This window comes from Suncus etruscus, chromosome 3 (genome assembly GCF_024139225.1).
Source record: "Suncus etruscus isolate mSunEtr1 chromosome 3, mSunEtr1.pri.cur, whole genome shotgun sequence".
Classification (NCBI taxonomy): Eukaryota; Metazoa; Chordata; class Mammalia; order Eulipotyphla; family Soricidae; genus Suncus; species Suncus etruscus.
The window spans coordinates 76,150,382-76,285,381 of record NC_064850.1 but is presented as its reverse complement, the minus strand read 5'-3'; the positions used below and the strand labels follow the sequence as shown (position 1 = coordinate 76,285,381).

The 135,000-nt window shown below is 39.3% G+C and overlaps 1 protein-coding gene and 2 non-coding genes across 3 annotated transcripts; 2 read left to right on the top strand and 1 right to left on the bottom strand.

Moving 5' to 3' along the window:
- Window positions 1–62,966: 62,966 nt before the first annotated feature.
- LOC126005675 (U1 spliceosomal RNA) lies at window positions 62,967–63,130 on the bottom strand. The gene has a single exon (XR_007494716.1). It is a non-coding gene; the product is annotated as a U1 spliceosomal RNA (small nuclear RNA).
- Window positions 63,131–69,249: 6,119 nt separating this feature from the next.
- LOC126005032 (small nucleolar RNA SNORA22) lies at window positions 69,250–69,379 on the top strand. Its single transcript, XR_007494217.1, has one exon. It is a non-coding gene; the product is annotated as a small nucleolar RNA SNORA22 (small nucleolar RNA).
- A 22,622-nt stretch (window positions 69,380–92,001) lies between these two features.
- On the top strand, window positions 92,002–124,419 carry CEP78 (centrosomal protein 78). The gene is made up of 15 exons (XM_049769768.1): window positions 92,002–92,320; window positions 94,829–95,001; window positions 95,097–95,169; window positions 97,015–97,118; window positions 99,591–99,765; window positions 100,508–100,621; window positions 103,436–103,500; window positions 104,123–104,234; window positions 109,128–109,257; window positions 112,253–112,298; window positions 114,920–115,048; window positions 118,020–118,097; window positions 119,496–119,662; window positions 122,603–122,771; window positions 123,798–124,419. The coding sequence occupies exons 1-15, from the start codon at window positions 92,068–92,070 to the stop codon at window positions 124,284–124,286; spliced, it is 2,277 nt and encodes a 758-aa protein (XP_049625725.1). The 5' UTR covers window positions 92,002–92,067; the 3' UTR covers window positions 124,287–124,419.
- Window positions 124,420–135,000: the final 10,581 nt, after the last annotated feature.

The following is a 135,000-nucleotide window of genomic DNA, read 5'->3' as shown; positions in this document are numbered from 1 at the left end:
ATCAAGAAAATCAAGTAAGAACTTAGTTTTATGCTAATTTTCTCCCCACATGGTGGGTTCATTCTCCTTTTCCTCTACATTCCAATAAGCTTTTTTACCTTTAAAAAAATCAAATAATATCATTTTCCTATTCTCTGATTAAACAAAACCCAGGATATGGTACAGACTCAGGGATACAAATCTTGCATGCAGGGGGACCAGAATTCAATCCTGGCACTGCTTGCTTCTACTGAGCACCATCAGGAGTATCCTTTATTTGCTTCTACACTGCTTGGCCAAAGCTTGGGCATCACTGGCTTGGCCAATGCTTGGGCCATCTGGCTCAGTTGGCCAATTGCTAGCAGAAGTGACAGGTCTCTCTGAGCACTTCTTGAAGGGTCAAAATATATTTAGAAATAAATCTCAAGATATGTTATCTTATAATGTTCAAGGGAAACCAGGACTCAAGAATCTTATTGTTAATTGTTAAGTAGCAGAAACCATGAACTGGGAAGAAATCCATAAGCACAGTGTAAACATTTGATTCCATAGTGATCTATAGTGCCATATTTAGAGCTGCATAGAGAGTACAGCAGGATAAAGCTCTTTGCCTTGCATGTGATTATGCTGAGGCTGATCCTAGGTATCAATTAGGGGCTCCAAAGCACACCAGGACTAACTCCTGAGCACAGAGATAGGAGTAAGTTCTGAGCATCGCCCAATTTAATTATACCTGTCTTAAAAAAAAAGAGTGCTATATTCTCAAGCATGTTGTTTCAGAGGTTTACTTGAGCTTGCTTTTATCGCCAGTGACATTTCTTTTATGAAAGTGTGGTCTTTAAACCAGAGAAAAGGAGAGAGCATACATTACATGAAGTGAAAAACACTAAAAGGAAAAGGAAGGAAAAAAACTTGCCTACAGTATAAACTGAAACAGTATAGGGAAAGTTGAAAAGGTCAAGGAATGCAAAATGTAACTTGCATCTATATTTTTAAGAAGGCAAATGACAGGCAATACTGAGAAGAGTTCATAAAGGCCATTGAATCTGATGCATTGCTTCATTCCATGATCCCCTAACCCAAGACTTATGGATTTACATGTACCAGACAGAGTTACAAAGAGTTCCTGAACCTTAGCAAACTTCTTCAAGTTTTGTACTTTGATATTTTATTTTTTTTTATTTTTTTTTTATTTTTGGGCCACACCCGGTAATGCTCAGGGGTTACTCCTGGCTATGTGCTCAGAAGTTGCTCCTGGCTTGGGGGACCATATGGGACACCGGGGGATCGAACCGCGGTCCGTCCAAGGCTAGCGCAGGCAAGGCAGGCACCTTACCTTTAGCGCCACCGCCCGGTCCCTGTATTTGATATTTTCAAAGAGAAAGTTACTACAGGACTGGAGATCAAAGTGTGAAGACTGGAATTCAAGAGAAGCTGTAGACCAGGGGTCTCAAACTCGAGTCTGGGGCTGTTTATGGCCCTCTGTACATTTTGTGGCCTGTGGCCGGCCTTCAAATATCACAGTATTCGCGATTATTTGCTTACTGAATAATCACATTAAAATTCGCATTAGTAAGAAAAAATCATATTAAACATTCGCATACCCCAAGCAGTTCCATTCGGGGTATGCAAATGTTTAATGCGATTTTTTGCAATTTTTTTCTTACTAATGCGATTTTTTATTGCAAATATTCAATAAGCGAATAATCGTGAATACTTTGCGCCTGGCGCAGACGTCATTTCCGTTTCTTCTGCCCGCTGTCCCTTGCATTATCAGAGGCCTAAGGGAGAGAAGGGAAAAAAGTTTATTACAGGGCCCGGAGAGATAGCACAGCGGCGTTTGCCTTGCAAGCAGCCGATCCAGGACCAAAGGTGGTTGGTTTGAATCCCGGTGTCCCATATGGTCCCCCGTGCCTGCCAGGAGCTATTTCTGAGCAGACAGCCAGGAGTAACCCCTGAGCATCGCCGGGTGTGGCCCAAAAACCAAAAAAAAAAAAAAAAAAAAAAAAAAAAAAGTTTATTACAGAATTAGATTTTTTTTTTTTTTTGGTTTGTCGGGCCACACCCATTTGATGCTCAGGGGTTATTTTGGCTATGCACTCAGAAATTGCCCCTGGCTTGGGGGACCATATGGGACGCCGGGGGATCGAACCGTGGTCCTTTCCTTGGCTAGCGCTTGCAAGGCAGACACCTTGACTCTAGCGCCACCTCGCCGGCCCCACAGAATTAGATTTTGTCATACCTTCATCATGACTTCATCAAAACCTGCAGTGAAGAGAAAGATTGATGATGAGCACAGACAATTTCAGGAGAAGTGGGAGATGCAGTATTTCTTTGTTGAGCACAGGGGCATCCCCACATGTCTTATTTGTTCAGAGAAAGTTGCAGTGCATAAGGAATACAATTTGAAATGCCATTCTTCAACTAAACATGCTGAGGAATGTGCAAAATATCAAGAAATGAGAGAGCCAAGCGGGTTGCCAGTCTTTTTTTTTTTCTTTTAACATTCATCTTTTTTTTTATTTTAAACTTTTTTTTCTTAATTTTTTATTTTTTATTTTTTATATTTTTTTATTTTTCATTATGAGAACAAAGATGCAAAGAAAGAGGACAAGGTAAAGTTACAGTGGAAGGACAATCACCCATAACATAATTCTCAGAAGTCCCCTTGCTGATATCTTTGAAATTTCAGCCAAAGGACATTAAGATAAATAAGACAGAATCCATGTACAATTACTTTGTCCCTCAAGTCCCCAGATTGTAACACATTATAATATTTCTTAACAGCACACAAGGCAATCTAAAGCCATAAAATTTACATAACTCCTTAAACATTACAGGCATAGTATTTTTCTATATTTCCATGTACATGCATATTAGCTTCAGTTAACCTCAAATTTTAAGTGGGTTCTTTTTAAGGATTAGAGTCAAAGGAGCACAGTAAAAATGGTGTTAGAGTGGCAATTGTTGTTTGCATAGGCCCACCAAAATATGAGGGACATGGAAAGGAATAACCTTGGCCTAAATACAAAGAGACCTTACCCCTGAAGTTTCCTGGCACACGACCAACTCTAGGTTCCAGGCAAGCTAGATTGTCCAATCCAAGACATTGCCAGTAGTCCCAACACACTTTTATTTTTCACACAGTATCTGTTGTTGGTATCATGTTTCTGTATTAAAGATCCTGGAGTCTGCATATCCTACATTGAAGTCAGGATGTGGATTGTCCTCTCCTTTCACCTCACAATCAAAGGAAAATGCAGGGAGCCCTGTCCTGCAAGCAGGTCGTTGTTGTTGTTAAGTCTTCTCAGCGTTAAGGGAAGTCTCTTTTGAGCAGGTCGATGTCTGAGCAGTGTAGGGTCTTCCGTGGTAGAGGATTACTTCCAGGTGATGTTATAGACAAGCCTGGATGTTTCGTGGATGGCTTCCCTGGTTCAGGGGTGAATGGAAAATGCCCTTTCTTCTGAGGTCTGTGCCAGGTCGTTATGTCAATGTTCAGGGTGTAAGGTCCCTTTGCACTACAAGATTTGTGTGTTCCAATCTCTATTAGATAGGATCTTATTTATATGTATAGTATTTTCCCATTTTAATGTGCCTATGCAAAAAAGGAGCAATGCCACTTGGTGTTATTGGTGCATATGGGGGCCATAAGAACAAGTCCAACTGATTCCCATGATATGGTTCAATCATAAGCATTAAACTGGGGGACTCTTTCACCAAAATTCCTTGTTAAACAGTTCATAAAGAGAAGATAAAAAGTGGTTAGAATCGTCACTGTATAAGACAACATTTAGTAAGAATTATAGCTGTCAGAGAAAAATCATACATGTCCATTTTATGTATCTTGAAACAGTTTGGGGTTGTTGCACACAATGCATGGCTTTGGTCTGTGATTAGGATTGTACAGTACTGAAGTTAAAAAGAGTAATGTAGGTTAGTGACAATTGGGGGAGTTTGAGAGTTAAGGAGTAAAAAAGAGCTTTGTAGGGTTGTGGGATAGGGCAGAATAAAAAATAAACATTCTGTATACGCAAAACATAACATAAAGATAAGAAATACTCTTAATGCTTAAAGTGCGCGGGGGCACGAGCCCCCACACGATCTGTAGTTTTTGGATGCATAGGGAGGAATTTCTCACTCCCCTCCCCCCAGGGCCCAATTAACCAGGCGTGGCCCTGAAGACCCGCCTGGTGTGGGGGGATCTCAGTCCCCTGGACTAAGTGGTCAGCCCAGGGGGCCTGTGGCTAGCTGTCCTGCCCAGAGCCCCCAACATACCAGTCAAACACACCCAGAAATCCTGGCATGCAAAGTGTTCTGAGCCCAGCCCTGCCTCTGTAGTTTTTGGATGCATAGGGAGGAATTTCTCACCCCCCTCCCCCCAGGGGGTTGCCAGTCTTAAAGCATGTCTAATGAGGCAACAAGATTTCTTCAAGAAAGCAACCAAAGAGAATGTTGTATGAATCGCAGCTAGTTACATGGTTAGTGATATGATTGCTAAGGCAGAAAAACCATTCACAGAAGGAGAGTTTGTTAAAAAATGCATGTTACAGGCTGCAAGTATTATCTGTCTGGAAAAGAAAGGTCAGTTTAGTAAAATCATCCTTTCTGCCAACACTGTGGCAGTGCGCATTTCTGACATGTCAAGTGACATTTATCATCAACTGTGTGAGAAAGCCAAATGTTTTGATGCATACTCAGTTGCTCTTGACAAGGGCAGAGATATAACAGACACTGCGTAGCTCACAATTTATGTCCATGGTGTTGATTGCAATTTTGAATCGACAGAGGAGCTGCTCACAATAATTCCAATGCATGGCCAGACCACCACTAATGAGATATTTCGGCATCTGTGTGATGCCATTGAGAATGCAGGTTTGCCATGGAAGAGGTTTGTTGGTATAATAACTGATGGAGTGCCATCGATGACAGGGAGGAAAAATGGACTGGTGGCACTTGTTCAAAAAAAACTTGAAGAGGAGGGTGTAGAGAAGGCCATTGCTCTTCACTGCATTATCCATCAGCAGGCCCTTTGCAGTAAATGCCTGCCGTGTGACAATGTGATGTCTGTTGTTGTGAAATGCATCAATTAAATCAGATCCAGGGGCTTAAAGCACAGGAGGTTCCATGCTTTTTTAGAGGAAATGGAGTAAAATATGGAGATGTGCTCTATTTCACCGAGGTACATTGGCTCAGCAGAGGAAATATCCTGAAAAGATTTTTTTGTGTTGAGAGAAGTGAAAGCTTTTATGGAGAAGAATGGGAGTGCTCTTTCTGAGTTGAGTGATCACAAATGGCTCATGGACTTAGCTTTTCTTGTTGACATCACACATAAGCTGAATATACTAAACAAGATGTTATAAGGCCCGGGGCAGCTTATCAGTGCTGCCTATGACAAAGTGAGAGCATTCTCCACAAATCTTGTATTATGGAAATCCCAGCTCTCTCAGACAAACCTTTACTATTTCCCAGCATGCAAGGAACTTATGGATGCAGGAATACCATTCAGTGGTGATAAATATGTTGATGCTATTTTTAAGCTAGAGAAGAAATTTGATCACAGATTTGCAGACTTCAAAAAGCACAGAGCCACTTTCCAAATTTTTGTGGACCCCTTTTCCTTTGATGTGCAAGATGCCCCTCCTGTGCTTCAAATAGAGCTCATTGACCTGCAATGCAACTCTGATCTCAAAGCCAAGTTCAGGGAGATTAGTGGAAAAGCAGATATGCATGGGCAATTTTTGAGAGAATTGCCCCCCAGCTTCCCTGAGCTTTCCCGAATGTTCAAGTGCACCATGTACCTTTTTGGGAGCACATATTTGTGTGAAAAGTTATTGTCCACATTGAACTTCAATAAGTCAAATTACAGATCTAGACTTAATGATGATCATCTTCAAGCTATACTGAGGGTCTCAACTGCTTCCTCTCTAAAGCCAAATGTGGTTCAGATTTGTGAGAAGAAGTGCTGTCAAGTCTCTGGCAGCAAGGAATAGGCAACAGATGCCATGTTCAGAAGAATTGTTCTATTCATGTTCAAAAGAAATAATTCAAACTGTTAATAATGACGATTGAAGACTTTTTTTTTGGTGAAATCTCTTAAGTGACCCTGCCTCACCTTGACTTTGCCTCCTGCAGCCCCCAGGTAAATTGAGTTTGAGACCCCTGCTATAGACGAAGAGTGATTGAAGAACCATGGGGATATCCTTTCATTTTATTGTATGATATATGACAGTATTTGTCTGTATTGACCCTGAAAAAACTTCAAAAATCATCATTAAAAAATAATCTCTTCTGGGGCCGGAGAGATAGTATGGAGGTAAGGCATTTGCCTTTCATGCAGGAGGTCATCAGTTCGAATCCCGGCATCCCATATGGTCCCCGTGCCTGCCAGGAGCAATTTCTGAGCATGGAGCCAGGAATAACCCCTGAGCACTGCCGGTGTGACCCAAAAACCACACACACACACACACACACACACACACACACACACACACACACACACACACACACAAATCTCTTCTTAGAGTTGAGTCTCTTCTACAGGTCGTGACCTCTAGTACTTCAATTAGGCAGGGAGAAAGAAATATCTCCCAGGATTTACCAAACTGCAAACATCTAAATGTTGTCTGCTTGTGTTTTGGCCTATCAATACATTTCTAGGTATATTTCTTTTTCTTGATTAATTTTTTCCATCTGGAATACTTTTTTTTTTTTTTTTTTTTTTGCATAATTTTTTTTTTTATTTAAACACCTTGATTACATACATGATTGTGTTTGGGTTTCAGTCATAAAAGGAACACCACCCATCACCAGTGCAACATTCCCATCACCCAAGTCCCAAATCTCCCTCCTCCCCACCCAACCCCCGCCTACAGGCTCTACATTTCCCTCATACATTCTCAATATTAGGACAGTTCAAAATGTAGTTATTTCTCTAACTAAACTCATCACTCTTTGTGGTGAGCTTCCTGAGGTGAGCTGGAACTTCCAGCTCTTTTCTCTTTTGTGTCTGAAAATTATTATTACCAGGGTGTCTTTCATTTTTCTTAAAACCCATAGATGAGTGAGACCATTCTGCGTTTTTCTCTCTCTCTCTGACTTATTTCACTCAGCATAATAGATTCCATGTACATCCATGTATAGGAAAATTTCATGACTTCATCTCTCCTGACAGCTGCATAATATTCCATTGTGTATATGTACCACAGTTTCTTTAGCCATTCGTCTGTTGAAGGGCATCTTGGTTGTTTCCAGAGTCTTGCTATGGTAAATAGAGCTGCAATGAATATAGGTGTAAGGAAGGGGTTTTTGTATTGCATTTTTGTGTTCCTAGGGTATATTCCTAGGAGTGGTATAGCTGGATCGTATGGGAGCTCGATTTCCAGTTTTTGGAGGAATCTCCATATCGCTTTCCATAAAGGTTGAACTAGACAGCATTCCCACCAGCAGTGGATAAGAGTTCCTTTCTCTCCACATCCCCGCCAACACTGTTTATTCTCATTCTTTGTGATGTGTGCCATTCTCTGGGGTGTGAGGTGGTATCTCATCGTTGTTTTGATTTGCATCTCCCTGATGATTAGTGATGTGGAACATTTTTTCATGTGTCTTTTGGCCATGCGTATTTCTTCTTTGTCAAAGTGTCTGTTCATTTCTTCTCCCCATTTTTTGATGGGGTTAGATGTTTTTTTCTTGTAAAGTTCTGTCAGTGCCTTGTATATTTTGGAGATTAGCCCCTTATCTGATGGGTATTGGGTGAATAGTTTCTCCCACTCAGTGGGTGGCTCTTGTATCCTGGGCACTATTTCCTTTGAGGTGCAGAAGCTTCTCAGCTTAATATATTCCCATCTGTTAATCTCTGCTTTCACTTGCTTGGAGAGTGCAGTTTCCTCCTTGAAGATGCCTGTAATGTCCTGTAGTGTTTTGCCTATGTGCTGTTCTATATATCTTATGGTTTTGGGGCTGATATCGAGGTCTTTAATCCATTTGGATTTTACCTTTGTACATGATGTTAGCTGGGGGTCTAAGTTTAATTTTTTGCAAGTGGCTATCCAATTGTGCCAACACCACTTGTTGAAGAGGCTTTCCCTGCTCCATTTAGGATTTCCTGCTCCTTTATCAAAAATTAGATGGTTGTATCTCTGGGGAACATTTTCTGAGTATTCAAGCCTATTCCACTGATCTGAGGACCTATCTTTATTCCAATACCATGCTGTTTTGATAACTGTTGCTTTGTAGTACAGTTTAAAGTTGGGAAAAGTAATTCCTCCCATATTCTTTTTCCCAATGATTGCTTTAGCTATTCGAGGGTGTTTATTGTTCCAAATGAATTTCAAAAGTGTCTGATCCACTTCTTTGAAGAATGTCATGGGTATCTTTAGAGGGATGGCATTAAATCTGTATAATGCCTTGGGGAGTATTGACATTTTGATGATGTTAATCCTGCCAATCCATGAGCAGGGTATGTGTTTCCATTTCCGTGTGTCCTCTCTTATTTCTTGGAGCAGAGTTTTATAGTTTTCTTTGTATAGGTCCTTCACATATTTAGTCAAGTTGATTCCAAGATATTTGAGTTTGTGTGGTACTATTGTGAATGGGGTTGTTTTCTTAATGTCCATTTCATCCTTATTACTATTGGTATATAGAAAGGCCATTGATTTTTGTGTGTTAATTTTGTAGCCTGCCACCTTGCTATATGATTCTATTGTTTCTAGAAGCTTTTTGATAGAGTCTTTAGGGTTTTCTAAGTAGAGTATCATGTCATCTGCAAACAGTGAGAGCTTGACTTCTTCCTTTCCTATCTGGATTCCCTTGATATCCTTTTCTTGCCTAATCGCTATAGCAAGTACTTCCAGTGCTATGTTGAATAGGAGTGGTGAGAGAGGACAGCCTTGTCTTGTGCCAGAATTTAGAGGGAAGGCTTTCAGTTTTTCTCCATTGAGGATAATATTTGCCACTGGCTTGTGGTAGATGGCCTTCACTATATTGAGAAAGGTTCCCTCCATTCCCATCTTGCTGAGAGTTTTGATCAAGAATGGGTGTTGGACCTTATCAAATGCTTTCTCTGCATCTATTGATATGATCATGTGGTTTTTATTTTTCTTGTTATTGATGTTGTGTATTATGTTGATAGATTTACGGATGTTAAACCAGCCTTGCATTCCTGGGATGAAACCTACTTGATCGTAGTGGATGATCTTCTTAACGAGGCATTGAATCCTATTTGCCAGGATTTTGTTGAGGATCTTTGCATCTGCATTCATCAGTGATATTGGTCTGTAATTTTCTTTTTTGGTAGCGTCTCTGTCTGGTTTAGGTATCAAGGTGATGTTGGCTTCATAAAAGCTATTTGGAAGTGTTTCTGTTTGTTCAATTTCATGAAAGAGTCTTGCCAAGATTGGCAGTAGTTCCTCTTGGAAAGTTTGATAGAATTCATTAGTGAATCCATCTGGACCTGGGCTTTTGTTTTTCGGCAGACATTTGATTACTGTTTTAATTTCATCAATGGTGATGGGGGTGTTTAGATATGCTACATCCTCTTCCTTCAACCGTGGAAGATTATAAGAGTCCAAGAATTTATCCATTTCTTCCAGGTTCTCATTTTTAGTGGCGTAGAGTTTTTCAAAGTAGTTTCTGATTACCCTTTGAATCTCTGTCATATCAGTAGTGATCTCTCCTTTTTCATTCCTGATACGAGTTATCAAGTTTCTCTCTCTCTCTTTCTTTGTTAGGTTTGCCAGTGGTCTATCAATCTTGTTTATTTTTTCAAAGAACCAACTTCTGCTTTCGTTGATCTTTCGAATTGTTTTTTGAGTTTCCACTTCGTTGATTTCTGCTCTCAACTTTGTTATTTCCTTCTGTCTTCCTATTCTTGGGTCCTTTTGTTGAGCATTTTCTAGTTCTATTAGCTGTGTCATTAAGCTACTCAGGTAAGCTCCTTCTTCCTTCCTGATGTGTGCTTGCAAAGCTATAAATTTTCCTCTCAGTACTGCTTTTGCTGTGTCCCATAAGTTCTGAGAGTTTGTGTCTTTATTGTCATTTGTTTCCAGGAACCTTTTTATTTCCTCCTTGATTTCATCTCGGACCCACTGGTTATTGAGCATGAGGCTGTTTAACTTCCAGGTGTTAAAGTGTTTCTTCTGAGTCCCTTTGGAGTTCACAAATAATTTCAGAGCCTTGTGGTCAGCGAAGGTAGTCTGCAAAATTTCTATCCTCTTGATCTTATGGAGGTATGTTTTATGTGCCAGCATGTAGTCTATCCTGGAGAATGTCCCATGTACATTGGAGAAGAATGTGTATCCAGGTTTCTGGGGATGGAGTGTCCTATATATATCCACTAGGCCTCTTTCTTCCATTTCTCTCCTCAGGTCTAGTATATTCTTGTTGGGTTTCAGTCTGGTTGACCTGTCCAGTGTTGACAAAGCCGTGTTAAGGTCCCCCACAATTATTGTGTTGTTGTTGATATTATTTTTCAGATTTGTCAACAGTTGTATTAAATATTTTGCTGGCCCCTCATTCGGTGCATATATGTTTAGGAGAGTGAATTCTTCCTGCTCTACGTACCCCTTGATTAATATAAAATGTCCGTCTTTGTCCCTTACAACCTTCCTGAGTATAAAGTTTGCATTATCTGATATTAGTATGGCCACTCCAGCTTTTTTATGGGTGTTGTTTGCTTGGATAACTTTTCTCCAGCCTTTTATTTTGAGTCTATGTTTGTTCTGACTATTCAGGTGCGTTTCTTGTAGGCAGCAGAAGGTTGGATTGAGTTTTTTGATCCATTTAGCCACTCTGTGTCTCTTAACTGGTGCATTTAGTCCATTGACGTTGAGAGAAAGAATTGTCCTGGGATTTAACGCCATCTTTATTTCAAAATTTGGTGTGTCTTTTGGGTAGTCTTGTCTTAGATTAGGTCTTTCAGTTTTTCTCTTAAGACTGGTTTTGTGTCTGTGAAGTTTCTGAGCTGTTTTTTGTCTGTGAAACCATGTATTCTTCCATCAAACCGGAAAGTGAGTTTTGCTGGGTATAGTATTCTGGGTGAAGCATTCATTTCATTCAGTCTTGTCACAATATCCCACCATTGCTTTCTGGCATTGAGCGTTTCTGGTGACAGGTCTGCTGTAAATCTCAGGGAAGCTTGCTTGAACATGATTTCCCCCCTTGATCTTGCTGTTTTCAGAATTCTGTCTCTATCTGTGGGATTTGTCATTGTGACTAGGATGTGTCTTGGGGTGGTTTTTCTGGGGTCTCTTTTGGTTGGTACTCTTCGGGCATGCAGGATTTGATCACATATATTCTTTAGCTCTGGAAGTTTCTCTTTAATGATGTTCTTGACCATTGATTCTTCCTGGAAATTTTCTTCCTGGGTCTCTGGGACTCCAATGATTCTTAAGTTGTTTCTGTTGATCTTATCATAGACTTCTATTTTCGTCTGTTCCCATTCTTTGACTAATTTTTCCATTGTCTGCTCATTTGCTTTAAGTTTTTTGTCCAATCTCTCCTGCTGTATGGAATTGTTATGTATCTCATCTTCCACAGCACCAAGTCTATTCTCAGCTTCTGATACCCTGTCCCAGAGCTTATCCATTTTGTCATTCACTTCGTTTACTGACTTTTTCAGTCCTGTTAGTTGACATGTTATTTCAGTTTGGAGTTTTGTCATTTCTGCCTTCATATTTTCTTGGTTCTTATTAGTGTTCTGTTCAACTCGATCCATGGTTTCTTGGAGTCTGTTGAGCACCTTCCATATTGCTAGTCTAAAGTCCTTATCGGAGAGGTTGATTAGTTGTTCAGTCATTATCTGGTCCTCAGAATTGTCATCTTCATTCTCTATGTCTGATGCTGGCCTGCGTTGTTTCCCCATTGTCACACTTGTATTGTGGGTTTTTCTACGTGTTGTGGTGGTATTCATTGTCTATATGATGTAGGCAGCACACTCCTCTGGCTCCTCCCTTTCTGGATGGGCTGACTTGCCTCTAAGGGAGGGGAGTCCTCCGTGGATGAAGCCTCACACTGGGTCAAATCTTAGGCCCGAGCATGCAGCAGAGAAGACAGTCCAGAGAGAAATGTTTGCTTCTGTGATATAGCGCCGTTCTTAGTGTGATTTTTCCTTCTTGTTGCAATGGAGTTCTTTCCTTAGAAAGAGTGCACGGCCGCGTAGCGAAGCGGAGCGGCCGTGCTCCTCTGGAGCCTCTTTTTGCCCCACTCGCAAGAGTTTCACGCAAGAGGACAGTAGACAGACATAGACAGGTCACACTCACAGTCTTTCACAGCTGAGCCCCACTGGGCCGGTGTACTTTCGCGGATTTTCCCCGCCTGGTGTCACACACAGGGAGCCCTGGAATACTTTTGTTTCTTTTTTTATTGTGCATCTGGAATACTTTTTATTAAAAGTGGAAAAGCATACAACTGACAAAAATAAAAATGAAAAAAAATTGCTTTAAAAGTAAGGCAGTTAATTCTGGGAGATAGCTCAGAGGGTTGAGGTGTCTGCTTTGCAGAGGCAGAGAAGGCAAGACTAGGTTCAGTGCTCTGCCTCATGAGGGCCCCCAAACAGTGTGTGAACAAGTCCTGAGCATTATGACAAGAGTTACTCCAAGCACCAATGGATGTGATTGTGCAAAACAAACAAAAAGCGAAGGGAATCATAGGGTCAAGACCCAGAGATTCAAAGGGCCAGAGCTCATGCCCTGTATGCCTATAGTCCAGAGATCCATTCTCAGCACCATCTCTCACACTGGAGCTGATTATTATCAAGTGTAACCTCCAGACTCCCTAAATTACTACTTAGGAGGGCCTATATCCACCAAGGCAATCATATAAATATTAAAAAATGTTTAATATAAATACAAATATTTTTTAGTCCTTGGTTAAGTGTTATAAGTTATTAAAGATTCTGGGTAGGGCTGGGCGGTGGCGCTGAAGGTAAGGTGCCTGCCTTGCCTGCGCTAGCCTTGGACGGACCGCGGTTCGATCCCCCGGTGTCCCATATGGTCCCCCAAGCCAGGAGCAACTTCTGAACACATGGCCAGGAGTAACCCCTGAGCATTACTGGGTGTGGCCCAAAACCCCCCCCCCCCAAAAAAAAAAGATTCTGGGTAGGAGTTGATGATGTAAAACCATAAGACTAGACCTTCAGATTTTCCTTTAAAAATAAGTTGAAAGGGATTATAAAGGACTAGGCTTATAAATCAGTGGTAACAAATCAGCACCACATGTTGTAAGCATATAAATTTTCTTTTTATGCTTTGAACAGGTTCTCTTTAATATTTTCCTTTGGCTTTGAGTCCTCACTTAGCTGTGTTCAGAACTTACTTGTGGCTCTCTGCTCAAGGATCACTCCTGGTGGGGCATGAGGAATAATATGGGTACCAAGGGTTCAAAGGACATGCAAAGTCAAGTATGTTCAGCCTTACTTCTTGGATCTCCTTCAAGAATTTTTAAAATTCTTTATGAATTATTTTATTTTTATTCAGTTAAACATATTTACCCTTTACTTTTGAGTGGAAAGTCAAGTAGAACTCATAAATTGTGGTTTCAAAAATTTTTTTAAATTAAAAAAATTAAATTAAAAAAATCTCTGACTGTACTTAGGGATCACTCATGGCAGTGTTCAGGGACCCTATGTAGTGCCAGGGATTAAAATTACAAGACAAGTATCATACTTTATCTCTGGCTGGTAATAAAAAGATTATTTCTCACAATAATTCATTTATATATAAATATTTAGTACATATAAATTGTTTATCTTTGATAAAAGAGCAAAAAAATAAAGTAGATGAAGAAAAACTGAGATTGAACCAGGGTCCATCACAGGTAGGCTATATGCAAGACAAACATTCTATCGCTATGCTATCCTCAGCATTCCATATGATTCCTGAGCCTTCCAGGAGCGATTTCTGAGTGCAGAGCCAAGAATAACCCCTGAGTGGCCCAAAAGCCAAAGAGGAAGAAGGAAGAGGGGAGGAGAAAGAAGAAGAAGAAGAGGAGGAGGAAACAAAGGAGGAGGAAGAGAAGAAAGAAGAAAGAAGAGGAGGAAGAAGAAAAGAAGAGAAGAAGAAGAAGAAGAAGGAAGAAGAAGAAGAAGAAGAAGGAAGAAGAAGAAGAAGAAGAAGGAAGAAGAAGAAGAAGAAGAAGAAGAAGAAGAAGAAGAAGAAGAAGAAGAAGAAAGAAGAAGAAGGAGGAGGAAGAAGAAAAGAAGGAGAAAGAAGAAGAAGAAGAAGAAGAAGAAGAAGAAGAAGAAGAAGAAGAAGAAGAAGAAGAAGAAGAAGAAGAAGAAGAAGAAGAAGAAGAAGAAGAAATGTCTCATCCAGAGGTAGGCAGGCAGATGCGTGAGAGAGAAACTTGAGACATTGGTGGTGGGAAATGTACAATGATGAAAGGTGGACATGCACTCATAAAGGTTGGAAATTGACTTAAACTCAATCATGAACAACTTTGCAATTGAGAAAATAATTCTATTATGAACACCCTAGTAACTATAGTGTTTAAATAAATTAACTAATTAAAATTAATAAAATGATGGGGCAGGAGAGATAGCCTGGAAGTAAGGCGTTTGCCTTGAATGCAGAAGGATGGGGTTCGAATCCCGGCATCCCATATGGTCCCCTGAGCCTTCCAGGAGCGATTTCTTTTTTGTTGTTGTTGTTCTTTTTTTTTTTGGGGGGGGCACACCCAATGACGCTCAGGGGTACTCCTGGCTATGCGTTCAGAAATCGCTCCTGGCTTGGGGGACCATATGGGACACTGTGGGGGAGGGGTCCATCCTAGGCTAGCATGGGCAAGGCAGATGTCTTACCCCTTGCGCTACCACATCAGCCCCAACCAGGAGCGATTTCTGAGCGTCGAGCCAGGAGTAACCCCTGAGCACTGCCAGGTGTGATCCAAAAACCAAAAAGTAATAAATAAATAAAATTATGCAAATAACAAAAAGACACGTGAAAAATGCTTAACATCATTAAACATCAGGTGGATGTAAATCAAAATGACAATGAAATATCACCTTACACCACAGAGATTGACACTCATCAAAAAATGAAAAAGTAAATCCAGTGCTGGTGTCGATGTGGGGAAAGGGAATTTTCATTCACTGCAGGTGGAATTTCAGCTTCTTTCAAAAACAATATGGAAAATTTTCAAAAAACTAGAAATTGAATTTGTATTCGACCCAGCAACACTACTCTTAGGACTATACACTTGGTGCTCAAAAATCCTATGCAGAAAAGGCATCTGCACTTAGTTCATTGCAGTACTATTTCACAATAGTCAGAATCTGAAAATAACTCAAGTGTCTGAGAACAAGTGAGTGAATAAAGAAACTGTAGTACCGTATTTTCCGACATATAAGACGACTTTTGAAACAAAAAAAGTCAACCGAAAATTGGGGGTCATCTTATATGCCGAGTATATCCTGAAAAATGTTTCAATATGCCGCTAAAGGAAAATTGTCTGAATATTGCCACAAAATGTATTTTCCAACTCGAACCTGCACCAATCACTGCAAGGCTGCTCTGACTGTCTCTCTATCTCAGCCAATCCAAGCAGGCTTTTTATGCATGCAAATTAGACAATGTTCTGGACCTGAATCTACACTTTAAAAAGCCTGCTCAGATTGGTCAGAGTCAGAGAGGAAGTCTATGACAGTATAACCTTTGAACCTTTGCTTGTTGTGATTGGCTCACTATGGTACATACAGTTGCAGCACAGGAACGTTCTGTCTGCTATAGTGAATATATAGGCCTAAACCTATGTTTTAACTGCAAAATTAGGGGTTCTTCTTATACACCCAGTCGTCTTATATGCTGGAAAATATGGTATATCTACACAACATAATACTACATAGTCATTAATAAAATCAAAGCCATGAAATTTGCTTATACATGAGAGTATGTTTCTAAGTAAAATGAGTCTGAGAAGGACAGACTTTGAATGATTGGACTCATCTGCAGGATATGAAAAAAAAAAGCATAGAATGAAAATAATATTAAGGACAATAGAAATGGGGGCTAGGAGGACAGGTCCATAGTAGGGAACTTGCCATAAATGACAAAGAAGAAACCATTATAGCAATGTTAGTTGGAAAGGATCATTCTGGACAAGAATTGGATGCTTAAAAGGGGTAAAGTGATATACAAGATACCCTTCCAATAATAGTATTACAAATCACAGTGCCTGAAAAGAGGGTGGGTATGGAGAGAGAGAAGAAAAGTGCAGGAATGTTGTACTAGTGAAGAGGGGGTTCTGTTTATGACAGAAACCCAATTACAATCATGCTTGTAATCATGGTGCTTAAATAAAGATTTTATAAAAATAAAAATAAAATAAAAAATAAACTGAAAGAAAAGAGTGCATAGGTGCAGGCTGGGGTTAGGGTGAGTCAGAAGACAACTGAGGCTATTAGTAGTGAGCAGTGTACACTGGTGAAGGGATGGGTGTTGGAACATTGTATGACTAAAATTTAACTATCAACAACTTTGTAACTGTGTATCTCACAGAAACTTCATGTTTTAGGGCCAGCAAGGTGGCACTTTGCCTTGCAAGCTCTAGCCAAGGAAGGACCGCAGTTTGATCCCCCGGCGTCCCATATGGTCCCCCAAGCCAGGGGCAATTTCTGAGCGTTTAGCCAAGAGTAACCACTGAGCATCAAACGGGTGTGGCCCGAAAAAACAAACAAACAAAAAAAGAAACTCATCTTTTAAAAAAGTTTAAAAGCAAAACTAACAACAACAAAAGACTAACCCGAGGAATACGGTAAGGGACAGAACAGGAAGGGGGACACTGAAAACTGAGAAAAGAAGTCTTGGAAGAAATCAAAACTCCCACCTCCTTGATATTAGACTTCTCTGGAACTATGAGAAAATGAATTTCTGTTGTTCAACCTGCCCAGTTTGGGTTGCTTTATTATGGAAACACAAATGTAGGAAGTACCTTTTCCCCTTACTCACACCAAATTCTGTCAATTTACTGAGTGAATCTTCAAAATTCTTGATTTTTTTTCTTCAGTTCCTGGGTATCTTAGTGTTGTCTGTGGCCCCAATCTCCACTTCCCAAAGAGATACCACAGAAGGAGCCCCTTTATTGGCCTGGTTTGAGCTTCATTAACTCTTTAAAGCTCCTACTTCCAGGCACCTTCTGAAGTTACAATACTTCAATACATCAGGTGGGAAAAAGACACAACTCAATCACATCAGCTGTCCACCCAACGAATCACCTCAGAACTTAGCAATGAAAACCAAAATGTTTTTACTAAGCTATTAGATTCTATAATGAGAAATTTTGCAGGAGTCCTCTCTTTTGCTCTGTGAACTTGGCTTTCTCATCTCGGTGATTTAAGTAATTAGGGGATGATTCAAGCGGCTGGGCATGAAGAGACAGATGAACTAGAGACAAACTCTGAAGTGGCAAATTTTGTGTTTGGGTTGAGATGATGAAAATATGTATTTCAATGGAATAGTCAGCATTATTACTGAACATTTCTTATCTTATCTTATCTTTGTTTGTTTGTTTGTTTTGTTTTTGGGTCATACCTGGCAGTGCTCAGGGGTTACTCCTGGCTCCATACTCAGAAATTGCTCCTGGCAGGCCCAGGGGGACCATATGGGATGACAGGATTTGAACCAATGACCTTCTGTATGAAAGGCAAATGCCTTACCTCCATGCTATCTCTGCCTCGATTACTGAACATTTCACTTGGACCTCCTACCAGCATGACAGCCTCAAGAATATGCAAACCAAATGGCTATTTAGGATTCCAAGTGCAAGCGTTCCAGAGATCAAAGAACATGGTGTCATCTTTTTTAGATCAATGATTTTTCTTGTAGACTACTTGATTAAGCAAGTGATCCTCAAAGAATTTGAGGGCAAGTTATTAAACTACACACTGCCATGTCTAATATATGGAACCAGAGTGACAGTTCAGTAGGCAGGACACTTGCCTTGCATGTGGCTCACTCACATTGACCTGATTTGATCCATGGAATCCTATATGATCCCCCAAGTCCACCAGGAATAATTCCTGAGCACAGAGCCAAGAGCAACTCTTGAGCACAACCAGGTGTGCCCCAAAAGCAAAATAAATAAATAAATAAATAAATAAATAAATAAATAAATAAATATAAAATTAAAATAGAATGTATAGTACATGACTGTCATGGGCCATTTGTAATTTTTCTTTGAAAAGTTTCTGTTCATCTCTTCTTCCATTTTTAGATGGAATTGAATCTTTTTGTTTTCCTTGTTACGTTCTGCCAGTGCCTTGTATATCTTGGATAGTAAGGTCTTGACAGATGGGATTTGGATAAATAATATCTCCCATTTTTGGGCAGTCTTTGTATCTTGGTAATTATTTCCTTGGAAGTGTACAAACTTCTATTTTAATGTAGTTCCATTTATTTACTTTTCTGCCACTTGCTTGCTCAGTGGTGTTTCATCCTTGAAGATGCCTTGGTTTCAATGTGTTGGAGAGCTCTGGAAATGTAAGCCTTCTTATCCTGGAGGAGGGATTAATAACTCCCCTTACAAACAAAGAGCTACTTTTATATTATTTAATCATCATATAGGAAGCATAACTGAAGATGCTTTTTAACAATATGAAAGTGTGACAAGGGGAGAAAAATTATAGACTAATTCTATGCCATGTGGAAGTGATTTAAATAGTCATTTCTCTCCTTGAAGGAAAGTTTTTGTTTTTGTTTTTGTTTTTTGTTTTTTGTTTTTTTTTGTTTTTGGGTCACACCCGGCAGCGCTCAGGGTTTACTCCTGACTCTACTCTCAGAAATCGCTCCTGGCAGGCTTGGGGGACCACGTGGGATTCTGAGATTCGAACCACCATCCTTCTGCATGCAAGGCAAACACCCTACCTCCATGCTATCTCTCTCGCGACTCTGTATTTTTCCCAACACTCTTTTTGTTATAAATCGCCTTCTCCCTTCTTGCTATTGTTATAGTAAACTGGTATTGCATACTCTCAGTTGTGGTGCTTGACAGGGTTTGCACTTTAATTGTGGAGTCTACATCTATGGTTGTGGTGTGCTGGTGACCATATAAAGAAGTTTCCAAAGAGCAAAGCTTGAAACCCATGAGAATGTCTCTGAGGATCAAACTCATAGTCTTAGGCTTGACAAGCCAGGTATTTTTGGTTATTGAGCCATCCAGGTGGACCCATAAGGAAGGTACTTTTCTATGGATTTTTCTATAGATAAGGAAACAAATACCTAAAAGAGCCAGACATTTTTGCCACTTTTACCACCAGAACCTTTAAATTTCAAACAACAATACACTTTATACCCAGAAAACTTTTTGTTTATTTGTTTAGCAGTAGGGAGAGGTACACCTAAGGAGTCCAAACCACTTCCAGTAATAACCGCTCAGATTTGAGCATTTATGGTTCAGGTATGCAGTTCCATGAAACCTAGCAGTGCTGAGGACCAAAGGCCCCACCCAGTGATGTTTAGATTCCTCCATGGTCACTTTCAGCAGTGCTCAGAGTGCCAGACTGTGCCCAGTATTTTACCAAGACTTCACACTGGGTAAAGCAAAAACAAGGTTGATTGCAAGAATAAGAGTGCTTGGAAGAAGAAACGAGATCAAGAGAACCTGGTTTGGGACAAATGGATTTTAGCCACTTGGCCCTAATTAAATTTAGCTGCTTCCCCCATCATCACAAGTGGTTGTTGTTTCAAGTTATATCCTGTTCATTAATATTTTAAATTTCTTTTCATTACAATTTGTTTCTAAACATAGCAGATGGTTTCTGTGTCAGTTGGTGATGGTGTAAGCAGAAAGCAGAGGAGAGATATAAGGTGAAATTTAAGGTGGATGCATTTGCCTTGAATGAGATTAACCCGGGTTTAATCCTTGCGTGGCATTTCATTTAGTCCCCAGAGCATCATCATGAGTAATTCCTGAGTCTAGAAACAGGAGTAACTTCTGAGCATCGCTAGGTGTGTCCCCAAAACATACACACACACTCTCTCTTTTCTCAACCTCTATAACCATGAAATATAAATTTTTGTTTTTGAAGTCATCTATCTGTATATGTCATCATAAAGTTTTGAGAATTGCTTGGGATTAGGAAATAGTATTGTAGGAAGGTTTTTAAATGTTTTTTACTTCAAACCCAATATTGCATAGATGCTAGTACAGAAAACAGGCCAGGAGATGGCTCAATGGCTAAATCACTTACCATGCAAATGTGAGGCCATGAGTTGATGGTCCAGTATAAGAGTACACTTAAATCTCCAATCACAGCAGAGCTGGGTCTGCACAAGCATCGCAATCAAAGGCCTTCAACTAAATAGACGTGTGCAAGAACTGTGAACTGGAATTCAGTTTCCAGAGAAAATGTGAGAGAGTGGCACAGACTCCACTTCCTGTTAAGAACTACATACAAAACACACTTGATCTATGTAACTAAAGGAATTGCAACAACTGAAAAGCAACACAACCAAATGTACATGCATTACTAGTGAGCTTGTAAGGAAATAGTCACTGCAAAAACATCAAGGGAAAGGGAGAGAAGAGTCAGGGGAAAGGAAAAGGAAGGGAAAGAAAGAGGGAAGGAGAAGAAAAAGGGGAAGGAAAAGGGAAGAGGGAATGGAAAGCGGAAGGGGGAAAGGTGAGGGTAGAGGGAAGGTGAAGGAAAAGGGAAGGGGAAAGAAGAGAAGGGAAGAGGATGGAAGGGAAGGGGAAATGGATGAAAGAAGGGGAAGGGGAAAAGAAGAGGAAGGGAAAAGGGAAGGGGAGAAAAGAGTCAAAACAATAGTACAACAGGTAAGGTGCTTGCCTTATAGGTGAACTGAACATGGCTGACATTAGTTTGATCCCTAGCCCTGTCAGGAGTGATCCCAGAGTGCAGAGATAGTAGTAAACCCAAGCACCACCAGATGTGACTTTAAAACTAAAAATAAAGAAAAATAATTAAATAGTAGAAGGAATGGAAGAGTGCAGGATGTAACAGAGAAAACCTTATGGCAGTCTAAGCTAGAATAGAGTGCTATCTTTTCTAGCCTTGGTGGGTCCCTTGCATAGCTTCTTAAAACTCAGAACTGGAAAAACACTGGCTGAAAATGCAATCTAAGCTAAGTCCCTCATTCTTGGCTGGAAGCATAGCCCATAGAGTTGTACAACTGGGAATGCAGTATAGGCCTCCAACCTGATTAAGCAGAACCTTTTTCTAATGCATTATGCAGCCTTGTCTTTACCTCTATCACTTGGAAATCTCCTTGTAATTACTCTGTTTCTCTGTCGATTCCTGATATCACAGCATCAGTGAACATAATGAACTCTGTTCTTCTTAAGAATCTCCCTGGGAATAGGCATTACATGAGAGTCATTTAGCCCATTACCAGCGTGTTAAATAATAGTGTCCTAATGGCATGAATCAGTTAATGCTTCTATCCAAGTGTCAAACTATAAAAAGTGACTTGGCCACATGCTAGATTTTGTCCCAAAAATTAGCAGCCAGTCTTTTTCTTTCCTTTTTTTTTAAATCAACTACTGAACAATTTTTTTCTTCCATTTCAGAAAAATATAAAAATGATTATAATTACAAAATTCTCACTATATACATCATTTGAAGATCTGGATATATATGAGTTTGAAAGAATTTAGAAATAGTTATATAGCAATTGAAGAAGCATGGACAATCATTCATGGAGGTATAACCTACTTATCAATGTATCCTTGGAGAATAGGATTACTACAAAGGCCAAAACTTTAATATTAGATTTTATAAATAATGAAGAGCAAGTAGATGGGACAATAGTGCCAATAACAGAAAGTGCATTGCTTGCAACCTCCCAAGAGCTCTAATGTTCTAATACAGGTAATACTTTAATAAATGGGCCCACTTACTATCAACTCTTCTCTTTTTCATACATTCATCAGGGATAACTTGCAAAAAAAACAAAAGATATTTTTGGCTTTTACAAAAATTAGATCACTTTTTTGCTTATTCTGAAACAGGACTTTTGTCATTTAGAGTATTAAAGACATTTACAATTATACTAGAGACTACCTCATTTAAAAAAAATGACTGTATATTTTAGGGCCAGAGAGACAGCACAGTGGTAGGGAGTTTGCCTTGCATGTAGCTGACCTCAGTTTGACAGTGGTTCAAATCCCGGCATTCCATATGGACCCCCGTGCCTGCCAGGGGCAATTGCTGAGCGCAGAGCCAGGAGTAACTCCTGAGCGCTGCTTGGTGTGACCCCCAAAACAATAAATAAATAAATAATATAATATAAAATAACTATATTTTAGAACAAAAATCTACCCCAAAATATTCAATCATTTTCTTTTGCCACAGTCTTCACATTCCATAAGAATACCAGATATTTCAGCATTTACAATGTTTGTTATTATGAGGCTAAATGCCTTGCTCTAATTTTTTTTTTTTTTTTTGGTTTTTGGGCCACACCCGTTTGATGCTCAGGGGTTACTCCTGGCTATGTGCTCAGAAGTCGCTCCTGGCTTGGGGGGACCATATGGGACACGGGGGGATCGAACCGCGGTCCATCCTACGCTAGCGCTTGCAAGGCAGACACCTTACCTGTAGCGCCACCTTCCCGGCCCGCTCTAATTTTTTTGATCAAGTAAGTTCCTTGCTTATAATACTTTGCTCCATCCCGACACTTTCTTTTTTTTATCTATATAGAAAAAATTGAGAATAAAAAATTGGAAAAGAATCTTTGAAAAAAAGAGAAATATAAGACAGGAGATAATCTGTGTCTTTGTATGAGGCTGTTACGTCACTTTGGTCTGGAAGCAACTGTTAGCTACAGCCATTAGGAGTGCCAGTCTAGGGCTTCCTGCTCCATTTCTTCTTAGGTGTTTTCTGCCTGTATGGGCAGAGGCGCATAGGCCTCACAGATTTGTTCTTTTTTACATCCAGAGGCAGGATGATTTGAATTACCAACAGATTCCAAAAACAGACAATCCAGTAAGAATGGGAGGGGACAGCTCAAAATGGAGTGTAAACTTCTAGGAAGAGGCCTGTGTTCAGTTCACAACACCTTAACTACTGATCCTAAAATTCAGTTATTTGCCAACAAAGGCAAGAAATGTAGATCAGTTTTGGAACTCTCGTTTGTTTTTTTTTTTAATTTTTTAATTAAATAATTTTTATTTTGACCAAAGTGGATTACAAATCTTTCACAGTTATATTTTAGGTACATAGTGACATTGAATCAGGGGCATTCCCACCACTCGTGTTGTCTACCCTTCATCCCTGTTCCCAGCCTGCATCCCATATTCCCTCCTTTAACCTCCAGGCTGCTAGTATAAATGATGCCTTCTGTGTCTAGCTTGCTGTAGATTGAGTTTTGATTCTGTTGTCTTTGGCCTTGGATTTGGTGTTTAAGTCTGATCATTTTTTTTTATCTCTACTCAATGCTCATACAACTGTTTGGTCCTAGTACCCTCCATTATTTCCCCTTCAATTTGTGAGGCAGAACAAGATGGTTCAAGTTATATGGTTCTGTTTGGAGAAAAGAAAGAGAAAAAAAAGGGGGGGACAAAAATTAAACAAGCAAAAAAATGGGAGGAATCCTTCTATGAGCTATAAATATCAATTTAATAGAAGAAAGGGAAAAAAGAAGAAAAACATAAAAACAGTAAAAAAAAAAATCAAACAAAAGAACTTGAAAAGCACCACAGCAATAAAGACAACAACCAAACAATAACCACAGTCCTGCAATAAAAACAAAACAAAGCACCAAAAAAAAGGGGGGGGAAAAGCAAGCAACAACAATAACAAAGAATAATTAATTTGTGCTTTTTTAAACATTGGTACAGTAAATATTGGGAAGATTAGAAAGGGAATTCCTTTGGCCTAAGAGATACAGGGTTTCTCAGCCTTGAAGCATACTATCATGGGAATAACTATAGGCTCCGCACATGCTCTTTTAGTCTCCCCTAGGTCTTTTTGTGATGTCTGGAAACTGTCCGCTCAGTCGTGGATGATAAAATCAGGCCTCTGTAACTAGAGATCTTGGTATTTGCACAGGTCATAGGATGGGAAAATCATGTTTTATATGCAAAAATCCCTGGCATCAGTCCCCAAAATTATACGTACACAAATAAATATTTTTCTGAAGATACCAGAAAGAGTTAGCAAGGAACTAAGATTTAAGATTTAATTGGTCTGATTCCATAATCTGTGCCTATTTGTCCAAACACTAATTTAAAAAGTCCAGAGAAATAGAAAGTAATATGTTTGAATAATGACCAATAACTAAAACCAAAAATCTACACTGATTTTTACACACTTTAACTGTTGCCCACATCACAGCCCACCATATATATCTTCTCTCTATCTTTCTTACATTTTTCTAAAAATTAATTCAAATATTTTGGTTGGAAAAAAATATCTGGACTTTTATAACCAGGTTATTAACATAGATTGTCATAGGGAAGCCAGGAGGACAGAGACAAATAACTCTGTTTACTACTTTGCTTTCTAGATTTTGGAGAGTATACATTTATTAATTACATTTCTTCGTTTGATTTTGTTTTGGGGCCACACCAGGAGGTGCTCGGTGGTCACTTCTGGCTCTACACTCAGAAATCACTTCTGGCAGACTTAGGGACCATATAGGATGTTGGACACTGAACCTGGGTGAGCCACATACAAGGCAAAAGCTTGCATATGCTATCACTCCCACTGTGCTATCACTTCAGGCCCTTAGTTACATTTCTTAAAAAATGCAATTAATAAAAAAAATTGACTTTGCACCCACAATATATTTTAGTATTTTCTCATTCATACAAAGAACAATTACTTAATATTTGCTAAAGCACTAAATTAGGAATCAAATACAGATAATATTGATTAATAGTAGCTAAAGAAACTTTACCTAAGTACAGAAGATAAGACCACCAGGAGACAGGTCAGTAATGCAAATGCAAAGTAATTTATTCAGATACTAGCATGCTGGGGCTGCACCTATAGCAGGTGACAACATCAATGGGAGTTAACAAGCCATTTTTATATGGTTGCTGGGGCTTCAAGCTAAGGATAAAACATGAAGAACCCTCAGATTTTTATCTACACCTGCATTTGGACTATCAGACCTCTAACTAAATTTATTTCTTGATTGTCTTCATATCCGACAGCCAGGGATGAAACCAAGATCAGCCACATGCAAAACAAACACATTAACCATTAAATATCTCTCTAATCCTGCCTTCTTTTCCTTTTCTTTATATTTTATTCACTTAAATTTTGGTTTAGTTTCTAAATTAGAGAAGCAACAGTTAGATTAAAGAGTCAGGGTTCTGGAACCTGCCAGGGGCAGGTTTGAAGTCCTAGTTCATAATGTTAGTTGTTAGTTGTTACCCTTAGGCAAATAAATCTGTCTGTCTATCTATCTATCTAATCTATCTAATCTATCTATCTATCTATCTATCTATCTATCTATCTATCTATCTATCTATCTATCATCTATCACCTATCTAAACCTATTAGTTTGGTTTCTCTGGAGAACCCTCATATACAGGGATAAAGCATTTTATTACAGGAATACAGCAATAAACCCTCGTATATCGGAACTCAACTCAAAAGCTACAGCAAATCAATGAAAATTGATCACTTTTTCAGAGTCAAAAAATCTTAAGTTTCTCAGGCTTGGAGGTGTTTCCTAATGTTAATAATGACATCACCTTTTCTTAGCACCCTTCTGCAATCTGTATTGTTTAGTTTTTGTCTCTAAGAGTCTCCAACATGATATTAGAAATCTAGGTATCTATATCTATATCTATATCTACATCTATATCTATGTCTATATCTATATCTATATATCATCAACAGAGTAGAGTGATCCCTGAGCACCAGAAGTAGACCCTAAACATTGTAATGGGTGTTCCCAAACAACAACAACAAAAAAACAAACACACAAGATAAATCAAGATAAACACCAGCACCCTGTTAGCATAAAGACTACTGGTGACTAAAGTCAAGATATTCATCTCCCTACTTTTTTTTCTATATATACAGTCATGATCCTGAGACTGGCTTAACAAAGTGAATAATCTAAGTAAAGCAATAAAGAATAGATTTATAGAATAGATTAATCTATAAAATAGATTAATTTTCTCCAATTTAATTCACTAGAGAGAAATAGAAGTCCTGAAACAAAGTTGCCCTTTGTATTGAAAAGAAAAAATGTGTGGCCTATATTCATTGCAGTGTTATTTACAATAGCCAGACTCTGGAAACAACCAAGATGCCCTTCAACAGATGAATGGCTAAAGAAACTGTGGTACATATACACAATGGAATATTATGCAGTAGTCAGGAGAGATGAAGTCATGAAAATTTTCTATACATGGATGTGCATGTAATCTATTATGCTGAATGAAATAAGTCAGAGGGAGAGAGATAGATGCAGAATAGTCTCATTCATCTATGGGTTTTTAAGAAAAGTAAAAGACATTCTTGCAATAATTTTCAGAGACAAAAGAGTGGAGTTCTAGAAGTTCCAGCCCACTACATGAAGCTCACTACAAAGAGTGGTGAGTGCAGTTAGAGAAATATCTACATTGAGAACTTATATTAACAATGTGAATGAATGAGGGAAGTAGAAAGCCTGCCTCAAGCCCAGGTGGGGGTGGGGTGGGGAGGAGGGAGATTTGGGACATTGGTGATGGGAATGTTGCACTGGTGAAGGGGGATGTTCTTTACCTGACTGAAACCCAATCACAATCATGTTTGTAATCAAGGTGTTTAAATAAATATATTTAAAAAAAGAAAATATGTGTGGGGGAAACCCCATAGTTCATCATTGGCACCACTGTCATTTCTCTTTTTGTTCACTTTTTTGGTTTTGCCTTATTCCACAGGGTTTTAGTTATAATCCCAAGACCTGCTGAGTTTGTTTTCAAGCCACTATTTCAGTAGGTTCCTGCATAAAGTATAATCCAAAACTAAAAAACTGTTGGCGTTGAAAGAAAATAAGAGACACAATCTTTTCTAGGGAAAATTAATAGAAGGAAAATGGATGATGTGTTTCAGATGCTTCCTGTTTTAATTCAATGCTTGTTTTACAATAATCATATTTATTTTGAGTTTTGAAGACAACCTAAGTTCTAGAGGTACAGTTCTGGGGCACATTTTCTTTTCAAAGTTATATTTTCAAAGTTTCAAATTTTCAAAGTTTCAATTTTTGTCAATTTTATTGGATGCTTTTTTCACTCTACCAACATGAATCAAGGGATCTACATTTCTCTTTAGATATGAGTTTTAAAAATTATCCTCTGTCTTAACCCACAGTGCCACAGAAAGATTCAAAACCTTGCATCACATCTGTGATTTGATTATATGAAATAAACAATCAGAACCAACGTAAACCACATATGCTTTTACAGAGCATGATGAGGAGAGGACAGGGTAATGAATTTCCAAGAGCTGAGGACCAGCCTCATAACCCTGAAGCTGAACTCATGATGATTTTTCTTTTTCTTGTTTCCTCTTCACGATAACAGAAAGGATCCAAGGAGATGCTTCAATAGCAGAAATCATTCCTTTGCAAGCACATAGTCTTAACTTCATAGCCCAATGCCACTACATGCAATTTTATGGCTTTGTCTTTCAAGACACCAGGAAGTATATGATTTCTGGGACATAGTCATATATGAGTATCACTACCAAAATATACAACCCTTAGTGAATAATGGGACTTAACAATGTTGTGAACACTACTGCCAAGAGTATGATACCCCCAGTGAAATGAATTTGCCCCCCAGCAAGCACATTTGCATGCACCACAACTTAAGCATACAGCACTCAGAAAGAACCATGACCAACTAAGCAAGGCAACTCTCAATCTTCACAACAAAACAACAAATGGGAGGTAATGGTGGGGAACAAAAAAGGTGACCTCATAACAAAACAGGGTATAAGAGAGCTTAATGTGATGAATGTAACCTTGCAGACAGAGGTTTGAGTTTGAATCCTGACACTTCAGGGTCCCCTCACCATCACCAGGAAACAATGCTGAGCACAGAGCAGAAGTCCCTGAGCACTCACCAGATGTGGCCAAAACAAATGAATTAACTAACATAAGAACTGGATTTGGAAATAGAATTCTAATCCCAAGTGATACAATTTTAAGTTCTAAACTGTGCACATATTAATATTCTCTAGTCCAGGAAACAAGTGGCTTTTACAGTTTAAAATAAGCTCAATGGGGCTGGAAAAATAATTCAGCAGGTAAGGGACTTGTTGTGCATTCAACCAACGTGAGTTTAATCCCCAGCATCTGACATGATACTTCCTGAGAAATGCCAGGAGAGATCTTGGGCATAGAGCCAGGAGTAACCCTTGAGGTTGGTCGGGTGTGAGCCCCCTCTGACCCCCAAGTAAACTTCACTGTGGCTAAGCAATTCAGTCAAAGGGAAAATAAGCTCTAGTGGCACAAATCCATCACCTAAAACCTTTATTTGTATTTGTATTTGAAACTCTGGCTGTCTTGAGATAAGTATTTTCTCACTCCAAAAATACCTCTTCTCCACCCCCCGGAACCCTAATACAATGTCACAGACACACCAAAATCTCAATTTCCCTCCATGCTATGTTAGACTAAACATCAGTTTTTATGTATATATTAATCTGAGCCCAACATATTTTATAATAGGGTCAGCCCAGAAGCATCACAGGAAATCTGATGGGAAAGTTACATAGGATTTTATCAAGTTCAGTGAACTTAAACAGCAATATGGAAGGCTGAACTAGCACCAACCATAACCCAGTAAATGTTTAGACACTAACTTTAGTAACACCATAGAGATATATTAAAATTATTTCAAATTGACCTTTGTCAATTTGATAAATCCATTTGCCTTTGTGTTTTAACAATATAAAGTTGTTTGTGCTTGCATAGAGGCAGACTATGGTGGTGGGTGTGAAATTGGGTACACTGGTGAAGGACAGGTTACATGTTATACTGGTGTTGAAATTGGTTTTAAATGTTTGAACATTTAATGCATGAACCAACTATATTGTGAACAATTTGGTAAATCACATTGTTATAATAAAAATTATAAACAAAATAATTAGGGATCTGAAATATTAGCCTCTTAATTCTTGCAGAACATACAAGAAAAAAATAAGACATTAGGTAAGAAATAAGAGACTCAGAATAAATTACTATGATGTTAACATATCAGCGTAAGATGGGGAAAGCCAGTAAGAATGGGTGGTCCTCAGGTTTCCCCCTCCCTCCGTACTCCAGGGGGAGGTGCATGGGGAGGAGGGCGGGCAGACATCTGGCTTCCGGTTTCCTCTTTGATTCTGGAAACCAGCTCTTGCCAGGTATGGGGTTTGGGGAGGCCCCATACCAGAGCCTTTCTCCCCAGCCTGAGGAGTGCTGGGAGGCTTGGCAGGCCCCCGCCGTCCTTGTCTTTTTTCCCTGACTCCAGGCCTTCCCTGGGTGCCAGCTCAGATGGCCAGAAGTGGGTTCAGGTGGACTCTTAGTGGTCCTCAGGTTCCCCTCTCCCTCCGTACTCCAGGGGGGAGGTACATGGGGAGGAGGGCGGGCAGACATCTGGCTTCTGATTTCGTCCTTGATTCTGGAGACCAGCTCTTGCCAGGTATAGGGTTTTTCTCCCCTGGACTTCAGTCTTTCCCTGGGCACCAGTCTAGGTGAACTCTATAGGGGTCAACAGGCTTTCCCTCTATCTCTCCCTACACTAATGGGAATGCACTCTGGGAGGAGGGCAGGCTGTTCTAGCACTGGTTTATATTGGGACAGTCAGTGGAAATTTTTTCTCTTTTTTTTTCATATTGATATTATTGTGCGCATATATTCTATATATCCATAATATCCATCTTGTATTGGGACCTTGATACTGCCCTACAAAGCTCATTTCTAATATTTTACTGCCTCAGTCCCAACCTTTATTTCCCCCAATCCTCCCATGTAGGTGCAGCTAATGACATGAAGCTCACCACATAGAATGATAAGTGCAGTTAGAGAAATAACTACACTGAAAACTATCATAACAATGTGAATGAATGAGGGAAAAAGAAAGCCTGTCTCGAGTACAGGTGTGGGTGGGGTGGGGAGTAGGTAGATCTGGGAAATTGGTGATGGGAATTCTGCACTGGTGAAGGGGGGTGTTCTTTACATGACTGTAATCATACAAGTACAATTATATTTGTAATCACGGTGTTTAAATAAAGATAATTAAAAAAAAAGAATGGGTGTTTTAACTTGCTCTGGGAAAAACTCTACCAAATGGTAAACAAGAAATATATATTTTTTTAACCTAAAAGAAAACTAATAAAACTTTAAGTAAAAAAAAAATGCCCAAAAAATCCAGAGGGAACTTAAAAGAAAAACAGAAAAAAATCAGATTTACTTAAAGGTAGCATTTACAATACAAGACACAAAATGGTAAAGAAATATTGCAAGTCAGCCCCTGAAGAGGTTGACTGATTGAGGGATGGAGGATGAGGTCTTTCCCCTCCAGCTCAGAGCACGAGTCTGCCACCCTGTCCAGCTGACAGTTCTGAGGTGAAACGGTGGGTAAACAACTTGCAGACAGTCAGGCTTGTGGAAATATTAGCTTTATTCTGTGAACAAGACTGAAGTCCAAAGATTCAGCCTCAGTTCCAGTCCAAAAGCCCCTCGTCTTCTACAGACCCTTGTTTTTATCCCCAGAATCAGGTACCACCCAATGGTGGAAGCAGAATCAGGTACCACCCTAGGGTGGGGGCAGAATGCCAGGTCAAACCCTAGGGTAGGGCACAATCACGATCAGGGTAGGGTCAGTAACATAATAATCCCATAAAATGTTTACATACACAACAATTCCCCCATTTGTTTTTAGTAAACAAATAATATTGTCTACAATTATTAAAGGAAAAACTAGTCAATAATAAAAGAGCGGGGCCGGAGAGATAGCATGGAGGTAAGGCGTTTGCCTCTCATGCAAAAGGTCATCGGTTCGAATCCCGGCGTCCCATATGGTCCCCCGTGCTTGCCAGGAGTGACTTCTGAGCATGGAGCCAGGAGTAACTCCTGAGCACTGCCGGGTGAGACCCAAAAAAAAAAAAAAAAAAACCAAAAAAAAAATAATAATAATAATAAAAGAGCAGCTGTTTGAATAAGCGCATCACAGGAAAATGTAAAGAAAAACTTCTAACAAACCCAGGGTGTCTAAAACCAGAAACATGTATCAAGGAATCAACTACAAGCTCCTGAGAAGATAAATCTAAGACGTACATAGATCCTTCGAAGAGACGCCAGAAAGGTTGTGTAGCAGGTGAGAAGAAGCACCTTTTCTTTATTTGTTGTTGTTGTTGGTGGTGGTGGTTTTTGGGTCACACCTGGCAGTGCTCAGGAGTTACTCCTGGCTCCACGCTCAGAAATAGCTCCTGGCAGATACTGGGATTTGAACCAATGACCTTCTGCATGTGAGGCAAATGCCTTATCTTCATGCTATCACTCCGAACCCATTTTCATTCAAGTCCAGGTAGACAAGAGAGCCCATCTTTGAGGGCATTGAATTAGGTCCTTATTTTGGAGGAAGAAGCATATACCCCCTGCATAGTGGGGGGCCACTGCAATGATGATCAATAGGCTTTTGAACTTAATCCAAGTTCTTTTTTTTTTGTTTTTTGTTTTTGTTTTTTTTTGGGGGTCACACCCAGCGGTGCTCAGGGGTCACTCCTGGCTGTCTGCTCAGAAATAGCTCCTGGCAGGCACGGAGGACCATATGGGACACCGGGATTCGAACCAACCACCTTTGGTCCTGGATCGGCTGCTTGCAAGGCAAACGCCGCTGTGCTATCTCTCTGGGCCCTAATCCAAGTTCTTAATCCAGGCTGAAGTCCATATGATGTCCGAAATTGATGTACCAATAAGGTCGATTATTTATAGATGGGAGCTTAAGTCACAAACCAAAACAAAATGTTTAAGGCAGAGACCCTTTCTGTGTAAATAAACAACTTGAGGGCCCATTCAAAATGGATGGAACCTCCTATAAACCTAGTATTTTGCCTATGATGTGCCCACGCAAAAAGCCCTGAGACCAGACAAAAATATCATTTAGGAAATTATAGACAACAATATCTAACCCACTAACCTAAAGTCAAGAAAGCAAAACCCTAATGTAATACAACATCAATTCCTAAGATTAAAAACTAAAATAGAAAACCATTAATTACAATAGTCAAAAGAAGTGGAGATCTGGGAAATTGGTGGTGGGAATGTTGCACTGGTGAAGGGGGGTGTTCTTTACATGACTGTAATCATACAACTATAATCATATTTGTAATCACGGTGTTTAAATAAAGATAATTATAAAAAAAGAAGTGTAGTACCAAATATAAATTTAAAGGATTACAATTATAAGAAAAATACAAAGGGTGAAATTTCTACAGAGTCCAATACCAATCTGTAAAGATGAGGGGTCTGGAACTCCGAGAAGACCGGCAAAAGACACTTGATGGGTCTGATAAAACGGGTTGAAGCCATCATGAGTTGGTTGGGCTTCTGCATTTTCTTTGGGATCGGTGCAATCTTGGGGTAGCCATTGTAGAAATGGTCAACGATAGCACTGTGTATGTGGATGGAAAACCAGAAATTTAGATAGCACAGTTTAACTGGGATCCAGAGATTGTGGGTCTTATCCATGCATCTTTTCTCTGGGGTTATATTGTGACACAAATTCCAGGTGGCTTCATTTCCAACAAGTTTGCAGCAAACATGGTACAAAACTCCAACAGTCATGGATTTCTTCCTCAGGCTGAGATCAGGAGGCTTGTAGTTGTGGGTGAAGGAGATAAGTTGCACATGTGAAGGGAATCCTGAGAATTAAATGTTGAGGACTAGGAAGAAAGGATAAGGAAGACTAAATTGGGGAAGATAAAGTTAGGAAAAAGGGAACTATATACAAAATATGCAAAACTGACAGACACTAAACAAGACATACACATACAGACTTCACAAAAAATATGGCCATAACACTCACTCATACCAAAAAATATTTGTTGGAAAGGATCCAAAATAGGGCAAAAGAAAAAAGAATTCAGCTGAATCAACTAAAAGCGTCTTAAAATGTAATAGCCGGCAACTATCAGTGGTCCTCAAACTATGGCCCGCGGGCCACATATTGCATTTGTATTTGTTTTGTTTCTTCATTGCAAAATAAGATATATGCAGTGTGCATAAGAATTCGTTCATAAGTTTTGTTTTTACTATAGTCAGACCCTCCAATGGTCTGAGGGACAGTGAACTGGCCCCCTGTTTAAAAAGTTTGAGGACCCCTGGTAGATAAATCATTTCAAATTCAAAAAATTTTTTCTAAGGGCAGAGCAGAGCATATCTGAAAGAGAATTTTATGCATAATACAAACATGGAAAACTCTACTATAAGTGTATAACAGTATATATACAAAGTTATTGTATAACAGTAACTCTATGATAATCAATCATAGGCAAGAAGCACTGTGAAGAAAGTCCACCTAAAAGTTATCATTATGTCAGCATCTTAAAACCTAAATTGAGGGAAATAAAGCAATGATGTTAAAATAAAAAAAAGTGAAAGTCGTTAAATGAGTATACCTAGAAAGAAAAACAACATTAATATGATGAGAAATTTTTCTTTCAGGTGAACCTTGACTAAATTAAATTGTAAGATTTCATGATTAACTGAGACCTAGCGCAATAATGAAATTAAGACATAAATCCATCATACAAGGAAACACATTGGGGGTCCATGATTTTCAATCCATATTCATTGATCATGCCTGTGGAAAGAATCCTAGAGCATTAACAGCAACCTATAAGGAAGTGAAATGATTATCTGGTGTTCTTTGTAGATCTTTTTTTTTTTTTTTTTTTTTTTTTTTTGGGTCACACCCGGCAGTGCTCAGGGGTTACTCCTGGCTTCATGCTCAGAAATTGCTCCTGGCAGGCACGGGAGACCATATGGGACGCCGGGATTCGAACCTATGACCTTCTGCATGAAAGGCAAACGCCTTACCTCCATGCTATCTCTCCGGCCCCGTGATCTTTAAAGAGTATAAAACAGGATGTATGCTGCTGTGGATTTCACCAATGTATTAAGGACTTTTTTGATCTTCTTGTCATCAAAATTGATCCAGTGTTGTTTTGCAGCAATTTTACAGTATGAAGTATAGTGTCCATAGTGAACTTTACCATAATGGTTTGACACTGATGGTAAGTTGTATATCTTAATCTTGCTTTTATTCTTTGAAGTGAATTCTACTAAATTGAGGTCTTCTAAAGGAAAATCTACATAAGTGTGCAATTTTTTTATTTGTTTGCCATCAAAAGCAAAACGTTTCAAGTGTATTATAAGTACTGGTGGCAGTTCCATTAGTACGTTTTCTTTGAAAAATCCCTTCTAGTTTTGCAGCTGTTGCACAGAACTTTGTTGTCATCCCTTAACTCTTCTTCTTTAAAAAATTCAGAGAGGCATTCCTGTAATGTACATTTAACTGTAGATGTAACAGCCAGAGACAAATGAACAAATGTCTCATAAACCTCAGACTTTGGTGGCATGTGAGACACTGTAGTATAGATTTGAATTGTCCTTGAAAGAGATCATAAATAATAGATTTGTGAGCCTGTTGGTGTTCTGGACTAAATTGTTCATAATTTTCATTTTCCATAAGATGTGTAGTTTTGTCTGTCATTAGATTTACAGTAAGCAAGTCCTGATGTAGTCCCTCTATTAGAAACATCAGTAGTTCGTGTGGATCCTGCTGATTGTATCCAGCAAACTGGTCATTAAGTAAACCAATTGTTACTTTAAAGCTTTCAGGATTAATATATCTATGAAATCCATTTCCTATGGTTTTGATGAGCTGACCAAATTCTTCGGCTAATTTACCTTCATGCCCCATTGGATTTTTCTTCTTAATATCCTTTTTATAATGATCTTGATGAAAAACTGAGTCAAGTCTGAAATATTATAAAGCATTGCAATATTGAGTTCATGTAGCAAGAGTTTCCTATATATATATTGGAGCCCAGTTAAGACAGGTTCCTGTCTTTCCTTTTGCATCTCAGAATGTAAGGATTTATCACTACCATTATTCTTTTTTTTTTTTTTTTGGTTTTTGGGCCACACCCGGCAGTGCTTAGGGGTTACTCCTGGCTGTCTGCTCAGAAATAGCTCCTGGCAGGCACAGGGGACCATATGGGACACCGGAATTCGAACCAACCACCTTTGGTCCTGGATCGGCTGCTTGCAAGGCAAACGCTGCTGTGCTATCTCTCCGGGCCCACTACCATCATTCTTACTCAATGTATGGTGTGTGACAGCTAAATCCTTGTTCTCTGCCCCAGAGAACTCAGCAATATTACTGCTGTTAGTGTCTGGAGTATTCTGTTTTTGCTCTGAAGGGGAGTTTATAGTCTGAACCTGATCATTTGTGTTAGCCTGATTTCTAACAAGGCATAATGGAACCCAAAATTTCTTGGGAGGGTTGTCATTTGTAGAAATATAGGCATAACCCCTTTCTCTTAGGAGAAGATATCCAGCTATCCATTTTTCATTCTCCTTGATCCAAATAGGTTTATGGGTTGTTTCTTGTCTCTGAATATCTTCTTTAAAATGTCTTTCTGCTGCAGTGTAACTTTCCCTTTGGGGTAAGTTTAAGTTATTTACTGTGATAAGATTCAAAGGTAGCAAATCCGTTGGTGGTAAACCTCTTTTTCTATTTTTTTTTGTAATTGAGTTTTTAAGGTTCTGTGAGTCCTTTCTACAATGGCCTGTCCCCTACAATTTTAAGGAATTCCTTTCAGATGTCTTATCTGCCATTTTTTACAAAAAAAAATTCAAAAGTTTTGCTAACATAGGCTGGCCCATTATCAGTTTTTATAGAATATGGAATACCCAACACAGAAAAACATTGTAAAAGAAAACTACAAACAACCTTAGATTTTTGAGAAGACATAGGAATTGCCCACATAAAATGGGAATAAGTGTCCACCACAACATGAAGATAAGGTATTCTTAGAAGTAAATCTGTTTGAGTTATATCCATTTGCCAAAGTTTGTTAGACTGTAAGCCTCTTGGGTTTGCTCCTGCTATGTGAGTCTTTTTTGTTAACTGTGCACATATGTTGCAGTTTTCTACAATTTCTCCAGCTTGCCTCCATGGAATTAGGTAATTCACATGTAAACAGCGAGCATTTGTTTGTAGGGCTGAATGTTCCTTTACAGGTGATTTAAATATAGGCAGTGCTAGCAAGTCAGCAGTTTTATTTCCTTGAGCCATCAGTCCTGGAAGACCTGAGTGGACTCTAATATGCATGATGAAGATGGGCTCAGTTCGTTTTTAAAGAAGCTGCTGTAATCGTTTAAGTAAGTTCTGTATGATCAGTTTATTAGCATTAAGGGATGCAGTGGTTATCACATGACATAAATTTACCACATACAAAGAATCAGAAACTATATTCATGGCTTCAGATAAATTTTCTAATAGGTAAATTAACGTTGTTAATTCAACTTTCTGTGCAGATTTATATTTGGTATCTATGGTCATATTAATGTTGTCTCCGGTTATTCCTTCTTTTTCATTTTAGGATCCATCAATGTAAAAAACCTTGGCATTGGGAATAGGGGAATCCTGAACAATTGAAGAAATAACAAACTGAGTTTTCTTTAAAAAGTCCCAAGTTTTACCTGCTGGATAATGGGAGGATATTTCTCCTGTGAAATCTGAAAGGGCCCTTTGTAGAGACTCATTAAGAGGCAATATTGACTCAATTTCCTTTTTTGGTATTGGCAAAACTATTATATCTGGGTCAAAACCTAGTAAAGATATAGATCTGAGTCTTGCCTTGATAATAATCTCTGAAATAAGTTGCAAGTAGGGGACAACTGAGCGAGTCTGTTTGTTATGTAAATACGCCCATTCCAAAGGTTCTGACTGTTGCATCAAGGCCCCTGTGGGGGTTTCTATAGTAGGGAAGATGAACAGAAATACCTTTGCTCCTGAAATGAATCTTAAGAGAAACGATTTTTGTAATCTGCTCAAGAAGATGTCCAATTCATTTGTCAGCTGTTGTTAAGTTTCTCGGGCTATCTAAAGTAGGGTCACTCTCCAACATTTTAAACAGATTAGATAACTCTGCATTTGGGATTCCTAGTGGGGGCGGATCCAATTTACGTCACCTAAAAGTCTCTGAAAATCATTAAACATTCTGAGGCTTTCTTTTTTGATAGAAAATTTTTTATGGACATATTAACGTCTGGTCCAAAATAAAACCCAAATATTGATACAGTGGCATTATCTGTATCTTTTCTAAAGCTATTTTCAGTCCTAATGTTTGTAAACAGTCAATAACATAAGAGTATAAGTCCTGTAAATCTGTTTCATTGTTCATTGTGATCAAGATATCATCTGTAGGGCCTGGAGAGATAGCACAGCAGCGTTTGCCTTGCAAGCAGCCAATCCAGGACCAAAGGTGGTTGGTTCGAATCCTGGTGTCCCATATGGTCCCCTGTGCCTGCCAGGAGCTATTTCTGAGCAGACAGCCAGGAGTAACCCCTGAGCAACGCTGGGTGTGGCCCAAAAACAAAAACAAAAACAAAAAAAATATTATCTGTATAATGAAATATCAAGGCTTGAGGAAATTTTTCACGAGCAGGGCTCAAAACCTTATCTACAAAAAACTGACACATTGGTGGGGAATTCAGCATGCCTTGGGGAAGAACAGTCCATTGGAAACATCTGCAGGGATGGGTATTATTGAGAGAAGGAACTGAGAATGCAAAACGTTTTTATCATCTGGGTGGATAGGAATATGGTAGAAGCAGTCTTTCAGATCAATTATAATTAGTGGCCATTCCTTTGAAATAACTATAGGTGATGGTAAGCCAGTCTGCAATTTGCCCCCAGGTGTCATGGATAAATTTACAGCTCTAAGATCCATCAAAAGTCTCCATTTACCAGATTTCTTTTGTATAGTGAATATAGGTGAATTCCATTGAGAAAAAGATGGTTCAATATGTCCTAAACTTAGCTGTTCCTCCACTAATTCTGTCAGCACCTTTAATTTATCAATTTTAAGGGGCCACTGACCTGTCCAAATTGGTTCATCAGATTTCCATTTTATTTTTATTGGTGCTGGTGTTTTTATGGTAGTGGCCCCAACTGAAAATTTTGGGTTTTTAAATCAAAAGAAGGTTCTGGCTCTTCTGGAGCTAATGGGATGTGGAATTCTGCTTTCCACTGTTTGTGTAGGTCATGGCCCCACAGGGATGGTGAAAATCGGCCCACGTGAGGTCTGATTATTGCTTTTTGATTTTCTGGGCTGTAAAATATCATAGTCCTTGTACTCAATAGACAGGAGCTCAGGCCTCCTACTCCTTCTAGCGAATACCGGATTTCCTGAAGAGGCCAATTTTCTGGCCATTCTTTATCAGAAAATATGGTGACCTGAGCACCCGTATCTATCATTATGTCAAAGGGTTGCCCTTCCAAGTGAAGCTTGATCATTGGGTGTTCATCTTTAAATTTAGTAACCAGAGCCATGATTGGGTTTTGAGCAGCACCCGGATCTGTGCTTCCAAAACCTCCAATTCTAGTCTTATCTGAAGTCCCAAATTTGACATAAGGCACTATTACTATCTGGGCAATCACTTCTCCTTTTTTAAAGGTCCATGTAACTGGTACAGTAATAACTACAATGATTTCTCCCATAGAATCTGACTCAACGACACCAGTGATTACTGATATACCCTTTATGTTGAGGGAACTTCTGCCAAGAATCAAACTCATAGTATCTGGGGGTGCCAGTTTCTAACATGTAAGGGCATGGTCCTCGGTAAATTGTAATGTCCTCTGGGCATAATATGTCTAATCCGGCACTCCCTGATGTGGAGTGAATTAATTCCCTTATCGTGATAAATTTTCTTGGGCTGGGCTTGGAAGGATTATTGTCTGTGAACTTTGCCCCTGATTTGGAAGGGCCTGGGGGGAGGCCCTGTGGGCGTTTCCCTGTATCTTGTATGTGTGTCCTTGAGGAGCTAAATTTATAAGGAAACGGCAATTTCTTTTGCTATGACGCTGTTTTCCACAATGGTAGCAGGCGATTTGCCTCCTGGGGATTGTGTTGAAACCTCTACTTAGGTTATTATCAATGAAGTTTCTGGATCTGCAATCTTTCACCCAGTGGCGACCCCTTTTGCATTTTGGGCAAAGACCTGGTTTACAGAAAGTGTCCTGTCCCCGAGGGGAGAAAGGCATCATTCCCTTGGTAACTGGGAAGGTTTGTACTGAGTCTAAGTGGGGTGGGGTTGGGGTTCCCCATAGACATTCCAACAGACATAAAGGAAATCATTCACATCTGCCTTTTCATTTAATGTATTCAATACTAATCTACAGGCCAAATTTGCATTATGATAAGCCAAAGATTTTACTTGGAAGTTTCTCATCTCCTCATCTTCGACTTATAACTTCAGAGCATCTTTAATCTTACCTACAAACTCTGCATATGACTCATAAGGGCCTTGGGTAATTTTTAAAAAGTTTCCTCTACCAATGCTGTTAGAATCAATTTTTTCCCATGATGACAATGCAATATCCCTAATTAAATTTAAGATTTCTTTAGGTAAAGCCGCTTGTGTCTGAATATTTGCAAATTGATTTTCTGCCATCAATAATTCATACGATAGAGTAACACCTGCCACTTGCTTTTTCGTACCATCCAGGCTATAAAATTTGGCTTTTACGCCTTCTGAATAGTACATTTCCCATTTAGTTTGCTGTTTAGACAACAGGCATATTTCTTTTTTTTTTCAGGTTAACAGTTTATTCTTTGAAAGAAATGGATTATTCTAAAATAAAAAGCACATATTTATATTTTAAAATACACATCTTCCATCATATCTCATTACATCATTACATCAAAAAGTGTAGATCAAAGTTTTTTTCACTCATTTAAAATGCAGTAAAATATCTCCATACAGATTCATCACAATTGTTCATGTATCTATACATTTTTGTCAATACATTTAGTATAGTTCAAATTATACTTATAATCTTATATAACACATATTACATATATTTTATACAATACCATAACAGGCAAAACAAATAAAAGCTAGGATAGAATCATTAGAATAATTAATAGATGTGATTTTTTCAAACACTATTTACTTTTTATTTTATTATTCCTATAAAATAATTTTTTATGATTATCTTTATTTAAACACTGTGATTACAAACATGATTATAGTTGTATGATTACAGTCATGTAAAGAACACCCCCCTTCACCAGTGCAACATTCCCACCACCAATTTCCCAGATCTCTCTCCTCCCCACCCCCCCACACCTGTACTTGAGACAGGCTTTCTACTTCCCTCATTCATTCACATTGTTATGATAGTTTTTACTGTAGTCATCTCTCCAACTGCACTCATCACTCTATGTGATGAGCTTCATGTCATGAGCTGCCCCTACCAGCCCTCATCTCTCTTGTCTCTGAGATACTGTTAAAAATGTCTTTCATTTTTCTTAAAGCCTATAGATGAGTGAAACCATTCTGCGTCTTTCTCTCTCCCTCTGACTTACTTCACTCAGCATAATAGATTCCATGTACATCCATGTATAGGAAAATTTCATGACTTCATCTCTCCTGATGGCTGCATAGTATTCCATTGTGTATATGTACCACAGTTTCTTTAGCCATTCATCTGTTGAAGGGCATCTTGTTTGTTTCCAGAGTCTGGCTATTGTAAATAGTGCTGCAATGTATATAGGAGTAAGGAAGGGATTTTTGTATTGTATTTTTGTGTTCCTCAGGTATATTTCTAGGAGTGGTATAGCTGGATCGTATGGTAGCTCAATTTCCAGTTTGTGAAGGAATCTCCATATCGCTTTCCATAAAGGTTGTACTAGATGGCATTCCCACCAGCAGTGAAAAAGAGTTCCTTTCTCTCCACATCCCCGCCAGCACTGCTTGTTTTCCTTTTTTGTGATGTGTGCCAATCTCAGTGGCGTGAGGTGGTATCTCATAGTAGTTTTGATTTGCATCTCCCTGACGATTAGTGATGTTGAGCATCTTTTCATGTGCCTTTTGGCCATTTGCCTTTCTTCTTTTTCAAAGTGTCTGTTCATTTCTTCTCCCCATTTTTTGATGGGGTTAGTTGTTTTTTTCTTGTATAGTACTGTCAGTACCTTGTAAAATTTGGATATTAGACTTTTATCTGATGAGTATTGGGTGAATAATTTCTCCCACTCAGTGGGTAGCCTTTGTATTCTGGGCACTATTTTTTTTTTTTTGAGATGCAGAAGCTTCTCAGCTTAATATAGTCCCATCTGTTTATCTCTGCTTCCACTTGTTTGGAAAGTGCTGTCTCCTCCTTAAAGATGGACAGGCATATTTTAGCGATTCTTTTAAAATCATACAAAGTCCAAGATGAGTTATGACTCCAAAGTCTTAGTAACTACACACTGTATGGCAATTTTGGGCCATATTCTTTACATGCTTTTTTAAACCGATCTAATTCTTCCATCTGATAGGGTACATAGTTAGAAACATTTACCCCGTGTAAAGAGGATGAGGCCAGATTAGCAAAATTACTCTGAATTGAGCTCTGAGGCCATGTGTGTGGTTCATCATCTGAATCTTCACTGTTGTGCAATTAAATTTTGTGACTAGAACGAGGCCTCATTTCTGGAGTTAGCACTGGAGGTTGATTATTGTCTGAGTCACTACTGTCATGCGATTCACTAGAATCAGGCTTAACTTTCTGAGTTGTTTTTCTTCCAGCAAAAATTTCTATATTGTTGATGGTGGGGCTGGATTCTTCAGCCTGCACCTTGGACTGAATTTTCGTTGGAAAGATTTCCTTATTATCCATACTAGTTTTAGCCTCACCATTTCTACACTTTCTATTTCCTAAATACCAGCCAATAACTATGCTTACAGTAACAACGTGAGCCAACACAGAAATTCCACATACTATTACGGCTGGTGACAATGCAATTTTCATTTGAAATATAGACCACAACCATCCAACTGCAGTGATTGTCCTTAGATCAAAACCAATTAGTTTTAAACAAAATGGAATAATCCACTTGTATACTAGAGCACCAATGTGTAAGCAAAAAGGTGGCAGAATCCACATGACTAACCACAGGAACCATTTAATGGTCAGCAGAGAAAATTTCCAATAAAGTATTTCACTTACAGTTATCTGAGGGTCCAGGGTTCAGATCCCTGTTCGGGCGCCATTATGTTGCAAGTCAGCCCCTGAAGAGGTTGACTGATTGAGGGATGGAGGATGAGGTCTTTCCCCTCCAGCTCGGAGCACGAGTCTGCCACCCTGTCCAGCTGACAGTTCTGAGGTGAAACAGCGGGTAAACAGCTCACAGATAGTCAGGCTATTATTAGCTTTATTCTGTGAACAAGACTGAAGTCCAAAAACTCAGCCTCAGTTCCAGTCCAAAAGCCCCTCACCTTCCACAGAACCCTTGTTTTTATCCCCCAGAATCAGGTACCACCCAATGGTGAGATCAGATACCACCCAATGGTGGAAGCAGAATCAGGTACCACCCTAGGGTGGGGGCAGAATGCCAGGTCACACCCTAGGGTAGGGCACAATCACGATCAGGGTAGGGTCAGTAACATAATAATCCCATAAAATGTTTACATACACAACGAAGAAATACTGTCTTTAAGCTTCTAAAAAATTTTATAGAAGTTCTTCATACTCTAAACCATATTTAAGGATGAAAGCAGGAGAGTAATTTTGATACCGATAATTCATAAAGTCATCTAAAAAGAATGAAGCAATGCAATGTTTCTAACTCCAGTAGAAAAAATCTGTGGCATAAATAAAAAAACAAAAATAAGTATAACATTCCATTTTCAAATTTATCAATACTGGGATTAATAGGTATAACCCAGATATGTTTAATGTCAATAAAATCGAAAATCTAATATAAATAACTATTTTATTAGGCAAGCCCAAAATTACAAATTCTTTTTTTTTTTTTTTGGTTTTTGGTTTTTGGGCCACACCCAGTGACCCTCAGGGGTTACTCCTGGCTAGGAGCTCAGAAATCGCGCCTGGCTTGGGGGGATCATATGGGACGTGGGGGGATCGAACCTAGGTCCGTCTTAGGCTAGCACAGACAAGGTAGGCACCTTACCTCTAGCGCCACCATACCAGCCCCACAAATTCTTTTTAATTTAAATTTTTTTGTTATAATTTTAGTTAACAGGGTTACAGTAGTGTTAACTGTTTATGGTTTTCTTGTAGATGTTACTGCATCTCTGCTAACACAGATTCCCCAGGTATTTCATCACTGTTCTGATATCACTTTTAGTTTGTTTTTTCCCCATATATCTCTTCTCTTAACCACTTGGTAATCTCAATTTTGCAATTCAAGAGCATAATTTTTGTTCATTCAATTCTGTCTATTCCTTAATTTTGTTCCTCTGCAAAGCATAGGTGAGTATTTTTTCTACTCCCTCTGATATTTTATATAACATCAGACCCTGCAGTTCCACCCATGTTTCAGTAAACCTCAAGATTGTATCAATTCTTACAGCTGAGTACTATTCCACTGTATTTATATACTATTATGTACTATTCCACTATTCCACCAACTTATTTATCTATTCAATTGTTTTCATATTTGGCTATTTTGCTTTGCAGTACAATGATAAAAGACTGAATATATCTCTTCAATTTAATGTCTCTCTCTTTGAGGAGTACATGAAAAGTAGTGAAATTGCTGGGTCATATGAAAGTTGTAGTTTTGTTGTGCTATTTATTTTTATTTAATTTGTTTTGCTTTTATTTTATTTTATTTTATTTGTTTTTTGGGCCACACCCGGTGATACTCAGGGGTTACTCCTGGCTATGTGCTCAGAAATCGCTCCTGGATTGGGGGACCATATGGGATGCTGGGGGATCAAACCACAGTCTGTTCTTGGCTAGCGTGGGCAAGGCAGACGCCATATCCCTTGCACCACCACTCCGGCCCCTTGTTTTGTTTTTAACTTTTGTTGAGACCCCCTGATTTAGTATTACTATTAATGACAGGGTTTCATGAATACAATGTTTCACACACTACGTTCCATGAGAACATGCATACTTGTTTGGTTCATTGGTCTTTGATTTGGGGGCAGGGCTTACTTCAGGTTATTGCTAGGTGTGACCATATGCAGTGCCACTGTTTGACTGGGATCAGCCATGCGTAAGGCAAGGATTTTCAGTGTTGTGCCCTCTCTCTAGCTCAATTCTTAAATAATTTTTAGAAGTCTTCATAAGTTTTTTTTTAGAGGCTAAATCAGACAACAGTCCCACCTCCAATAGTGAATGAGGTTCCTTTTTTTTTTTTTTTTTTTTTTTAACCACCTCTCTATCAGCATTGGTTGTTAATCCGTCTTTTTGTTTTGTGGAATTTTCATGGATATGTGATATTTTGTTTTAATTTTGATTTTTCATTTCCCTGAAGACAAGTGACAACAAATACTTTCTCATGTCCTCTTCAGGGAAGTGTCTTTTAATCTCCTCTCCCATCCCATTCCCTTATTTTTTGGGTAAAATTACTAGTTTGTTATTGAGCTTTGGAGAAGCCTCATCAGTTTTGGATAGTAGTCTTTTATCGGAGTCATCGTGTTCAAAGATATTCAATTGCATTTGCCAGTACCAGTTTGGGGAGGGAGGAAATAGGGTGGAGCTGCTACATGGCGCTCTCCTTCAGGATATCTGCTAGTTGTGCCGGTGTGATAGCAGCTCTAAGTTGCTTTATTAGAAATGGTCACTCTCATATGTGCCCTCTGAACAAGTTCACCTGCTTATGCTGGATATTGCTAGTTCTCTATCTCTGACACAAAGGATGCAGGCACAAAGCTGAGCATTTGTGGAGACTTTGCATTTGTGTCCTTCATTTTTGGTAAGAGGGTGAGCTGCTATTACTACATGACTGTCACATTGTAGAGTTATACCTTTGAAGTACCAATGTTCTTGGCAGAAGTCTCTCTCATCTATTTACTTCACCATGCTTTGTGCAGTTTATATACATATCTCCTTCATAAGACCCAAAGGTCTCTAAGGTCACAGAGTTCCTTGAGATCCTTTTAGCACATAGAATACTGTCTATCACAGAAATAAGCAATGTATGTTTATGTTTTACAACATTATTACTCGTTAAAGTGCAAGAGGAGTTGATTTACCTAATGAGAAGCCTGTATAGGTAGTTATTTTAATAAAATGTTTGATCATGAACACTTTAGTTTCTTAAAAATAAAAGAAAAATGTTTATAATATACTCTCATGGCATATTCTTTTTGCACTAAAATTGGAGTTTAAAAAATTTAAACATGTAAATAAATATAATGTGCAATTAAAATAAATAACATATAGAGGGAGCAGGGTACAAATAAATACAAAAGACTCATGAGGGAATAAGGATGAGAAAAAAGAAGAAAGAAGACGAGAAAAGGAGGACTGAAGAATTTTCTACAAGAAATCTAATCCCCATGCCACATTATTATCTGCAATTTGCTTCTCACCATTAATGTCAACAGCAGGCCTGTATGCCTCTGTGACTTTGTTTCAGGCCCCAGAGCCAAGTAAAGATTAAGGAAACGGAAGTAAAGAATAACCTAGCAGGTGGGGAAGATAGCTCAGAGGCTGGAATGCAGGCTTTGTATTCAGGAGCCCCTGGTTCTTCTCTTGGAACCCTATGGTTCCCTTAATAACACTCAGAGAGCCACAAATATCATTCCCCTATTGAGATGGAGGAGTCCCGGGCAATGCTGGGAATGGCTCTAAAATAAGTCAAAAAGGTGAACAGCATTACTTAAGTCAAAAAGGTGACAGGTACACAGCGTTCCTTGCTCATCTTTCTCTGTACCCTTTCTTTGTCTCAAAGTACTGAATGTAAAATGAGCTAACCTCCTGTTGTGCCCAGACCAAAGAGAGGAAATTACATAACACACACAAATGTATATGATGAGAACATATGTTCTTGACTATGTACGGAAATGACAAAAATGCAGTTAAGCAAATACAGTTCACTATTTGTTTTGAACATTAACTTTTCCTAGTATTTATGTAAGATTTCTCTATACTTTATGTCTGGTAATCCAGGGTTCCTAAATGTCACTGCATGTGTCCTTCTGAGGAAAAGTTCAGGAGCACTTTCACCAGTAAAAATAGCTCTGAGGGGGCTAGAGAGATAGCACAACAACGTTTGCCTTGCAAGCAGCTGACCCAGGACCTAAGGTGGTTGGTTTGAATTCCAAATCCCGGCTTCCCATATGGTCCCCCGTGCCTGCCAGGGGCTATATCTGAGCAGATAGCCAGGAGTAACCCCTGAGCACCACTGGATATGTCAAAAAGAAAAAAAAGAAAAAAAAAAAAAGAAAAAGAAAAGGAAAGAAAAGAAAAAAAAAGAAAAATAGCCCTGAGAATGTTTATGTACTCCTGGAATAAATAATTTCCATTTTTATAACTTGACATTTGTTCTGAAGCTATACTGAGGACTTGTATTCACAAATTCTCTTGATTACTCCTGACATAGATTTTGGAGCTTTAAGATATAATATCTTTAACACATCTCTATCTGTGATGGGAAGACAGAAAATATGCATAGTACCTAAATTACAATTCCCTATGCTGTGAAACAGAGAGTAGAGCACAGAAAGGAAACCATGCTCATGGGAGCCATTGTAAGACTCAGTAATGTACCATCTCATTGATTCCACAGAAGAACCAGCAGGAGTTATTCTCACCTCCCATTGGGAAGCAAGTAATTATTCACTGGGAAATGTAATTCAAATGTGGTTCTTGTACAAAGCAAATTAGCATTTGTAAGTCATACTAAAAGGAAAAAAAATACCCTGCAAACAAAGGAGATATAGAATGTAAGAATGTCAGCTTTAACAGTATAAAATATTCCTATTTCTTCCTATCAATTTTCTCCTTACCTCTGATTACTTATAAACTAAAATGGAAATGAAAGTCCAGTTTAGGTTTGTAGATAAATACAATATATTAAAGATATATAGGATTACAAAAGATACTACTAACATTGAAATATAGTTATCAAATTTCAAAATAGTACATTTAAGGCAGCATGTGCTGCTTTATTAATACATAATCTTACCAATTAGCTGATCTACCTACTGAATTTTATTTTATATTTCTTTCTTGTTTTTATTGAATCACTGTGTGATACCCAGTTACAAATTTGTTCGAGATTTTTAGTCATACAACATTCGAGGACCCATTTTTTAACTAGTATGTACTTTCCACTGAGAATATCATTAGTTTTCCTTGTGCCCCCTCCACCCCCAGCCTGCCTTTAAGGCACTTTTTTTTTCCTTTAGGCACTGTAGTTTTCAATACTGTTACTGCATAATACTTTAATTTTTTGCAGAATGATTATTCCCACTACCACTATCATAGTTGTCACTTCTTTGTCCTAACTACACTTCCCACCCTCCATATGGCAAGCTTCTTATTGTGGAGCAGTCCTCCTGGCACTCTTTTTTTGCTTTGTTTGTTTCTTTTTGCTTTTGTTTTTGGGCCATACCCGGTGATGCTCAGGGGTTACTCCTGGCTATGAGCTCAGAAATTGCTCCTGGCTTGGGAGACCATATGGGACGCCAGGATCGAATCTAGGTTCATCCTGAGTCAGCAGCACTCAAGGCAAACTCCCTACTGCTGCTCTATCGCTCTGGCACCTCATTTTTTTCTTTTCGTATCATTTTTATACTATGTTTTTTATATCCTGCAAAAAAGTATGATCGTTATACGTTATTCTTCTGAATCATTTCACTCAGCATGATACTCTCCATGTACATCCATGTAGCAGAATTTCATGACTTCTTTTTTTGTTTTTTGTTTTTTTTGAATTGGCTCAATAGTATTCCATTGTAAAAATACACCGTAGTTTATCATCTTATCTGTTCTCAGGTTCTTGCGTTATTTCCAAATGCTGACTATTATGAATAGTGCTGCATTGAATATAGGGGTGCAGGTGCCTAGTCTGCATTATCTTTTTGAGCTCCTAGGGTATATTTCCAGGAATATATATTGCTGGCTTTATGGAAGCTCAATTTCTTGCTTTTTGAAGACTGCATATACTGTTTTCCAAAAAGCCTAGACAAATAGACATTTTACTATCTTGTTCTTTGTAATGAATGCCAGTCTCTTTTGGTATAAGGTGGTATCTTATAGTTACTTTGATTTGAATTTCCCTATGGTTTATCATAATTAGTGACATAGAATACCTTTTCATATGTCTTTTGATCATTCAGGTTTTGTTTTTGTTTTTTTGATAGGGTTGGATTTTTTTTATAAAGTTCTATCTATGCTTTTTATATTTTAAGCATTAATCTTTTTATTTGATGAGTGATAGGCAAATAATTTCTCCCAGACAGCAGGCTGTCTTTGTATTCTATTTTATGTTTCTTTTGAGGTACAGAACCTTCTTAACATTATGTTATACTTGCTTCCACTAGCTTGGTCAGTGGCATTTCATCTTTAAACATGATTCTAGTTTCAATGTTGTTTACCTTTATGTACCTTATAGTCTGACTCCAAAGACTTTAATCCATTTTAATTTGACTTTTGTGCATGACATTAGGAAGATATCTAAATTCATTTTTTCTGCATATAGTTTAACAATTTTTCTAACACCACTTGTTGAAGACTTTTCTAGTCCCATTTTATATTTTTCTCCTTTATTGAAGATTAATTAATCATACATATTAGGGTTTATGTCTGGGTTTTCAATTGTATTCCATTGATCAGAAAATCTATCTTTATTCAGTACCATTCTATTTTAATTGTTATCACTTTACCTCCCATAATTTTATAGCAAATTATTATTTTGGTTTTTGGCTCATACCTAGCAGCACTCAAGGATTACTTCTGTCTCTTTTCTCAGAAATTACACCTGCCAGACTTGGGGGACCATATGGGATGCCGAGGATTGAACCTAGGTCAGAATCATGCAAGGCAAGCATCCTACCACTGTGCTATCTTGTAAAATGACCCCATATTTCCAACCCAGGTGAATGAGTCTGAATCAGGATCCCACAAGAAGTAGTCTAAAACAGGCTGAAAGTGAAACATATAGGTTGGCAGTCTTCTACTTAATGGAAAGCAAACTGCCTGCCAGAACTACCTTTTTTTTGTTTGTTTTTGTTTGTTTTTGTTTTTGTTTTTGGGTCACACCTAGCAGCGCTTAGGGGTTACTCAGAAATAGCTCCTGGCAGGCTCGGAAACCATATGGATTGCCGGGATTTGAACCACCGTCCTTCTTCATGCAAGGCAAATGCCCTATCTCCATGCTATCTCTCCAGCCCCCAGAACTACCATTTTCATTAAGTACAGAAACTACTCCTGAGTGGAGCAATAAGGCGAAAGAGTTCAAGCTATCCTGAGTGAGTCCCATCCAGTTTTACAAGTAAGACAATCTCTGTTTTGGGGTAAATCCAAGTTGTAAAACAAACATACAAAGGAACCAGGGATGATCTTTGTTTTAGGTAAAATAAGGTGTAACCTAACAACTGTCCCTTTTTTGTTCAAAAATTTGAGAGGGGTACATGTCTCTTGTCGATTGTTCTCTGCAAGAGGAGGGAACCCCAGATCATAACTAGCAAAAGTGGTTGTTATTTTGCATTATAAAAGTTGGCTTTAATAGTATCAAAATTTAAACTATATACATAATTCTCAAAACAATCAGCTTTTTCCCATATCATTGTCTTATACATATCTTAACATTTTTTTCATAGACTTCTCTGAACATAAACATTAGAACCTTTATGCAGATACATTAATTAGAAAATTCTTAAACATTCTTACACCGAGCACTATAATACAAATCTAGAACCTCCGAGTTCTTTTTCATAAATTTGGTTAAACAAAATCACAAGAACATTTATGCAGATATTCATCCAGTTTAAAAATAGGATTACTAAAACATTCTTATAAAGAGTACTATAATAAGATCCTATAATATCTAATTTCCTTTTCCATCTATTTTTGTGGACAAAGACATTAGAATATTTTTGCAGACATAATTTTGAGAATAAGTTGCTAAATAATATATACATCAAATATCAGAAATTGGAAACATTCACTAGTATAACTGAGAACCATTAAAAATCTAACAGTATGATTTCCTTGGAACTATGCAAAATAATATTAAAACACTAAAGTGGAATACAAAATTATATTTGTAGTGTAGCATAGAACAAAACAGAAGTTATTAAGATTCATACAGATAAAACACACTTTAATCAGCAATATAGTGACCGATGCAAATATGAGCAAGAGATTAACCTAGAGAAAAAGTTTATTTTTTGAAGGTAACTCAGGTGCAGGAATTATTGAAAGAAGCTTCTCCTCAGCTGGTCTTCAGCTGGGCTTGGATCCTCCACCTTCTCCTTCTGTGTTAGGCTGCTGGGGTCTCCTCAAGAAGCTGCTGCAGGATGGAGGTCCGAGGACCTTGCAAAAGGCGACTCTGGTAGAGGAAAGATGGTAGATGTCGTTGTCTGAGACGCTTCCCAGAGTCTTTAGCTCTCTCCCCTTCACTGCCTGCTTCTGTCCTGACTGAAAAGGCCTCAGCCACCATAGGTGGTGGAGCAGCTGAGTGAAGCTGGGGATGAATCAACAGAATTTATGTCAATTGCAAGCATATTGACTACCTTTCATTTACATTCCATCAGGTCCAGATACATGATCGGCTTTTGGTCCCCTGTCTCCTTTCACTACATCAAACTCCACAGTCTTCACATCTCCAATGCTACACAAAAACTTCCTGGAATTGTTTCTCTTAACAGCTGTACGATGAAAAAAGACATCTTCTTTGGTGTCATTTCTGTTGATAAATCCATGTCTATTATGGACATTGAACCATTTGACAGTGCCTAGGACTTTGATTGTCAGCACTGACTTGTCTACCTGACTCAGTGCTTGGGCCATGGGTATCTCTGGTTGAGCAGTTTTCAGACTCTGAGTCTGCAGAGACGGTGGCTGGTTTATTACTCTTGGGAGATGGGGGTCTCTTTGGCTTAGTGCCAGTAGTCAACGATAAATTATCAGCCCTGAGAAGGCCTTTAGATAGAGAACTTGTCACTACTGGGAAAGCACTCATCCCCTCTTGTGGCATGTGTGCAGAAGAATCTTTAGGGAGCCTGGCATGCTCAATCCAGAGTGAGAAATGCAGGTAGATGGACCAAAGTAACATGAAGCCGTTTGAAACAGTGGCCATGTCAACAGATGTTCCAGTGAAAGGCTCTGTACATTCAGTCCAGTTTGAGGGGGCCATTATGGTGATTATCCATCAGAGGGTCAAGTTATTCACCATCGTTGGGCTCTTCTTGGGTTCTTGGGTCCCTGTTCAAGCTCCAGTTGTAAAATTCCCCCATCCTCCATGCACCATATCTCCAATCCCAGATGAATGAGTCTGAATCAGGATCCCACAAGAAATAACCCAAACCAGGGTGAAGGTGAAACAAGTATAGTCTGGCAGTCGTCTGGCTGGTATCTCTACCCAGCTGCCTGCCAGAACTGCCATTTTTATTAAGTACAGAGACCACTCCTGGGTGGGGCAGTAAGGAGAGATAGCTCAAGCTATACTTAGCCAGTCCCACTCAGGGTTATAAATAAGACAATATCTGTTTTAAGGTAAATCCAAGTTTTAAACAAACGTATAAAGGAACCAGGGATGACCTTTGTTTTAGGTAAAATAAGATGCAAGCTAACAACTATCCCTTTTTTGTTCAAAAATTGTTCAAAAAGGGTACATTTCCCTTGTTTTATTGTTCTCTGTAAGAGGCAGAACCCCAGATCAGAACTCACAAAAGTGATTGTTATTTTGCATAGGCACAGTAAAAGTTGGCTGTAATAGCATCAAAGTTTAAACTGTATACCTCATTCTCAAAACAATCAGACTTTTCCATATCATTGTCTTATACATATCAAAACAAATTATTATTATTGTTATTTTACTTACTCCAGGCAATGGGCTTAGGGATTACTCTTGAAAATATTCAGTGTGCTTCATGGACCAAACTTAATTCAGGAGGATTGAACTGGGGTCAGTTATATGCAAGGGGATGTGTTGCATGTAAGTGCCTTAACCCCTGTGCTATCTCTGCAGACCTTTATATTATATTGTAATGGGACTCTCCACCTGAGTTCCTCACCTATATTTCATTCACTTTCAGTACAAGGGCTGTTTCTGAAAAAAAGACTCTGGTGAATTTAGCTTTACCTTCTAGGACTTCTGATACTAAGAATGGAAGCAAGTGGCAATTTACCAAAAGTCAAATCAAAATGGATTAAAGACCTTGATATCAAACCCAAAACTATAAGTCATAGAAGAAAACATAGGCAAAATACTCTATAACTTTGAAACTAAAGGCATCTTCATGGAGGAAACACCACTGTCCAAACATGTGGAAGCAGAGATAGCAAATGGGATTACACTAAACTGAGAAGCTTCTGCATTTCAAAGGAAACAGTGACTAAAGTAAAAGGTTAATGGGAGAAACTATTCACACAACACCCATCAGATAAGAGGCTAATATCTAAGGTATACAAGGTACTGACAGAATTTAACAAGAAAAATTATCTAACCCCATCAAAAATTGGGGAGAAAAAAATGAAGACATTTCCCCAAAGAAAAAATACAGATGGCCAAAAGGCACAAGATAAAATGCTCCACATCATTAATCATCAGGGAGATGCAAATCAAAACACATGCCACAGAGACAGGCACACATCACAAAGAACAAGAACAGTCACTGCTGGAGTGGATGTGGGGAGAAAGGAACCCTCATTCGCTGCTGATGGGGATGCCATCTTGTTCAGCCTTTTTGGAAACAATATGGGTATTCCTTAAAAAACTGGACATTGGGGCTGGAGCATTGATGCAAGTGGTAAGGCATCTGCCTTGTGTGTGCTAGCCTAGGATGGACCTCTGTTCGATCCCCCAACATCCCATATGGTCCCCCAAGCCAGGAGCAATTTCTTAGTGCATAGCCAGGCATAACTCCAGGAAAACAAAACCAAAAACCAAAAACAAACCTGGACATTGAGCTCCCATATGATCTAGCAATACCACTCCTAGGGATATACTCTAGGACCACAAAAACACAATACAAAAATGCCCTCCTCTGTTCATATAATAATGGTCTATGTTATGACAATGTTCATATAATAATGCACTCCTAAGTTCACAGCAGCACTATTTACAATAGCCAGAATCTGTAAACAATTCAGATGCCCAACAACATATGAATGGCTAAAAAAAACTGTGGTACATCTATAAAATGGAATACTATGCAGCTGTTATAAGAAAAGAAGTCACACTGAGGGAACAGAACTTCTAGAACCACAAAGAAAGACTTCATCATAAGTTCCACTCCTGGACCTGTGCAGATACTGAGATCTCTAGATACAGAGATCTGATTTTATCACCCAGGACAAAGCAGAATTCTTACAAACACCACAAAAGCTCCAAAGGGAGAGTAAATGAACCTGAAAGGAGTCTATAGTTAATCCCATGACAATATACTCTTAAGGATGGAGAAACCCCGTATCTCTTAGTCCAAGAGAATTCCTTTTCGAATGACCCCATTATTTATTGTGCCTGTATAGGAGGGGGAAAAAAGGCAAAAAGCACAAAACATTTTTTATTTTTATTTATTTATATTTTTTTATTTACCTATCTACTTTTTGTCAATTTTTTTTTTTTAGTTTTTCAGGCCACAGCCGTTTGATGCTCAGGGGTTACTCCTGCCTAAGCGCTCAGAAATCGCCCCTGGCTTGGGGGGACCATATGGGACACCAGGGGATCGAACCGCGGTCCTTCCTTAGCTAGCGCTTGCAAGGCTCAGACACCTTACCTCTAGCGCCACCTCACCGGCCCCAATTTTTTTGTTTTGGAGTGGTTATTGAAGTTGTTGACTCCATTTATATTTATTTTTTTCTTCTTTTCTTTTCTTTCTTTATGTGCTCTGCCATGTTTTTTTTTTATCTCAAGACCATGGCTTTTTTGTGGTGCTTATCTCTATTGTTGGAGTACTCACTGGATATTTTATTTGACACTTCTTTTGTACTGTTGGGGTGTCTCACCTTTTTCCCCTTTGTCTCTAAAACTGATGATGAGAGCCTCTAGAAGGATTCCACCCATTTTCGGTGTATTTGATTTTTACCCCAGTTTATTACTTTTCTCTTCTTCAAACAAAACCACATAACTTGAACTATTTAGTCCTGCCCCCCCCCAGTTAGAGGGGGAAATAAAGGAGGTACCAAGACCAAACAGGTGTAAGACTACTAAGTAGTAAGCTAGGTACAGAGGGGACCACATATTCTAGCAGCCCTGGGGGTGAGGGAGGAGGATATGGGAGGTAGGACGGGAATGGAGGTGTAAGGAGGACAAATGGGAGATGGGAATCCCCATCTATGTAATTATGTACCTAAAATATTATTGTCAACAATATGTAAGCCACTATGATCAAAATAAAAATTATGTTAAAAAAAAGAAAAGAAGTCACAAAATTTGCTTATATATGGATGGATTTAGAGACTATTATGTTGAGTGAAATAAATTAGATATATAGATAAGTACAGAATAGTCTCACTCATATGTAGGATTTAAGAATAATAAAAGTATAATAATAAAACCCAGAGACAATAGAGATGAGAACTGGAAGGACCAGCCCATGATAACAAGCTTATCACAAAGAGTGGTACTACCATGACAATTATAGAAAGAGAAATATAATACCTTTCTTGAAGATGGGCAGGTAGTGAATAGAGGTAGAAAACTGGAGTACAATAGTGGTGGGAAAACTGGACTGGTGAGGGGGTGTGTGCATTTTATGGCTAAAACTCAATCTGAACATGTTTGTCACCACTGTATTTAAATGAAGAAATTTTTTTTTTTTTGCACTTTCAAATAGTGGTGGAATTTCTATATAATTTACCACAGTCTATGTTTTTTTTTTTTTTTAATTTTTTTTTATTTAAACACCTTGATTACATACATGATTGTGTTTGGGTTTCAGTCATAAAAGGAACACCACCCATCACCAGTGCAACATTCCCATCACCCAAGTCCCAAATCTCCCTCCTCCCCCCCCAACCCTCGCCTGTACCCTAAACAGGCTCTACATTTCCCTCATACATTCTCAATATTAGGACAGTTCAAAATGTAGTTATTTCTCTAACTAAACTCATCACTCTTTGTGGTGAGCTTCCTGAGGTGAGCTGGAACTTCCAGCTCTTTTCTCTTTTGTGTCTGAAAATTATTACAAGGGTGTCTTTCATTTTTCTTAAAACCCATAGATGAGTGAGACCATTCTGCGTTTTTCTCTCTCTCTCTGACTTATTTCACTCAGCATAATAGATTCCATGTACATCCATGTATAGGAAAATTTCATGACTTCATCTCTCCTGACAGCTGCATAATATTCCATTGTGTATATGTACCACAGTTTCTTTAGCCATTCGTCTGTTGAAGGGCATCTTGGTTGTTTCCAGAGTCTTGCTATGGTAAATAGAGCTGCAATGAATATAGGTGTAAGGAAGGGGTTTTTGTATTGTATTTTTGTGTTCCTAGGGTATATTCCTAGGAGTGGTATAGCTGGATCGTATGGGAGCTCGATTTCCAGTTTTTGGAGGAATCTCCATATCGCTTTCCATAAAGGTTGAACTAGACAGCATTCCCACCAGCAGTGGATAAGAGTTCCTTTCTCTCCACATCCCCGCCAACACTGTTTATTCTCATTCTTTGTGATGTGTGCCATTCTCTGGGGTGTGAGGTGGTATCTCATCGTTGTTTTGATTTGCATCTCCCTGATGATTAGTGATGTGGAGCATTTTTTCATGTGTCTTTTGGCCATGCGTATTTCTTCTTTGTCAAAGTGTCTGTTCATTTCTTCTCCCCATTTTTTGATGGGGTTAGATGTTTTTTTCTTGTAAAGTTCTGTCAGTGCCTTGTATATTTTGGAGATTAGCCCCTTATCTGATGGGTATTGGGTGAATAGTTTCTCCCACTCAGTGGGTGGCTCTTGTATCCTGGGCACTATTTCCTTTGAGGTGCAGAAGCTTCTCAGCTTAATATATTCCCATCTGTTAATCTCTGCTTTCACTTGCTTGGAGAGTGCAGTTTCCTCCTTGAAGATGCCTGTAATGTCCTGGAGTGTTTTGCCTATGTGCTGTTCTATATATCTTATGGTTTTGGGGCTGATATCGAGGTCTTTAATCCATTTGGATTTTACCTTTGTACATGATGTTAGCTGGGGGTCTAAGTTTAATTTTTTGCAAGTGGCTATCCAATTGTGCCAACACCACTTGTTGAAGAGGCTTTCCCTGCTCCATTTAGGATTTCCTGCTCCTTTATCAAAAATTAGATGGTTGTATCTCTGGGGAACATTTTCTGAGTATTCAAGCCTATTCCACTGATCTGAGGACCTATCCTTATTCCAATACCATGCTGTTTTGATAATTGTTGCTTTGTAGTACAGTTTAAAGTTGGGAAAAGTAATTCCTCCCATATTCTTTTTCCCAATGATTGCTTTAGCTATTCGAGGGTGTTTATTGTTCCAAATGAATTTCAAAAGTGTCTGATCCACTTCTTTGAAGAATGTCATGGGTATCTTTAGAGGGATGGCATTAAATCTGTATAATGCCTTGGGGAGTATTGACATTTTGATGATGTTAATCCTGCCAATCCATGAGCAGGGTATGTGTTTCCATTTCCGTGTGTCCTCTCTTATTTCTTGGAGCAGAGTTTTATAGTTTTCTTTGTATAGGTCCTTCACATATTTAGTCAAGTTGATTCCAAGATATTTGAGTTTGTGTGGTACTATTGTGAATGGGGTTGTTTTCTTAATGTCCATTTCATCCTTATTACTATTGGTATATAGAAAGGCCATTGATTTTTGTGTGTTAATTTTGTAGCCTGCCACCTTGCTATATGAGTCTATTGTTTCTAGAAGCTTTTTGATAGAGTCTTTAGGGTTTTCTAAGTAGAGTATCATGTCATCTGCAAACAGTGAGACCTTGACTTCTTCCTTTCCTATCTGGATTCCCTTGATATCCTTTTCTTGCCTAATCGCTATAGCAAGTACTTCCAGTGCTATGTTGAATAGGAGTGGTGAGAGAGGACAGCCTTGTCTTGTGCCAGAATTTAGAGGAAAGGCTTTCAGTTTTTCTCCATTGAGGATAATATTTGCCACTGGCTTGTGGTAGATGGCCTTCACTATATTGAGAAAGGTTCCCTCCATTCCCATCTTGCTGAGAGTTTTGATCAAGAATGGGTGTTGGACCTTATCAAATGCTTTCTCTGCATCTATTGATATGATCATGTGGTTTTTATTTTTCTTGTTATTGATGTTGTGTATTATGTTGATAGATTTACGGATGTTAAACCAGCCTTGCATTCCTGGGATGAAACCTACTTGATCGTAGTGGATGATCTTCTTAACGAGGCATTGAATCCTATTTGCCAGGATTTTGTTGAGGATCTTTGCATCTGCATTCATCAGTGATATTGGTCTGTAATTTTCTTTTTTGGTAGCGTCTCTGTCTGGTTTAGGTATCAAGGTGATGTTGGCTTCATAAAAGCTATTTGGAAGTGTTTCTGTTTGTTCAATTTCATGAAAGAGTCTTGCCAAGATTGGCAGTAGTTCCTCTTGGAAAGTTTGATAGAATTCATTAGTGAATCCATCTGGACCTGGGCTTTTGTTTTTCGGCAGACATTTGATTACTGTTTTAATTTCATCAATGGTGATGGGGGTGTTTAGATATGCTACATCCTCTTCCTTCAAAAAAAAAAAAAAAAAAAAAAGAAAGAAAGAAAGAAAGAAAGAAAGGCCTGGAGCCAGTGAGGTGGCGCTAGAGGTAAGGTGTCTGCCTTGCAAGTGCTAGCCAAGGAAGGACCTCGGTTCAATCCCCCGGCGTCCCATATGGTCCCCCCAAGCCAGGGGCAATTTCTGAGCGCTTAGCCAGAAGTAACCCCTGAGCATCAAACAGGTGTGGCCGAAAAACCAAAAAAAAAAAAAAAAAAAAAAAAGAAAGGCCTTGCATTAAAAAAAATTGAATGGAAGCAAGTGGTAATTGTGATCATCTTTGAGTATAATCATAATCTGTGAGTATAAACATAATCTTTGATATAATAAAATGAGATTCCTTTCATATTGTTCATAAAATAGCCTCAACAATCTTTCTATCCCTTTCCTTAAATTCAATGCCAGTCAAGGGGCTTAAAATCATTTTGTAAAATCTTTGTAAACTGGACCAGTGAATAATAGCGGGTTAGCACCTGGGGATTTTATTTGTGTTAAATCTCTTGTATCACAGGCTAGTAAAATATAATTGGACTCTCCACTTTCTTTAAGGAAGTCTGGCATTGAGGGAGCAAGGAGACATCCTTAGTGAGTCTAAGGAACTGACTAATTCCTACCCATCCACATTTGCTTATTAATAAAAGGATTTTAAGTTCTGGAGGCATACCTATAATATGTCCAGTGGCTGGACCTGCCATATTGCCTCAAATCCTTATAAATTTACCATTAGTTTTTCCACTTTCAATGTTGCCATCATTATCTTTTCCTCCTCAACCCTTACTTAATCTTACCAATGACAAGATTTTAGATAACCCTATACATTTGTGGTAACACTAATTCTGACACATAAATATTTCTTCTTTGGGGACATAGCTGGCAGTGCTCAGAGTTTACTCCTATCTTAATGCTCAGAGACCAGTACTGAGAAGGATCAGGAGACTATATATGATGTCAGGGATTGAATCCAGGTAGTTAATATGCAAAGCAAGTGCCCTACACATTGTACTATCGATTCAATCTTATATTTCTCATTCTGACTGAATATTATTTCCTCAAGCATAGCTCTCTTTTTTATCATTAATTATTAGTTGCAGATATCCCTCCAGTAAAAATTAGTGATTAGAAGATTTTTTTATTTTGTATTGATGCCCAGTTATGGTTATAATAGATTCTCATTGAATTCTTGATGGTCAGTTCAGCATAGTTTAAACAACCAACATTGAAAAGATATGGAGACTTAGACAACTATAAGTAAGCAATACAGTGACTCTCAAACTCTATTGTAAGTTATAGTTAGCCAGGAGCTTTGGATAATGCCGAGTTCTTAACATACCCCAAGACACCAAACACTTAGGATGGGATTCAGGGTTCACTACTTTATTATCAGAGCTATGAAAAAAATAAAAGGAAACAAAACAAGTGTTTCACTACATTTTTTTTGTTTTTGTTTTTGTTTTTGTTTTTGGGCCACACCCGGCGGTGCTCAGGGCTTACTCCTGGCTGTCTGCTCAGAAATAGCTCCTGGCAGGCACAGGGGACCATATGGGACACCGGGATTCGAACCAACCACCTTTGGTCCTGGATCGGCTGCTTGCAAGGCAAACGCCACTGTGCTATCTCTCCGGGCCCCTTCACTACATTTTTGAGTTGTGGGATTGTGTTATTCTATATATTTTTTTAATTTTCGCTTTTCAACATACCTGAGTAACAATCATATGCTAGTTATTAAACAAGTTTCACAATGCTCAGGCGACCGTATGTGATGGAAGGTACTAAATTTGAATTGGCCATAAGAAAGGCAAGAACCTTAACTATATCTTTCAAGCAACACTCCAATTTTTGACCTGGGATGCATAGAGTATGAATTTGTTCAACCCTACAATCTATTGAAACTTTGTGAAAGTACCAGGTTTAAGTTGAAATATCAGGTTTTTCTGAGATATCCATTTTTGGGGGGTAAATATTTCTTCTAATAGAGCAATTGAGTAAAGAAAATTCTCTAGGTGTCACAGAGGCAGGCAGGGAAGAGGGCAGTGGGGAGAGTAGAAGAGAAACTGGGGGCATTGGTGGCAGGAAATATACACTTGTGAAGGATGTTTTTCTTTGTATGACAAACTTAATCATACCAACTTTGTAACTGTGTGTCTCATGGTGATTCAATTAAACCATTTATTTATTTTTAAAAAGATAAAAAGAAAAGAATATTCTCTAGAAGATTCATCACCTCACTGCTTCATATCTTTGCTCTGAAGATATGACCTACATGAAAAATGCTAAGGATTTTGTGAAAATGCAGCTTCCACTGGAGTGATTGTATAGGAGTAACACACAGCTGGAGTGAGACTATAGGAGCTACACACAGTCAACCTAGGTTTAATCCCTTTCCCACATAGGGGTTTATCCATTCCCCTGAATCCTGAAGGAGCTAGCTCTGGGCACTAGATAGTGGATTTTTATAGTTACATATATATTTTATTTATTTATTTTTTTATTTTTTCATTTTGGAGCCACATTCCGTGTTACTCAGGGATTACTTCTGGCAGAACCTGTGTAGAACCTGAGCACCTCCTGGTGTGCCACCAAATAAAAAAAATGTATCTGTATTCAGGTGGGGGTTGGGTGGGGAGGAGGGAGATTTGGGACATTGGTGATGGGAACGTTGCACTGGTGATGGGTGGTGTTCTTTACATGACTGAAACCCAAACACAATCATGTATGTAATAAAGTTGTTTAAATAAAAAAATTAAAAAAAGTTTTTGTAATATGAAAATATAATGGGTTTCTTCTCAAATATTTTAAAGTAATTTGGATCAAGAACTTTTTTTAAGAGTTCTAAGACCCCATCCTAAGGAAATTATGTTCACCATTTTTAACAGGAAATGTGATTGTTCCATCAGAGAAGTTTTTCTCCAAACATGGATACGACATATATAATGTGCAAAGAGAAAATAAGAAGCACAGCTGGAAAAAAGAAAAAAACAAATCTCTTAAGAGGAACCATTCTAAGATTTCTGTAGAAAAGCAAAACAAAACAAAACAAAAACAGAAGGGACCACTTATACTAACAGCCCAGGCGATATGGGATAGCAAAGGAGGGGCGATATGGAATAGATTCTGGGAACAGGAGTTGAGGGAGGACAACATTGGTGGTGGGAATGCCCCTGATTCAATGTCACTATGTACCTAAAATACTACTGTGAATGATGTGTAATCCACTTTGGTAAAAATAAATATTATTAATTAATAAAAACATTGAGAAAAAATATCTGTACTATATTGTTATTTGTTAAATCTGGCAATGTTTTTGATCACAGAGGAAGTCTTTTCTTTTATTAAATTTTTATTGATTGATTGATTTTTTGGGGGGGCCACACCCAGCAGCACTCAGGGATCACTCCTGGCTTTGCACTCAGAAATCACCCTTGGCTGGCTAGGGGACCATCTGCAATGCTGGAATTGAACCGGGTCCCTCACAGGTTGGCCACGTGCAAGGCAAATGCCCTACCACTATGCTATATCTCCAGTCCCCCAAGCTTTATTATTATTATTATTATTATTATTGTTGCTATTTTTATTAAAAAGCTTCAACAGAGCTATGAGGAATTTAGTGATTTTGAATGTCTATCATGCAAGCATATAATCATCAATTCAAGTCTCTCCTGCTGCCAAATGCAGAGGGCACCATCCCTGCAGCGTTACTTCTGTGATCCCTGGAAAGCAAGCAATTGTTGGCTGTACTACGGTGGCACCCTGGTGTGACACTGTGTACAAACATGCTAGTATTGTAGCAAAATAAGGCAAACAACGTAGCACCATGACCAAGAGAGGGAGCACTACAAGTTGGTGTGTGATCTCCAAGAAGCAGCACAGCTAAATAATATGTGCAAGCACTACAGCAACAACAAAAACTAAGGAAAGGATCAGGAAATTAAAAGGGAGCAAGAAGAGAACCTTGAGCAATGCTGAGGCACACCATTTAGGTGTTTCATAACCACTGGGCAGGGTTCTTTTGTGAATGTAATGGTACACCACCATTAGAAATGCAAAATCTCATTTATTCTTTACCATGGTACAAGCTAGCTCTGGACACTAGATAATGGATTTTTACATATATATATATATTTTTTTTTAATTTGTTTGTTTATTTTGGAGCCACACTCCATGTCGCTCAGGGATTACTTCTGGCTATGCGCTCAGAAATTGCTCCTGACTCGAGGACCATATGGGAAGCTGGGAGATCAAACTGCTGTCCATCCTGGGTCAGCCGAGTCAAGGCAAATGCCCTACTACTGTGCCATACCTCCGGCCCCATACAGTTATATTGAATGTAATCCCATGCTTCCTAGTGTCACAAAGAAGAACCAACACTGTCTGAAATTGCTCTTCCCAGCCTAGCAATTTCAGATAGTGCTGGTGCTTCTTTGTGACACTAGGAAGTCTGGTTGAAATGTTGCTCATGGAGAGACAGTAATACTGTTTCTGTTACAGAAGGAAACCTGCAGACTGAAATTTAACAAGTCCTTCGGTAAAGAAAGATTGCCACCTAGCAACTGAATCAAGTATTTTTACCTGGCTACAAACAAAGGATTGACTCAAGTACACATTTTCAAAAGCGCAGGTTTGCAAATTGGGGTTTTGATGGCTTCCAGTGTGCAATCTGAATTTTGTAAGCCATCCCTGAAAAGTAGGGAGAAAATTTCACTTAGTTGTAGTGTTTTGGTTTGCGTAATAAGTAAAAAACATCATATTTTTGTATGTATTTATTATAATTGGAGGCCTTTGATTTGAAGAACTATATGTGTGAGGATTTTCACAGCATCAGAGCTGATAATGTAAGACAAAAACTACATAAACAGGCTGGAGTGATTGCACAGAGGGAGGGCTTTTGCCTTGCACTCTGCAAACCCAGAACGAACCCAAGTTCGATTCCTGGCATCCCATACGATCCCCAGAGCCTGACAGGAGCGATTGCCTGAGTGCAGAGCCAGGAGTAACCCCTGAGTGCTGCTGGGTGTGGCCCCAAAATAACAACAACAACAAACTACTTAAACATTCAGTAATACAGGCATGCTTAAAGTACGTCTCTCATTCTATAAAATAGTTTTCAAAACAAATCATAATTTTGTATTGAATCAAAACGTTCCCAAAGACATACAATTGATTTTTTTTTGCCAGGGGAGAGTGTGAACACAGTCCCCCACTACCACAAATTATGCAGTCAAGTTTCCCACATTTGGGGAAATCGCAGGGGTCAGCACATCCGGAGTGCAATGGATAAGCCTCACCCTGGGAAAACCACCTTCGTGATCATGGTATCTCCCCTGCCAGGTAAGTACAATTGATTTTTTTAAAAGTCAGATTTTGTAAAGCCAAAAGAAAAGGTCATGCTTTAATGAAATCCTGGGTCAGTGATAGTATAACAGGTAAGGCTCTTGCTTTGCATGCAACCTATGTTGGTTCAATCCATGGCACCACATTTGTCCCCCCAAGTACCACTCAGGGTTATTCATGAGCAGTCAGGTGTAACACTTGAGAGTCATAAGGTTTGGCCTAACAAACAAAAAAGAAAGGCTTTTATTTAGTATACACTAAGTATAAGAACAAAACAAAATATATTTTTGCTGAAACTATTTCTAACCCAAACCATGTGAATTAATTCATATTTATTTTGCAATTCATAAAATGTATGCGTGTCTGCTGTGTGCAAAAGTCATTAAAACTTACCAAAAAATAACACTTATATGCCACATAGCATGCCACACAGAATGATTCAGAATCATTAAACTTGACTCTTAACAGTTTGAGATCAGTCAATTGTTCCCAAGATTGACCAATCCTGCAGTCTTCAAATATCCCAGAAAATGGACAGTCTCTTTCTGTGTAGATTGCTAATGCAGAAGATAAGTCTTGCATATCACGTACATTAGAAAAACTATATGATTAATAGTTCTCAAGCATTGATATAGGCTTCAATTTTGGGGTCGTTTTTGCTTTTTAAGAGAAATGAAATACACACATACACTCAAATTGAAAAGAGAGAAATATAAGAGAGGAAAAAAGAGGAAGGAAGGAATATTAGAACCAGAGGGGAGCTTTAATCATATGCTTTGAATGTAAGTAACCCTTCCATATGGTATTTGAGGCCCAGAGGCCACATCTGGCAATGTGTCAAACATTGAGGCACAAGCTTATATAAGTTTGTATTTATCATTATGTTCATTTTCCAGATTACAAAATTGAAAGTTTGAGTAATTTTCTCAGATCACAAAGCTAGCAAGTATAAAAACTGTACTTCAATGTATAGTTTCCTGGCTATAACTTCGATAAAGTGAGACTGAAGCAGGTAATGGGTTAAAATGCATTGAGTCTCCTGAAAGGATGGCTAAATTTAATAGAAATTTATAATCAGATTACAACACCATATTTTTTATTATAGATTTATAAAAGACTCTAGATATCTCAGATAACACAATAGACACTGGATAGTGTTCCAGAGATAAAATTCTCTGTAACAGACAATGCTAAAACTTAGTGGACTAAATGCCCAAATCATTAATTGTTTTGATGAATCTCTAATACCAACAAAGATCAATAGAGACAATTCATCTCAGTATTAGCTGGCAACCAAAGCCTTAGACTGAGTCCTTAGAGGAACTATTCACCTGTCACCAAGGATAAATACTATCCTTGGGCTGAAATTTTATAGTCTCGAACCATCTTTTCTGTTACTCCATATTGTCTTGCTGCAGCACAATTATTGTGTTCCTTGGCAAAATGCTGCAACTGTATGTACCACAGTGAGCCAATCACAACAAGCAAAGGTCAAAGGTTATACTTTAATCGACTTCCTCTGACTCTGGGCAATCTTAGCACGCTTTTGACACTGTAGATTCGGGTACAGAACATTGTATAATTTGCATGCATACAAAGCCTGCTTGGATTGGCTGAGTTAGAGAGGCAGTCTGAGCAGCCTTGCAGTAATTGGTGCAGGATGGAGTTGGAAGATTCGTTTTGTGGCAATATCCAGACGATTTTCATTTCGCGGCATTTCAAAACATTTGTTGGGATATACTCGGTGTATAAGACAACCCCCGATTTTCGGTTGACTTTATTTCATTTCAAAAGTCATCTTATACGCCAGAAAATATGGTAGGAATTTTTCTTTTAAAGTATTATTTTTAACTTAAAGTTTTTGGGTTTGTTTTGGTTTTTGTTTTGTTTTTCTCCTTTGGCAAACCCAGTTGATAGAGTAAAGAACAAACAGAAGAAGTGCAGAAGTAACTGGGAAAGCTCTAAGAAGGAATAGGAGAAAACTATCTTCTTTTCCAAAGGAAGTTTTACGTAGAAAAATTCTATGATTTTAATTAAAAATTTTAATGCACGCCCATTTTTTAAATATAAATCTTTATTTAAGCACCATGATTACAAGCATGTTTGTAGTTGGGTTTCAGTTATAAATAGAACAACCCCATCACCAGTGCAACATTCTCACCACCAATGCCCTCTTCTCCCCACCCCTACCCGTATTCATGACAGGCATTCTACTTCTCTCATTCTTTAACATTGCCATGTTAGCTGTTAGTATAGTTATTTCCCTAACAGAGCTCGCCACTCTTTGTAGTGAACTTCAAATTGTGAGTTGATCCTTCCAGCCCTTCCAGTCCCTAACTCTATTGTCTCTGGACCTTATTACAGTAATGTCTTTAATTTTTATTAAAACCCATAAATGAGCGAGACTATTTTGTATCTATTTCTCTCCCTCTGATTTATTTCACTTAACATAATAGATTCCTTGTACATCCATGTATAGGAAAATTTCATGACTTCATCTCTCCTGATGGCTGCTTAATATTCCATTGTGTATATGTACCACAGTTTCTTTAGCAATTCATCTGTTGAAGGGCATCTTGGTTGTTTCCAGAGTATGGCTATTATAAATAGCACTGCAATGATATCGGTGTGAGGAAGAGATTTATTAATTGTATTTTTGTGTTCCTAGGGTATATCCCTAGGAGTGGTATAGCTGGATCATAAGGTAGTTCAATTTTCAGTTTTTTGAGGAATTCCCATATTGTTTTCCATAAAGGCTGGACTAGACAGCATTCCCAATAGCAGTAAATAAGAGTTCCTTTCTCTTCACATCCCCACCAGCACTGCTTGTTCTTGTTCTTTGTGATGTGTGCCAGTCTTTGTGGTGTGAGATGTTACCTCATTGTTGTTTTGATTTGCATCTCCCTGATCATTAGTGACATGGAGCATTTTTTTCATGTGTCTTTTGGCCATTTGTATTTCTTCTTTGAGGAAGTGTGTTCATTTCTTCTCCCCATTTTTTTTTTGATCTGGTTATATGTTTTTTTTTCTTATTAAGTTGGGGACTGTGACTTGTTTGAGGCCATTTTGCTGTTCTTTCTGCCATAGTCCAGCCTTTCACCTAAAGGCTACATGCAGTCTTGCTATAAGTTTTTGAGCTAAAGAGAAAGGAATGTGCAGCTGCAGGATATAATTAACTTTAGCCCGGAGGAGAGCAACACTGCCCGGTACCGTTATCAGAAACAAGGCCACTCTACATTCCGAAGTCAGCGAAACTGTTATCAATAAGTATATGTTACATTGTCTGTTCAAGATCACTGAGGCAGGCACATCTTCCACCACCTCCTGATAATTAAGCAGTTAGGAATGCAGCTAGAAGGTCACTAGAAGTTTCCATGGAAACAGCACGTTCATCATGACTTGCAGGTCATCCAGCCCCCTAGCCCACTGCCCATTTCCTTATTTAGAGAATGATTTACTTTCTTTGTTCCTTGTAGCCTGATATGTATTCTTGCCTTGTATGGACCTTCGCGCCAAAAGTGTGATTGACATCACCTTTGTACTGCCCCCTTCTCCTTCACTATATAAGAAGGAGCTGTAGTCAAATAAAGTTGCCTTTGAGCAGTGAGACATTGCCTTAGGTCGTTACTATTAACCTCTCTCAGATTTTTACAGGTGTGGTTGATCTTCTGCTCTACAAAATAAAGGTGCGGTTGTCCCAGAGCCTCCCCAGCCGATCCCCGCTGGCCGGGCCCCTCCGGGGGGGCTTCAGGACCCCGCATTTTGGCGCCCAATGTGGGGCAGAAGACCACCACCACACTCGAACGACTACTGGCCGGCGAATCCGGAGCTCTTTCATAAATCGCGAGGAGACCCCATCCGGGTAAGCGTAGAAACGAGTTAGCCTTGATCAAAAAATTTAAACTGCAGTTTTTCCAGTCGTTCTGACCGCCGCCCCTGATTGGCTTTTGGGGCTTCACCCATAGGATCCGCTACCATGGGTGCCGCATTGAGTACTGAGCTTAAATTCATTCGAGATATACAGTCTGAATTGAAACGCAGACATATAGAGGTTACCAAAAAAGATATTTGTAATTTTTTAATGTTTGTTCATGATGTTTGCCAGAAATCTAGTGTTCCCGGGCTCCCTCTCGCTCTGACTCTGTCTCTCAGTTTCCTTCCTCTTCTGACCCTTCATCTTTACTTCTGCCGCTGCACCCTCTGTGCAAAATCCTAAACAGCCCTTCACTTCCCTAGCCTCAGCTCCGTCCCTGTTCCACCAAAACCTTTACTCCCCTCACCACCCTCCCCTCCTTAGCCAGCAATTGCAACAATACAAAGCCTTTAATTGGAAAAGCCTCAAAGAGCCGTTTCAAGCCGTAACCTCCTATGGCCCCCAAGCCCCTTACACGCTCTCCTGCTTAGAATCTAAAAGCTGAACTCTTTGTCTCTTGAGAAGTTAACTTTTTTTTCCGCTGCAAAGCCCTTGCAGACAGGCAGGAATTCTGATCTCTAAGCTCGTATAGCTGGCCTCGCCCCTTTTCATACCTTAAAAGTACAGCACACACTTTCCAGGTCTCAGCTTGCCAACATGGCTCTTGCTGCCCTCCGTGCCTGGAAGTCGCTCCCAGAGCCAGCATTCCAGCAGCTCCCCCACACGCGGCAACAAACTGTTGCTGCTTTCTCCCTCCCCCCCCCCCCCTTTCTGACTTGAGTTCCCAACTCACCACAATTACATCCATGGTGTCTCACCTCTCTAACAAACTTGATAATGCTCTTAGCTCAAAAACCAGTGCTACTACCTTTCCTGTCTTTCTCCCTAATGGAAAAAGTCTTCCCCCCCCCCCCCGCCTGCTCAGCAGCCTCCGCAGCTACCTTCTCAAACGCCTCCCACTGATCCCCCGCACCCCAGGGGAAAAATTCTAAATGCCCAAGACGCTCAGTCCCTAACCATGGCAGATTCCCTCCTCTCACCGCTCCCCCTCTTAAAGCTATAGATATGAAACTACTTGGCCAAATTAAAAATCTTAAACAAATCTTAAGCCTTCAAAAACAGGCTGCTTCTCTTAATTCACAGGTTTCTGCCCTTCAGGCATTCCCCCCCCCTCCTAAATCTATAGTTGTCTGTCCTCTGCCCACTGAATTCCACGGCCAAGCCCCCCCTCTTGAGAATTCAAAGAAACAAACTAATAAAAGTCAGGCTGAGTGCCATAAAACAGAAACTGCTGCAGCGCCTACAAAAAATTCTAAGGGCACAGTGAGCAGGATAATTACAAAGTATCAGCTGCTAAGCCATAAAACCTTGCGATATCTACACTTTGCTGTTAAAACTTCTGAGCCTAATGTACCTTTTACTCAGTACATTTTGCTCAAACCAGTCCTCAGCCTCCTTCAGCCTCTTTCCTGCCAGCCTTGGGAAACAGCCAGCTCAGACCCTGCCACTCCCACTTTAAGCCTTCCAATTCACCCTGAAATACCCAATCTTTGTTATTCAAAAGAAATCTGAAAAGTGGCATCTCTTGCATATTCTCAAATCAATTAATAAAACCATGATCCCCATGGTGCTTTTGCAACCCAGACTCCCCTCTTCGGTTGCCATTCCCTCTAATTCCAATAAATTAGTAATTAATCTTAAAATATTGCTTTTTTTTTCTTCTCTATATCATTACACCCTGCTGACTGTAAATAATTTGCCTCTAGCCTTCCTGCTGTTAACTGTGCTGGCCCCTCCCCGAGTTATCAGTAAAAGACTCTGCTTCACCTTGTCAGCCCTACACTTCGTCAGATATTGTGTTATTACGTTTAGTGCATTAAGTGGTGTAAAGTAATTATTAAAACATTAAAAAGCAACAGGAAAATAACGGCAATAAACTTTTTTTTTTTTCGTGCCTCTCAGAAAATTTTAAAGCAAGGTCATAATTCTGTCACTTTACAGATAACAAAATATTGGTAAAAGAAAAACTTCTTAGTGTTTTAAAATCCAAATAAACACAATAGTGTTAAATTTAAGTCTTTTATATTTCTATTAAAATTTTTTATTTTAATTTTATTTATTAAATTTATTAAATTTAATTTATTTTAAAGTATTTACAAAATTATGTGAAAAATAATGTGGTTAACCTTTTTAAACAATATAGTTAATTTAATGCACAGTAAACACCTAGGTGTGCTTTATAGTACCCTTAGTTTTAACTTTGTGCTACAGCAATGGTTGTTCTTTATTTCTGCATTGAAAGAACTATTATTTTAAGTGCATTCAAAATATCAGCACATTATACAAATCTGTATATTTGTGTCGCAGTGAAAAAATAATATAAATGAAAAATATATTATATATAATTTTATAAGTAATATATAAAAGTAACTAAACTTATAAGCAAATTAACTAGTATTAAATATAATTTTAGTCTTAAGTTCTAGGTGTGTAAATGTATCAGATGTCTTTAACTATATTTTATAATAATCTAAGCATTTAGTTAATTTGGTATATAATATTTTTTACAAATTATTCACATAAAGTCTTCATAGTAAAAACAGTTGTTTATTTTTTAAAATCAGTTTTTATACCTTTAATAATCATAGTTCATGCTATTGTGTTTAATCATAAAAATTTTAACACTTTATTGCAGCTGTCTTACTGTTCTACTGCAAAACCAATTTAAAGAAAACCTATTCATTTACAGCAAATGATTTCATACTTCAGAGTGAAGACTCCTTCTACAGTGCTCATTAACCATTTTACTTAATGTTTTAAACTTCAAATTAAAATTGTTTTAAAAATGTTTTGTGTTAAATCTAAACCTTAAAATTTATTTTCAGCAAAGTTCCACTCCATCTACATTAAGTACTTCTCAAAACTAAAAAAATTTTTTCTACAAAAATTTTTTTTTCTTCTCACAAACATGCTAGCTAAATATTTAAAAGCGCTTGTCAATTTTTTATAAATAAGTCTTAAATCAATCCTTTTGTCTGTTTATGTGTCTGTTGTGATGAATGAAAGTGGCCACAAGTGTAAAATGTTGTGTTTAGTGTTGTTTTGTTTTGTCTGTTTATTTGTTATCTCTACATTTTATAATAATACAATTTTTAAAGCCTTATCCATTTTTCAAATTTCAATTAATTTTTTCAACCTGGTTCAGTCTGGTCAGTTCACAAACTGGCATCTTGCAACTAAAAATCATGTGTTAAAAATTATGTATTAAGCTAGCTTTGTCCTTCTAAGAACATGGCGGAGGGTGTGGGGGATGGCAAACCCCAGATTTCTCAATGGCCATCGGGGATAACTTTTCCCTGGAGAATTTCTGGACTTTGCAGTCACCTGGCTTTCCTGCTATGTGTAAGTTCAGGCCTATAGAATATGTATTTATGGCTAAAAAATAGCATCCAGCTTTAACATAATAACTAGAAGTTTAAGAAAAATCCTTTATATTCAGTTTAAAAAAATTTTTTAATTAGCAATTGTTAATTATAAATTTTCTTTTATGCCAAAGTCTAACAGAAGTCAAATAACATTCCCGTGGTATTCAAAAATAACTAGTGTAATGTAAATTGCTAATGTTTTCTGCCTGTAAACCCAAGCCAGAGGACTAAGTAAATTCTTAATTTTTATATAAAGTAACCATTTTGCCTCCTGCTAAGCTGTTTTCTTATAAACCTCCTGCTAGCCGCCATTCCTGCAAACCTGTTTCTAACTGACTCCACCTTTGACAATGCTGAATTGGGCACTCTGCCTAGCTGCCTTGGATGCCCACCACTGCCACCAACAACCTCCATTGCAAACAAGTCACGGTCGTGGAACTTTGCTTACTCAAACCATATATGTGCCCCCCTGTTCAACAATCAGACATTTGCAATCAAACCATTATTGTTAACAACTCTTCCATCTTCATTGAAGCCCCCAACTCCACTTATTTTGTTTGCTCCACTGAATTTTCTCCCCATATTGTTACTGAAATGTTTCTTGCTTATCATGATTGTTATGTTTTAGCTTTGTTAATGCCTAGAATAACCATCAAACCTGTTGGTCGGTTTCCACCTCGAACCTCATCCTGCAAATGGTCAATGCCTCTGCCCAGGCACTCTCTAACACCAGCTATGAACACTGTTGGATCTGCTATTCACCGGTTTTGCCGTTTTATAAAAGCATCACAACGTTTGAACCTCCTATCTACACCAATAACTCTGAACTTCTTCTCTGGGAAGTTCAGCCTCAGCGTCATTAACTCACTGTTGGGCAGGTTGTGAGCTACGGACTCTGCCTTCTGGCCCATCCTCCTCCTCTCAAGTTATTTTAAATCTTATAAATGCCCCTGCTCTAGCCCTCACAGACCCAAATTGTGAACGCTGTTGGCTTAGCTTCTCTCCTCAACTCCTACCCTTATCCTTCCGTCTTTCACCGATGTTGTGAGCCCTTTACAACAGTTACCCTTGCAGTTCTCCTAGCCATTGGCACTGCTACTGGTGCTGGCACAGAAATTTACTCACTCGTCTCCTCTCAGTCCAATTTTCGCATTCTCACTCAGGCTGTAGAACAAGACATTAATGCAATCAAACATAGCTTACAATTTCTCACTGATACTGTTAGTTCCCTTGCTGATGTTGTTCTCCAAAATCGTCGTGCTTTAGATTTTGCCCTTATAAAGGAAGGGATGTCTGTGTAGCCCTTAAGGAACAATGTTGTATTTTTAAAGACAAAACTGGACTAGTTAGGAACAGCGTTCAACACATTGGTGACGGTATAAAAGACTTCCAAAAACATTTCGATGAAGAACAAGGTTGGTACCAGGGTTGGTTTTTCTCTTCCCCTTGGCTTCACACTATCTTGTCCACTATTTTGGGCCCACTCATTAGCCTCATGCTGCTCTTTTCTCTTGGCCCATGGATTTTTTGCAAAATCACTGCCTTTATTAAGAATCAGGTAGATGAAAAAGCAAAAACCTCTATTCAGGTTAACTACCAGCGTCTAACCCCGCGTGACTCCTGTGAAAACTTGGCTTTTGTCACCAAGCCGCCCTTCCAGCCACTAAGTTTCCAGGAGATAGAGCGCATAGCTAACAGACGGAGTTCGCTCCGGTACTTGTGCTCTCGGCTGTGGAGACACCTACGACGGGATTAGCAAGGTCCCAGTTAGGGCACGGCCCAAAAAGGCTACAGCGCATAATTCGGATCTCTGTGCACACCCACGGCGTTTGTAGCCACCTTTTAAATGCGGCTTTGGCCGTGTCCGACCTGGTCAAACCTTGTAGCCTAAGACACGGTTCTTCCACCCGCTCACGACTTTCCTTCTTTTTATAGAAGAGAAAGGGGGAGATGTTGGGGACTGTGACTTTTTTGAGGCCATTTTGCTGTTCTTTCTGCCATAGTCCAGCCTTTCACCTAAAGGCTACATGCAGTCTTGCTATAAGTTTTTGAGCTAAAGAGAAAGGAATGTGCAGCTGCAGGATATAATTAACTTTAGCCCGGAGGAGAGCAACACTGCCTGGTACCGTTATCAGAAACAAGGCCACTCTACATTCCGAAGTCAGCGAAACTGTTATCAATAAGTATATGTTACATTGTCTGTTCAAGATCACTGAGGCAGGCACATCTTCCACCACCTCCTGATAATTAAGCAGTTAGGAATGCAGCTAGAAGGTCACTAGAAGTTTCCATGGAAACAGCACGTTCATCATGACTTGCAGGTCATCCAGCCCCCTAGCCCACTGCCCATTTCCTTATTTAGAGAATGATTTACTTTCTTTGTTCCTTGTAGCCTGATATGTATTCTTGCCTTGTATGGACCTTCGCGCCAAAAGTGTGATTGACATCACCTTTGTACTGCCCCCTTCTCCTTCACTATATAAGAAGGAGCTGTAGTCAAATAAAGTTGCCTTTGAGCAGTGAGACATTGCCTTAGGTCGTTACTATTAACCTCTCTCAGATTTTTACAGGTGTGGTTGATCTTCTGCTCTACAAAATAAAGGTGCGGTTGTCCCAGAGCCTCCCCAGCCGATCCCCGCTGGCCGGGCCCCTCCGGGGGGCTTCAGGACCCCGCAATGTGTGCCAGTCTTTGTGGTGTGAGATGTTACCTCATTGTTGTTTTGATTTGCATCTCCCTGATCATTAGTGACATGGAGCATTTTTTTCATGTGTCTTTTGGCCATTTGTATTTCTTCTTTGAGGAAGTGTGTTCATTTCTTCTCCCCATTTTTTTTTTGATCTGGTTATATGTTTTTTTTTCTTATTAAGTTCTGTCAGTACCTTGTATATTTTGAATATTAGTCCCTTGTCTGATGGGTATTGGGCGAATAGTTTCTCCCATACTGTAGGTGGCTTTTGTGTCTTAGTCACTATTTCTTTTGAAGTGCAGAAGCTTCTCAGCTTAATATAGTCCCATCTGTTTATCTATTTTCACTTATTTGGAGAGTGCTATTTTCTCCTTGAAGATGCCTTTAGTCTCTATGTCACATAGTGTTTTACTTATATGTTGTTCTATATACCTATGGTTTCAGACTTGATATCAAGTTCTTTAATCCATTTGAATTTGATATTTGTGCATGGTGTTAGATGGGGGGTCCCCATTTGTAAATTAATCTAAATTGTATGTATTCTTTAAATATATAATTTGGCAGAAATAATTTATGTATTATTGTATATTTTTGTAAATATAAGGTCTTTACTAAGTATACTAACTCCATATGTAGTATGATTCTTTGAGTCTAAGTAGTTTTTTCTATTTTATGTTGCAACATACATTTATATGGTATGTAAATATGGCTTTATGGAATGTTAATAAGGAATATATACTTCACAATTTGTGTCTATTAGATTCTTGAGAGGGGATTTATGTTTTAGTGATTTTATTTACTGGTTGGCCTTATTCCTTTTCTTTCTTTACAATTAAATTATTATTAGACCAATCTTAAAATGATTGAGCTCTTGATTTATTTTTAATTTACTGTTTTATAATCTATGCAATTTGCTTCTGTTATGTTTTCTACTCTTCTATATTTTTGTCATTACCTGTTAAACTTTGTTGAAATTTAATTTTGGGCATGTTACCTTGCCACTTATTTATAGTTTAACAGATTTTATATCATTTACCTCAAATTAATAATTTTCCAAATAAAGCATTGGTTAACTATATTGTTGGCATTGCTTGTTTAGCAAGCTTAAAAGCAATTTGTCTTTAATGTCTCAGTTACTCAGAGACTAATTATCCAGGTAGATTGAGCAGTTCACTAGTAGCTGCATACAAAGAGTTTAAAAAGGAAGACAAATTTCAAACAAATCTGTCTCATGGCTAGTCAGAACACCTTGTATATACTAGTCTATCTGACTCAGTCCCCAGGCCACATATGGTCCCCTGAATACTATCAGGAGTGACACCTGAGCATAAAGCCAGAACTAATGGGCATGATCCCAAAATATTTTAATAATCTGTGTAGAAAGTTAGTATTATAGCTATAGAAAGTTCTTAAATCATATTGACACCTGGCATTACTTCACTAAACATAATTCCTTTCCAAATTTAATTTAAAATAACCTGAGTGTGTGTGTCAGAGAAATAACACAGTAGGTAGGTGTCTGCCTTGCATGTGACTGAGTTAGGTTTGATCCAGCATCCCCTACAGTCCCCAGAGCCTGCCAGGAGTGACATCTGAGCACAGAGCCAGGAACAACCCTGAGCATCACTGGGTGTGGCCCAAAATCAAACAAAAAAGTAATGCATATATTATCCTTTCAAATCAAACATCAACACAAAATGAATAGAACAATGTAAGCTATGCTTGGGGGAGTCACAAGGGGGGGTTGTATGTTGTACTGGAAGTCAGGAAACCACTCCTGGAAAGTTGTTCTAACTATGCAAAACTTAAATTATTCATGTTTGGGTGGCAATGCAGTGATGTTTGGGAGGTCACACGATGACCCATACAAAACTGAGGCACCTCATATTTTTTATATTTATTTATTTTTTAAAAATAATTTTTTATGGGGCCTGGAAGGTGGCGCTAAAGGTAAGGTGTCTTGCCTTGCAAGCGCTAGTGTAGGACAGACCGTGGTTCGATCCCCTGGCATCCCATATGGTCCCCACAAGCCAGGGGCGATTTCTGAGTGCATAGCCAGGAGTAACCCCTGAGTGTCAAACGGGTATGGCCCAAAAACCAAAATAATAATAATAATAATATTTTTTTATTTAAGCACCATAATTACAAGTATGTTTGTAGTTGGGTTTTAGTCATAAAAAACAACATCCACTTCACCAGTGCAACATCCCCACCACCACCAATGCCTCTCATTCCCCACTTCCCCCATTCCCTACCTGTATTTGAGATAGACATTCTATTTCTCTCACTCACTACCATTGTTATGATAGTTGTTAATGTAACTGCATTCACCATATTTTGTGATAAGATTCACATCCAGGGCTGATCCTTCCAACCCTCATCTCTATTGTCTCTAGGGAGTTATTACAAGAATGTCTTTTATTTTTCTTAAATACCATAGATGAGTGGGACTATTCTGTTTCTCTCCCTCTAACTTATTTCACTCAGCATAATAGTTTTCATGTCCATTTATGTATAGGAAAATTTCATGACTTCATCTCTCCTGACAGCTGCATAGTATTTCATTGTGTTTATGTATCACAGTTTCTATAGCCACTCATTGTTATTGGCCACCTGAGTTGTTTAAGATTCTGGCTATTGTAAATAGTGCTGCAATAAATATAGGTGTGCAAAAGGAATATTTGTATTGTGTTTTTATATTCCTAGGATATATACCTAGGAGTGATATAGCTGGATCATATGGTAGCTCAACTTCCTGATTTTTGAGGAATCTCCATATTGTTTTCCATAAGGGCTGGACTAGATGGCATTCCCACCAGCAGTGAATGCGAATTTCTTTCTCTCCACATCCCCACCAGCACTGATTGTTCTTATCTTTGCGATGTGGAGGCACTTCATGTTATGTGTGTCTTTTAACTGTATTATTTAAGCTTGGGACAAAATTCCATTACACATTTCTTGCGTAATGGCTATTTTGAGGAGCATTTATTTGTGAATTTGTTCTTAACTATTTGTCTTTACAGTTCTGGAGGACTTACTTCTGACATATTTCTATTACTATCTTGCACTTGTTCAGTTACATCAACAATGACTTCAGTAGAAGAACTCACAGGTTTGAAGGCTGTAAACGTATCTTCAATTGACAAGAGAAAAAAATTGTACCAGCCTGAAGAACATTTCTGTCCGTCAGATGACTTCATTTTACATGCTCTATTAAAATGGATTGATTTCTCCCTCTTGCCTCTCCTCTCCGGTTATAATTCCTTCTGTTCCCATTTCACTTGGAGACCGGTGCCCTCCAAATTATACTTCATCTATTTGTCTAAACTAGCTTCCTGCCACCTTCCCTTATATATCTCAAAGTAAGCTCCTCTTACTTTATATAGCCTAATCTCAACAAGAAACTTGATGAATGCACAATTTACTTCTTTCCTTGAGTTACTTATGTCTCAGTTAAAATTATTGGTTGCCAGCAAGAAATTTTCTCTGATCATCTTCAGCATAAAGAGATTTATTGGAAAGGCATCAGTTTTTAGAATTGACATGTGGCTTGAAAAATAAAACTTAGGAAGTAGGTGAGAACATTATTTTTCTATAGCCAAACAATGGGGACACATGGACTGTGTGCCAGTGTGGCTTCTGTGATAACAGGTTTTCTTTAGTTGATCTTCCTCTTCTTACTTCTTAGTCTTATAGTTCAAACTCCTGGGAAATTGAATGCATTTGGCTTGGCTAAGGTCAATATTGGCTCTAGACTCCAGAAGATGGAAGAAGCCCTGACCTGTTTTGTAAACAAAAAATTTCATAAACTAATAAGTAAAAAATAAATGTTTTGTACCAGAGAGATAATTCAATAGAATTTTTTTTTTTTTTTTGCCAATAGAAGAGTTTGAGTTAGGTGCTCCAAAAGCACCACCCAAGAGTAATTTTGGGAAACTTGCCTCTCAGCACCTTTAGGTGTAGTTCCTGAAACCCAAACCAACAGAAAAAGGCAAAGGATTTAACTTCTTACTAATTCTTCAAATGATCCTGGTTGGCCACTTGCAATTTAAAATGAAACTTTCTATTGCTCAGAAAAAAGTCAATAATTCTTAGTTCTTGGGATCTACCCAAGGTTTGTATTTTCCATAAATGAGCTTCCAAATTGGCAAACATGCTCAAGAAGTACTTCAACTGGATTGTCTGTTAATGTACCAATAATAATCTTCTAATGTAATTTATTACAGGATATTAGATAAATTTAGCTTACACAGAAAAATAGATTTCTGTCCTCTGATTTTAATATGCATATTGATGTATAAATTAATTCTTCATTGAATTAGGTTAATGTAACAGGTTTTGTGTGAATTAAAATTGTGCAATCATGAACCAAGTAATCATGGTTCAGTACAATGAATTTCTTCCCTTATCTAGATTCTGTTGTGCACAAGCAACGACACTGCAGGCGTCTTGCATTTCAGCATCTCTAGTGGGGAAAAAATCCTTCACGAGAGGAAAACAGGTACACAAGCAGCCGAATATGAAATATGAAATAATGAAAGTACACAAAATAAATGGGGACCCACATCTTCAATAGACCTGAGACAAGTTTAATCTCCAAGCTGGGAGTATATAAAGGGTAAAGGGACAGTCATATCATGAAAGGAATGCCCACATTTGTTTCTTTTCAAAGTACAGAAACTATCATTGTACATTGTTTGATTTTAAAACAAATACTACACATGGATTTAGGTGGTTTGTAATCTTAGAATAGAATAGAGTTCAGTTAGGAGCCAGAGGATAAAAGAAAGGCTAATTTCTTAGATATCAAAGTAGTCCCTGGCCCTATGTGTCATTACTGATGTAAAGGTATTACAAGAATCCAGGTTTCCTTTCTAATAACAAATATCCTTAACCTAAGGGAATAGTTTTCTAGATAGGGGCTAAGACCAACTTCCTATGGTCTGGTTATAGAAAGAGATAAAACTTATATAAAAGGGGTACAGAATTATACCTAGTAAATTCAATAGCCTAATTCTACACTGCCCAAACCTGTTTGTTAGCAGGTATTCAAAGTGACAGGGATAGTCCCTGAGGCAAAGTCATCCTGCTGTGGTGTTCAAAGACTAGGAGAGAAGACATTGTCTTTAAGATGCTAAGTTTTGACTTAGCCTTTAGAAATAGGCTGACAGAAAGAGACCAAGCCTGTCTTAATATTTGGTGCGGAAATTTCTCTGGGAAAAGGAATTTGATAGAGGCCCTTTTTTGGCCTGTAATTTTTACAAGGAAGAGAATGTGCCAAATAGTAAGAAAGACATTGTAAGTCACTATCATGTCATGAATTTCAGAAATATTACCAGTAATCTACGTAGGGGGTATAATCAATGTCCACCAATGGGTCTGCTGGCTAAAATTTTTCTTGGGGATATATTAGCTCACTGCTCCAGGAAAATCCATAGATGGTATATCTGGAAGTGCCTGATGTCACTGCGTGGCACAACAAGACACATTATTTTTTTAATAAAATCTTTATTTAAGCAGCATTATTACAAACATGATTGTAGTTGGGTTTCAGTCATAAACAGAATACCTTCCTTCACCAGTGCAACATTCCCACCACCAATGCCACCCCCCCCCAACCTTGCCTGTATTCAAACCAGGTATTCTACTTCTCTCACTCATTAAGATTGTCATGATAGGGCCTGGAGAGATAGCACAGCGGCGTTTGCCTTGCAAGCAGCCGATCCAGGACCTAAGGTGATTGGTTCAAATCCCGGTGTTCCATATGCCCCCTCCCCCCGTGCCTGCCAGGAGCTATTTCTGAGCAGACAGCCAGGAGTGACCCCTAAGCACTGCCAGGTGTGGCCCAAAAACCAAAAAAAAAAAAAAAAAGATTGTTATGATAGAGTAGTTATTTCCTTAACTGCACTCACTCATCACTCTTTGTGGTGAGCTTCATATTGTGAGCCAGTACTTCTGGCCTTCTGGGCATTATTACAATAATGTTCTTAATTTTTCTTAAAACCCATAAATGAGTGAGACTATTCTGTAAGACCCATACTTTTAAAACATTACTTTTATTATAAAACCCTGATTTATCAAAGTTGTTCATAATACAGCTGTTTTGGGCATAAAATGTTCCAATCCCAATCCCAACACAATGTGGCCTTTCCTTCATCAATGTCTCCAGTTTTCTATTCACCACTCCAGCCTCCCCCCTTGTAGGCACAAATTTATTTTATATTGTTTGTTATAACACAAAGAAAATGGAACTATTATAACTTAGGTCAATAAGAGTCAATTGGTAGTTATTGTTATATTCCACAAGGAGTCAGGATCTACTGTATTGGTATTGCTAGTTGAGCCTTCTGTGTTATTGTTTAGGCTCATTGATCTTGGTGGCCTTTTATACAACTTTCCCTATTAAATTTTCTGAGATCCTACTGGACTAATAGTACTCTAAAATTTGAACATTTCCTAGCTACCAGGTCCAGGAACAATAGATATAGACCAATTTGGTAGTTTTGCAGAGTGAATAAATTTCAATTGTGGGACTGGGCCATCTCCATGTCAGGGGGTGTAAGGTGTGTCTGTGACTGCTGTGCCCTCACGCAAAAAGAGTAATATGGGGGCCGGGCGGTGGCGCTGTTGGTAAGGTGCCTGCCTTGCCTGCGCTAGCCTAGGACAGACCGCGGTTCGATCCCCCGGCGCCCCATATGGTCCCCCAAGAAGCCAGAAGCAACTTCTGAGCGCATAGCCAGGAGTAACCCCTGAGCGTCACAGGGGGTGGCCTAAAAAAAAAAAACAAACAAACAAAAAAAAAGAGTAATATGAACACTCACTATTACTACAAGGCCCCACAATTATCAGCTTGGACCAGTCTACCTGGGAGGCATCATATTCTTTTGGAGAATAGTTGCGGAGGTGGGCCATACAAGACCTATACTTGTTGAGTTTGTGGTTATTTTTCCCAATGTGCTTCCTTCATTCTCTGTATTCAAGCCACTTGTCCATTTCAACCATAGGGGGTTGGGCTTAGATATTTAGTCCTAGTATCCCACATTATGATCCCAAAGTGTAGTTGGTTCTAGTTGGCTGGATGGGTCTCTGTCTAAATGTATGTTTCTAAAACCTAGCCCCAATGAAGTCCATAGTGGGTACACTTATTAATTACTTGCTGTATTATTAGAAAGAATGGGTAAGTAACTTATTCCTCAACATTTCAATAATCTTCTACAGTGAGTGTTCTTTTATAAATATTTTGGTATGGGTTCGGAGCAATAGCACAGTGGGGAGGGAGTTTGCCTTGTATATGGCCTACCCAGGTTAAATCTTTGGCATCAAATTGGGTCCCCAATCACTACCAGGAGAGATTCCTGAGTGCAGAGCCAGGAGAAATCCCTGAGCACTACCGGGCGTGGCCAAAACAAAACAAAACAAAACAAAAAACCCCAATGAATCAAACCAAAAAAATGTGGTTTACTTAAAAAAAATTTTTTTTGGTACTCTTCAGTCCCCAGAAGTAAAGAAAATAAAACAGGGCTATCACAGTTTTCCATATATTAGGGGTGTACTATGTGACTGCCTTCTGCCAAGAGGAGACCAAACATCCACAAGTGAAACTGATTGAGAAGTGAAGACTGATAATCCAAAAAATATTATGAAAATTTCACATTTTCATATAGAAAATAGAGATTTTTCTATATGAAAAAAATTGATTGAATTCAGAGACATTTGAGGGAATGGTAGATTGGAAATGGCAAGTGGCAGGGGGTCGTGTCTGTGGCCCCCAAGGCCGGGTCCGCACCTAGACGCTAAAGCCTGCGGTGGTCCAAGAGGTTCAGGCCGGGGGGGGGGGGAGCCCTAGGTGACCCCCCCATACCCTCCTGCTGTGGGGACATCGCTGCCAAGCAGCAGGCTACTTGATCAGGACTGCGGAGCACACGACTGTCCTCCCTTCGGGGTCAGGGACTCGCGGGATTTAGCATACTTTAGCACAGCACAGAAACCTGCACCCGCCGCTTCTCGAGCCTCGACTACCGCAACAGCCCTGCCGCCCGCGGACGGCCCCGAGCCCCGAGGACAGCCATCGGGAGGCAGCGACCTGCATTTGTCCTTCGAAGATGCACAGACTTGGCAGGAGGGGCTGAGGGCACGGCTAGGGACCCTAGTCTGGGTTGAGTGGGGGTACTTTCCCGTCCCCCTCCCCGTCCTAGACTCTACCCCCTGTTGGCGGGGGGACACTTGCGGGAAAGAAGCCCCCAAATCGGGGCCCTGGGGTGAGCTGAGTGCTAAGGGATGGCCCCAGTACCCGCCGCTTTCTCGGAGCTCTTCCCATCTTTGTCCCCCATCTCCTCTTCACACCGCCCCCACATCCTTGGAAGGACGCAATAACCCGGGGTTCCACGTTCTGCAACCCCTGGCAACGCGACAATCGGTGGCGGGTGCGGGAGACCCCCAGGCAACTCCTGCAGCCTCGTCGATGCAGCTGCTCTCGGGCTCTGGGTGGCGCTGTGCTGCAGAGACGGGGGCTTTTCCGAGTCAAGGCCATCTGGGGAGAGGAGAGGTGCAGCAGGGGATCCAGGCATCTGGCTGATGGGGAAAGAAGGATCTAGCACCAAGGGGGTGCTAGAGAAGATCGGGTAGGGGCGCCCAGAGCCTAGCTTGCAGTTAGCTCCCAATAGAGGCAAGCTGTAAAGTTAAGTCCCACGAAATGTGAGATCACCCCCAGACGGGTCTGAAGAAGCAGGGTGGTGGCGAAAGATTAATAGCTGAGATTCTAAGAGTCAGTGGCTTCTTGTTATATATCTCTGATTGAGTCAAAGCCAGAACCCTATGATTTAACATTCTCAATTCAAACCAGAAGGCTGAAGGTCAGACAAAGGAACTTTTTCAGGTGGGCTTTTACATATCTAAGGAAAGATTTAATTGAATAGTGAGGTGTCATCTTACTAATTTAATTTAACTTAAAAAGTAAAAAATAATCGGAGGGAGGGAATTTGGAACTGAGCTCCATGTTGCACTTGGCAGGGGTGGCCAACTTTGGATGATTCGCTAGGTGGCATTCTTCCCTTGGAGTCAGGATGACAGAGACAGGGGATTAGTGTCTAAAGACACCACTCTGTGACACTAGGATGGGAAGGGATGTGCAGAGAGAGAGAGGAGAGAGAGATAAGGGAGAAAAGAAATCCAAACTTATAACTGCAGGCTTTAAATTATTTAAATTTGATTATAAATCAAATTATACAAGTCTGCTATTAGAATAGCCTGTTCTGGCTCCTATCAGGAGATGAGATTCAAACATATACACACACTACCACCACCCTCAAACCTCAGGGGCCATTCATTTTTAAAATTTCAGTAATCTCTAGGATTTCAAGGAATTTACTCATTCTGATAGTTTAGTATCTTTCTGTCTCCTAAAGGGCAAACATCTTTTTTTTTTTAACTTTATTTATTTATATTGATTGATTGATCTTTGGGCCACATCCAGCATCGCTGAGTGGTTACTCCTGGCTCTGGACTTAGAAATTGCCCTGGCAGGCTGGGGACCATTTGGGATACCGGGAATCAAACCAAATCCCTCCTGGGTTAGCCCTACCACTCTCCGGCCCCCAGGGGCAAACATCTTTGCTTTGATTTTTGTTCATTGTTATATTCCAAATGCCCAGGGCAGTGTAAGTTAGATTAATGAGACACAAAAATTGTCAGGCAACTTAAAGGGCCAAACTGAAACTGGTTCTTTGCCAGTTCCAGGTGATTCCTTGCGAGATCAGTATTGCCCGCCCTGACTTGTATAGTATTTATACACCAAATTCACAAGTTTTTTTTTTTTAATCATCTGGAGAGCGTTCACAATTCCTGATGTCTTTCTAACATTCCTGATGATATGGCCAGACGACAACCATGTCAATCACAACAGTATAATCTCTGAGAATGGGTCCCAGGTAATATTATTTTTCATGTTTATTCAAGTGATGCCAGCATGAAATCTACTTTGAAAAATCTTCTCATTATACAGCATCATGGCTTACTTTGTCACCGCCTTTATTTCAAAATTCCTTGATTTTAATTTGTACTGAAATTCATCCTGTGCCTACAAGTTTTGAGGCAACAGGTCTCATTTCCTAACAAGATTTGAGTTGGCCTGGCTAAGTATTATCACCAGGGTTATGCTCTCAAAATATAAAATGTGGTCACATTTCTCAACTGCCTATGTCTTCTTTATCTCATATCAGCAGTATACAAAGGGCATCAGAGCTATATGAAGCAATCTGGCCCTCTTTCCCCAGTTGTTTGTCTTTCAAACTTTACCCCATTCCAACTCTGACTCTACTGTTTGTCCTATGGGACTATAAGCTTGCCTTGACCTCTCTCACATATTCATAATTTTGAATGAATCTCCTTGTATATTTTATTTTATTTTTTTTTGGTTTTTGGGTCACACCCGGCAGTGCTCAGGGGTTCCTCCTGGCTCTATGTCATAAATTGCTCCTGGCAGGCTCAGGGGACCATAAGGGTTGCCTGGATTCTAACCACTGATATCCTGCATGCAAGGCAAATGCTTTACCTCCATCCATGATATCTCTCCAGCGCCACCTTGTATATTTTAAACTCCTATTGCTATACAGTTGTCTAGTGCAGTGCACCTAGTAAATACCAATAAATACGAAAAGACTAAATCTCAAAGATGTTATCAATAATAATAATGTTATCAATAATAATCTTGGGGAAATGTTCTTTTCTATTTACTTTGCTACCTTCCACATACCAGACAGACACATACACACACACAGAGACACACACACAGAGTTCAATGCACCTTCTGTCATAGTAACAGTAATGAATACCTCCTAAGTGTTTGCTTTATGCCAAAGTTCTAAGCATGTTCTACATATTTAATTAAATCCTTATAATAATTTTACAAGGTCTCAACCTTGTAACTCTGCCTTAACATTTCCTGAAAGAATTATGAAAATTTAGCTATTATAATGGGAAATAACTTGTTTTAACAAACATTCAATAAATAGGGAAGTAATTTTGGATCCTGGGAAATTGTTGGCTCTAGAACCAATGCTCTTAAATACTTGGCTCAAGGTTTCTCCTATGTGAGTTTCTTTCTCTTTAAAGCATATATTTCACTACATTTTTGTTTTATTTGTCTGTAAAGCACTGTGCAGTTTAAGAAAGATGGAGATTTCTCCAATCTTACTAAATTTATATCAAAGAGCATAACGTAAAATTATTCAGCTATTTGAAAATGAAATTTTAAGTTAACATGTGAAGAGCAACTACTTTCTGTATCTTAGTGTATTATATGCATTTTTAAAGGACTTAAAGTGGAAGTTACTTACTAATTGTAACAAACTGGTCATAAGTAACAAAGTTTTAATATGACTACTAATCTAACGTACCAGGGAAATCTTACCCTAAAAATTAAAGTGACAAAATAACGGTAATGTAATTCAGCTGTGTTTTCTCCCAGCATAGCATTAAATTTTTTCCCAAGTAAGACTGGCAGTATTACTTGCTACTTAACTTTCCATTTAAAAAAGAAATTTTTCTCTCCCTATTTTCTTTCAATGATTTTTTTAAGTAAATTTGCTTTCCTTTATTTAAAAAGATAAACAATATCATCAATTATGTCAATTATGTGATTTTCCTAACTATAATTTTTTTCTTCTTTTAAGTATAGAATAATAATCTTATGTATAACTAAATTCAATTTAAGTTGCAATTATGGCAAAAATTTTTTGCACTGCTGTAGACGTGCTGCGTCTCAGCAATTTAATATTTCAATACCAACCCTACCACCTATGTGGTCCTTTTTTAACCAAAGTCTCCAGTTTCCCCCTCACCCTTTAAGACTGCCTCCTAGAGGCACAAAATAATTTATTTTATGCTTGTCCAACACACTAAAACATAAAATTACTCTTGCATTAACAATTCCTTTTGTGGTGGAGGTTGCTGTTGGGATGGATGAGGTGGCACTTGCATGCTGCCTCTCTGAGTTTGCACACACGTACTAGCTCTCTGAGTTGCAACACATGCTGGCACTCAAGTTGCACAGACGCTGACTCTCTGAAATTGCATATATATGCTGGCTCTATGAGGCTGCATATGCATGCTGGCTTTTGAGGTGCAAACAGTGCTGGCTCTCTGAGGTTGCACATTCATCCTGGCTCTTTCAGACTGCACACACTAGATATGTCTCTGAGGTTGCACACTTATGCTACCTCTCTGAGGTTGTATGTGCAAGCTGGCTTTCTGATGTTGCATTTGCATCCTTATTATCTTAAGTTCTACTCACATGGTAGCACAGGAGAAAATTTGAGGAAGATACTACAGCCAGCAGTGCCAGCTGTGACTTTTTTGACTGCTGAAATATATTTCCATTTTTTACTTTATTTATTTATTTATTTATTTTTTTTGGTTTTTGGGCCACACCCGGTGACGCTCAGGGGTTACTCCTGGCTATGCGCTCAGAAGTCGCTCCTGGCTTGGGGGACCATATGGGACGCCGGGGGATCGAACCGTGGTCCGTCCTAGGGTAGCGCAGGTAAGGCAGGCACCTTACCTTTAGCGCCACCGCCCGGCCCCCCATTTTTTACTTTATTTAAAGAAAATGCATCACCTACCTGACATAGTTGACCAGATTAAGTAAAAGAGAAGTTATCGAAAAAATAGAAAGAGAAAAAATAAAATAATAATTATAAATACTAACATAAATATAAATACAATATATTATTATATTATATATCATATATAGTATATTATATAAAATATATAAATAATAAAATAAAATAAAAAATAAAAAGAGAAAAGGAAATAGAAAGAAGTTTGATAAAAAAGAAAAAGTATAGTGTTAGGTTACACCTTATTTTATCCAAAACAAAGGTCATTTCTGGTTCCTTTATAGGCTTTTTACAACTTGGATTTACCCCAAACAGAGATTGTCTTTCTTGTAAACCTAGGTGGGACTGGCTAGGATAGCTGAGCTATCTGTTCTTATTGCTCCATGCAGGGGTGGTTTCTGTACTCAAAACAACAGCTTTGGCAGGCAGCTTACTCTCTATATAATGTAGAAGACTGCCAGACTATATGTGTTTTACCCTCAGCCTGGTTTGGACTATTTTATGTGTGACCCTGATTCAGACTAGTTCGCCTGGGCTTGGAGATACAGTGTGTGAGGTGATTTTACAATAGGCACTCAAACAGTGACTTGAGGACCCAGAAAATAAAAAAATCAATGATGGTGAGTGACTTGACCTTCTGTGGATTATCACCATGATGGCCCATTCGAGATGGACTGAATATGCCATGCTTTTCACTGGAACATTGGTTGTCATGGCCACTGTTTCGAATGGCTTCATGTTGTTCTAGTCCATCTACCTGTATTTTGCACTTTGGACTCTATGTGCCAGGCTCCCTAGAAATTCTCTTGCACACATGCTACCAGAGGGGAAGAGTACCTTCCCAGTAGTGACAAGTTCTTAATCTAAAGCCTTCTCAGGGCTGATAATTTTTGTTGACTACTGACACTAAACCAGAGAGACATTCATCTCCCAATGATGATGAGTCAGTTACCATCTCTGCAGACTCAACTAGATATGCCCCTGCACCACTAGCACTGAGTCAGGTAGACAAACCTTTGCTGGCAATCCAAGTCCTGGACACTGTCAAATGGTTCAATGTCCAGAATGGTCATGGATTTATCAACAGAAATGACACCAAAGAATATGTCTTAGTTCACTGGACAGCTATTAAGAGATACAAGGAAGTTTCTGTGTAGAGTTGGTGATAGGGAGACTGTGAAGTTTGATGTTGTGAAAGGAGAGAGGGGACCAAAAGCTGCTAATGTACCTGGACCTGGTGGAATGCCAAAGAAAGGTAGCAGATATGCTACCAATAACATAAGTTCTGTCCATTCATTCTTTGGCCGCACTCAGCTAGCTGCCCTACCACCTATGGAGGCATAGGCACCCTCAGGTGTAATAGAAGCAGGCAGTGAAGGGGAAAAAAAGTTGAAGACACTGGGCAGTATCACAGATGCCAATGTCTACTATCTACCAGATGTGCCTTTTGCGAGGACCTCGGACCCCTAACCTGCAGCAGCTTATCAAGGAGACCCCAACAACCTAACACAGAAGGTTAAGATGGAGATGATGGAGGATACAAGACCAGATGAAGATAAACCGAGAAGAAGTTGCTTTCAGAACTTCTTGCACCTGGATTACCTCCAAAAAATTAACTTTCTCCTAGGCAAATTTCTTGACCCTATTTACATTAGCCACAATATTGCTGGCTAAATGTGTGTTTTACTTGTATTAGATTTTAGAGCTCCTGTTTTGTTCTATGCACCACTACAAATAGAAAATTTTGAATGCAACTTTAGTGGTTTAATAGTAGTTTGCACAGTTCTGGGGAAATCATAAAGTTGTTAGATTTGTAATGGTTCTCAGCTATCTTAGTGAAAGTTTCCCAATTACTGTTATGTTTGATGTTATATTACTTACAGACTTAATCTCAAAATTATGTCTGCAAACATATTCTAATGTCTTTGTCTACAGTAGATGGAAAAGGATCTTAAATGCTATGAACTTATTACAGTATCCATTAAAAATGTTTTAGCAAATTTATTTTCAAACTGTATATATATAAATTTATATATCTGTTAAAATATTCTTGTGGTTTTGTTTATCAAAGTTTATGAAAAGGAATTTGGAGTTTCTAGACTTATATTATAGTTCTAGATGTAAAAATGTTTAAGAATTTTTTAATTCTGGGCCTGGAGAGATAGCACAGCGGCATTTGCCTTGCAAGTAGCCGATCCAGGACCAAAGGTGGTTGGTTCGAATCCCGGTGTCCCATATGGTCCCCTGTGCCTGCCAGGAGCTATTTCTAAGCAGATAGCCAGGAGTAACCCCTGAGCACTGCTGGGTGTGGCCCAAAAACCAAAAACCAAAAAAAAAAAAAAAAAAAAAGAATTTTTTAATTTAGTGTATCTGCAGAAAGGTTCTAATGTTTATTTCAGAGAAGTCTATGAAAATGTGTTATGATATATGTAAGAAAAAGATATGGAAAATCTGATTATTTTGAGAATGATGTATACAATTTAAAATTTGATGCTACTAAACCAACTTTTACTGTGTCTATGCAAAATAACATCCACTTTTGTAAGTTTTGATCTGGGGTTCCCGCATCTTGCATAGAACAATAGAATAGACTTATATACTCCTCTCAATTTCTTTTTCCTTTTTTTTTTTTTTTGGTTTTTAGGCCACACCCGGCGGTGCTCAGGGGTTACTCCTGGCTGTCTGCTCAGAAATAGCTCCTGGCAGGCACGGGGGACCATATGGGACAATGGGACACCGGGATTCGAACCAACCAACCAACAGTCCTGGATTGGCTGCTTGCAAGGCAAACACCGCTGTGCTATCTCTCCGGGGCCTCCTCTCAACTTCTTAAACAAAAAAGGGGTAGTTGTTAGGTTACACCTTATTTTACCTAAAACAAAGATCATTTCTGGTTCCTTTGTATGTTCGTTTACAGCTTAGATTTACCCCCAAACAGATAGTTTTACTTGTAAACCTAGGGGAACTGACTCAGAATAGCTGAGTTATCTCTTCTTACTGCCCCACTCAGGTTTGGTCTCTGTACTCAATAAAGCAAAGTTCTGGCAGGTAGCTTACTTTTTGTATGAGGTAGAAGACTGCCAGACTTCCTCAGCCTGGTTTGGATTATTTTATGCATGACCCTGATTCAGACTAGTTCACCTGGGGTTGGAGATAACATATGTGAGATGATTTTGCAGTACACTAGCAAGCACATTTGTGAAAATGATTGTATCTCCAATGAAGTCATTAATACAATGGCAGAAGGTTTAGTAAACTCTTGATGCTCATTGTCCATTTTTTTAAAACTGTTGTTCTACTAAAGGGATAACAGCATCAAACATATGAAGTTTTCAAAGCACTATTACCGATTCTGTGGCTTTTAGGGGCATTTAACTTTCAGCTGCCAGGCATTTTGGAAAAAGTAAGATATGGATGGGGGATGCTTGCACTCACTCCAAAAAGCCCTGGTGATATCAGCCCAAAGACCATCATATCTGAAATTTGGTCAGATTGTTATTCCCAGAAAGTATTATAGAGGGGTGATGAGGCAGGGCCATTGGCAAAATGGTGATTCTGGGTCTTGGAGGCAGCAGGTATGGCTTAGGAGATGACCAGCTTTCTGCTGTGGGTGAGTGTACCCATAATTTTTCACACCTTGCTTTACATATCACTCAAGTAGAGTAAGTCTGTGGAGCTAGCCAAGTTCGAACATGGTGACTATGTTTGTGGGTGTGATTATAGCTACCACATATTCAATCATTTTCATTCTGCCTTTTATATGTTTTTTTACTGAGATTTTGTGATTTACATTATTTTAATCATGCTTTTCATACATGTAATTCCAACACCATACCCATCACCAGTGTCTCACTTTCTTCTTCAAGGACCCCAGCAACCCTTTTCTCATGCTACCCCCACTCAATTGTGTTGATCAGTTCTCCCATTGTGTTGTCTTTGTCCATTTGTTGCTCACTTGCCATGTATCTTTAAGTACCTCATTTGATTGAGATTATTCTGTTTAGGCCTCTGTACTTTGCCTGAAGCATTCTTTAAGACAACAATCATAACAATGCTCAACAATCTAAAAGTGATGTGTTAAGAATCAAAAAATTTGAAGGAAAAAGTAAAATAAATTCCATTAAGTAATGGAACTTTAAAATGCAGTAGGAAATCTCCAGAAACAATATGGATGAAGCAAATCAGTATACTTGAAGATAGCAAAAACAAAATCACCAAGAATATAGAAGTTTTGATAAGGACATATAGTGAGAACAGAAGAAAATTTTCTCAGAATCATTAATTGGCACAGTCTTTTTACCAATAAGTGCTAGGCATAGGGAGGTTAGGGCAAGATGGAGGCATAGTTCCTGCCTCCTATCTTTCTGTACACTCTGGGTTGTGAGGGACACAGGAAGGAGATCAGGGAAGTCCCACTGAAAGTAGGAGATAAAAGGGCATTCCCAATTTAGACTGGGAAACAAGTGTGTGAATTGAACATTAAAAAGAAGGAGAGGACTAAGGGATAGTAGCTCTAAATAAATCATGAAAAACACAGAAGTTTTTAGATGGTGGACAATGACATAATGGAGTCTTACAAAATGAATGCAACAATAAATCATACCCAAAACTGCAAAAAATTCACATTCCTATCTACAAGAAACTTCTGTGCTTTTTGTTGTATTAATTATTAATTATATAGTCCGAGTGGTATGGATGGTGAGGCCTTTCTTGGCTCAGACTGGTGCCTGCAGCCCCTTTGGCCGGCGGGTCTGTAGGTAGCAGGGTAAAGATAAAGAAATAATACACAGCAGTCAGATGAAGATTCAGGAGAAATCCAGCTTTATTACAAGGCCTTAACCACCATGTGTGGCTTCTAAGCTAAGCAGCCTCTTTCCAGGTGCTCTGCATTCATTCTGTATCAGATCTCTCTTCCTTCCCACAGGCAACCCTTTACTTACCAACCACAGACCCCTCCCAGCTGTGGGTGGGTCTCACCATCCAGGTGAGATTAGCACAAGGTATTGGGGGAGGGGTAACACTTTCCTACACAAGAAAAACTCATGCACCAAGAAAAATCTAGTTCATACTAGACCTTAATAAGTCAGCGGGCCTGGATGAAACTAACGAGAACCCTTTGCCTGCTAGTTAGGAACTCTTTCACATGTAGCAGGCATAGAAAGACATACTTGTCAATGTTCTGACGAACATTATCTATATAACATATCTAGGGTCCATAGAAAATGGCTATAATTTGGAGAATGGTTACCCAGCTTCTTCAATAGAAATGATCAGATTCCACTTCATAAACTGACTAGATGCTATAAAATGCAATTGCATGTATAAATCATCTCTGACTATAGCTGGGAAATTTTAGTGGCACATATATGTCCTGGTAGTGAATATCACATGGCAGCGAATCGAAGTGCTGTAACTTCAATGCCCAAGGCCCAGCCAAAAGGCAATTATTGTTCAGAAACTGGGGTACAAACAGCTCAATTATCTGAGCATCCCACTTAGAAAGCTGTTATTTGATTTCTTGTACTTCAACTTGTCTTTGTGTAGTGGATGCTCAGCAATATATTCCTTGTAAAGTTGTTTGGGGGGTGGGGGAGACTAATGATTTCATTCTGGAACAGTGTGAAAATAGTCAGGAAACCGAAACAGCTAGCAGACATTTAAGGGTCCTATTCACCAATAAAAAATAAAAAAAAAAAAAAGTGAAATTTAGTAATGGCAATCAATCCGGCCCAGAATTCATGGAGCACTTAACAGGTTGCCAACAACCCAACTACAGAAATTTACATTGCAGTTAAGATCACTGACAGAAAATATTTAATAAAATCAGCAGCTCTCTGCTGGTTCTCTCTCCTGAATGGTGCGGGAATTGAGACCTTTTGTAGAAATGAGTTGGCCTCTAGGTACCTCATGGCTCTTCAGGCCGGATCACCAAACTCCTCCCTTGGAAACCCTCCACTTGGAAAAAACAAGCGCCTCCTTTGTACTGTCACTTAGGCTCCTCCCTCCAGCCTTGCCCGGGTCTCTCAGGCCCCGCCCTTCCCTTAGTCCCGCCTCCGTTTCTCAGTCCCTGCTGCCTCATTGGTCACCGCCCCTGGGAGAGGCGTGGCGAACGCGCTGACGCTTGGGGGACGTGCTGACGTCGCCGTACGGCCCCTTGGGCCCTGCGCGAGTCGCTGTGGCGCGCTCCTTGTTTGGCTGGGACCCAACCGCTTCCGCCGCTGAGCGGGAGGCGACGCGGGAAGCGTTTCTCCCGCCGAGCCGCGTCTCTTTCATCCCAGTTCTCTGTCCGCGGCGGCTGCCAGCATGCTGGACGCAGGGCCGCGGCGCCGCCAGCCGGCCGCCGACTTCGCCTCGCTGTACGAGAACCAGTGCGCGCTGCAGGACTCGGCGCCGCTGGCCGGCTTGCGAGCGTGCCTGCGGGAGGGCGAGCTGGAGGTGCTGGCCGACCGCCTGCGCCTGGCCGACTGGACGCCGCTGCTGCGGGCGCTGCAGGCCGCCCGGGACTTGCAGAGCATCGCCGTCCGGAGCTGCTTCCAGCCGCGGCCGGGCGAGACGGGTCGGTAGTCGGGGCCGGGAGCTGCGGCGTCGGGAGGGAGCGGATCCGACGCGCCTGCAGCCCCCGAGAGCCCGTCGGGCCCGAGGGTCCGAGGCTGGCTGGGACCCGCCCGAGAAAACCCCAGGGGCCGGGAGTGACGGGCGGAGCGCGGCGGCGGCACCTCCCGGGCGTCTTTGCCTGGTTGTCATGGGACCCAGACTGGGTTGCAAAGTTGATCTTCTGGCGGTGCAGGTGCAGCTGGGCCCGGCAGGTCGAGGGCGCTGTGCATGCTCCGAAAAGGTCTCTGCAAAGCATCCAAGAACGCCCCTTATTTCGTGGGATAGTGGGATAGCACGTCGTCTCCCATGCTGATTTTTTTTGGGGGAGGGGTCACACCCGGCGATGCTCAGGGGTTACCTCCTGGCTCTGCGCTCAGAAATCACTCCTGGCAGGCACTGGGGACCATATGGGATGCTGGAATTCGAGCCATCGTCCATCCTGGATCCGATGCTTGCAAGGCAAACGCCGCCCCCACCCCCATGACAATCTTGAACACCACTGATTACTAATAAACGGTAGATTATTCTCCGTGGTACTGGAGGTACCGTAACTTATAATACTTTTGAGCCTTAAGCCGGGTTTCGTGCATGCAGCCTCGGACCCCGGGACGGAGAGTTCAAGGCAAACCAGTTCGACCCATGGCACCTCAGAGCGTCCCCTGAGCCCCACCAGGAGTGACACCTGAGTACAGCTGCATGTTATCTTTGAGCACAAAAGACAAGAATAAGCCCTAAGCATGGCCCAGTGTTGCCCAAGCTCACCCCCCTGGACAAACTGATCCCACATCCCCGCCACAGGTGGCACTGGCCTGCCCCGATAGAGCACAGTTCTGTACACCTTCATCGACTTCTCTTTAGCTGTTCGAGCTGTTTATCTTTGAACCGACACCCCCAGGGACGTCGTGTTTGTAGTATCCTGGGATCGCTGACACAAGACTCCTGCCTCAAATGGATTTGACTCCCGGGCCCCACAGGAAATATAAGCAGCAAATCCTTTTTTCTCGGTGCTCTAGGAATGGTATTTTCTGTTGCAAGGCCAGTTCTGTGCAGAGAGGTTTCCGAAGTACTGACTGGAGGAGGCACCACCTTAGCAGTGAACAGCTCTTGTTGCTATTTAGAAAATGGCAAACCTTAAGATCACACTGCAGCTGGAGTTCTGATCCTGATTGGGAGCAGAGCCTGCTACCCCCATCCTCATAGGCAGTAAAGGATAAGATGCGGTAATGGGGGTTTTACCTGTTTCAACTTAAATGGCTCATTTCTTTTTTCTTTTTTCTTTTTTTTTTTTTTGGTTTGTTTTTGAGCCACACCCAGCAGTGCTCAGGGGTTACTCCTGGCTATCTGCTAAGAAATAGCTCCTGGCAGGCACGGGGGACAATATGGGACACCGGGATTCGAACCAACCACCTTTGGTCCAGGATTGGCTGCTTGCAAGGCAAACGCCGCTGTGCTATCTCTCCAGGCCCCCACCTCATTTCTTTTTTAACCTTATGTATGGCCATACCTCAGAGAACTGAGCTCTCTTAGCTATCCTCTGGAGAAGACTTTTTTTTTCTGGAACATTCCTTTCTTGTACCCATCAAATTTTTTGATTTGGGGGACACAAGTGACAGTGCTCAGGGCTTACTCCTGACTTTGTTCGGGGATCTCCTGCTGGGGCTCAGGGAACTATGTGAGGTGCTGGAGATCAAACCTTGGTCAGCCATAGGCTAAGCAAGGTAGTGTCCTACTGTTGTATTATCTCTCCAGCTTCCCAAAACCACTTTATTCTTTAGAAATTTTTACCTGGCTGCAGGGACCCAAGCCTATAAATGAGGGAAGCATTTTAAACACAAAGGATGATACAAGCCCAGGGATCCTGTTCTGAGCAGAGATGCTAGAGGCCTGTGTGGGTTGGCACCTCAGGGTCTTCCTAAATGAGGGGTTCATGCAGTGCCAGGGATTATATTCTGAGCCCCCCCTCTCCTGGGCCCCTGAGCTCATTTCTGGCCTGCTGCACCCTCTCTGGTTTTGCACAGGTGTCATAAATGTCCCAATGATGGTTTTGTTCTTCATCACCTATGAGATACAGACCTTACTGTCTCTGTTGCTTGTCAGCCCCCCTTAGTTCCTGATTTGTCCTGGCCTTCTGTGCTCCCAGGTACAACCTTCGCAGTCCTTCACAAGACTGTCTGCACAGGTATTATTTTGGTATTGAATATATCACTCCTCAGACCCTCTATGGCTCTGAAGTCTTGGTCCTTGGAAGTTATCACAGGAAGCCATCACCTTCTTAGTGTTTACTTCCATAGGAACCTCTATAAGTAGCATGGCTCCTGTCTCATTGACTTGACATTTTAATTACATACGAATACTTTGTTAGAGTGGGCTTTTGAAGGACCTTTTATGCCCTAGCACATAGCATATGCTTTACTGTGTAAAAAACAGATGTGTGGTTCAAGTCACTTATTTTACCATCACTTTGCTTTAGGCTCTGAGAGAAATAAAATCTGCAGAAGTCGTGTGCCTGCAATCCGCAGCAAAGAAGTGACCTTCCAGTTATGCAAAGCACTTAAATGCTGTTTGAGTGCCTCCAGTTCTCTCAGGACCCTGGAGCTGAATGGACTAGCTCTACGAGAGAGAGATTTAACTGTCTTAACAAAGGTAAGCTTGGGGAAATGGGGTCATTGGACATTTGATAGTTGCTTCCAAGGGGAAAATAAACTTAATAAAAATTTTTTAACCTTTCTTTATTGCAGGGATTGAATAAATCAGCTACATTGGTGCACCTGTCTCTTGCCAACTGTCCAATTGGAGATGGAGGTTTAGAAAGTGAGTCTTAATATTGTTTAAATGTCTTCTCAACAGATCATATTTCTTTCTTTCTTTCTTTTTTTTTTTTTTTGGTTTTTGGGTCACACCCGGCGGCAGTGCTTAGGGGTTACTCCTGGCTCTATGCTCAGAAATCACTCTTGGCAGGCTCAGGGGACCATATGGGATGCCGGGATTCAAACCACCATCCTTCTGCTTGTAAGGTAAATGCCTTACCTCCATGCTATCTCTGTGGCCCAGATCATATTCATTTCTGCCTGCACCTTTTCTCTTTGCCTCTCTGCTTGAATCATCTCCTGTTATGGTCTTGAAAGCTAAAGAAGCCTGTGTGTTTAATTTGAAGTTCACCAATTGTTTGAGGTCCTCCATCTTGTATTGCTGTGGTGGATTGAGTGTCACCTCAATTTGATATGAAGCCTTTTTATGAGTTTGATGGTACTAATAAGAGGTAAATGAATTGTTGGTTGCAGTCAGGGTATTGGATCAATTTTTCATTTCATTGTAAATGAAAATAGGAAGAATTTAATGGGTTTTAGTCTTTTTTATTTGTCTCTGCTTTAGAGTGTTTTATAGACTAAAGATTGCAATGTCAAAAGAGTGTTCAATTAATTGTATTTCTAAAAATTAGAAAAACACTATTACTGACACATTTTAGACCAGGGGTCTTCAAACTTTTTAAAGTGGGGGCCAGATTATGGTTCCTTAGAGAGATGGAGGGCTGGACTATATGAGCTACTAATTCCTATTCACACTGCACATATCTTATATAAATAAAATGAAAACCATTTATAAATAAACAGATCACGCACCAGTATATCAATGGGAACTGTGGGCCTGCTTTTGGCTAATGAGATGGTCAGTGTCCGGTTCCATATTTGTCACTGCCAGCTGTAACAAGTGATGCAAGTGGGCATCAGTTAATCTTGATCTGGTTGGAGATTTCAGATGTTTCATTGTTGAAAAAGTCTGTTCACAGGCATAAGTGCTACCAAAGATGGTTACCATTTTGAGTGCATGGTTCCTGATATTTGGATATACACTGAGTGTATATGCTGGCAGGCATCTTGGCAACCAAACAGCGCTCACTGCTGGCGGGCGGATCAGACTCCTCTGCGGGCCGCAGTTTGAAGACCCCTGTTTTAGACTGTATCAGTCCATTGGTTGGCCAGGAAGATTGTAGTAATGGCTTTAAGTGATTGTGAGAAATCATTCCTCTACCAAAGCCCAATCCCAAGGTCAGGACAGTCCTTTGGCAAAACAGCATAGATCTTGGAATATAAACAGGTAGTAAAAATGCACCTCTGAAAGAATAGACTAGATTATAGGGGACAAAAATGCTCCCAGGACTAGAATAAAACAATTTAGGATCTTTTAGATGTAAAAGGGCAACATAGGCAAAAATAGAATAAAAAATGTCACAACTTCACTCTATACTTTAAAGGTACCTGCTGATTGGCTATGTGAAAAATACCAGCCTCTGCTCTTTATGTACTTGTTGAAGCTTGATGTGCTTACTAATTATTCTTAATGTTTCTGTCAATTAAAACAATAACTCGTTGGGATCCAGGGTTGGGGAGCCATACTGTATTGATTAAATGACCAGCTCCTATGCTCACTTACGGCTGCCCAGGGAGCACTAAACCTTGGACAACCCATGTGTGTGTTTGTCTTATTATGTATTTGTCTCATTCTCTGGAACTGACCCCCTCTGGACAGAAGTCATAGTTGTCTATACAATTGGCTTTAGACAAGGAATCACTAGGAAACTCAATAAAAGTGACTAAACACTAATATGATTATCAGACTCTTCATCTTAACCATGGCTGTGATCTTTTTTCCTTTTAGTTGTTTGTCAAGGAATAAAGAACTCTGTTACTCTTAAGACAGTGAACTTCACGGGGTGCAACCTGACATGGCAGGGGGCAAGTCACATGGCCAAGATCTTAAAGGTGATTTTACTTTTACATTTTCATGAGAATAATACATAGTTGAAGCACACTGGTACTTTAGTACAAGATAACAATTACTTTTGTGTTAATGCAGGTGGCAATAGCAGTTTTAGTTTATTGGGAGAATACTAACATAGTACAGCTTGGAATTCTACCATTTAGTAAAGGTGTCCATTTAATTATAGAAACAAAAGATTAATTTATAAAACAGGAACACTGTGGGGCCAGAGAAAGAATACAGGAGTTAGAGTAAGGTTTTTGTCTTGCATGTTGTCAACCCAGATTTGATCCCAGACAACTCATATGATCTCCCAATCCCTGCCAGGAGCCAATATTCTTGATTACAGCAGTTACCCCTGAACAGTGGTGCCAGAGCTAGTCACATGTGGAACAAATAAACCCTATATTTTCTCTCTCTCTCTCTCTCTCTCTGTACGTACACACACACACACACACACACACACACACACACATACATACATATATATATATATATATATATCTGTATATATATATGGCTTCTTTAAGCCCCTTATATCCCCAGCTCCTAAAATGACTTAATTTGATATGAAGCCTTTTTATGAGTTTGATGGTACTAATAAGAGGTAAATGAACTGGCTGATGAACCATGTCCAGCCCATCCCTGTGTTTGTAAGAATACTTTTTGATATTGGGGAGCATAAAAAAAATACTGTTCTTTTAGTGGCTTTAGCTTTTACCCTGTGAGAGTGGAGTTGAGTAGTTACAGTAGAAACTGGGTCCAGCATGTGTAGCTGAAGAATTTATTTGAGGTCCTAGATGGAGGAAATCAATTGACCCTAGATTTGGAAAATGATTATGAACATGGAGTCTCATCACAAAAGCCTCAGCTTTTTTAATTTAAATAACTCTTGATTTTGAACAAATTACTTAAACTCTGTGTTTCATAGTTAGGATTACATGGATTAGTTTGCATAAAACAATGACTGGCATAAAATATGTACTATGACACTACTGTTTTCCCACTTGTATGCTTTTATAGGTTATTGTTAATACAAAAATGACACTGTTTTCCTTCTAGAGTGTCATAGGAACTTAGAGACCTTTGTTGTTCAAGATTTTTTTTTTTTTTTTTGGGGTTTTTGGGCCACACCCGGCATTGCTCAGGGGTTACTCCTGGCTGTCTGCTCAGAAATAGCTCCTGGCAGGCACGGGGGACCATCTGGGACACCGGGATTCGAACCAAACACCTTTGGTCCTGGATTGGCTGCTTGCAAGGCAAACACTGCTGTGCTATCTCTCCGGACCCATTGTTCAAGAATGTAATAAAGAAACTGGAATGTTGATGAGACACTTGCCTTGGATGCAGCTGACCTTGTTTTGATATCTGCATCTGTCTGTGGTCTCCCAAGTGCTAACAGCAGTGATCCTGGAGCAGAGAGCTGAGAGTAAAGCCTGGGCACTGCTGGGTGTTACCCCAAACTCTCATCCAATCTCCTTCAAAATGAACCAACTAATATATTACAATATTTTTCTTTGAAAGTCAGTCCTGCTTATGTCACATTTATTTTATGAGTATAAAAACCTGAATGTATCTTTTAAGGCAATAAGCATATTTTTTTTTTTTTTTTGGTTTTTGGGCCACACCCTGTGACGCTCAGGGGTTACTCCTGGCTATGTGCTCAGAAGTTGCTCCTGGCTTCTTGGGGGACCATATGGGATGCCGGGGGATCGAACCGCGGTCCGTCCTAGTCTAGCGCAGGCAAGGCAGGCACCTTACCTCCAGCGCCACCGCCCGGCCCCATTAATAAGCATATTTTTTTAAATGAACCATAGACTATATGAGTCATATCAAATTGGTTTTGTATACTCCAGGCCTCTGATGTTGGCTTATAGACCCTATATAGTATGTGAGATCCACTGGGTGAAGAGAAGTATTTTTATTTTTGTTTCATATATAAAACATGTAATTTTTAGGATACAGGGAGATAGAATTGCTATTTTCTTTTTTGTTTTTGTTTTTTTTTTGGTTTTAGGGACCCACTTGACTGCCTACTGTTTACTCCTGGCTCTGTGCTCTCCTGTTAGGGCTTTGGGGAACAGATGAGGTGCTGGGGATCAAACCCGAGTCAAGCGCATGCAAAACAAGAAGCTGCTGTACTAGCTCTCTGACCCTATGAATGATAGAATTTAGAACCAGTTCCCTGATGAGTAGATAAGGGAAATCACATGTACAGAATAAATGTCATGAAGTACAAGTTTGCATAAATAACAATAATTTGTCACTCAGTGGCCAATGTTTAGCTCAACACGAGCAGACTAAAATGGGCCTTTGAACACCTAAACAAGAAGCCACTGTTTAAATAGATTGACTCATTGTGCATATTTGGGACATGTTTGTGGCCCATGTGAATTCCTGACATAGACCAACAACTCTGTGGACAAACCTTGTTTCCTTATTCACATGTCTTCTCACCCATTGCATCTTTGAAGTATCAGACCATTAGAAGGCATGAAGAAACCTGGGCTGAGAGTCTTCGTTATAGAAGACCTGATCTTGACTGTATGGCGGGCTTAAGACGCATCACTTTGAATTGCAACTCACTCATTGGTGACCTTGGCGCAAGCGCTTTTGCAGAATGTCTTAGTGAAGATTTATGGCTTAGAGGTAAATGCTACATTAGGAAATACTGGATTTTTATTTTTAACATCAAGTGTGTTTAGCTCTTGACCTGGTAGTATTGCCATGGAACACTTTTTTAGCCTGCTATTTTGAATAGCTTTATAATGGCTTTTAAACTTTTATAAAATTTACATATATTCCTTATAAAACATAGACTACCAGAAATGACCCCAGACTCTTAATACACAGACTTAATCACTGTCTGTCTGGTCTTTATACTTCAGGTATACTTAAGAGTTTACAAAAGTGGTATCATAGTATACACTTCATATCTCTGTATTTTTTTTTTTAATGTGTGTGGTATAATATACGAATGTAGAGAACTTGTGATTTTTGTCCTTACTGGATATAGTGGGCAATGAGCATTTTGTGCCTCTGCCTGTGCTCTGAGGTAATTCCTTTAGAGTGGATTGACCAAGCATTCTTGGCTAGGCACATTGTGTTGAGTTGCAGTTTGGAATGCTATGTGGTATGGGGTCCACATGAACAGTGTGAAAGTCCTTCACACTTTAGGAGTGGTATGGGCCACTCCCAAGATCTTTAAATCATGGAAAGAGGTACAGCCTTTTTTTATGCACAGATAAATGAAAAATGGATGTAAGAATAAAACCTGATTCACATTGTACAGGAATCTGATTCACATTGTACAAGAATCTTTCACACATGAATCTGTGAGCATGTTCACTGTATGAGGAATTGCAAATGATCTCTTGTCTTTTATCTAAAGCACTTGACCTGCAACAGTGTGGCCTCACCAATGAGGGAGCAGAGGCTTTATTAAAGGCCCTTGAAACCAATAAAACGCTGGTGGTTCTGGACATAAGAAAAAACCTTCTAATTGGTATGTCAATCACATTCTAAAAAAATGATTAACAAGTAGCAAACAACAGCAATAATATTTTTCTTGTTTTCTTTCCTAATTAGACTTTTTCTAGTATTGAACATCCTGTAATTTTTACCAAATAGTTCACTAATTAAAATGAGTTGTCCTTGTAAGTTGCTTTTGGCTAGCTGCTACTTTGACTAAATTATAAGGCTTTTTTTAGAAAAGCATTATTTTCTTATTAAGGAACTGCTGAATTTTTTTTACAAAGAGTCATTGGTCAGTTCTAATGATCTTTTTTTTTTTTTTTTTTTTGATTTTGGGCCATACTCAGTGACACTGAGGGGTTACTCCTGGCTGTGCACTCAGAAATCCCTCTTGGCTTAGGGGACCATATGTACGCCAGGGGATCAAACCGCGGTCTGTACTAGGCTAGCGCGTGCAAGGCAGATGTCTTACGCTCTGTGCCACTGCTCCAGTCCCTTTAATGATAATTTTTATTTTTTCTGTGTTTCAGACATGGCTTTATGCCACATTCCCACTCAGGAGAAGAACACACCAAATAGTGTAGTGTCCTCCTGAAAAGGAATTAATTGCCAAAAAGGCCCGCTTAGAGTAGTCAAAATCACTTGACCCTTTGCGTGGAGGGTTTGGCAATAATTCTAAATATGTGGCTGTAACTATCTCTCTCTTTATTTTAAACCTTTATTAGAAATCAGGCCTTAGTAATTTCTTCCTACAACAAAGGACAGTACTAATCTCGCCAAAAAATCTCCCACTTAATAGCTCCCTGTAATTTTTCTACCTTGGCGCCTAAATTCAGGTTTTTCCATTACTTAGCTCAAAATAAAGTAATTTTCACTCCCCCCCCCCCCAAACTCTGATACATTCCTCACTATTACTTTTTCCTTCTGTTTTACCCAAATCAAAGCGAACCCAAAACAAGCTGTCTTTTTCACCTTCAGTATTCAGCTCTTTAATATGCTAATCTAGCCAGGGTCTTTCCATTCTTCTCCCAGCCTCTTTGATGCCTAGAATTTACATCTGCCTTCCTGCCTCTACCTTTTAAAAGCTGCCGGCTTAAAAAATAAATTTGTCTTCGTTCTTGGAATGGAGTTCCCATACTATCTGTGTGGTTTCATTCATTTCTACAATATATTTTCCGTCATTAGCCGTTCCGTGTGCCCACCTTTTCCCGTGGAATTTTTCCCGAACTCCACGAAGGATTTGTTTGCAGGTGCTGTAGACTGCAAACAAAATTTGGTCCACAGCAGCTTTAGGCACTAGAGATAGAGAAGTGAGTCAGATAGGGCCAGAGAGTTGGTATATCAGTAAAGGTGTTTACCTCTACTCAGCCAATCCTGTTTTGATCCCCTGTACACATATGATCCCCAGGGTTTTGCCAGGAGTAAGCCTAGGTGTAGCTCAAAAACCAAATAGAAAATAAAAAGAACTGAAGAAGATCAATAAGTCTTCTCTTTATTGAATTTACAGTCTATTGGAGAAATTTAGGTAAGAGAAAGTTATATAAATTTGAATAATAGGAAGAAGTATAAAAATAGGATAAAGAGGAAAGGGGACAGGTAAGATGGTAGATGGATTTTTTTATGCTAAGAAAAAAAATGAGAGCTTTTTTTTTTTACATACCATAAAAAACTGTGATTGCCAAAAATCCTCCATATATACCCCAATATTTGTTTAATAAACCAGAACATTGTTCTTCCACACAACTGCATGTGGCTCCTGTCATTCATAATTCGCTGACTCTGCACACATTTTCTTGAGAGAATTCCGAAAAATTCTCTAACGTATCTGGACCAAGACAGCCATGGCAAACAGACACCTTTTTTCTTTTTTTTTTTTTTTTTTTTTTCTTTTTTTGGTTTTTGGGTCACACCCGGTGATGCTCAGAGGTTACTCCTGGTTCTGCGCTCAGAAATCGCTCCTGTCAGGCATGGGGGACCATATGAGATTTTGGGATTGAACCACCGTCAGTCCTGGAGAGGCTGCCTACAAGGCAAATGCTCTACCACTGTTCTATCTTTCCAACCCTAACACACCTTTTAAAATCATTCAAATACAGATAGAGCTTTAGCTTATCTTAGTAAGAAAAGTTGGAGTTTGCTCATTTTTGTTGTATTTTCAGACACTAGCTAACACAATCTGCAGATTCATTAGTTTGTATCTGAAGGAAACTGCAATAAAAGTAAGAGCTGGAGGATGAGCACTAAGTGATACCATTGACTATAGAAAGGGAATGAAGAAAGTACTAGTTTTGACGAATTGTCAGGACTTAAGTGTCTGGGCAATGCACAGGTTCTTTTTTTCTGTGCAAAAGTACTCAAAGCCGGGGCCGGGCGGTGGCGCTAAAGGTAAGGTGCCTGCCTTGCCTGCGCTAGCCTTGGACGGACCACGGTTCGATCCCCCGGTGTCCCATATGGTCCCCCAAGCCAGGAGCAACCCCTGAGCATTACCGGGTGTGGCCCAAAAACCAAAAAAAAAAAAAAAAAGTACTCAAAGCCACTTTTGATTCAATGTTTTATATTTGGTCTTTGTTTCAGCTAAAATTGCCATCCCAGAGAATTGTGCAAGGTAACACCCCTGTTTGTTTTACTTTGGTGCTGGAAATCAAACCTGGGCCTCAGTATTCCCTCTTTCACTGTGTACTGTGTGAACCTCTGCCCAGTGTGGCTGCAGAAATAGTTGAATTGTATAATGTGGATCACATACTTAATTTAATAGGAAAATGAGTTATTAATTGGTGTTGTGTTTAAATGGAAATGCCCACTTACTGAGAAACTGGCTATAATTTTGATTTCTGTTCTACTTTAGATCATTCTGTGATGCAAACAGTCATCAAAATGGTTCTTCAGAATGGAAGGAGTGCCAAGTCAGAGGTATAATATTGTTTATTCTATAACAAGAATTTTACTTTAGTGCCTACTTTCTTTTTTAAAGTGAAATGAAATGGGCAAGGCACTTTTATGTTAAATTGTTTTCATTTAAAATCAAGTTGCTCTTCTGATGTTTACTTTTATAGTTGGAGCTCTAGTCACCTTTGCTGGGAGGTCACTTTTTTTTTTTTTGGTTTTTGGGTCACACCCGGCAGTGCTCAGGGGTTCCTTCTGGCTCTACACTCAGAAATCTCTCCTGGCAGGCTCAGGGGACCATATGGGATGCCGGGATTCGAACCACTGACCTTCTGTATGAGAGGCAAACGCCTTACCTCCGTGCTATCTCTCTGGCCCTGGGAGGTCACTTTTTGCAGTAATTGCGGACCATGCAGTTTTAAGGATTGAACTCAGATTTTTTTGCATGCAGCGTTCATTCTTGCTGGCTGAACTGTCTCTTTTTTTTTTTTTTACTCTGATATTTAAAGTATCGTGTGATTTGTTAATCTGGGGCACTAGAAATTCAAATTGTGAACTTTTTTTTAACTTAGAATATCTTAGTTTCCAGTCAATACCAACTTTCCTCAGTTACCTTCAGCTGACATGGAATTTACTATTTCTTTTCTAGTACCAATGGATAACTTCTCCATCAACAAAGGAGCAATTGAAAACTACTAGACAGAAAAAGAGAACTATAATTTTGGGAAGTGGCCGAAAAGGAAAAGCCACTATACGAATAGGTAACTGTTTTTGAGAAATAGTAAATTTTTATGTAGATATAATAAATGAATTTAATGAAAGAATGCTGGAATTTTCCTTTTCAGTTAATCAAATTATAGCTTGTGTTGCATTGCTTATATATACATTTTCTGGTTTTAATAATTCTAATAGTTTGCATTTGGGGCTTTGGCTGCATTTTTACAACAATTTTGGTAATGCTTTCAAGTATTAGCATTGTTCCTGATTGATTTTTTTTCCTGAAGAATTATCCTTTTAAGATATAAAAATGAATTTTTGCCATTTTAATTTTATTCCTTTTATTTCTTTAGTCTTTAAAAATCTCTTTTGATTTTGTTTTTTACCATATACAATACAGCAGTGCTCAGGAGCCATAGTGGTGCTAGGGCTTGAAACTAGGGCATCTACATGCAAAGCACACGCCTCATCCATCCACAGTAGTATCTCTTCAGCTCCTTATTTTCTTTCATATTCTTACCTAAAGTATTGAATCAGGTAATCCTTTGCTTCTTACTAGTGAAGAATTACTATTTTCTTCCTACCTTGATTAGCATGATTTAGAATCATCCACTCCATCACCGAAGTTCCAATACCATTTCACCAAGAAGACACGAAATATAAAATATTCTCATTAGAGAGTACTGGAAACAAATTAATTAACCCTAGAAATAACGTGGTGGGACCAACTGAGGAGATACTCCTCTGCAGTGCTTGGGGGTGCAGGGGCTAATCTGCTCAGTTGATTAACTTGTATTCAGATAAATTTTTTTTTTTTTTTTGGTTTTTGGTTTTTGGGCCACATCCGGCGGTGCTCAGGGGTTACTCCTGGCTCTCTGCTCAGAAATAGCTCCTGGCAGGCACAGGGGACCATATGGGACACTGGGATTCGAACCATCCACCTTTGGTCCTGGATCGGCTGCTTGCAAGGCAAACACCGCTGTGCTATCTCTCCAGGCCCGTATTCAGATAAATTAACTGCTTAACTTGTGGTCACATAGCTTGGTCTCTACAGCATTAGAGGACTGTGAGGATGGACAGTTGTGCCAGCGGTCTTTCCTTTGGACTGTGCACTTGTCAGGAATGTACTTCAGCCTTCTGAACGCTGTCTCCTCTGTCCTCAAATGAATTCTGGGAAAGAAATTTTCAGATTATGGATATAGTTCAACAGTGAAATACTTATTAAGCATATGTGAAACCCTAGGTTTAACCACTGGAATGGCCAAGAAAAAAAAATCTCAAGAAGCTGCTATATAGTGTTTGATTTTTCACATAATAGTTAATGGGAATTTTTAATTAAGCTATACATCTAAAAGGTTTTGTTTATAAATCTTTTCTGAAATAATAGCATATAAGTAGCATAATTCTGGCTATGTAAATTTGCATTAATCTAACTCTACTAAATTTTTGTATTGTTTCTAAAATACCTGTAAATATCATCTTTGGTCACAAATAACTTCTTCATAAGAGTAAATGAGAGAACCAGAACACTAGCACAGTGAGTGGTTAAGGCACTTGCCTTGATATAGCTGAACCAAGTTTAATCCCTGGCATCCCATATGATCTCCAGAGCTATTCAAAAGTGATTCTTGAGTGCAAGGACAGAAGTAAGCCCTGAGCACCAGCAAGTGTGGCTCAACCCTCACCACCCCAAATAAAAGGAATAAGGGGTAGTCCAGAACAGTATTATAGGTAAGGCACTTGCCTTGCATTGCAGCCAAGCTGGGTCTGATACCAGTACCCATATATTCTCCCCTACTTCCTGTGTGCCCACCAGAATTGATCCTGAATTCAGAGCCAGGAGTAAATCCTGAGCACCACTCGTGTGGTCCAAAACCAACCAATCAAACAAAAAGAATGATTGAGATCAGAGAGATAGCTCAAAGGGCTCAGCATGTGCTTTTTAGGCAAGACTGGGTCCAGACACAGTCCCTGGCACCTTCAAGAGACACTGAGAGTGACCCCTGTGCTCTGAGCATGGCTGAGTGTGATCCAAAAACCAAACCAAAATAAAAGTGTGAATTTAGTCAAATCTGAATGTCTTATGAGTACCTGAAAATTTTGAAGCTGAAATATTTTCATATTATTTTTAAAGCCCAGTTTTATTAATTGCTAGTGGTTTTACAATATTATTCAATTTTGGTATAATAGTTTCATACCTCTATGTGTATAGGATTCACTCTACACCAGAGCCTTGATTCCAGGACCAGGACACATTAGTAAGATTCCCCCCCCCCCCCCCCCAATTCCATTTTCCCTGAACAAACCTAGTTTTCACAGTCTGAGTTAAATTATTTGGGTGGGAAGAGTGGAGGAATGAGTCATATCCCACAGTGCTTGGGACTTACTCATGGCCCTATGCTCACAATCACACCTGAAGTAGCTCTAGAGAGCATTTGTGATGCTGGGAACTGAACCCAGGTCAGCTCTATGTAAGACAAGTGCCTCACTCTATCTCTGGCCCCAAAGTCTTATTTACTATATTCTACTTTTTTTTTTTCTTTTTTAGTTTTATGGCCATATCCAGTTGTCCTCAAGGTTTACTCCAGTCTCTTTGCTCAGGGATCAAACCTGACAATGCATATGGGGCCATATGTGTTGCCGGGAATAAACTAGGGTCAGCTATGTGCAAGGCATTAAATGCCTTAACTCCTTTTCTGTCTCTCCTTTCTCTAAGAGTTATTTTTTGTATGTTTTGCTAATTCAATTTGATTAGTCATTTCTACACATGAGTGGAAAACAACTGATAATCATTTACTCTCTGGCTTATTTAATAAAATCACTTCAAGCTCCATTCATGTTGTGAAGAAAGGCATGACTTAGTCCACGACAATAGTACAGAATGCAGTAGTGTAAGGTTGCCTTGCATGGGACTAACTAGGGTTTGATCCCTGTACCACATGTAGTCCCCTGAGACTGCCAGGAGTGTGATCCCTGAGTGCAGAGCCAGAAGCCCTAAGTATAGTCAGGTTTGGCACCAAAATCTGGCTCCCCTCAAAAAAAAAAGTCATGGATGTTTGGAGGATATTCTTAGTGTAGTAGTCATCACCAGTGCCCAGGGAACCTGGACTATTTCTGTGATATTCTGCCCAACTATGCAGGTCTGAAGGTACTCATGGCAGTACCCGCCAATGCAATAACTGGTCTTGAACTCGGCACCTCTGTTCAAAAGAACATGCCAACTATGTTAGAGATAAGTTTTTTTTTTCCTTCTCTGTGCCAGGGATCAGGTCCAAGGCCTCACACCTGTATAAGTACTCTACTTCTGAACAACATCTTCAGTACTCAGTGATAATTTTATAATTACTCTGTTTAGTAGAGGGAGGGTGTACCTGTTTGCTTCTCATCAACGTGTCAGTTTTGCTTTCTTCCTACTCATACCAGCATTTGTTTTTTCCACATTTTTCCCCAGACTTTCTTTTTTGTTTTATTGTTTTTGTTTGTTTTGTTTTGTTTTGGGGTCACACCCAGCAGTAATTAGGGATTATTTCTGGCTCTGCACTCAGAAATCGCCCCTAGCAGGCTTGGGGGACCATATGGGATGCCCGGAATCGAACCATGGTCATGCAAGGCCCTACTGCTGTGCAGTGTCTCTCCAGCCCCTTTCAGTCTATTCTTATTGTGAAATGGTAGCAAATGTGGTTTAAGTTTCTATTTTCCTTATAAGTGAATCTCTGTTTTTCATGTACCTGTGGGCTTTTGCATGACCTATGCATCACTAATAGATTTTAGCAGACAGGATTTTTTTTTTTTTTTTTTAAGAGATAGGGTCTCACTATGTTGCCCAGGCTGAAGTTCAGTGGCTATTCACAGGCACAATCCCACTACTGATCAGCACGGAAGCTTTGACCTACTGTTTCCGACCTGGGCCGGTTTGCCCCTCCTTAGGCAACCTGGCGGTGCCCCGCTCTCGGGGGGGGGGGGGGGGTCACCATATTGATGCCGAACTTAGTGCGGACACCCTGGCATAGCGCACTGCAGCCCAGAACTCCTGGACTCAAGTGATCCTCCGGCCTCAGCCTCCCGAGTAGCTGGGACTACAGGCGCACACCAGCACGCCTGGCTTGGCTTGTTTTTTGGTGTGGCATAGGGCACCACACCAAATGGGGCTCAGGGCTTATTTCTGGCTCTTCTCTTAGGAATCACTCCTGGCCATGTTTGGGGGAATCAAACTCAAGTTGACTGCATGCAAGGCAAGTACCCACCTGCTTGCTGTATTGTTGAATCCAGTCTTTTAAACAAATTAGCAAAACTAACTAAACCTGAAGAATTTAGTTCTTGAAACATTGCTAACTTCTGTGGGTAGGACATTTATCTTGCACGCGGCCAACCTGGGTTCAATGGCTGGCAACCCTCATGGTCTTCTAAACCTGCCAGGAGTGATTTCTGAGCTCAGAGCTAGGAAATAACCCAAGTGCTGCTGGGTGTGACCAAAAAAACCAAAGATCAAAAACAAACTTTGCTGCCCTTTGTAAAAATACCTCTAAAGTAAATCGATTTTATTGTGGGGCCTCCCAAGTGGTTTGAGGGCCAGGAACCTCTCCTGGCAGTTCTCAGCCGTCTGTGGACATTCATGAAAGGATCTGAGTATGCTGTACTGATTAGGCCCCTCTGGTGGTTGTAACCTCCAGGGCCAACTTGTCATGCATAATAGAGCGCCTTCAGGGCTCCACCAGCTAGTGTCAGAAGGCATATCATTCCAAGGATCAGAGACAACTTGCCTGCACCCTCAACTCCTGTAGTTCTTGCAGACCCTCTCCCCAAACAGGGGTTTTCAAAGCTACAGCCTCTCTGTCAAGTGCTGGTTTGTGTTTTTTTGCTTTACAGTGCATCCATGTGATCATGGCTACATCAGTGTTTAGTGCATCTTGATTCTTTGAATGCTTTCCCAAACCTAGGATTGGCCTCCAAGAAATCCACAAGTAATGGAAGAAAATGCGCTGGAAAAGATTATTATCCTGAGCCCTTACCTCCTGGTGTGTCCGGCTTCCTGCCCTGGCGCACGGCACTGCGTGCACAAAGGAATAGGTAGATGTTTGTATTTTCTGTCTGCTCTTTGAGCATTCTTTATTTGGAACTTCCAGTGTGTAGGCAGTAGCTGATGGCTTCTGTGGAGGAAATTGGAGCACCCACACATATTTCTGTCTAATAAGTCCTTGAAGGAGAAAAAGCAAAAAGTAGTAGTAGTTGGGGGTTTCAAATTATTTCCTGTCATTGCAAAAGATGCTAACCCTGTGTGGGTCCAGGAACTTAAAATGATCTCAGAGAAAATGATGTTACTTAACAGGACAGTACTTGCTTTGCATGTGTGAGATTCTCAGTACATTCCCTCTGTATGCGAGAAGGGGTGGGGGAGAGAAACACAGACAGACAAGAGACATAAAGACAGATCTGCAGATGAGAAACTTTCTTTTTAAAATTTATGTATTTATTTAAGCACCATGATTATAAGTATGTTTGTAGTAGGGTTTCAATCATAAACAGAATACCTCCCTTCATCAGTGCAACATTCCTACCACCAGTGCTCCCCCTCCTCCTCTACCCCTGCTTGTATTCACGACAGGCATTCTACTTCTCTCATTTTTTTTTAAATTGTCATGCTAATTGTAGTGTAGTTATTTCCTTAACAGCATTCACCACTCTTTGCCTTGAGCTTCAAATTGTGAGCCGGTCCTTCCAGCCCTTAACTCTATTGTCTCTGGGCCTTATTATAGTAATGTCTTTTAATTTTTCTTAAAACCCATAGATAAACGAGCCTATTCTGTGTCTATCTCTCCCTCTGACTTATTTCACTCAGCATAATAGATTCCATGTACATTCATGTATAGGAAAATTTTATGACTTCATCTTTCCTGGTGGCTGCATAATATTCCATTGTGTATATGTACCACAGTTTCTTTAGCCATTCATCTGTTTAAGGGCATCTTGGTTGTTTCTAGAGTCTGGCTTTTTATTATTAGTGTTATGCTGAGTGAAATGAATCAGAGAGAAGAATAGACATAGACTAATTTTATTCATTTGTGGGATATAAGAAAAATAAAAGATAGTATGGTAGTAATATCCAGAGACAATAGAGATGAGGGCCAGAAGGACTAGTCCATAGCAGGAAGCTTGCAACAGAGAACTGGGATTGCAGTTAGGGAAGAGAAGGCTCCACTATGACAGTGATAGTTGGGACTGATCACTCTGGACAAAAATGGTGCTGAGTGATATACATGGACCTGCAAACCAGTGTCAAAAAAGGCAAAAATGGGAGGGAGGGAGGGCGAGAGAGAGAGAGAGAGAGAGAGAGAGAGAGAGAGAGAGAGAGGAGAGAGGAAGAGAGAGAGGAGAGATAGGAAGAGAGAGAGGAGAGAGAGAGAAGAAGAGAGAGAGGAGAGAGAAGAGAGAGAGAGGAGAGAGAGGAAGAGAGAGAGAGGAGAGAGAGAGAAGAAGAGAGAGAGGAGAGAGAAAAGAGAGAAGGAGTAAGGAAGGAGAGGGGAAAATGTTTGACCAGGGGTTGGCAGAGGGAAGGGTGGGAGGGAAATTGGGGACATAGTGACAGAAAATGTGTACTGGTGAAGGGTGGTATACATCATTTGAAAATCATGAACAATTTTGTAATTATGATGCTTAAATAAATGATATTTTAGAAAATATAGGTGGATCTATCAAGCCTTACAAATAGTGTGAAGTTTGATTAGGTAAGAATGGGCTAAGGAAGCATTTTAGGGAAATGGCTTAGTGCAGAATGGATGAAAAGCTTGGAATAGACTGATGCAGTCATTTAACCTAGCCCATGTTTTAGTGGGTCTAAGAGAGTGAATCCAATTGAATTAGTTTTCACAAGTCAACTAGTGGATAGCTAGCTGTTCATAGTGATTTTTTTTATTACAGAGGTTTCTCATAAAATTGGACAGAATGAATTAGATTGTTAGGTTTAGTCTCAAGTATGCATTTGGTTATATTGAAGAAATTTAGCATTAGCAGTTGTTAAAATATAACTGAGGGGCTAGAATTATAGTACAGGTATAGTACAGTATAGAATTATAGTAAGGTACTTCTTGCCTTGCATGCAGCCGACACATACTCAATTTTTAGCAATTCATTATGGACCTCCAGTCCCTTCAGGAGTGATCCCTGAGCATAGGCAGGAGTAAACCTTGAATACCACTGGGTGTAGTCCCCAAACATAAAATATAAAAAGAGAGAATTGATTCAAGATCAGGAAATGAACTTTTATTAGTTGCAGAATATCTGTTCAATTTCTCACATTAATTTGCTGTTGATAATTTTCATTGAACAAAGATTATTTTACAGTGATATGAATTATTACTGATACATTAAGCACAACATCTTTTTTTTTTTTTTTGGTGGTTTTTGGGTCACACCCGGCAGTGCTCAGGGTTTACTCCTGGCCCTATGCTCAGAAATTGCTCCTGGCAGGCACGGGGGACCATATGGGACGCCGGGATTCGAACTGATAACCTTCTGCATGAAAGGCAAATGCCTTACCTCCATGCTATCTCTCCAGCCCCAAGCACAACATCTTACTTTAGTTGATGTTTGTGACTTAGTATATCTGCTTCATCTTACTCATAAGGACTCAATGAGTAGAATCACCATTTAGTGGACATTAGATGAGAAATCTAAATTTCCCTAACCATAGGAATTTTCTTTCATCAATTCAGAGTTTACAACAAAGCCAGTTTAATAACTTCAGTTTTCTACGTAGCAGAGTCTTTCAGGTCTTCATATTTATTTATTTTGTACATAATTCTCTGTGGATGTTTTGTATAGTAAACATTTTTTTTTTTTGGGCCACACCCGGTAACGCTCAGGGGTTACTCCTGGCTATGTGCTCAGAAGTTGCTCCTGGCTTGGGGGACCATATGGGACACGGGGGGATCGAACCTCGGTCCGTCCAAGGCTAGCGCAGGCAAGTCAGGCACCTTACCTTTAGCACCACCGCCCGGCCCCTATAGTAAACATTTTAAGTGGAATTAACTCGTAAATATTGACATTAATGTTTATATCTTTCTAGGGGCTTTCCATCAACAAAAACTCATGATGCATATACTCAGTTGCAGGTATGTAGTGCTCATATTTGTAATAGGTAGGGGTTATGTAATATGTAGAGTGAGAAGGTACAGGAGTTAAAGTGCTTGCCCTCTAGCCCCTGGCACCTCATATGGCCCCTTGAGCGTCACCACTTTTTGAGTGTAGAGCCAGAAATAGTCCCTGAGAACTGCTAGGTATGGTCCAAATCTCACAAATAAGTAAGTAAAACTTGTTGAACTACTGTGCTGATGCGACCTGTTATTCTGTGAATAGAGCACATGGTGTGTGCTTTCATGTATGCACAAGCAAGCCTTTTTCTAGCCTCCAAATCATGTTTTGTGAAAGGAATTTAATGTGCACTTCTCACAGTTTTAACACTTGAGAGCTATCAGACTTAAATGTGTTTCTCAGACATTTTGTTTGGGGCTAATGTATGTTTCAATTCCTAAAGTGGAAGCAAGGTCCCAAGCTGAAAAGCTCTTGTTTTCTGAGGCCCATCTCTTTTTCCTTCATACTACTGCTGGCCTGGGAGCTGACCAGCCAGTCCTACCAGTTATTGTGTCATTGCAGGGCCAGAGCACTGGACAGGGGAAAGGCTTATGCTTATCCTGCACACAACTTGGTTCCTTCCTAGCATTGCATCTTCTGGCCCTCACTCTTAACTGCTGACTGATGAGGGAAGCCCCCAAGGGAACCCCCTTTTACAACGGACTCAAGTCTCAAGACTTCGAGAAAAAGCGTGGTGTTGCTCTCTTGCTCTCTGCTCAGTTCCCTACCCAGTACAGTGGTTTGCCCCGAACACTTTTGCTTTTTTTTTTTTCTGAACAGGGACTATCTGGCAGTGCTGCAATTTAGGGTGAGCCCAGGACACACTGGGCAAAGCTTGATCTCTGGGGATATGTGTTCTTATGGAGGTCATTTGGGGGACTGTCACTGCTGAGGACAGAGCTCACCCTCATGATATGTATGAGGCATGTGTTCCCCCACTTGATTGATCTTCCCAGTCCCCAATTATAGACTTTTCTTTCTGTACTGTTTATGACCAGGTTAAATTTTACTACTATTTATTTATTTATTTATTTATTTATTATATTCCAATTATATTATTTTTTATATGCTCAAGATCTCACACAAGACGTGTGCTCTGACCCCTCAATTTTTCAGTTTTGGAACTGCCATATTCAACACTATTTCAGTAATGATGGAACTGACGAACCTGATTGTCCATTGGAAAGTAGTGTTGTATTTATTCCAACATTAGCTTTGGGGTTAGGATGATAAGCAGAGTTTTGGGAATGAGTATGTGAGTTATATGTAAAAGTGACTTATTTTTAAATCATCAGGTGTTTTTTACATACTTTAAGTATGTTGAAATGTTGTAATGGGTGTTCACTTAATCAAGCACACTGAAACAATCCATGACAGGAGACCATGAAGAGGTTTATTCACACCAGTGAGTTCAGTCCAGACACAAGGGTGTCTTAAGAACGGCAGCAGAGAGCAGTGGTCTCACAAGCCATTTTATAATCATTTCTGCTAGATCATCCTTCTGATTCATGAGGATCATCTCAGATGATCATCCTTCTAATCCTCTCAGAACTGTTACCATTGTGGGGGCACATGTGTACATTATGGCGTCAAGTACAACTACAAGTAGGAGGGACTAAAGTACAGTGAGGACATCAGGAGTACACCATGGTTACATTGAGGGAAGTTGAGTATATAGTAAGGACATTAGGGGGTATAAATGGTATCAATATGGCTACAAGGAGTTTTTATAATTTGCAATTTTTAGGTTGAATGGAATAGGAAGTCATCCCAAGTGCAGATAGGGTGGACTTCTTTTAAAACTTTCCACCCCCACACAAAATCATTTGTTATAAACCAGTTATAAAATTTAAAATATCATAAATTTCAATAATAACAGTTGACTTTATAATTCTTTCATCTTTCTTTATTAGTCCTTCGCTAGTGTCTTTTCCTCCTGAAAAGTGCTTTTCCTTTTTGGTCTGGGGGTGGGTAGGTTTTTTTATTGAAATCAGTTCACCACACCGCTGTGTTGGGAGTAGAAGTTCTATGTCTCACAGTTAACTGCCAAAGCATCGTGACCACCCTCTATTGATTCTGGGTACTCCACTCTCTTTTCGTACTCTTCCTCTACTTGGTGGACCTCTTCTCTGCATTCTGAGTGCCTCAGTTTGCTTTTGTCTTTTCCTTTGCTGCTTCTTTATAATCCACATTCTTGTAAAATCTGTCTTCCCTTTAGAGACATTCCTCTTTAGTTTCATCCAATTAGTTACAAATGACAAAAATTACACCTTTTTTTTTTCTGCTTAAGCTGAAAAGCTACATTTTCTTCTAGACTTTGGTGCTATCTACTGTGAAAGTTTTTCTGAGAAAAAGATATCTGGACTCTCAGTTGGCTTATGGGAGCTACATATAATAAAACAGACAGTTCCTAATAGTAACCCCAACCAGAACAGTTCTCAATTGTAAAGCGAGAGTGAATGGTTATTATTTTATTTAGACTTAAGCACTAGTGAAGGGTGTGTCTCTGAATTGATTGGACATTTCAGAAAGGTCAGTGTTGTTATTTGATATTTGCTGTCTACTTTATCTTCCCTCTCCTACAATTTTCCTCTTGTTTAAGCAGTCGCGCTTCCCGGTGACTGTGACGTTAGAGAGCCCTTCCTCTTCAGAAGTTGAGGAGACTGACAGTTTGTCTGACGGTGTGCAAGAGGAATCTTTGATCACCGGTGTGAAACAAGAAGCATTGCAGGTAAAAGCTGCCACTTTACCTAGAATTGATGATGTTTCAGATTCCAGGTTTACTGGCAGACACATGATGTCCAGACTCTATCCCTTGAAAGGTTCTGGAACCTAGACCAAAGTAAAAGACAAAAGTTTAAACTCCAGGAAATGAAAGCCAAAATGTGTGATGTGATAGATTCTCTTTCGTTGAAATCTTCAGAATGCAAGATTCAGGGAGATTAAGATCAAGTATCTTAATCTCAAGAAGGGAAGTTCTTAATGGTGATAGTCAGCTGAATCGGTGCTTTTAGGTAGATTAAGAAGTCAATGGGTCCTACTGAATTTTTATTATACAAAGGAAAATAGAACGTTGGTTTTAAGTAAAATGTAATACTCTGGGATTTTTCTCACTCTGAGAAGTCCATGTTCTCTCTTAAACATACATTTCTTCTCATATTTCTCTAGATTTTCATAAAACTTCAGCCCTTCTAAAGTGTATAGTAAATTAAAGGAAACGTGTTTGGGGCTGGAGCAGTAGTACTGTGGGTAGGATATTTGTCTTACATGCCAAATATGAGTTTAAACCCCAGTACCCCATATAGTTCCTGAACCCACCAGCAGTAATCCCTAAACTGAGAGCCAGGAGTAAACCCTTAGCATTACTGCATAATGCCTAAAAACAAAAACAAAAAAAGATGTTTCATATTAAAATTATTTAGAATAATTTTATTTAGCATGAAAGAATACAGAACTATTTTCTTCTAGCACTGTGGAAATAAGTATTAATTTTAAGAAAGAGGGCTGGAGCAGTAGTGCAGTGGTAGGGCTCTTGCCTTGCATGCAGCTGACCCAGGTGAACTGCAATTTGATCCCTGGCATCCCATATGGTTCCCAAGCTAGGAGCAATTTCTGAGCACATAGCCAGGAGTAAGCCCTGAACATTACCAGGTGTGGCCCAGAAAACCAAACAAACAAATATCAAGAAAGAGCCAGATTGTCTTCTTTTCTTAAATTAATGATATAAGTTTAGGTAGGAGAAATAACTAGAAAAGTATAGCATGTCACAGAGGTAGTTTATAAATCAGGTAAAATTACATAGTCCTTTCATTTAAATATGAATACAATTTGTAGTACTTAAGTGGCTCATTACCAAGTTACAGTATAAAGACAAGATCATAGGATCAGAGATACAGTACATATACTAGGTAAGGAACTTGCCAACATATGCTCCACATATGGTCCTCCATATGTGATATCTGAGCACAGAGCCAGAAACGAGCCCTCAGCACAGTCAGGTATTGAAATAATTTGATTTCTAAAAGTTTGAATAAGTAAATATGACATGCATTTTTTATTATGTACATGTTTCTTTATTACAGTAAGCCACACTAAAATATTTTGGATCATTTTATTCATGAAAAAATTATAGTATTTGTTATTTAATATTGTATAATAATGGTATATATTTATAATAAACTAGCATCAAATAGTATATTAGTTGCCCATTGTGAATGTGGTAACTTAAAACAGTGTTGGGTCCAGAGAGATCATATTGGGGTTAAAAAACTTGATTGGCATTTTGCCAACCCTGGTTCTACTCTGAGAACCATGTTATAGTTCCCGAGCTGTGCCACAGTCTGTTGCTTTTTTTTGTTTTTTTGTTTTTTTTGGTTTTTTGGTTTTTGGGCCACACCCGTTTGACGCTCAGGGGTTACTCCTGGCTATGCGCTCAGAAATCGCCCCTGGCTTGGGGGGACCATATGGACGCCCGGGGATCGAACCGCGGTCTGTCCTATGCTAGCGCTTGCAAGGCAGACACCTTACCTCTAGCGCCACCTTCCCGGCCCAGTCTGTTGCTTTTTAGTTGAGCCCAGAATCAGGACTAAATCCTGAATATGGCCAGGTGTAGGTCCTGCTACCCACCTCACCATCCCCCAATAAAAGACAAATAAGCAAACAGTTTATTAGCTCACAGTTGTTTTTGTTGAAGGTCAGAATGTCACGTGAAGGCATTTTATACCCATAGTCTTGTAAAACGGAATCAAAATGGCAGTCAAGCTAATGATATTTGCAGATGGCTAAAGAACCTGCTTCCGAGCTCATGTAGCTCATTAATGTAGTTCTTCTTCCAAAGGTGCGAGACAGAGGGTTAGTCAGGAAACAGACCTAGCTTTAGAAGCCTCCATTCTTTATTTTAATTTTTAGGTCATGTCTGTGTGGGATAGTTTTCCTATCTTACCATTGCTAACTTCAGAGGTTTTAATTACAAACCTGCAAAATCTCTTAGCAATAGTATCCTATATGTTTTTATAATTGGGAAGTTTGGATACTTTAGCAAGTTCGAATCTTAGAGACTAATCTTAGAAATTTGTTTATCATAAAGTTTTACTTTCAAGGATCTTAGAATCTTCAAGTTCTTGAAAATCACAAGTGAGTTTGCCAATATCCATTCAATATTGGGGCTTTGGTGTGTTAGCTCTCTGAACAGGAGTGGCATGCATTTATTTTCCTGTACTTGAAACATGGCTTCTAACAAAGTGATCTTGTTTCCATCAGCTTTTTTAGCCTTGGAATTAAAGAAGAACTCAGTAGTTGTACTTTCCTTCTGCATTCCATGATCAAGTGGTTAAACTTTACCTAAGAAACTCCTATAACAGTACTGGGCATAGAAAATTCCTTTAAAGAATTTGCTTTTTAAAAAATATACTTGAATCTGCAATTTCATGATTCAGGAGTGTTAAATGTATTAATGGGGCTTTCTCTTACAAAAGGACCTGCAAAGAAATACAGAATTTTCCTTTCTTTTCCTTAATTATCTTTCAGAAAGAGAGAAATTGAATTAAATCTATAACCTCTTTTCATGTATTTTGTTGACTGGATTTATTTGCATCATAAGGTACTGCAGTGTGGGCTATAGTCATAAGATCTAGATTAATTTCTGACTGGTCTCAAATAAGACACTTTAAATCAGCTGTAATGTTTCTGTTTCTTCATACTAGGGAAAACTGGAGGAATGCCTAAAGCAGTTAAAAGAGGAGAGAATAATAAGGCTCAAGGCTGATAAAAGAGTCAGTGAGGTAAGTAAGGGTTTTATAAAACTTTATGGGGCCGGGCGGTGGCGCTGGAGGTAAGGTGCCTGCCTTGCCTGCGCTAGCCTAGGATGGACCGCAGTTCGATCCCCCGGCGTCCCATATGGTCCCCCAAGAAGCCAGGAGCAACTTCTGAGCGCATAGCCAGGAGTAACCCCTGAGCGTCACAGGGTGTGGCCCAAAAACAAAAAAAAAACAAAAAAAAACTTTATGTTGTTTTGATTTTTTAAGTCACAATTTATATTTTAAGTACAATAATACAACTTACAATACAATATATAATACAACAATAATACAATAATGGAAACCTTGGTTTGAGAGACCACAATACTCCTCTCTATTGACTAAACTGTATGGGTTTCATACTGCATTTAGTTCATCCTAGAAAGCATATATCTTAGAATGAGAAATGTGATTGTATTTATGTTCTTTATGTGACCTTAACTTCGTTGTCATTTAAGATGTTTTTATTCAAGAAAGCACTTATACTGCTGATTTTTTGTTAGACTATTTATTGACAATGAGTTAGAAAGTGATTCGTCTAAACAAGTATAAGAAACTAGAAAACTGCTAGAAATGCAATATACAATTATATATGCATATATTGTATGTAAATTAGAGTAATTAACTTTGAGAGCAAGACAGATGCAAGAAAGTTCTGTTTAATTTTAGTTTATTACTATAAAGTGAATTTCAGGAGGAATTGTTTAAGTTCTTTATAAAAATTGAATGGAGGATCTCCATTAACTATTGAGCTTTTATTTAGAACAAACAATGACTCCTAGGAATATCTTGAGAAGTCAAGGAGAATATAATTTAGGGCTTTCATATTTACACATTTTGTTCACTAAAATTAATCCTTAGCATTTAATCCTTAGCATTCAATATTCTATTGGCTTATTGACATCAGAGTATATTGCATTTTCTAGTTTAATGGTAACCATAAATTTTCTAATGGCTAGAGTGAGATATATCAGTTACTTTTATAGGAATTAAAATTTGAAATGTGGTATTTTGAAAAATTGTGAATAAAATAATTAGATATATTTAAATCATCTAGGACAGTGGTCGGCAACCTATTTTATTCAACTGAGCCAAATCTTGCCAAAACCACGATTAAAATTTATTTTGAAAGACAGGGTGTGCACTGACAAAGGTTAGAAGCAGAGTCCTGACTCCTGGAGCAGCTGCCCGGCACACAGAGGAGCCAAAATAAAAGTGTAAAGAGCCACATGAGGCTCGAGAGCCGCAGGTTGCCAACCACTGATCTAGGAAATTTTAATCTGTCTCTAGGTTTATTGCAGATTAATTTAAAAATTTTTTATTTTGTGCTTTAAGAACATTTGATTAAAGTTGATGTCACATAGTTTCAATTTTCTTTTATAGCTTGAACATGAAAATGCCCAGTTAAGAAATATAAATTTCTCTCTGTCTGAAGCCCTTCATGCACAGTCATTGACAAACATGGTTCTGGATGATGAAAAGGTTTTGGGTAGCATTGAAAGTTCTTTCCAGAAATTTCATGCTTTCTTGGATCTCCTTAAAGATGCTGGGTTTGTATAGTTTTTGTTTGTTTGTTCGTTTGGTTTTGGGCCATTCCCAAAGCAACCAAAAACAACACCCGTGAGTGTCGCTAATGGGTTACTCCTTGCTCTTCATTCAGAAATTGCTCCTGGTATACTCTGAGGGACCATATTGAATGCCAGGGGTTGAACGCAGCTCAGCCAAGTGCGAAGTGCAAGGCAAACACCCTACCCACTGAGTTATTGCTTTGGTCCCTGAATTAGTACATTTCTCTCCAAGGTATTCTTTCCTTTGTGACTTGATGAGTTTGCTAAGAGGAGCAATTTTTATTGCTTTGATAATCATATTTAGTATATAAATACAGGTAAAGCTCATTTATTTTATTGATTTGCCTATTTTCCTGTTTGGAGCCATACCAGAGAGTGCTTAGGGCTTACTCCTGCTCTCAGTGATCATTTTTGGGTTGGCCACATGCAAGGCAAGTACTTTTCCCCTATACTCTTATCTCTGTCCCAAGTGATTGATTTTTGAATGATAGAAATTAAATTTTTCAGAGTGCTGCAATGACAAACTTTTCATAGAAATTCCATTAGAACGAATAATAATTAAAAACATTCAGGTGGTCTCCAGAATCAAAGAAGAAACTGGAGGCCAGATGTCTGCCACCCTCCTCCCCATGCACCTCCCCCCTGGAGTACGGAGGGAGGGGGGAAGCCTGAGGACCACTAAGAGTCCACCTGAACCCACTTCTGGCCATCTGAGCTGGCACCCAGGGAAGGCCTGGAGTAAGGGGAAAAAGACAAGGATGGCTGGGGGCCTGCCAAGCCTCCCAGCATTCCCCAGGCGAGGGAGAAGGGCTTCGGTATGGGGCCTCCCCAAACCCCATACCTGGCAAAAGCTGGTCTCCAGAATCAAAGAGAAAACCGGAGGCCAAATGTCTGCCTGCCCTCCTCCCCATGCACCTCCCCCCTGGAGGACGGAGGGAGGGGGGAAGCCTATTGTGACCTTGATACTGCCCTACAAATCTCATTTCTAATATTTTACTGCCTCAGTCCCAACCCTTATTTCCCCCATCTTCCCATGTAGGTGCAGCTCATGACATGAAACTCACCACATAGTGATAAGTGTAGTTAGAGAAATAACTACACTGAAAACTATCATAACAATGTGAATGAATGAGGGAAAAAGAAAGCCTGTCTCGAGTACAGGTGTGGGTGGGATGGGAAGTAGATAGATCTGGGAAATGGGTGGTGGGAATCCTGCACTGGTGAAGGGGGGTGTTCTTTACATGACTGTAATCATACAACTACAATTATATTTGTAATCACGGTGTTTAAATAAAGATAATTTATTAAAAAAAAATTCAGGTGGACCAGAGAAATAGCACAGTGGTAGGGCGTTTGCCTTGGCACACAGCCCATGCAGGACAAACAGTGGTTCGAATCCCAGCATCTCATATGGTCCCGTAACCCCTGAGCACCGCCAGTTGTGACCCATAAACCAAAAAACAAACAACCAACCAAAAAACCCAAACATTCAGGAATGCATAGGAATCTGCAGGGTAGATTAAAAAAAGTACTCTCCAATAGGAGGGATTTCTGTTTGAATCAGAGATTGATAACCAAGGGTGGTATTTTGTGTATACATAGAAATTTTCTAAGTCCCCTCCCCCTTATTCTACTTTTGTATTGTTAAATAAGTTTGAATTGAAAGTTATTTTTTTTCTCTCAGATATGGAAGTTGTTACTGACCTGCAAGGGAGATTAAAATTACTCTCCTTTGGTAGGGGTTTTACTACAAAAAGTTATTAATAGAGATTGATAACTAATGGAGCAATATTTTACAGTTGAAATGTTGGGAAAAAGTCAGTAAAGAACTGGGGGTTGGAAATGCAAGGCAGTGAGTAGATATGTGGTCAAAGTGAAAACTGCTAAGGGAGATAGTATGTAGAAAGGAGTATAATAGGTAAGCAAATAAGAGCAAGTGATATTCAGTGTACTGTAAGGAGTAGAGTACTTAAAGGAAAAATGGTCTGATGTGCTCCTAGAACATGACCTCTAAAGTCCAGAGTCTGGGCTGGAGAGTTAGGACAGTTGGGAAGGTGCTCACCTTGTTTATATCCAATCCAGTTTTGACTCCTGAGCACCACATAAGATGTCTCCACCAAAAATGATCCCTGAGCACAGACCCGGATGTAAGACCTGAGCACCATCAGTTATAGTCCAAAAACAAACAAGTAAGCAGTGGGGAGGAGGACTGAGCCAGAAATAGCTCCTTCATTGCCAGGTATTGCCCCCAAAGGAAAAATACAAATGGGGCTAAGAATTTAGCAGAGTGAAGGGGTTGAGGTAGGATATTGTTTTGTTTTGTTTTGGTTTTGGTTTTTGGGTCACAACTGGCGGGGCTCAGGGGTTACTCCTGGCTCTGTGCTCAGAAATCACTACTGGCAGGCATAGGGGACCATATGGGATGCTGGGATTCAGACCACCATCTGTCCTGAATTGGCTGTGTGCAAGGCAAATGTCCTACTGCTATGCTATCTCTCCAGCCTGGATATTGGTTTTTAATACTTTAAAAGGCAGCTCAGTGGTATTATACAAACTTCACATGTTTAAAGCCTAGTTTCATTCGTGGTACCCTTCACCCCACAAAATTTTAGGAAGAATTTAGAAGTATTTCATGACTGTAATAATAGCAGATCTAAGCTCTGTTAAAAAAAATTTAAGATTCTGGGCCCGGAGAGATAGCATAGCGGCGTTTGCCTTGCAAGCAGCCGATCCAGGACCAAAGGTGGTTGGTTCGAATCCCGGTGTCCCATATGGTCCCCTGTGCCTGCCAGGAGCTATTTCTGAGCAGACAGCCAGGAGTAACCCCTGAGCACCGCCGGTTGTGGCCCAAAAACCACACACACACAAAAAAAAGATTAAGATTCTAATAATCTTGGCTTTTCTTTTCCTCTTTTTCTTCAGGCTTGGGCAGCTTGCATCTATGGCTGGGATAGACCAGTCAGATTTTCACATACTGGGTCATCCCCAGATGAATTCCACTCTTAGTAGTCCACCAAAAGAAGAGAAAACCATTGAAGAAGAAAAATCAGAATCAAAGCAGAATACTTTAGGAAAAATGCAGAATATCCAGGTAAGTGAACAGAACATGTCAAGTTTGAGTCATTAGCAAAAAAAGGACTAAGGTAGAGAAAATATTAGCAAGCTGTCCATTATTAAATTCATAAATTAGAAATTGGAAAACTCCTGGGCTACTTTTAAATCTAAGATTATATTTTCTCATGTTACGATTTTGTAATTGTGTATATAAAACTTTGGAAGTTTTTTTTGACAGCTTATTCAAAGCAAGGCTGTCCTTAGAAAAAATACAAAAACCAAAAGAGTAGTGAAATTATTCTAAGTGATAAATGGTGTAAATGTATTTTATTCATATCTCATCTAGGTTTCTATTTGTATGCAGTCAGCTTACAATGAAGGAACACGAATGAAGGTACAAGTTCCAATACAGCTAACTTTTAAAACAGTGGTCCAGACAAAATTAATAGGCAGTAGATCCTAGAAAATGGTGCAGTTGTGGGAGTGGGACTGAGGGCAAAGCCTGTCTGCTCTTCCTCCAGGAAGCAGATAGCTCACACCTCTTCTCAGACACCTTAGAAGAACTGTGAGCTTGAGAACAGTCACAATTTGTTGCATATGCCTGGAATAGAGAGAGGAATTAATGTTCTTAGAAAAAGAGGAAAAAGAGAGCTGGTTTTAATTATTCAAACACTGAACTCTGAAAATGTAGTGGATGTAGTCTTGAATATTGTAAAGTGGAAATCACTTAGCAAGATAAATATAACTAGGAAACAAGAAAAAGCTGTGAAATCTGGGCAGTTTGTGAATTATCATTTAGTAAAGTCTTAGACTCGGGACTCGAGTAATAGTACAGCGGATAGGGCATTTGCCATGCACACAGTCAACCCACTTTCAATCCCTAACACCCCATATAATTCCCTGAGCACTGTCAGGGGTGATTCCTGATTACAGAGCCAGAGGTGAGGCTTGAGCCCTGCCTAGTGTGACTCAAACACTTAAAAAAAATATCACAGAGTAACTATTTACTAATGGTGGACTTTTATTTCACTGAATTTTTGTTTTCTTTTGTTTTTCCCTCCAGTTTCAGAAAATCACAGGAGATGCTAGAATTCCGTTGCCTCTTGATTCCTTCCCTGTTCCAGTTTCTACTCAGGTGGCCTTAGAGAACTGCAAAGACAGCATGGAATTCTCCACCATTAAGCCACAAGAGAAATCTTTCCAGGAATTTATCGCTCAAACATATTCTTCAGATGTGATTTCTGGAAGTCAAAAAAAAGAAGAGGAGTTGTCTAGACATAGCAGTTCATCTTCAGAAAAAATGGCCAAAACAGGTGAACATACCAAAAAATCCCACTTTACTAGGAGAGAACAAGAAAAGGACCCACATTCCTACTCCAGCTCATCTGTTAATAGGAAAAGCAAAGGAATTGGACAAAATAGTCCTTTGGTTAATGAACCAGTTAAAAGTGATTCTTTGAAAAAACACACTTCTGTTAAGAAAGAAAGTCGAATAGTGACTGTTTCAACCAAAACAACTACAAATAAACTCAATGTAATGGAACAATCTTAAAGTGACACTGTTGGATCTGATTTTGAATTTCAAGAAAGCATCCATACTCTGTCACACCTGTCATAGATCTAAACTGTTGAGAATTATGTTTTTGCCTTTGAAATATTAATAAATTTTTTATCTTTTCATTATTGTTTTAAAATGCAGCATTGAGAGAAAGATCTTTTACTATAACAAAACCTTTGTGTTTTTTCATTTGACACTTCACACTATTAACACTATGAGTGTCTTATTTGTATGATACTGGTGTGGATACTGTAACTCCAGGCAGTAAACAAAACAAAGCCTCAGGAAACTAACCTGTGAAGGGAGCTAGTTAACAACAACAAAGCAGTGAAATGAAGGATGAGGAAACAATTGGACTCGGTTGCCCTATAATTAATATTAAATATGAATTACTTGATCAGATATTATCCAAATGATGTATCTTTGTGTATATTAACTAGAGCAGCAAACTTTCACCAAGGTTACTAGCCATGTTTCTAGATGATAGTAACCATATGAGATGAGAAATTATTATACCTATTTTACGAGATAAATCCAAGGAGGTATATCATATGCTCCCCCAAATTCTACAGCAACAGATAAGTGGTTGAGCTGAAATGCAGACCTGCACCCAGGTTCTTCCTTGCATTTATCATTCTACTGACTCATTAGGAAAGGATTGTCCTGATATTCAATGAGGTTATGACTTGAAATGTAAAATTACATGAGAGCTAATGTCCCTTATCTTCTGAAAGCCCCTGCCTGGCTCAGTAGTCCTCAGAAGACCTTCTACAATCCCGTGCAGTGAATAGTGAGGAAAGATACTAATAACATGATAGACTCTGCACTCTGCTACAGTAGATGAGAGGGAGAGACACACAAATAGATGTTTCTGTGAGGAGGGGATTTCAAGGATCTTGTTTGGGGTGGTAAAGAGGGGGAATAGTTGCTGGGCAAAGAAAGTTTATGTAAAGAAGTAACAAGTACCATAAGTCCTTACAGACTAGTGATGAATGGGTGAAGACAGTGATGAAGGAAAAGATGCTCAGACATAGGTTGAAGGGCAGGAGTATTGAGTGGTGAGTGAGACTGCAGAGACAGTGGTTCAGAATTGGAGAACTGTCAGTAGATGGGCAAGTGATGTTCCACCTGGGAGCAAGGAGAATGGCGGCAGGTTTAAGAATCCATATTTCATGGTACTGATTTCTTTTATTCTTCAGAAAAATAGCTAAATGGGGAGGGAGTGACATGTTCAGAATTGCGTTTCAGATCATTAGCTTCGACTGAGAAGAACAATCTAAAGAAGCATAAAGCATTGTGTTTTATTAAGTCGGAATTCAGTCCTGTTACTTCTGTACCTAGTGGAAGACCTCCACAGACTCAGATCAGGGAGATTAAAAGTTAAGTGGGTTTCTTTATACCCAGGGTTGCTTTAGATTATTCTTAATTCCCTAAGGCAGGCAGAATAATATACAGCCTTTATCACTTATATTTGATTAGAGTTTTTTAATTTTTAGTTTGGGGTTTTTGGTTATAGCCAGCAGTGTTCAGGGATCACTCCTGGAACATGGGACAGCATGCTGTGTGCAGGATGGAACAAGAGCTGGCAGTGTGTAAAGCAAGTGTGTTTACAAACCCTGTACTAATTCTTCAAAAATTTATTTTTAAGTAGGAACTGCTGAACTTGTCTGAAAAGTATATTGCAAAAAATTAGAAATTAACAGTATTCTTAAGAGTTGGATGGATTGTTCTTAAAACCCATAGATGAGTGAGACTATTCTGCGTCTCTCTCTCTCCCTCTGACTTATTTTACTGAGCATGCTAGATTCCATGTACATCCATGTATAGGAAAATTTCATGACTTCATCTCTCCTGACGGCTGCATAATATTCCATTGTGTATATGTACCACAGTTTCTTTAGCCATTCGTCTGTTGAAGGGCATCTTGGTTGTTTCCAGAGCCTGGCTATTGTGAATAGTGCTGCAATAAATATAGTTGTGAGGAAGGGGTTGTTTTAGGACTAGACCCAGTCTTTCTTCCTTCCTTCCTTCCTTCCTTCCTTCTTTCTTTCTCTCTTTCTATCTCTCTCTATTTCTTTCATTCTTTCATTCTTTCTTTATTTCATTCTTTCTTACTCTCTCACTCTCACGATATCTTTCTTTCTTTATTTATTTCTTTCTTTCTCTCTCCTTCTCTCTTCTCTCTCTCTTTCTCTCTCTTTCTCTTTCTTTCTTTCTTTCTTTCTTTCTTTCTTTCTTTCTTCTTTCTTTCTCTCTTTCTCTCTCTTTCTCTTTCTCTCTCTTTCTCTTTCTCTCTCTAGATCTTTCTTTCTTTCTTTCTTTCTTTCTTTCTTTCTTTCTTTCTTTCTTTCTTTCTTTCTTTCTTTCTTTCTTTCTTTCTTTCTTTCTTTCTCTCTCTTTCTTTCTCTCTTTCTTTCTTTCTTTCTCTCTTTCTTTCTTTCTTTCTTTCTTTCTTTCTTTCTTTCTTTCTTTCTCTTCTTTCTTTCCTTCTCTTCTTTCTTTCTTTCTTCCTTCCTTCCTTCCTTTCTTTCTTTCTCTCTCTTATCATTATTTTGTATACTGTTGCTCTTTGCCAAGTTTGAATTTTGTTCTGCTGCTTTTGAGGAGGGACCTCTGAGGAGAGATCTCCGAGTGCAGAGTCCCACCCCCAGGCTGCGTCATCCTGTCTCCCATCCCTCGGAAACAACTGCACAAACCAGCGAGCGGGGACCGTGTGTCACATGTTGGGTCACATCTTGCCATTAGTTCTTAGTGTGGAGGACGCAGCACACCCTCACCGTCACTGCAGGATTTTTTACCCTCACTAAAAATGACAAAAATGCAATATGTGTTTAATATATTATTGTTAAAATTATATGCTTTTGTGTGTTTGTCTGTTTTGGCAGGTCACACGTTTAGTGTGGCTCTCTGACTCTCACAGTTTAAAATTTTGGCTCTTTGTGTTGAACTTGTTCACCACCTCTGTTCTAGGCTAAGGAGGAAAATTAGTGGTAGAGCATTTCTCCTATGTAAAATCAAGGAGTCAACTCCTGATATCACATACAAATATTCATATTTAGTATAATATGGTAAGTTTTTATGGGGTCTGGAAGCAATAATTTTTTTAACATATTAATGGTTATATTTTTAGGTTCAAAAAACCCTGTACATATAGGAACACGTTGCTTTGAATTATCAAGGGAAACCTCTACAGTAACCCTGTAAATAGAAGGGGAAATGGTGACATAATGACTTGGAGAAACTTTATCCTCTCTTTAAAAATCATTGATCCTATGCTTACTAAGATGAAAAAAATGAAGTGCAGTGCCAAGAGCTATGAGGTTACAGAATTGGAATTTCCATAGGTAGCTGATAGGAATGCAAAATACCTTGGTCAAAACACTTAGTGATATCTCTCTTACCCCTGCCACTCAGTGGTGTCTTTAGATATTTGCCCTAAAGAGATGAAAACTCTGCTGACACAAAAATCTATACATTAATGTTTGTGATGACTTTATATCACCAAAATGACTTCAGTCGTGTGTGTGTGTGTGTGTGTGTGTGTGTGTGTGTGTGTGTGTGTGTGTGTGTCACATCCGGCAGCGCTCAGGGGTTACTTTTGGCTCTGCACTCAGAAATCATTCCTGGTAGGCTCGGGGGATCATATGGGATGCCAGGAATAGAACTCAGGTACACCCTGGGATAGATGCTTGCAAGGCAAATGCCCTACTGCTGTGCTATCGTTCCAGCCCCTGACTTAAACCATATTAAGAAATAAAATACTTATCACACAATGGAACACTATTCAGCAATAAAAATGAACTATTAGTAAGTAACATTTTTTGATTCTCACAGTCATGATTAGGGAAAGAAGCTGACAGTTTGTGTTTATGTAGTCTCAATAGGATAACTTTCTTTTTAGATTCCATTTATAGAACACTCAAAAGGCAAAATTATAATGATAGAGATATAATTAGTGTTGCCAGATATGATGTGAGAGATGTGAGAGAATTTGATTACAAAGAATCCTAACTTATTAGTGATTGTGATTTTCTTATTGTGGTGGAGGAAATGTGAATAAAACAAAAGAAGGGGAAATATTAAAAATATTACAAAGTTAAAATTATCATTGCAACTAAAAATTCAAAGGAATGAAAAAAAATTTTTGTGAAGAGTAGTATAAATTTTAAACATGTATCTCCAGTTGCTGCTGGCAAGAAGCCCCCTACTCCTCTGGCTCAGGTGAGTTCTGCGCAACCCCCATAAACCCTCTATACCCAACCTCGTGGACCCTAACTCTGGGATTCCAAAGGCAGATTTTAAAACTGAAGCACATGTAAATAGGCCCCTCCCTCCAGTCTTCCCCACTGTATCTCCAGCTGCTGCCAGCAAGAAGCCCATACTCCTGCTCAGGAGAGGTTAGTGGGAACTGCATGTACACACTCTGCACATAATCACGCTACCCCACAAACCTTGCAGACACTTCCTTTTATACCAGATGGTCCTAGAAAGATTGGGCCCAACATTTATTTCCCTTAGCAAACATACAGCCCCCAAACCAGAAGAACAACCCAACAAACTAGTTCACAACATTTCTTTAATACTTGGGCAACCTCACTTACCTAGAATAAATAAACTCTAAAGCAGATATATCTTCAACCACCTCTTACACAATTAAACAAACCACTTTTTTAAAACACCCTGAAACTCCAGTTTCCCAACCCACCCAATACAAAGAGCAATGATGAAACTAAAAAAGACACCAGCAATTGGGAATATGAAGAAAAAAATCCTAGAAAGTTTCCAAGTCCTATAATGAGCAAGAATCCTATAGATGAGGACCTAAACTCAGCATTTAATATCTTAGCAATGGAATTCAAGAAATCACTAGCCAAGGAAATCAAAAAATCCATAGATAAACAATTAAACCAACTGAAAGAAGAGCTCTATCAGGAGATGAGAGAATCCATACAAATGGAACTACGGGAACTAAAAAAACATGCTAGTAAGCTATGGTAGTAGAATTACACACATAGAGAATTGCATGGATGAAGTTGAAGACAAAATGCAAGCCACCAAAAACAAAGAAGTCATTAAAAAAAGAGACAAAACATTGGAAGAAAATAAAAGGTGCTTAATGAACAAAGACAAAAGAAACTACAACTTATAGGAATATCAGGAGAGGTAAAAGGGAAAGGGGAAGAACAAGTAATGAACAAAATAATAGCAGAGAATTTTCCCACTCTCTGGAAAGAGGCTGTTGTACAAATCAAAGAGGTGAAAATGGTACCAAATTAAATAGACCCTAACAAATAAACACCAAGACATATAGTAATCCAAGTGGCAAATAACAAAGAGAGGTATTCTTCAAAGTAATAAGGCAAAACAACAACAACAACAACAAAAATGCTCAATTTTAAAGGAAGAAACATAAGAATCAAACAAGATGTTTCATTTGAAACAATTCAGGCAATAAGACAGTTGGAATGACATATTTAAACTACTGAATGACAGAAACTTCCAACCTAGAGTCCACTACCCAGCGAAACTCTCTCATTTACATGGGAAGGTTGAACATATTCTCAGACAAAATAGAACTCACAACACTTGTGCTAACCAAACCAACTCTCAACAAACTATACAGAGATCAGTAAAATTTCAAACCAAACACCCAATTGTAACAATAACAACAACAACAACAACTACAACTCTATACAATATAACAGCACAACAACCCTTTTTGTCATTAATTTCCTAAAATGTCAATAGACTAAACATTTCCATCAAAAGGCAGAGGGTTGAATCAGAAAACAAAACCCAGATATTTTCATATTTGCTGCCTGCAGGAAACACACTTAAAAACTTTAGGATAGATACAGAATTATAGTAACAGGATGAAAATCAATTATACATGCCCCTGAAAACAAACAAACAAAAAAAACTGAGCTGGGACATGGGTCAGAGCAATAGCATAGTGGTAGGGCATTTGCCTTGAACACAGCTGACCCGGGATGAACTTCGGTTTAATCCCCAGCATCCCATATGGTCCTCCAAACCAGGAGCACATAGCCAAGGGTAACCCCTGAGTGTCACCAGTGTGGCCCAAAATCAAAACAAAACAAACAAAAACAAAACTGGGTCAGCCATATTGTAACAGATCAAATTGCATTGAAACTCAAGAAAGTACTCAGATACAAAGATGGACACCACTTATTGATCAGGGGAACATTAGACCAAGAAGTACTAACTCTAATATATATATTTATATGCACCAAATGGAGAGCCAGAGCTCACATATAGATGGAAATGTGATAGTAGTGGGAGATTTCAACACACCATTATTGCCACTAAACAAAACCACTAGGCAGAAACTAGAAAAGACATAAGAGCCCTAATGAAAAACTTGAAGAACTAAGACTAATGCACTTATACAGGGCCCTCCATCCTCAGAAAGTGAAATACACATTCTTCTTCTAGAACTTATTCTAGACTACTTCTGGAACCTTCTCTGGGATAGACCATACCTTAGACACAAATATAAGTTACATAAAGTCACAATATAAGATTTATACTAGGCACCGAATCAGACCACAGTGCAACAGAGATCAAAATTGACTGTAAAAGGATGTGGAGAAAATCTAACACCTGCAGACTAAACAACATTCTTCTCAACAACAGCTGGATAAAAGAAGAAATCAAGGAACAAATAAAAAATCCCTGAGACAAATGACAATGAAGAAACAAACTGCCGAAATATATAAGCACAGCAAAAGCAGTAATTAGGGGGAATATATAGCAATACAAGCCTACATTTGGAAAGAAGAAAATGACAAAATCAACAGCTTAAAGGGACACCTTAAGTATCTGTAAAATCAGCAGCAAAAGAACCCAAACACAAGTAGAAGAATAGAAATAATAAAAACTAGAGCAGAAATAAACAACATCAAAAACAATACAAAGAATCAATGTGTCTAGGAGCTGGTTTTTGAAAGAATGAACAAGATAGACAAACCGCTGGCAAGACTCACAAAGGGAAAAAAAAAGGGAAAACATTCAAATAAACAGGCTGAGAAATGGAAGGGGATAGATTACAACAGAACTTCAAGAAACACAATACATCATGAAGGCTTATTATGATCACTACTCAGTTAAGTAAGAGAACCCAGAAGAAATGGACAGATTCCTGGAAAAATATCATCTTCCTAGTTTTAATAAGAAGAAAGTAGAAAGCCTAAATAAGCCAATTACAAGTAAGAAAATTAAAACAGTAATTAAGAAACTCCCCAAGAATAAAAGCCCAGGACCAGTGAATTCAATCAAACATTCTATCAAACATTGAGCCTTAGACTTTTCCAAAACATTGAAAAGCAGGAATCCTCCTTAATTCTTTTTATGAAGCTAATATCATGCTCATTCCCAAAGCTAACAAAAATACCACCAAGAAAGAAAACTACAACTCAATCTCACTAATGAACATGGATTCAAAAATCCTTAAGAAAATTTTAGCAAACCGAATCCAACAACACATCAAAAAGATCATACACCATAACCAAGTGGGTTTCATCCTGGGTATGCAAGGATGGTTCAACATATACAAATCAATCAAAATCATACACCACATCAACAAATAGAAAGACCAAAATAACATGATCATCTCAATCGATGCAGAGGAGGCATTTGACAAAATACAACACTCATTCACGATGAAAACACTCAGCAAAATTGGGCTGGAAGGAAACTTCCTCAAGATAATTACAGCTATCTATAAGAAGTCCACAGCCAACATTATCCTTAACAGTGAAAAACTGAAAGAATTTCCACTAAGGTCAGACACTAGGCAAGGTTGTCCATTGTTTCCACTCTTATTCAGCATAGTATTAGATGTCCTAACAATAGCAATCATACAAGAGAAGAAATTAAAGGAATTCAAATGGAGGAAGAGGAAGTCAAACTATATCTATTTGAAGATGTTATGATATACATTGAAAATGCTAGAATCCACAGAAAAGCACCTAGAAACAATAAATCAATAAAGCAAAGTGGCCGGCTACAAAGTTAATACACAAAAGACATTTGCATTCCTTTTTACAAATAATAAATCAGAGAAGATCTAAGTGTCCATCCCATTTAAGATAGTATCTAAAACTATCAAGTATCTAGGAATTAACCTAACAAAAGAGGTGAAAGACCCATATCACAAAAACATCAAACACTTCAGAAAAAAATGGAAGAAATTGAGGAAGACTTAAGGAAGAATCAATATCATCAAAATGATTATCTTACCTAATGTATTATATAGATTCAATGCAATCCCTATTTAAATTCAGAGGGTTTTTTGGGGAGGGAGGGGCCACACCTGGCAGTGCTCAGGAGTTACTCCTGGCTCTGTGCTCATAAATTGCCCTTGGCAGGCTCAGGGGATTATATGGGATGCCGAGAGTCAAACCAGGGTTCATCCTGTCTGCTGTGTGCAAGGCAAATGCCCTACCACTGTGCTATCTCTCTGGCCCCAGACATCATTTTTTAAGGGTTCATTTTTTTTCTTTTTGGGTCACACCCTGTGATGCTCAGGGGTAACTCCTGGCTATGTGCTCAGAAATCGCTCCTGGCTTGAGGGACCATATGGAATGCCAGAGGATAGAACCAAGGTCCATCCTAGATTGGCCATTGGCCGCATGCAAGGCAAAACCCCTACCGCTGTGCTATCACTTTGGCCCCTTAAGAGTTTATTATTAAAGTTTGTGTGGAACCATAAAAGACCTAAGTTAGCCAGATCCATATTGAAAATAAGATACTGGGTGGCATCTTCTTAACTAACTTGAAGCTTTACAACAAAGCCATAGTGATCAAAACAACATGGTACTGGAACAAAGACAGAGTCTCAGACCAATGGATGAGAACAGAATATCCAGTGACATACCCCCAAATATATGGTCAACTAATATTTGACAAAGAACCAAGAATTTGAAATGAAACAAAGACAGTCTCTTCAAAAAATGGTGTTGGAGCAACTGGATAACCATCTGTAAGAACGTAAAAACTGATTCATATCTCACACCTTACACAAAAGTCAACTCAAAATGAATTAAAGACCTTGAAATCAGACCTGAAGCTCTAAAATTTATTGAGAAAAACAAAGGCAGAACACTCCAAAACTACACCTCAAAAAAGTCTTTGATGATAGGATGCCAAAGGCAAACATCAAATTTAAATAAATGGGACTACATCCAACTAAAAAGTTTCTGTACGGCAAAAGAAACATGGCTAAGACAGAAAGCTAACTGAATGGAAAAAAAATTTTGTACTCAACACATCAAATATCTAGGAATATTAAGTTAGCTCCACAAAATCTAAAAAAAAAAAACACAAAAACAAAACATTAAAAATGGGGAGAAGAAATGAACAGACACTTCTCTGAGGAAGATCAACAGATGGCCAACAGATACTTGAATACATGTTCATTGTAGAATGAAATAATTAACGATGGTGCTGGATGGCAATGGATGGTGATGGATTCCTTTCTGCCACCCCAGGCCACATGGCTCTGCAACTCCATCCAGCCGGCCGGGTCCCAGGCCCAGGTGAAATCACTCACTCACACGCAGGCTTCAGGAAGAATCATCTTTATTCAAGCCCTAGCCACCACGTGTGTGTGGCCTATTCATAACCTTTCAAGCACAGCATTATTTTGCTAGCCCTGCATCTTATCTCCTGTTAGCCATCTTCCCTTTGGGCTCCATGCGGCCCAAAGATCCAAAAGCCAGCCAAGAAACAAAAAGGGCCGAATCCCTTTCGTCCCAGGCTTATCTAACTTTTTCCAGACCCCTCCCAGGAATGGGAGGTCTTGCAGGTAGTTACACCTATTATCCGGTTCCCAAGACCCCTCCCAGATATGGGTGGGTCTTAGGGTCTTTGCACCCAACTTCAGGGTTTTAGCTAGGTACACCAACATTTCCTCCTTTTCTTAATATTTTTATGCACCAATGTAATAGAGTGAAAATTAATATACCAGCCCTTTTTTAAAAACATATTATTTTTGCAAAATATACTTTACACCTGTAACCTAAAATTCTATTAATGCTTTTTTACCAAGCACTATTTTGGAACTTTCATGTTCCTATACTTTTAAACTATATTGGGGGAACTTCAATGTTCCTATATATTTCCTATACACAAGTACTTTAGCATACATGCATAACATACATTTTAAAAACAGGCTAAGTACATTAAAATACACAGTAAAACATTTTGCAATTGAAAATATTAACTCTGAAAGACAACAAAACACATTTAAATTATAAAGAAAATGACTTAAGACAAAGATGCAGGTGGTTAGAAATTAGATGTTTAAATGAGCTAAACTGAATTACTTCCCTTTTATTTTTATTTTTAACTACTAACTAACTAAAATTTATCCCATCACCAACTATGAGTAAAATATAATGACCCACTAATTTTCTACACCTAAAACCATAGTTCAGATGATTAATTTGTTCCACGCTGATCTCACCAAGTGGCTTCTTTAAACTTTTAAAGTTCAGATGTTGTTTTGTCCCATGCTGATTTCACCACGTGGCTTCCTTTCAGTTTCAGGCCCCGCAGACGGTTTTGTAGACCATGAGGTTGCCGGTTCCGCCGCCCGCTGCCGGTTTGCTGGAGGGTGGATTCCAGGTTTTTCGCTTTTCCGGGCCAAACTGAGCCCAGCCCAGCCGATCCCAGCCGAGATTCC

Excerpts from the sequence above, each read along its gene's own strand:
- CEP78 (XM_049769768.1), top strand. The coding sequence starts at position 92,068 with ATGCTGGACGCAGGGCCGCGGCGCCGCCAGCCGGCCGCCGACTTCGCC. Across the intron at positions 92,321-94,828 it reads GCCGCGGCCGGGCGAGACGG|GCTCTGAGAGAAATAAAATC; the intron begins GTCGGTAGTCGG and ends ACTTTGCTTTAG. Across the intron at positions 119,663-122,602 it reads GATCTCCTTAAAGATGCTGG|GCTTGGGCAGCTTGCATCTA; the intron begins GTTTGTATAGTT and ends CTTTTTCTTCAG.